This window comes from Euphorbia lathyris, chromosome 7 (assembly GCF_963576675.1).
Source record: "Euphorbia lathyris chromosome 7, ddEupLath1.1, whole genome shotgun sequence".
NCBI classification, from domain to species: domain Eukaryota; kingdom Viridiplantae; phylum Streptophyta; class Magnoliopsida; order Malpighiales; family Euphorbiaceae; genus Euphorbia; species Euphorbia lathyris.
The window spans coordinates 77,375,765-77,519,943 of NC_088916.1; the positions used below are offsets into that span (position 1 = coordinate 77,375,765).

Consider the following 144,179-nt stretch of genomic DNA (forward strand, 5'->3'; position numbering starts at 1 on the left):
AGGTTGGGCGGTAGCCCAACACTAGGTTGGGCGGCCGCCCAACCACAATGGGCGACGCCCAATTGTTTTTGGGCATCGGCCATTGTTCCGGGATCCGTTTCCCTATATAAGGGCACAGATCCCAAGGAGGACCGGGGGCCTTTTTTTGGGAGAGGAAAAACTTTCTCACTCTAAACATTTTTAGAAAGAGAGAGAGTGGATTTTTTTGAGAAAAATTTTTTTTTTCTCAAAAATTCCAAATTTCCTAAGTTCAATTTTTACTAAATTTTTATTAAAATCGGGAGCTCGCGGTTCGTGAAATCAATCGGCTTCGACTGTCAGATACCGAATCAAAGGTATTATCCGAGGACTAGACTCTTTATTTTATTTAATTTATTTCTCTCCTTCTATTTATTTTTTATGCTATAGTTTTTATTCCTTTAGTCATTTATTTATTTTGTCACGTTTTATTTAGTTAGCGCATTTATTTAATTTTCGTTTCGTGTTAAATAAAATTCGGTTTTGTTTTAAAATAAAAACCTCGTTTTGGATATCCCAATACGAACCGTGATCCGATAAAAAGGTAGTTCGGGTATCGAAAATGTTGTAATTATAAGTTTTTTTTAATGTAAAAGAGGTTTCCAAATAACGTTTTAAAATAAAAACATCGTTTTAGGAACTTCCGTTTTCGACTATGATCCATCTTTGGTAGTTCGGAAGTCCAAAACGATTGAATTAGATTTAATTTAAAGCTTTTGAATAAATATGGAAAATATTGGAGTGCTGCTGTAATTTGTCAATTCTGTCACTAAATGCTGTTTACCGACGGATTTTCCGTCGGTAAATCTGCCAAAATGTAAAAAATGTCATTTCGGTCCCTTTTTCTTAACTTTTAGACTTTTAATCCTTAGTATATATATATATAATTATGTAATACATGTTTTTCAAATTATTTTAGAATTTTAGTATATACATTTATTTTAGAATATTGGTATATCATTTTTATTTTATTTTATAATATAAGTATAAATATACATATAAGTATTTCCTTTTTATTAACTTAGGCTATGTTTAAATATTAGTTATTTGATATTTTGAGAAATAATGGATGGATATTAGTATATGTCATTTTTTGTATTTAAACTATATTAATTATGTATATATATGTATAGTTTTGGGAACATTTGGGTTATTTTGTTGATTATTGAAGGAAGTTATTTTTGGGTAAATATTATTTTCTTATCCATAAGATTTACTTATTATTTTAGCATTTTTAAAGTATAAGTATATAGTACCTATTATTTTCATATACATAAAGTTCCTCTTATATTAATTTTTTTGTTTTCATATCTTCCTTTTTGATTTACTTGTACATATATATGTGTCTAAATTATTTTCTCTATTCTTTTGGGCCCATTCATGGGTCCATGTCTCAAATGGGCCTTGTTTGATTATAAGTCTTGCTTTAAATAAGTGTCTTATTGTAATTATAATAGTTAGAGAGTCCATTAAATAAAAAGGGGAAAATAAATCACAAAAAAGAGAGTTTTCAATTGAATTATTTAAACTAATGAATTTTTGGAGTTTCCTAATGTGAATGAATAGAGTCGTTTTTGTTAGCATTTCAAACCGTCTTCAAAACACCACGTTTTAAAACCTTAGTCCGTTCCAAAGGCGGATTAAAGGATTATTGTAATTAAAATCGTTTTCGTTGTGAATAATAGAATTTTCGAATCACTTTCTTAAAGGATTTGTACAAAATAAAATTGACTTGTATGTTTAACCACGTTTTCTCGTTAAAAGGTTTTTATCTCAAACGTCTTCAAATACTCGAGTCGTTCCAACGGCGATTCGGGTAAACTTCATCCAACGGGGCTTTAAAACGCACTTCAATCGTTCCAACGGCGATTAAGGCGCGAACCATGTAATAAACATCGTTTTGGGGAAATAAGTTAATGTAGAATAGACACACAACATAACATTTAAATACGGTTGTAAATAAATCACTTCTTTCTTCCCCCTCTCTGTGTATGTATAAACATAAATGGGTGATTCTTTACTGATGTGGCTTTTCAATATCATATGCTCAAAACGGTTTCCAAAAAGAGAAAGAAAAGGGTTTCAAATGAATTTTAAACTTAAAGAAGTATACGATTAGTCCGTTATCGCCTAACATGCTGAGTAGGAGGCCGGTGGTTCATAACCGGGCGATGTCGGGGTGCCTAGTAGCCTTTCTCCGGAAAGGAGCTAGCCTTCTCGGCTCGTACCTAAGTTTCCCGAACCCACACCGGTCTTCCACAAGGGATCGGTGTTCATTTTCCCATTCGTGGGTGGCGACTCTTCCATATATCCGAGCTCCGGTCCTGCCGAGCAGCTTGATTCCGCGATTGGTTGCTTTCGGCGCCAATCACCGCTTACGTCGCCATGAGGTTGTCCACCCCCCGGTCCGTCCGGGAGATTAGGCCGCGGCACCTCGTCTAACAGTAGTCGTTGGCCACCTCGTCTCTAATAACTCTATCCAGGTTCGACCCATTTTGAGCTCCATTGATCTGACCATCACTACTTTCAATCTTCTGCATTAAGTCTGGACAGCGTTCCTGAAGGTGTCCATGTCTTCCACATTCAAAACAAATGGTGTCTTCATATTCAATGTGGTAAACTCTCTGTCGCAGTTTGAATTTAGATAACAGGGGCTTGTTTAAATCCACCTCCACACACACTCTAGCAAATTTCCCCCTCTCCATCTTAATAGTAATTTTGTCTACGTGATGGACATTACCGACCATTTTCCCCAATTTTGTAAGGAACAACAGATTGTAGTATTCAATCGGCAAGCCCGGAAACCGGACCCAAGTAAGAACCTTGTTCACATCAGCATCGAAAGGGTCAAAGTTTGGTTTCCAGGCTTGCACTGTAAGGATATGGTCTGCAATTAAATAAGGCCCCCCATATTTGGCCTGTTCATAGTCAAGGTGATTGGAGAATTTGGCAATATAGAATTCATTAGACAAATCAATAAGTGTTACTGTACCTTGCCCTGCCCACAACTTTTGGATTCTGGATTCAAGGAAGCGGAACCCAACTCTTTTGCCAAGCAATTTGATAATTAGCGAGGAACTCCATGGTTTCCACATAGCTTTCTTCTCTCCCGAAGATAAACGGATGGTAGGACATTTGGGATCCTCCACATCTTCATCTTCTAAGTCCGAGATTTCCTCTGCCGACTCAGAATCGGGTTGAAAGCTTGTTTCTTGGACTGAATCCATTTCAACATCATCCTGGTTTTGTCCTAGCAGAGTACCCTTCCATGATATTTTCCTCTTAGCAGGGGAGGCAAGAGTGTCAAAAGGTAAACCACAGTCCTTTATCTGAAAATTAGTAAAACCACAGGGGTTTTATTTAAAATTTACCCAAAAAATTATAAGCTTATTTAATTTTTTTATTATCGCTGAGATAATAAACGATAAAGGTATATTTTGAAAATATTTTAATTTTTTTATGTTTTTAACTAATATATTATTTGGTTCAGTGTTAGTGTCAATTATTTTGATAATTTCGATATTCGTTTTTCGATTCCGTTCTGAACTGATACACGCCCTGCTCAAAGTTGGTAGTCAAAGACAATTTTATTCTTAACGTTTAAAATAATGTAATTTTACCTTAACGTTAACAATAAATAACATATTTACCCCTAACATTACCACAAACATGTCAATATCCCGATTAATTTATCTGAAACATCTTGAATCTTCATCACGGTTACACAACTCAGTTATTAATTAGTGATTTTAATCCATCATATATAATTTTCTCAAAACAGATTCGGAGAAGTGGCAGAGTTGATCGGCGTTTGCTGGTTTGAAATGAACGGCAAAATAAACACTCAATTGTTATCTCCAACAACCATTTACGAAGCTTATTTTGTGTTCCGGTCAATAGGAGCTCACAGGTTTGAATACCACCCTGCGGAAGTAACAGTAGGGCTTGTTGGGACTGAAGGTCGGAAGCTTAATGTTTACTTGAAGGGAGAAAAAGCAGGAGATCGGCGGCGATTCCAACTAATAATGAGGTCCGGTTTGTTTCGCCGGAGTCGGATTCGTGAGTTGGAAGGTAATTTTCAAAGCGATGAAGTAGAATATCCAAGATTGAGGGAAGATGGGTGGATTGAGGTTAAATTGGGGGAGTTTTTTTAATAAGGAAGAGCAAAATTGAGAATTAGAAATTAGTATTTTGGAGGCTAAAGGTGGTTTTTGGAAACGTGGTATCCTTGTTCAAGGGATTGAGATTAAACCTATTAGTCACTCGGTTGGTAATGCATATTGAGTTTGTGGATATTAAGATATATTACGGGCCTGTTTTATCTATTACTATTTGTTGTTGATATTTGTTTGTTTTTAGAAAAATTTGTTTTTCCAAAAAATATGGATTCCCTGTTTTTGTAAAGTACTATTTTTCAGGTATAAAAGGTAAACAGAAATTCTCTAACCAAATGCCTAAAACTTTCCATTTTGAAGTAAAAAGGCAAACACGAGCATGTAAATATATAACCAAACATCTTCTATGAGTCTATAAATTTTGCAAGAAATTGATTGGTACTAAACTTATATGTTGTTAGTTTCTAAAATCTGCCTAAATTGACATGATTAACTTTCTAAGGACCCGTTTATTTCACCTGATGTTTATTGTTGCTATTATGGTTTGTTGTTTGAAAAAACTGTTTTTCAAAAAAAAATAGAGATTTCTTGTTTTTATAAAAAAAACCACTTTTCAGATACAAAAGGCAAACAAGAACAAAACTCTCATTTTCAAAGTGAAAAGGCAAACATGAGGTCGAAAAGCAGCAACCAAACACCCCCTAAATCTATATGGTAAAACAAGATTATATTTGGACAAATCAAAATGTTCATATCACTTTAAACAAGTTCGAGGGGCTATAATATATCATTGTAAGAAAATTCACATGACCAATAGATCGAGTTAAATGCATTATTAGTTAATAAACTTTCACGATTGTCTCAAAATGCTAACTCAACTTCAATTTGTCTAAATAAAATTATTCAACTTTGAATTTTGTCTCACTAAAGTTACTCAACTTCAACAGCAAAAAGACACCAGAAATATGACGTTGCAACCATGTTAGTACTAGTCAACTTTAACCGGTCATTGAGATGACATGTGGCTGCCACCTAGGTGACATGTGTAGTTTCGGTCATCTAAGTGGCAGTCACATATCATCTAGGTGGCAGTGATATGTTATCTCGATCAGTAATGAAAGTTGACTACTGTTGATGTTGTATCCACATCATTTTTTGATGTCTTTTTTGCTTTTGAAATTACCAAAGAGACATTATTAAAATAAATTAAAGTTGAGTGACCATGCTAAAACAACTAATTCAGCGACCAATGGTAATATATCATGTTAACCAATTATTTTGATAATTTCGATATTCGTTTTTCGGTTCCGTTCTGAACTGACACACGCCCTGCTCAAAGTTGGTAGTCAAAGACAATTTTATTCTTAACGTCTAAAATAATGTAATTTTACCTTAACGTTAACAATAAATAACATATTTACCCCTAACATTACCACAAACATGTCAATATCCCGATTAATTTATCTGAAACATCTTGAATCTTCATCACGGTTACACAACTCAGTTATTAATTAGTGATTTTAATCCATCATATATAATTTTCTTAAAACAGATTCGGAGAAGTGGCAGAGTTGATCGGCGTTTGCTGGTTTGAAATCAACGGCAAAATAAACACTCAATTGTTATCTCCAACAACCATTTACGAAGCTTATTTTGTGTTCCGGTCAATAGGAGCTCACAGGTTTGAATACCACCCTGCGGAAGTAACAGTAGGGCTTGTTGGGACTGAAGGTCGGAAGCTTAATGTTTACTTGAAGGGAGAAAAAGCAGGAGATCGGCGGCGATTCCAACTAATAATGAGGTCCGGTTTGTTTCGCCGGAGTCGGATTCGTGAGTTGGAAGGTAATTTTCAAAGCGATGAAGTAGAATATCCAAGATTGAGGGAAGATGGGTGGATTGAGGTTAAATTGGGGGAGTTTTTTAATAAGGAAGAGCAAAATGGAGAATTAGAAATTAGTATTTTGGAGGCTAAAGGTGGTTTTTGGAAACGTGGTATCCTTGTTCAAGGGATTGAGATTAAACCTATTAGTCACTCGGTTGGTAATGCATATTGAGTTTGTGGATATTAAGATATATTACGGGCATGTTTTATCTACTACTATTTGTTGTTGATATTTGTTTGTTTTTAGAAAAATTTGTTTTTCCAAAAAATATGGATTCCCTGTTTTTGTAAAGTACTATTTTTCAGGTGTAAAAGGTAAACAGAAATTCTCTAACCAAATGCCTAAAACTTTCCATTTTGAAGTAAAAAGGCAAACACGAGCATGTAAATATATAACCAAACATCTTCTATGAGTCTATAAATTTGGCAAGAAATTGATTGGTACTAAACTTATATGTTGTTAGTTTCTAAAATCTGCCTAAATTGACATGATTAACTTTCTAAGGACCCGTTTGTTTCACCTGCTGTTTATTGTTGCTATTATGGTATGTTGTTTGAAAAGACTGTTTTTCAAAAAAAAAATAGAGATTTCTTGTTTTTATAAAAAAAACCACTTTTCAGATACAAAAGGCAAACAAGAACAAAACTCTCATTTTCAAAGTGAAAAGGCAAACATGAGGTCGAAAAGCAGCAACCAAACACCCCCTAAATCTATATGGTAAAACAAGATTATATTTGGACAAATCAAAATGTTCATATCACTTTAAACAAGTTCGAGGGGCTATAATATATCATTGTAAGAAAATTCACATGACCAATAGATCGAGTTAAATGCATTATTAGTTACTAAACTTTCACGATTGTCTCAAAATGCTAACTCAACTTCAATTTGTCTAAATAAAATTATTCAACTTTGAATTTTGTCTCACTAAAGTTACTCAACTTCAACAGCAAAAAGACACCAGAAATATGACGTTGCAACCATGTTAGTACTAGTCAACTTTAACCGGTCATTGAGATGACATGTGGCTGCCACCTAGGTGACATGTGTAGTTTCGGTCATCTAAGTGGCAGTCACATATCATCTAGGTGGCAGTCATATGTTATCTCGATCAGTAATGAAAGTTGACTACTGTTGATGTTGTATCCACATCATTTTTTGATGTCTTTTTTGCTTTTGAAATTACCAAAGAGACATTATTAAAATAAATTAAAGTTGAGTGACCATGCTAAAACAACTAATTCAGCGACCAATGGTAATATATCACGTTAACCAATTATTTTGATAATTTCGATATTCGTTTTTCGGTTCCGTTCTGAACTGACACACGCCCTGCTCAAAGTTGGTAGTCAAAGACAATTTTATTCTTAACGTCTAAAATAATGTAATTTTACCTTAACGTTAACAATAAATAACATATTTACCCCTAACATTACCACAAACATGTCAATATCCCGATTAATTTATCTGAAACATCTTGAATCTTCATCACGGTTACACAACTCAGTTATTAATTAGTGATTTTAATCCATCATATATAATTTTCTTAAAACAGATTCGGAGAAGTGGCAGAGTTGATCGGCGTTTGCTGGTTTGAAATCAACGGCAAAATAAACACTCAATTGTTATCTCCAACAACAATTTACGAAGCTTATTTTGTGTTCCGGTCAATAGGAGCTCACAGGTTTGAATACCACCCTGCGGAAGTAACAGTAGGGCTTGTTGGGACTGAAGGTCGGAAGCTTAATGTTTACTTGAAGGGAGAAAAAGCAGGAGATCGGCGGCGATTCCAACTAATAATGAGGTCCGGTTTGTTTCGCCGGAGTCGGATTCGTGAGTTGGAAGGTAATTTTCAAAGCGATGAAGTAGAATATCCAAGATTGAGGGAAGATGGGTGGATTGAGGTTAAATTGGGGGAGTTTTTTAATAAGGAAGAGCAAAATGGAGAATTAGAAATTAGTATTTTGGAGGCTAAAGGTGGTTTTTGGAAACGTGGTATCCTTGTTCAAGGGATTGAGATTAAACCTATTAGTCACTCGGTTGGTAATGCATATTGAGTTTGTGGATATTAAGATATATTACGGGCCTGTTTTATCTACTACTATTTGTTGTTGATATTTGTTTGTTTTTAGAAAAATTTGTTTTTCCAAAAAATATGGATTCCCTGTTTTTGTAAAGTACTATTTTTCAGGTGTAAAAGGTAAACAGAAATTCTCTAACCAAATGCCTAAAACTTTCCATTTTGAAGTAAAAAGGCAAACACGAGCATGTAAATATATAACCAAACATCTTCTATGAGTCTATAAATTTGGCAAGAAATTGATTGGTACTAAACTTATATGTTGTTAGTTTCTAAAATCTGCCTAAATTGACATGATTAACTTTCTAAGGACCCGTTTGTTTCACCTGCTGTTTATTGTTGCTATTATGGTATGTTGTTTGAAAAGACTGTTTTTCAAAAAAAAAATAGAGATTTCTTGTTTTTATAAAAAAAACCACTTTTCAGATACAAAAGGCAAACAAGAACAAAACTCTCATTTTCAAAGTGAAAAGGCAAACATGAGGTCGAAAAGCAGCAACCAAACACCCCCTAAATCTATATGGTAAAACAAGATTATATTTGGACAAATCAAAATGTTCATATCACTTTAAACAAGTTCGAGGGGCTATAATATATCATTGTAAGAAAATTCACATGACCAATAGATCGAGTTAAATGCATTATTAGTTACTAAACTTTCACGATTGTCTCAAAATGCTAACTCAACTTCAATTTGTCTAAATAAAATTATTCAACTTTGAATTTTGTCTCACTAAAGTTACTCAACTTCAACAGCAAAAAGACACCAGAAATATGACGTTGCAACCATGTTAGTACTAGTCAACTTTAACCGGTCATTGAGATGACATGTGGCTGCCACCTAGGTGACATGTGTAGTTTCGGTCATCTAAGTGGCAGTCACATATCATCTAGGTGGCAGTCATATGTTATCTCGATCAGTAATGAAAGTTGACTACTGTTGATGTTGTATCCACATCATTTTTTGATGTCTTTTTTGCTTTTGAAATTACCAAAGAGACATTATTAAAATAAATTAAAGTTGAGTGACCATGCTAAAACAACTAATTCAGCGACCAATGGTAATATATCACGTTAACCAATTATTTTGATAATTTCGATATTCGTTTTTCGGTTCCGTTCTGAACTGACACACGCCCTGCTCAAAGTTGGTAGTCAAAGACAATTTTATTCTTAACGTCTAAAATAATGTAATTTTACCTTAACGTTAACAATAAATAACATATTTACCCCTAACATTACCACAAACATGTCAATATCCCGATTAATTTATCTGAAACATCTTGAATCTTCATCACGGTTACACAACTCAGTTATTAATTAGTGATTTTAATCCATCATATATAATTTTCTTAAAACAGATTCGGAGAAGTGGCAGAGTTGATCGGCGTTTGCTGGTTTGAAATCAACGGCAAAATAAACACTCAATTGTTATCTCCAACAACAATTTACGAAGCTTATTTTGTGTTCCGGTCAATAGGAGCTCACAGGTTTGAATACCACCCTGCGGAAGTAACAGTAGGGCTTGTTGGGACTGAAGGTCGGAAGCTTAATGTTTACTTGAAGGGAGAAAAAGCAGGAGATCGGCGGCGATTCCAACTAATAATGAGGTCCGGTTTGTTTCGCCGGAGTCGGATTCGTGAGTTGGAAGGTAATTTTCAAAGCGATGAAGTAGAATATCCAAGATTGAGGGAAGATGGGTGGATTGAGGTTAAATTGGGGGAGTTTTTTAATAAGGAAGAGCAAAATGGAGAATTAGAAATTAGTATTTTGGAGGCTAAAGGTGGTTTTTGGAAACGTGGTATCCTTGTTCAAGGGATTGAGATTAAACCTATTAGTCACTCGGTTGGTAATGCATATTGAGTTTGTGGATATTAAGATATATTACGGGCCTGTTTTATCTACTACTATTTGTTGTTGATATTTGTTTGTTTTTAGAAAAATTTGTTTTTCCAAAAAATATGGATTCCCTGTTTTTGTAAAGTACTATTTTTCAGGTGTAAAAGGTAAACAGAAATTCTCTAACCAAATGCCTAAAACTTTCCATTTTGAAGTAAAAAGGCAAACACGAGCATGTAAATATATAACCAAACATCTTCTATGAGTCTATAAATTTGGCAAGAAATTGATTGGTACTAAACTTATATGTTGTTAGTTTCTAAAATCTGCCTAAATTGACATGATTAACTTTCTAAGGACCCGTTTGTTTCACCTGCTGTTTATTGTTGCTATTATGGTATGTTGTTTGAAAAGACTGTTTTTCAAAAAAAAAATAGAGATTTCTTGTTTTTATAAAAAAAACCACTTTTCAGATACAAAAGGCAAACAAGAACAAAACTCTCATTTTCAAAGTGAAAAGGCAAACATGAGGTCGAAAAGCAGCAACCAAACACCCCCTAAATCTATATGGTAAAACAAGATTATATTTGGACAAATCAAAATGTTCATATCACTTTAAACAAGTTCGAGGGGCTATAATATATCATTGTAAGAAAATTCACATGACCAATAGATCGAGTTAAATGCATTATTAGTTACTAAACTTTCACGATTGTCTCAAAATGCTAACTCAACTTCAATTTGTCTAAATAAAATTATTCAACTTTGAATTTTGTCTCACTAAAGTTACTCAACTTCAACAGCAAAAAGACACCAGAAATATGACGTTGCAACCATGTTAGTACTAGTCAACTTTAACCGGTCATTGAGATGACATGTGGCTGCCACCTAGGTGACATGTGTAGTTTCGGTCATCTAAGTGGCAGTCACATATCATCTAGGTGGCAGTCATATGTTATCTCGATCAGTAATGAAAGTTGACTACTGTTGATGTTGTATCCACATCATTTTTTGATGTCTTTTTTGCTTTTGAAATTACCAAAGAGACATTATTAAAATAAATTAAAGTTGAGTGACCATGCTAAAACAACTAATTCAGCGACCAATGGTAATATATCACGTTAACCAATTATTTTGATAATTTCGATATTCGTTTTTCGGTTCCGTTCTGAACTGACACACGCCCTGCTCAAAGTTGGTAGTCAAAGACAATTTTATTCTTAACGTCTAAAATAATGTAATTTTACCTTAACGTTAACAATAAATAACATATTTACCCCTAACATTACCACAAACATGTCAATATCCCGATTAATTTATCTGAAACATCTTGAATCTTCATCACGGTTACACAACTCAGTTATTAATTAGTGATTTTAATCCATCATATATAATTTTCTTAAAACAGATTCGGAGAAGTGGCAGAGTTGATCGGCGTTTGCTGGTTTGAAATCAACGGCAAAATAAACACTCAATTGTTATCTCCAACAACAATTTACGAAGCTTATTTTGTGTTCCGGTCAATAGGAGCTCACAGGTTTGAATACCACCCTGCGGAAGTAACAGTAGGGCTTGTTGGGACTGAAGGTCGGAAGCTTAATGTTTACTTGAAGGGAGAAAAAGCAGGAGATCGGCGGCGATTCCAACTAATAATGAGGTCCGGTTTGTTTCGCCGGAGTCGGATTCGTGAGTTGGAAGGTAATTTTCAAAGCGATGAAGTAGAATATCCAAGATTGAGGGAAGATGGGTGGATTGAGGTTAAATTGGGGGAGTTTTTTAATAAGGAAGAGCAAAATGGAGAATTAGAAATTAGTATTTTGGAGGCTAAAGGTGGTTTTTGGAAACGTGGTATCCTTGTTCAAGGGATTGAGATTAAACCTATTAGTCACTCGGTTGGTAATGCATATTGAGTTTGTGGATATTAAGATATATTACGGGCCTGTTTTATCTACTACTATTTGTTGTTGATATTTGTTTGTTTTTAGAAAAATTTGTTTTTCCAAAAAATATGGATTCCCTGTTTTTGTAAAGTACTATTTTTCAGGTGTAAAAGGTAAACAGAAATTCTCTAACCAAATGCCTAAAACTTTCCATTTTGAAGTAAAAAGGCAAACACGAGCATGTAAATATATAACCAAACATCTTCTATGAGTCTATAAATTTGGCAAGAAATTGATTGGTACTAAACTTATATGTTGTTAGTTTCTAAAATCTGCCTAAATTGACATGATTAACTTTCTAAGGACCCGTTTGTTTCACCTGCTGTTTATTGTTGCTATTATGGTATGTTGTTTGAAAAGACTGTTTTTCAAAAAAAAAATAGAGATTTCTTGTTTTTATAAAAAAAACCACTTTTCAGATACAAAAGGCAAACAAGAACAAAACTCTCATTTTCAAAGTGAAAAGGCAAACATGAGGTCGAAAAGCAGCAACCAAACACCCCCTAAATCTATATGGTAAAACAAGATTATATTTGGACAAATCAAAATGTTCATATCACTTTAAACAAGTTCGAGGGGCTATAATATATCATTGTAAGAAAATTCACATGACCAATAGATCGAGTTAAATGCATTATTAGTTACTAAACTTTCACGATTGTCTCAAAATGCTAACTCAACTTCAATTTGTCTAAATAAAATTATTCAACTTTGAATTTTGTCTCACTAAAGTTACTCAACTTCAACAGCAAAAAGACACCAGAAATATGACGTTGCAACCATGTTAGTACTAGTCAACTTTAACCGGTCATTGAGATGACATGTGGCTGCCACCTAGGTGACATGTGTAGTTTCGGTCATCTAAGTGGCAGTCACATATCATCTAGGTGGCAGTCATATGTTATCTCGATCAGTAATGAAAGTTGACTACTGTTGATGTTGTATCCACATCATTTTTTGATGTCTTTTTTGCTTTTGAAATTACCAAAGAGACATTATTAAAATAAATTAAAGTTGAGTGACCATGCTAAAACAACTAATTCAGCGACCAATGGTAATATATCACGTTAACCAATTATTTTGATAATTTCGATATTCGTTTTTCGGTTCCGTTCTGAACTGACACACGCCCTGCTCAAAGTTGGTAGTCAAAGACAATTTTATTCTTAACGTCTAAAATAATGTAATTTTACCTTAACGTTAACAATAAATAACATATTTACCCCTAACATTACCACAAACATGTCAATATCCCGATTAATTTATCTGAAACATCTTGAATCTTCATCACGGTTACACAACTCAGTTATTAATTAGTGATTTTAATCCATCATATATAATTTTCTTAAAACAGATTCGGAGAAGTGGCAGAGTTGATCGGCGTTTGCTGGTTTGAAATCAACGGCAAAATAAACACTCAATTATTATCTCCAACAACCATTTACGAAGCTTATTTTGTGTTCCGGTCAATAGGAGCTCACAGGTTTGAATACCACCCTGCGGAAGTAACAGTAGGGCTTGTTGGGACTGAAGGTCGGAAGCTTAATGTTTACTTGAAGGGAGAAAAAGCAGGAGATCGGCGGCGATTCCAACTAATAATGAGGTCCGGTTTGTTTCGCCGGAGTCGGATTCGTGAGTTGGAAGGTAATTTTCAAAGCGATGAAGTAGAATATCCAAGATTGAGGGAAGATGGGTGGATTGAGGTTAAATTGGGGGAGTTTTTTAATAAGGAAGAGCAAAATGGAGAATTAGAAATTAGTATTTTGGAGGCTAAAGGTGGTTTTTGGAAACGTGGTATCCTTGTTCAAGGGATTGAGATTAAACCTATTAGTCACTCGGTTGGTAATGCATATTGAGTTTGTGGATATTAAGATATATTACGGGCATGTTTTATCTACTACTATTTGTTGTTGATATTTGTTTGTTTTTAGAAAAATTTGTTTTTCCAAAAAATATGGATTCCCTGTTTTTGTAAAGTACTATTTTTCAGGTGTAAAAGGTAAACAGAAATTCTCTAACCAAATGCCTAAAACTTTCCATTTTGAAGTAAAAAGGCAAACACGAGCATGTAAATATATAACCAAACATCTTCTATGAGTCTATAAATTTGGCAAGAAATTGATTGGTACTAAACTTATATGTTGTTAGTTTCTAAAATCTGCCTAAATTGACATGATTAACTTTCTAAGGACCCGTTTGTTTCACCTGCTGTTTATTGTTGCTATTATGGTATGTTGTTTGAAAAGACTGTTTTTCAAAAAAAAAATAGAGATTTCTTGTTTTTATAAAAAAAACCACTTTTCAGATACAAAAGGCAAACAAGAACAAAACTCTCATTTTCAAAGTGAAAAGGCAAACATGAGGTCGAAAAGCAGCAACCAAACACCCCCTAAATCTATATGGTAAAACAAGATTATATTTGGACAAATCAAAATGTTCATATCACTTTAAACAAGTTCGAGGGGCTATAATATATCATTGTAAGAAAATTCACATGACCAATAGATCGAGTTAAATGCATTATTAGTTACTAAACTTTCACGATTGTCTCAAAATGCTAACTCAACTTCAATTTGTCTAAATAAAATTATTCAACTTTGAATTTTGTCTCACTAAAGTTATTCAACTTCAACAGCAAAAAGACACCAGAAATATGACGTTGCAACCATGTTAGTACTAGTCAACTTTAACCGGTCATTGAGATGACATGTGGCTGCCACCTAGGTGACATGTGTAGTTTTGGTCATCTAAGTGGCAGTCACATATTATCTAGGTGGCAGTCATATGTTATCTCGATCAGTAATGAAAGTTGACTACTGTTGATGTTGTATCCACATCATTTTTTGATGTCTTTTTTGCTTTTTAAATTACCAAAGAGACATTATTAAAATAAATTAAAGTTGAGTGACCATGTTAAAACAACTAATTCAGCGACCAATGGTAATATATCACGTTAACCAATTAAGGTAGCCAATGTCAATTTAAGCAAGTTCATTGTATTAACGAGACACTCCATAAATTTAGAAGTCAATAAGGTTTTTGGACTAATCCCAAAGGAAGTGAGATGAAGAATGAACATATACAGGGCTGACCTTCGGTCTAGATCATAGGGCTCAAAGCTATAGAGGTCCAAATATTTTATAAGTTGTGTATATATGTATGGAGTAAAAAATAATTTATACTAAAATTAATTAATGTCCTAGTGGTTAAGCGCACAATTCTTGTTAAAAGGTGTTATGTTCAATTCTTTTAAAAGCAACTATTTTTTCTAAAAAACAATATATACAAATAATAAAATTAGAGGAATTTACATAGAAATTCACTTGCAAAAATTTATTTACAATTATTTTAAATAAATTTAAGATGTAGATAAATATGGAATTAAGTTTTTTCTTATTTATCCATGTATTAAGTCTATATAAAAGAAAAAAAATATTGGAAAAAAATTTAACAAATCGGTTAGTTTTTTTATCCAAAATGATTTAAATGTCGCTTATGGAAATACTCCAATGGGCAAGTGTTATCAAATAATACCACATTAACCAAATGACAAAATTTTGAATATCACATGAACTAAACAAAGGTTTAATCTGTTAGAATAACCGAATGGTTATTATTCTGTTTTAGGAAATATTGTTGTAGAGTTATTTTAGGAGCTAATCTAGGAAACAAGAGTAATTTTAGGATCTAATCTAGGAGTAATTTTAGGAGCTAATCTAGGAAACAAATCAACCTACTAATTACAAATAACTCTACAACAATATTTCCTAAAACAGAATAATAACCATTCGGTTATTCTAACAATAGAAGATAATCTGTTGATTATTTCTTAAGCCTAACACGGCATATATACAAATATACAAGAGTAATTTTAGGAGCTAATCTAGGAAACAAGAGTAATTTTAGGAGCTAATCTAGGAGTAATTTTAGGAGCTAATCTAGAAAACAAATCAACCTACTAATTACAAATAACTCTACAACAATATTTCCTAAAATGGAATAATAACCATTCGGTTATTCTAACACTCCCCCTCAGTCGAAGCAGGAGAAGGACGAATGCATAGACTGTTTCGAAATTCCTCAAACAGAACTTGGGGAAGGCCTTTGGTAAAGATGTCAGCTATTTGATAACGTGAAGGAACATGCAAAACACGTACCTCGCCCTTAGCAACCTTTTCACGAACAAAATGTATATCCATCTCAATGTGCTTAGTTCGCTGATGTTGAACAGGATTGCCCGACAGGTAAATCGCACTGACGTTATCACAATATACCAATGTGGCCTTTTGGATAGGACAATGAAGCTCAAGTAAAAGATTACGTAGCCAACGTGACTCAGAAACAACATTAGTAACCCCTCTATATTCGGCCTCGGCACTGGACCGAGAAAGAGTTGCTTGGCGTTTAGCAGACCAAGAGATAAGATTGTCCCCAAGAAATACGCAATAACCCGAGGTTGACCGTTTAGTGTCCGGACATCCGCCCCAATCAGCGTCGGTATAGGCCAAAAGAGTGGATGTGGAGCTCGGAAAAAGATGAAGACCATGAGAAATAGAACCCTGAACATACCGAATAATACGCTTGAGAGCGTGCATATGGACCTCCATCGGATCATGCATGAACAAAAATACCTGCTGAACAGCATAAGTGATATCGGGTCGAGTAAAAGTCAGATACTGAAGAGCTCCAGTAAGACTCCGGTATTGGGAAGGATCGGCATATGTTGGACTGTCAGTAGTAGTATCCACAGGTGTGAAGGAAGGTTTACAAGATGACATTCCCGCACGCTCAATAATTTCTTTGGCATATTTCTTTTGAGATAAAAACAAACCACTAGAATTACGAGTAACCGCAATACCAAGAAAATAGCTCAAGGGACCCAAATCCTTCATAGCAAATTTGGAGCTAAGAGTAGAAATAATGTGCTTACGAAGAGCATCAGAGGAAGTTGTGAGGATGATGTCATCGACATATAACAACATATAAGCAATATGTGACCCATGATGATAAATGAAGAGCGAGTGATCCGAAGTACTATGAATAAATCCAAGAGTACACACAAAATTTGCAAATCGCTTGTACCAAGCACGAGGGGCTTGTTTGAGGCCATACAAGGATTTCTTCAACAGACATATATGATTCGGCTTGTCAGGATCCCGATAACCAACCGATTGATGCATATACACTGTTTCTTTCAATTCACCATGTAAGAAAGCATTCTTGACATCCAATTGATGGATATCCCAATGCATGGAGAGAGCCAAACTGAGAACAGTACGAATAGTTGCAGGTTTTACAACTGGACTAAATGTTTCACCACAATCAACGCCCACCTGCTGAGTTTTCCCATCACCTACAAGACGAGCTTTATGCCTCTCAAAAGAGCCATCAGAATGCTCTTTATGAGCAAAAACCCACAAAGAACGAATAACATTAACATCAGATGGACGAGGCACCAACACCCACATCTTATTTTTAATAAGAGCATTAAATTCATCATCCATAGCAGTTTTCCAATTCTGATCATGAAGAGCAGACACAGGGTTACAAGGCAAAGGGGACCTAGACACGACGGTATTTAGGTTAAATTGACTATTGGGTTTAAAAATCCCACGTTGACTCCTAGTAACAGGACGGGAAGACATATTGGGAAGAGGAGGTAATGGTGGTCGAGTTCGGATCGGTGAGGGAAGTAGAGGTGGGCTATTTGTATGATGGGAAGGAGAGGCCGAGATATCAGATGAGGTCAGATTTGGGCTTGGCAAGGATGGTTCCGATGGACCAGCGGCATGGGTCGGGTGAGAGAGGGTCGGATAACAGTGGATGCCCGCGGCTAATAGGAGGGCTATTTTGGGCTCGGGTTGGGGTAGAAATCGGATGGGTGTCAAGAGGAGGCCCATTAGTGAGATGAAATTGCACATAGGGTGTAAGTCCATGATCCAAAAAATCATAACTAGACACAGTGGGTGGAGGAATAGTGGCGAAAGGAAATTGAGTTTCATCAAAGATCACATGACAACATACTATGATTTTCTTAGACTCCATATCATAACATTTATACCCCTGGCGATGAGACGGATAGCCTAAAAAGACACAAGGAGTGGACCTAGCTTGGAGTTTGTGAATTGTGGTGGATGGAAATAAAGGATAACATAAACACCCAAAGACTCTCAAATAGGAATACACAGGATCAGTCCTATAGAGCACACATAATGGGGATTGGAATTCTGAATTTTTAGTTGGACGAATATTGAGAAGATAAGTGGCCATTTGAAGTGCATGATGCCAAAAATATGATAGGATGGAAGCATGAACTAAAAGTGTGCGGATAATATTATTGATGCCACGAAGTTTTCTCTCGGATTTCCCATTTTGAGACGAAGTATGAGGACACGAGAAACGAAAAGAAATTCCATTAGCATTACAAAAATTCCAAAAAGCTTTATTATCAAACTCCCTCCCATTGTCACATTGGATATTTTTAATTTCCCTTTCAAATTGAGTACGGATTAGTGCTCGAAATTGTAAAAAGATAGAGAAAACATCTGACTTTTTATGCAAGGGAAATGTCCACACAAAATTAGAAAAATCATCCCAAAAAACAATGTAATATTGATGCCCCATTGCACTTAAAATAGGAGACGTCCATAAATCGCAATGAACAATATCAAACGGCAAAGAAGTTTTATTATTGGATGAAATAAATGGCAACTTAATATGTTTTCCAAGAGGACAAGACCGACAAATTGAACTACTACGAAGAGAATTACATTCAATAAATTTCTTTTGTCTAAGAGCATCTAACACCGGAGAGCCGGGATGTCCTAAGCGGTCATGCCATAAGGATGGCGCTAAAACAGCAAAACTAGAAGGAGGACTTGGCGGGAAGGTGGCTTTGGTAGTGACGGGATAAAGGTCGCCTTGACTCTCACATCTCATTATACGCCGGCCCGTCTGAAAATCCTTCACAGAAAATCCAAACGGGTCAAATTCGACAGATACTGAATTGTCAAAAGTAAACTTACGGACAAAGACTAAATTTTTAATAATATGTGGAGCATATAAAACATTTCTCAAGGCTAAAGGTGGATGTGGGTGGGTTAAGTTTGTGTGCCCTAGTCCATGGATCGGAATTGAATGTCCATTACCAACAATTATGCCATGATTATTGCTCATATTAAAAATAGACGAGAGTTTACCCTTATCAGACGTCATATGTGAAGTAGCGCATGTGTCCATGTACCATGGATTTTTCGGAGGATTGAGGCTCAGAGTGTACAAAGCAGATTCAATATCCGTAGGCTCGGAATCGGTAGCAGTATGAAAGGCCTGTTATGGGCGGGGGCCTAACAGCCCTGCATTCTGGGCCGGAAGAGGACCTGTGTAATTGCCTGTGGACCGAGCCCATGACTGAGATGGATATGGATATGGACATGGAGGGGCCTGCCAAGGAACCCAAGACCAAGAGCCCTGTTGTGAACCTCCCCAGGACGGCTGCTGCCACTGATTTGCCGAACCACCACTGCCTAGCCGGTTCGCCGGATTATTTCCACGGCCACCGCCGTTGCCGCCACCACGAGAATTATTATTATTATTCCAGTGCCCCTTTTTCTTATTCTGTCCCCAATTGCCTCCTTGAACCGGACGAGATTGTTACTGCATATACCCAAACGGATTAGCAGACGGAGGAGAAAAGGGAGAAGATCCCGCCGCCACAAAAATAGTCCCCGTCGAGGCAGTAGCAGCCTTCTTCGCTAAACCGGCCTCCTCCAATATAACCATCGATCGAGCTTGATTAAATAAAGGAAGAGGATCCTTTTGTCGAATAATAGTGCCGATACAATTATATGCTTTAGTGAGACTCGAAACCATCTGAAGAACAAGTCGGTCATTCGACACCGGGGAATCCACATTACGGAGTTGATCCGATAATTCCTTTAGACGTTGACAATAAGCAGTGGCGGAAGAAAAATCCTTCATAAGAGTATGAGAAAACTCACGGGAATGCTTATTGTCCTGAAAGATGTCACGTAAATGATTCCACGCCTCCATGGCGATAGCATCTGGCTCAATTATCGTCTCTAACAGATCATTAGTAATGGTGGCATAAATCCACCCAAGAACCGTGGCATCTAAGGTTTCCCACTGATCTTTGGCAGCCTCATCGGAGGGAGAGGCAACGGCTTTACCATTCGGAATGATATGGTGGATAACTTTGTGGGATTTGGCAAAAACTTTAAAGAGTTCCACCCAGGTAGAATATTGAACCTTCTCCAAACTAAGAATAATGGAGATATGGTTTTTAATATTAGACACCCCAAGTGTCGGATGAAACTTGGAGTCAGTCATGATGAATAGATTAATCGAGAAGCGGAAGGTAGAGGTGAAGATTGGCCGACCAGTATAGAGAGACTAGAAAAGAAAAGGACGGCAGCTCTAGGAAGAAAACTAGGTTTAGTCTGATACCATAATAGAAGATAATCTGTTGATTATTTCTTAAGCCTAACACGGCATATATACAAATATACAAGAGTAATTTTAGGAGCTAATCTAGGAAACAAGAGTAATTTTAGGAGCTAATCTAGGAGTAATTTTAGGAGCTAATCTAGGAAACAAATCAACCTACTAATTACAAATAACTCTACAACAATATTTCCTAAAACATAATAATAACCATTCAGTTATTCTAACATAATCTATAATTTAAAAAAAATTGTGAAACGTCTTTTTGATTTTGGATAAACAATTGTATTTAGTAAACGTAATAATACATTTTAATTTTATGTTGTTTATCATGTATTGAAATACATTTTAATTTTTTTTATATAAAATGTTTTTGTTAAAAGAATTTTTATTCATCATTTCGTATAGAGTCTATAAATTATCATGACCCTTAATGTAAGTGCATTGTGCGCAAATTTTTTTTTAAAAAAAAAATAGGATTTTAATGATGTCGAGTTTTTATTTTTAATTATATTAAGCATTTAGTAATCAGAAAAATAGTGATAACTGATAGGGGCGTTTCGTCCCTATCTTTTAGCGTGGTTTACGGTCAATTTAGGACTAAATAAATAAGTTTAATTACAAAAATAAGGAGTTTTTAATAAAATAACGAAATAAAAATAAATTCTGCACTTTCGGTTAATTGTCTTCATTTTATTAAATTTAGTAAATAAAACGTCAAGCTAACTCGGCTCTCGAGAATTGTATTTCAGGTACGAGTAAGGAGCAAAATCCCACCGACATACACGGGGTTTATCAACCTCCACGCGGGGCGTGTGACATCCAGTCAGAAATAATTGCTCAATCCACAGGCACCACGTGGGACTAACCTACTGATACGCGGGGCGTATGAACATCCACGTGGGGCGTGTGACATCTAGTCAGAGATGATAAGCTCAATCATGAAAGTCAGACTGCATGGTCTTCCAAGTCAACTGCCCCTATGCGGGGCGTCCCACCTTACACGCGAGGCGTATATGGGAGTTCTTCAACCCAAAAGATCCAGGGACTCATATACGCGGGGCGTTCTTCAGGCTACGCGTGGCGTAAAAGCCTCAATTCAAGCTACTAAATCTCAGGAGCTCAACCACGCGGGGCGTATCCCAGCCTATGTGGGACGTGGTTGAGACAACAAGATCTGAATTTGGTCCACATGTAGGAATTATTGATGAAATGGGCCAATACGCGGGGCGTCCCCTACCATACGCGTGGCGTGTCATGGGAAAAATGCAGAAATAATGTATCTCCATGCTTGTATCTTATGAATTTACAATTTTACCCCTAGCTTGATGTGTATAAATAAGGGTGATTAGCACTCATTTAGACATTCAGATTTTACATAGTAAAAACTCTTCCATCTTAAGAGCTTGTTCGTTTATTCCGGCATTCCGTCAAGGTTCCGTTCCATCTTCATTCACCAAGCTCGAGAGTTCCACCTCCAAGTCCTAAGAGACGGCCTTGAGTCCGGTTAGCTAGTTCCAAGGGTGGATTCTTCTCTTTTCACTTGCTAATTAGCTTGTACTCTTCCTATGTACTAGGCTTGGTTGTATTCCATATTTACGCTTTCCATATTTATAACATATGATTTACGATTTCTTTTGCTATATACGTGTTGATGTTTGTTACTTGTTTTGATATTCGTAATTGATTATTGTGTAGGAGAACGCGATTTCCGACGCCATTCGGACTATCTTTAGGGATTCATATAGGTGTTGCCTTACCGGAAGTGACGCACCGGAAACCGTAGGAATTGACAAGCCACGGAACTTACGGGCCCTAATTTCTAATCCCAAGCATTAGACACGCCTTGACTAGGAACCACGTAGTCTAAGTACTTTACGGGTCGGTCACACTACACGTAGTCGTCATTGCAAGAGTAAATCATTAACCGTATATATTGGGGGTCATTGTTTATCATATTTATAACTTATCACCATCCATATCACTTCGTAGAGTTTTCGTTATATAAATCTGTCTCACTTATAGTTAGGAGTAGTTTGTAGTTGTTTCCCAAATCAACTCAAAATATTCACCACTTAGATAACGTATAAAACCGAGTCGTTTAATACTTGTAGTTATAAATCCCGTGGATTCGATATCCGGTCTTAACCGGATTATTACTTGATACAACGGGGTACACTTGCCCCTAAGTAGTAGCGTCTAGTAGAGATAGAGCATTTAGGAAGATCACATCCATAGTCATAACGAACTTATCATAATAAATATTTCATAAGCTCTACCTAGGCGCCACGCCCATCAATAACATCAAAATTTTAAATCATCGGGTGTAAATATTTAAATTTTGTAAAAGAATGTTACATATAAGTGTTTCAAAAATCAATGACATCATAATACAAATGCAATAAAATTTCATACTTTAATGGAATAAAGTGTAAAAATACTCTTAATATTAAAAATAATTTTATTTTTAACGTGTAAAATAATATAATTTTATCTTTAATATTGATAGGTAAAACCTGGCTCGATAAAATTACAACACGGAATTGGAGCTGCTGGTTACAGGCCTGCCTGCAATCGTTAAACCCGGACGATTTCCGGAAAGCACTGATCATAATTTGGTGGATTTGATTTCGAAGGAACCAGTTTGTACATGAGAAAAAATGGATATGTTCTACAACTCTTCTTAAGAAAGTTGCTGATTATCTCCGCAGTTTGGAAAGTATCTCGCGAAGCTCTCAGGACGGAAGTCCTAGCAGTTCTGGCCTTCAACTTACGAAAGTGTGGTATCCACCTCAGAACGGTGTCGTAAAAATAAATTGTGATGCTAAATTTGGGGATAATGGCCGCACGTGTAGGGCAGGCCTAATTACTAGGGATTCCGAGGGCTTAGTCATGGCTACCGCGGGGATTCCGTTAGCGGTGTGCAATACAGTGGAAGAGGCAGAACTGTTAGCAATCATGGAAGCCTTGATATTTGCTAGAGACTGCAGGTTCAATAGGATTGTCGTGGAATCAGACGCAAAAGGGGTGATTGAGGCCCTTCAATCCCACAGATTTGTTAAAAATATAAGGACTAAGTGAGGAATTTTAATATTTTTCAGGAATAAAATTGACACTAAATAAATCCTTTATTGAATTTATTCCACTCTTACAAACACAAAGACAAAGCTTTGAAGCACCCTCACTCTCAACACCTTACTTTTTGCATCTATCTACTTATATATATATATATATTCAATACAAGGCATTTGTATGTTTATAATTGTCAAACTTAGCACACAATTTTGACTAATATTCCAAAGTCCAAATTCATACATTCATATGCATTATTTTTTATCTTCTTCTTTTTTAATAAATGCATACCTTATCTTGTCCCCTTATATCACGTGAACATGCATCTATTTTTTTTTTAAATAATATAATTAAGTTTATTAATTTTAACATACCTCCTTAAACTTAATTTTTCGTGACTCCTAATTGAGCTCTCAAATGGCTGAACGTATCATACTTCAACGGCTTCGTGAAAATATCTGCAATCTGATCTTGAGTCTTCACGTACTTCAATTTCACTTCTTTTTGCTCAATACACTCCCGAATAAAATGATACCTCGTATCAATGTGTTTACTTCGATCGTGAAACACGGGATTTTTCGCTAATGCCAGTGCAGACTTGTTATCGATAAAAATCTCTGTTGGATCATTTTGACTCATCTGAAATTCTTTTAGCAATTTTCGGAGCCAAATTGCATGACACACACATGAAGTTGCAGCAACATATTCAGCTTCACAAGTGGACAACGTCACAATCGCCTGTTTCTTCGAACTCCACGTAAATGCAGTATCACCCAGAAAAAATACAAAACCAGTTGTACTTTTTCGGTCATCCTTGTCACCGGCCCAATCACTATCACAGTATCCAACTAATTTGAAATCGTCAGTTTTTGAATAAAATAATCCCAAATTAGTTGTACCTTTCACGTAACGGAGAATTCTTTTTGCTGCATTCCAATGTGACACAGTTGGGGCTTCCATGTATCGACTTACTAAGCCGACTGCATAGAGAATATCCGGTCTCGTACACGTCAAATATCTGAGACTTCCAACCAAGCTTCGGAATAATGTCGGGTTGACTCTGTCTCCACCTTCATCTTTTGTCAACTTGATTCCACATTCGACTGGCGTGCTGACGGAATTACAATTTTCCATCTTAAACTTCTTTAAGATCTCATTTGCAAAACCACTTTGAGAAATAAAAATTCCGTCGTCATTCTTCTTCACTTCAATGCCAAGATAATATGACATTAAACCAATGTCAGTCATCTCGAACTCACGAGCCATTGTCTTTTTGAACTCCTCAAACATCTTAGGATTGTTCCCTGTAAAAATGAGATCATCCACATACAAACAAATAAGTAACATATCGCCATTTTTCACCTTTGCATACAGGGCATATTCATGTGGGCATTTGACAAAACCATTTTCTTGAAAATATTTGTCAATGCGACTGTTCCAGGCTCGTGGTGCTTGCTTAAGACCATAAAGTGCCTTTTTCAATTTTAGCACTTTATTTTCTTGACCTTTCACAACATACCCAGGTGGTTGCTGGATATAAATTTCCTCTTCTAGATATCCGTTGAGAAATGCGGATTTCACGTCCATTTGATGAATTCTCCACCCGTGTTGAGCAGCTACAGAAATTACCAGTCTGATACTCTCCATTCTGGCAACAGGAGCAAAAACTTCATTGTAGTCAATTCTGGGTCGTTGACTGAACCCTTTCGCCACCAATCTTGCTTTATGTCGGACAATTTCACCGTTTGCATCTTTCTTTGCTTTGAACACCCATTTAACTCCAATGGGTTTTTGACCGGCCGGAAGTGATGTCAGCTCCCATGTTTTATTTTTCTCGATTGAATGAATCTCCTCTTCCATAGCTTTTCTCCATTTTTCATCTTTCATTGCTTCTTCTGGATCTGTTGGTTCATCATTAACAAAATGACAATAAAGAGTTAATTCATCATCGAGATTTCTTGTTACATCATAGAGATCTTTAATAGGTATGAATTTTTTTGGCTTTCCGGGCGGATGTTCATCTGAACTGTCTCCATCACTCGAGGATGAACTCGAACTGGATGAGCTTGCCGATGTCGAACTGGTTACTGGTGTTGTGGCTGTGACTGTGGCTGGTTCTTCCTGATCATTGTCTTTATCCATGAAAGGATAAAAACTGTAGCTGTTTTCTTTTTCACCTATCCAATCCCAAACTGCTTCTTCATCAATGGTGACATCTCTACTGATGATGATTTTTTGAGTCTGAGGATCAAACATTTTGTACCCTTTGGAATGTTCTAAATAACCCACAAACAAATATTTCTTGCTTTTATCATCTAGCTTCTTGCGTTCTTCATCCGGTACATGGACATGAGCAACACTGCCAAAAACACGCAAATGAGAAATACTGGGTTTTATTCCGCTCCATGCTTCTTATGGAGTCTGATCCCAAACACTGACAGTTGGCGATCTGTTCAACAGGTAGACAGCACAGTCTACTGCTTCGGCCCATAACTCCTTCGGTAAATTTTTACTTTTTAACATGCTCCTCACCATATTGAGCACCGTTCTGTTCTTTCTTTCTACTACGCCATTTTGCTGAGGTGATCTGGGGACTGAAAGAAAATAACAGATTCCATGCTGTTCACAAAATTGCTTGAAAGAGATGGACATGTATTCACCGCCTCTGTCTGATCTGAGTGCTTTAATAAAATGACCACTTTCTTTCTCCACTTGGACTTTGAATTTTTTAAATGTCTCAAAAACTTCTGTTTTTTCCTTCAAAAAATACACCCAAGTCTTTCTACTATAATCATCAATGAAAAGTAGAAAATATTTATTTTTACCCAGAGACTGTGGAGTGATCGGTCCACACACGTCTGTGTGAACTAGCTCAAGTGGAGCCTTTGCTCTTGACATGGACTCCTTTGGAAAACTGGTTCTGAATTGTTTTCCAACAAGACATCCTTGACACAGTTGATGAGGCTGGTCAATATGAGGCAATCCGTTTACCATCTGCTTCTGTCCCAACTGCTTTAGTCCTCCAAAGTTGAGATGTCCGTACCGTAAATGCCAAAGCCATGGGGGACTTTGCACACAAGCTTTCAAACATTTGGCCACGTCCGTCTGAATGTTAATTGTGAACATTCTGTTTCTCGCCATGGGTACTCGTGCAATCAGCTCATTTTTCTCATTCAACAGAAGTAGTTTCCGGTCCACCATGTGAACTTCATAATTTTTCTCCAGTAACTGTCCCAAACTCAAAATATTGTTTTTCATGCTAGGAACATAATAAACATTATCAATAAACTGGTGAGTGCCGTTTTTTAGCCGAATAAGAATTATTCCTTTGCCTGTAATAGGAACCTTGGAGGAATCTCCAAATACAACATTACCGCGAACAGATTCATAGAGCTCCACGAACATCTTCTTGTCACCACACATATGGTTACTTGCTGCATTGTCAAGATACCATATATTATTTTCGCGATTTTCTTCACCTTCGTAGGTAAGTAACACAGTGCCAGTTACTTCCTCATCTTGAATATTATTGGCAGTCTCTTCTACCTCCTTAGGCGGACTCCAACATTCTACCGCGTAGTGACCATACTTGGAGCAATTATAACACTGAATATTGGACTTGTCACGTCCTTCATTCGGCCTCCAGTTTCCTCTTCCTTGACCGCGTCCTCGGCCTCTTCCTCTGCCTCTGGTGAATTGAGTGCTTCTGTCATTGTTGTTGTTGCCGTTTTCATTTCTGCCTTGATTTCTGCCACGTCCTCGTCCTCTACCATTTCCTCCTCGACCTTTTCCGCGTCCTCTGTCGGACTGACTACTTTCGCCATTTTTAAACACAGCCTTTGTTGCTAAGACTTGTTCTGCGGAATCTTCTCTTCGTTTCTCAAACCGCTCCTCTCGTGCTTGTAGTGACCCTACAACTTCATCAACGGACATTTCGCTAATGTCCCTGGACTCCTCCATAGCCACCACTACGTAATCAAAGTTTGGTAGTAGTGATCGCAGAATTTTTTCAACAATTCTGGACTCTTCAATTTTTTCTCCATACTGCCGCATCTGATTTACGACAGATTTTACTCGGGATGAGTAATCACTAATGGCCTCCGTCTCCTTCATCCTCATCATCTCAAATTCTCCTCTCAGCATCTGCAAACGAACTTTTTTAACTTTCTCCTTCCCTTGAAGAGAAACTCGTAAAATTTCCCAAGCTTGTTTGGCAGTCGTAGCTTCGGCTACTTTCTCGAACATTAATTCATCCAAACCTTGATGGATGAGAGTAAGCGCCTTTTAATCGCTTTTGCGATTTTTCTGCAGAGTATCTTTTTCTGCCTGTGATAGCGCTGCCTCGTTGGCTGGGACTACGTAGCCTTTTTCAACAATATCCCAAACATCTTGACATCCGAGTAACGCCTTCATTCGAATACACCAACTTGAATAATTGGTTTTGGTGAGCTGATGGTATTGATAAGGAAGTTTGATACCGTCTGACATTTTTTATAGGGTCTGACTGGCGGAAGACTGACTCTCGTAATATGGCTCTGATACCACTTTGTTAAAAATATAAGAACTAAGTGAGGAATTTTAATATTTTTCGGGAATAAAATTGACACTAAATAAATCCTTTATTGAATTTATTCCACTCTTACAAACACAAAGACAAAGCTTTGAAGCACCCTCACTCTCAACACCTTACTTTTTGCATCTATCTACTTTTATATATATATATATATATATATATATATATATATATATATATATATATATATATATATATATATTCAATATAAGGCATTTATATGTTTATAATCGTCAAACTTAGCACACAATTTTGACTAATATTCCAAAGTCCAAATTCATACATTCATATGCATTATTTTTTATCTTCTTCTTTTTTAATAAATGCATACCTTATCTTGTCCCCTTATATCACGTGAACATGCATCTTTTTTTTTTTAAATAATATAATTAAGTTTATTAATTTTAACAAGATTCACAGAATCCGCTTTGTTATTTTTGTACGAAGACGTTACAGCTTGGAAAACTATATTTAATTACTGCTCTTTTTCTTTTGTGCATCGGGAGGGGAATAGTGATGCGCACTCGCTTGCCCATTGGGCTAGTAATTTCGATACCCCAATTATTCTCATCGAAGATTGTCCGTCTTCGATCTGGCAAATAGTCTGTAATGACTCAATTATTCTTTCTCATTAATGAAATTACAGGTTAATCAAAAAAAAAAAAAACAAAAAACAATACGTTAAATTGGATCAATTTTAGACATTATTATAAAATAAATATATTTTGTTCATTATTCTGCATCAATTACATATCTGTTGGTTATAAAAAAAACTCATATTTTAAAAATATAATTTAATAATAGAATTAGAGATTAATATTTTTAAATTCGATAAAATATTTGAATTTTTTTATCAAATTCATACAGAATACAATAATTTTTTTATTTTTTTACATGTAATCATATTTTTGTAATTTGCTACTAATTACTGATAAAATGACACATAAAGTTTGTATGATGAACTAAGAAGACAATTTAATGAATTATTTCTCAAATTGACTCAATTTATCAACGTTATGGGATAAAACTATTATTGACTACAAACATTAAAAATAAAATTATATCATTTTAAATGTTAAAAGTAAAATTATTTTTAACTATAGATATTTTAACAGCTTATTCTCTTATATTATTAAAAAAAAGAGTGAAGTGAACTAGCATTTTAAAGATATATTATTAAAAAAGAAAAGATTTCAGTAGGGTGAACTAGGAAGTAACTCCACTTATAGGAAATTCAGTTGTCAAAGTCAACAACACAAAAGTATGATATATAAATATATTTATATTATATATTTTTTATATTTCTAGAAATTATATTTTTAACAGTTTTAAAAACAGTACGGATTAATCTTGTATTTTACGATGTAATCCTACATTATATTTTACGATGTAGGATATACATTGAAAGTGACAATTTCTGATATGAAAATAGATTTATAAAAATAACCCAACTAACATTATATGATTAATACGAATTTTTTTTTAATATTTATAATATATAAAACTATATGAAATAATAGGACTTTGAGAATGTAAGGGTTTTTTTTATAGTGTATTAGATATTGTGATGAAGTACTCTAGGGGTGGATATCACGACTTTGAGAATTATAAGATATTCATGATAGTATCTTCTTTTAGCATTATTTTTAATAATTATTTGTATTATTAATCATTAATAATATAACCAATAATTTCAGGTACGGATACTTAAGTCAACATTATTAATATAAGGTAAAAAAAAAAAAAAACATCACGACACCTATGATCTTTCATTATTTATTATTTAGTGTATTAGATGTTTAAATTTTTATTTAGATACATTAAGTTTCTGATCTTTTATTGTTTAGTACATTAAACCATCGATCTTTCATTTAGACATATTGAACCATTGGTCTTTCATATATAGTGTATTAGTTACTTCCGTAAACCAATTCATACATGAATGTATTAAGCTCTTCTGTAACTGGGATTATAACAATTGTGTAACACGCGCGTTAGTCGTATTTTTCACTTCCTCAACTGCCCTTTGAGTGACACGTGTATAAGAGAAACCTATCCATTTTAGAGATCTCGTGGAAAAAGAAGAATGAATAAAATACAGTATAATATTTCATGTCTCTCTTCAATTTCGTGATTAGGAAGAAAAAAATCCTAGAATTGCATTATGTTCAACCTTCGACATTAATGGCAGACTTTTTTGGAGATGGAGTACAAAATCAAATGTAAGTGAGATGGAATAAGAAGCAAATTTTTGTCGATTTTTTTTGGAGATGGAGTACAAGATCAAATATAATTGAGATACACTGCTATGATTTCAGTTACGGAAATGTTTGATACACCCATATATAAAAGATTAAGGGCTCATTATATCTAAATGAAAGATCGATTGTTTAATGCACCAAATAATGAAAGATTAAGGGCTTAATGTGTCTAAGTAAAAGATTGAGGGCTTAATACACCAAACAATGAAAGACGAGGGATCTCAGGATGATTTTTGCCTTAATATAATAATATCAACTTCCTATATATCCTTCCCTCGTCTTCTTCCTCCACACCACATCCATCCCTTAAAGGCTGAAATTGAATCAGAACGCCTAACAGCCGGAGAATGGGTGGAGAGAACGGAGGCGGACGGAATATTCTTGATTTGCCGGAAGATATCGTAGCAAACATCTTCTCGTCGACGAGTCCTCGTGATAGTTGCAGATTATCGACGGTATCCTCCAGGTTCAGAGATCTTCTTCAGTCCGACGTCGTTTGGAGTAGATTCCTTCCATCAGAGTTCCAGTCTATTATTTCTGAATCCTCTGATTCTCCATTGTTGAATCGTTGCTCTTCGAAGAAGCAGCTTTATCTCAGCCTCTGCGATAATCCAATCATAATCGAAGATGGAAGAAAGGTACGTAGTTCAGATTCCAGATCTATGAATTTTTAATTGTTAGATCTAAGATAATTTTGTTATTGTTTGTTAGTAGAGCTTTGCATTGGAGAAAGTGAGTGGGAAGAAAAGTTATATGATATCTGCAAGAGATTTGAAGATTGCTTGGGGAGATACTCCTGCTTATTGGAGATGGATTTCGAATCCTGATTCCAGGTACGATATCAAGTTCATACCGAACCGAATTGATTGAATCTAGTTTTTCGATTAGGATATGGTATAAAAATATTGTAAGTTTGTAATGTTTAGGGTAGTAACCAAATTTATTACAATGATGCAATTTTAATCTTAATATTGATAATGAAGAGCAATTTTACTCTTAACATTGTCAAGTTTGGTCAATTTGAGAAATAATTCATCAAAATGTCATCTCGGTCATGAATGTTATCATCTATATTTTTATATACAAGTCATTATATCAGTCACTAATAAACAGATCATAAAATATGATTACAAGTAAAACAAATTTAAAAAATATACTATCTTTTGTATAAATTTGATAAAAAAAATCAAAAAATTCCACCCAATTTAAAAATATTAATTTCCAATTGTATTATTAAATAACAGAAAATATAAAAGTATTAATCTCCAATTGGTTTGAGTTTTTATCAGGCACCTTTTAGGTGAATACTTTCTCAATTAAAGCTTTTCTATCTACGTTAGGATTCGAACTCAAGATCTAGACCAAATGATTTGGGGCCCTTAACCACTCAAATTAACCTTAATTGGTATTTCAATTTTTAAAAGATAAGTTTAATGAGAAAATATAATGGTTTTTTTTTTCTTTAGCTAACATATTATTCGGTTCATTGTCAATGTCAATTATTTTGGTAATTTCGGTATTCATTTGGTCGGATCTATACCGATGAACACCCCTACTCAATATTGTAGTTAAGAGCAATTTTACACGTCTAAAATGGTGTAATTTTATCCCTGATATAAACAACAAATAGCAAATTTACCCCTAATATTGACAAGTTCTCAATTTGATAAATGATTCAGAATCTGTCTTCTTAGTTATAAATCTTGTCATTTATATTTTACACGTATTTATTTTATCACTTATTAGTAATAGATCATAAACGTAAAAATACACATGAATTTTTTAAAAAAAATTATATTATATTTTGTCCGAGTTGGAAAAATCTAAATATTTCATCGAATTTAAAAATATCAATTTGTCTTCTACTATTAAGTTACAAAAAAATGTGAAAAAACTATTTTCTAGAACTAACTGATATGCAACAGTGGTAGAGCCAAGAATTTATACTTGGGTGTTAAATTTAGCCCAATTAGAGATAATTTTTGAAACTCCAGCCCATTAGGGCTATGCAAATTTCTTTTAGCCCCAATCACGTTAAACATCGTCATTTTGTTGTGCTGGCTAAAACATTAAAAGTACCCAACGTAAAAAGAGTGGGCATATTTAATTTTCTATAAGTTAAACCTTAATTTCTAAAAAAAAATATACTAATATTTTTACATTTTTTTATTTTAGTTTTAAAATTATAATATTTTTTATATATCATCTACTTTAAAATATTGAAAAAATACTACATAAAATGTATATAAACTAATATTAGGGGGGCTACAATGGGCGGAACTACCAGTATTCAAAGATGGAGCCGGTGGCCGAGGGCCAAAACCCCTTCCTCCGGCTCTGAGCTGGCCCCACCCTTGGCAACTGGTACATAATAAGGAAAACAATACACGTGTTTTATAATAATATTCGAAAGTGTTCTAACTTTCCAACATTATGGATAAAAATTATATTTGTTGTCAATATTAGGAGTAAAATCGTATTATTTTAGAAGTTAAAGGTAAAATTGCTCCTGACTATTAATATTAGAGGTAGTTTTGCACATTATTCCATATTTATATTAGCACATAATATGTATTTATAGTAGTAAGTAGAATTAAACATTTAAACTATCTAACTAAAAGAGCATACTTCAGTTATCACATATCTAGCTTTAGAGGTGGGAGGTCGTAGATTCCAGCTTATCCTCTTAAAAAAATGGGTCAAATACATGAATATCATAATTAAGTATAAAATTACAACTAAGTCATATCACCAAACTTAATTCTTAATATGTCATTATTTTTTATCTACAGTAAAACCTCTATATAGGAATACACTTGGGACCAGGCTATTTGTATAACAATTGGGAGGTTATTACTAAATAGAGTTTGGTATAATAAAATTTCTCAACACTCATTTTTGTTTCTTTTGGAGGCATGATTAAGGAATATGAAATAATACCACTTGAAATTGGTTAAGATTATCATAACCATGCATTGTTTATATATAATGTATAACAATAGACATTAATGGCACAAATTAAATATTTAGAATTTCAATTTAGAGTTTAGGTTTTTAATATATAGATAATTGGAAGAGTTTTATGGGAAAATGTAAATCAATAAGAATACTAAATATTTATAATTTCAAGTTATAGTTTGTGTTTCGAGCTCATAGATAATTTCAATATATTTTATAATATTTTATAATTTAATTTGAATTCTTAATATATATATATATATATATATATATATATATATATATATATATATATATATATATATATATAATTATTACTATATAGAGGCATAGTTTCTAAAGGTGGAATTTGAAAATTGTATAACAAATAACGTTTGGGAGGTTATTCCTATTTATAACTGGCCCAAGTTGGGATCGAGTTTTTTTATAACAAAATAGAGGTTATTCCTATGTAAAAGTTTTATTGTATTATGATTTTACACCATAATTTAAAAATTCTAGATTCCATTTCATAAATCATAAACCCTAGAAAATATATTCTAAACTTCTAATTTATGAATTCTAATCCTTAAAATATATTAAAAGTACTGATTTTACTAGTTTGACATAATCTAAAATTATAACTTGATATGGTTGTAAATAGTTTTTAAAAGATGAATTTCTGTGTAATTTTCCTCAAAAGAAAAAAAGGTTTCAGCCATATTTGGCCCATAAAGTATTAGTTACGAACATTTACCTCTTGAAGTATTCTCACATGGTGACATTTAATCCATTTTAAATGAAAAATTATTTAATTTTCCAAATGATACAATTTTTAACATATGACAATTATATTAAAAAAAATTCATATAGACTTTAGTATGCAAATAAATAAGAATTTTTTTTCTTATTTATCCACATAATAAGTATATATAGAAAACAAATAATTTACGTAATTGTTATTTGTACATGTCACGTATCAAAAATTGTGTCATGTGGTAAGAATAAACAAATCGATTCACTCTTCATCTAAAGTTGATTAAATGTCACATATGAGAATACAACTCGGTTGTTAATTAGTGATTTTAATCCATCATATATAATTTTCTTAAAACAGATTCGGAGAAGTAGCAGAGTTGATCGGTGTTTGCTGGTTTGAAATCAGCGGCAAAATAAACATTCAATTGTTATCTCCGGCAACAATTTACGAAGCTTACTTTGTGTTCCGATCAATCGGAGCTGACAGGTTTGAATACCACCTTGCAGAAGTAACAGTAGGGCTTGTTGGGACTGAAGGTCGGAAGCTTAATGTTTATTTGAAGGGAGAAAGAGGAGGAGATCGTCGACGATTTCAACTAGTAATGAGGTCCGGTTTGTTTCGTAGGAGTCGGATTCAGGAGTTGGAAGGTAATTTTGAAAGCGATGAAGTAGAATATCCAAGATTGAGAGAAGATGGGTGGATTGGGGTTAAATTGGGGGAGTTTTTCAATAAGGAAGGGCAAAATGGGGAATTAGAAATTAGTATTTTGGAGGTTAAAGGTGGTTTTTGGAAACGTGGTATCCTTGTTCAAGGGATTGAGATTAAACCTATTAATCACTCTAAACAAACTAAGGTGACCAATGAGTTACTTTAAAAAAAAAATCAAAAGACTAAAGAGACACTCTGTAAATTTAGGGAACATTTGGTTTGTTGTTTCTGTTTGTTGTTGTTGTTTACTGTTTGATATTGTTGTTTGTTGTTGACTTTTATTGTTTGAATATTAGTGTTTGGTAAAAATTATGATTAATCATTGCTCTATAAAATAACTAATATAGACATGTTTAAAATTAATCAACAAATTAAGAATATTAACAAGGGTGGAAACAGAAGGGGACCTGGAAGGGCTCAAGTCGGCTGCTGGAAACACCCTTACCATAGATGGTTTTAACCATCCTGACCGTTGGAACTATCTCTACTATGGATGGTTTTGGCCCTTGTTTCCAACAAATTAAAGTTCAGCGTGGTTAACTCATTGAGTTTGTATTTAATTATAAAATCCAACTTGATTAATATATGATCGACAATAAATTTTTCAAATTTTGTTCAAAACGAGTCAATTTTAATTTTGTAGTCCAAATCTAGCTTAATTTTGAGTAATTAATAATACGTAAAAATTGGTTATCGACTACTTAAAAGTAAAAAGATTAAGCGAGTTTGATTTAGTAATTTTTTTACGCACGGACTTATAAAATTGGCCCCATCCAAACTCCTAAAACTCATTTTATGAGTCATCCCAACTTACATGTTTGACCAAAATCTAGTTGTAAATTTCTCCCAATTAAGTTACTCGTTACCGATCGTTATTTCCCAAAACCTCACAAACAAAGTCAGCTCCGCTCTTCACCAATCATTCAAGTCGTGCGTTTTTGCTCGTAAATCCGAATCCGATTGCAACTCTAAGGCCTTGTCAATATGCCCAATTTTTGGTTTCAAATTTGTTATTTCCATTTCAATTCCAAATTTGTTATTATCATTTCAATTTCCATCTGTTGTTAATTTTTTTTATACTCAATGCAATTAATTTAGCTATATTTTGTATAAAAATCATTTTAATTGTAATTTCTTGCTTTCATTTTAGTACACTATTTGACATCAATAAAATAGACTTTTTTCCACTAAACCGTCGTATCAATTTCACATTTAAATCTCCTTCATTTAACGTGCGGTAGCTATAAATTATATAGCAAAACTTATAGCGGCACTAGGGACTTTTTTTAAATCATTGTGTCTATCTCTAATCGTTTCGTTTGGGATTCAACTTTTTCACGCGCATAATCCATAAATATAATCGTCCATATTAATTGAGAATTAATTTCTCTGGCACATACACACTCAAACAACAGATGATAAAGTTGAAATTAGTATTATTCGTAAAATATCAGATGATAAAGTTGAAATTAGTATTATTCGTAAAATATCACTAACATGAGGGTAATTATTATTTTTGGCTTATGAAGATATCTAATTACCATGTGATATATATTAATGATATATCATTCTGTAATAATTTATAATTATGTTATATTTATATTTATATTTTCATTAATATATAATATATATTTATTTGTATTAATTAATTAAAAAAATTGTGCGATTGAATTTGAGTTTAAGGAAGCTATTTAGTATAAAAATAACTCACTCGTGTCGCGAGGCGTTGAGCTGGCTGAAGGACTCTGGCAGGCAGAACGTGTTGGTAGAATCAAATTCACAATTGCTAGTGTATGCTATTCAGCGAGAAACTAGTGGCAATTCGGCTCTGGATCTAGTTATTGAAGACTGCAAAATCCTTATTAAGGATATAGGTAATGTGTCAATCTCATTTATTCGTAGGTTAGCAAATTCTGCTGCTCACCTTTTAGCCCGTGCAGCTACACCTGCTTTTGAGAGGAAGGTCTGGATTTCAGTACCTCCTTCTTGTATCTGTACTGCTCTTGCTGTTGATAATTAATAAAATGGCATCTCTTGTCAAAAAAAAAAAAAACTCAACAAACTGTGAGTATTTTTTAGTCTTAAAGAGCGAACATCTAAAAGGTCTATTTTCTTTGGCATTTTTATGTGTTTTTGCTTGTTGAGAGTTACACAGTTTTTTACCTAATAATACCGAGTTAAGTTTACACGATTTGATTCGAATAATAAACAATGACGGGTCTTCCTAGAATAGACATTTTCTTTCTATTTTGTTTTATCGTTTTTATCACCTTTAGGAAGCCCTGTTGAACCATTTTAACATGTTTTAATTTCTTTCTTTCTTAACCAAAAACTGTTTGTAAACGTTACTCATTTGTTCTAGCATTGTCTGCTTTGGCTTTTTTTTTTTTTTGGTGATAAACAACCCGCTTTGGCATTTCTATTTTCATTAAAACAAGTTGTTTACCCTGAAAGCGAATGAGCAAACCATTTCAATAATAAAAAAAACTATTCACTGGTCTAGTTGTCCTTATTTGATCCCTTTTTGGGTCAATTCATTCTTTATCGTACATGATCGCACTATACTCAATCATATATAAAAAAACATTAGTTCGTTTATAATAAAGTTCATTTCCTTTAGAACAACTTGTTAGTACATCACTTATGTCATTTCGTGTAAATATTTTAGTGCTAGATTCTTAACCCAAATTGACATTCTTGACACGCCCCTAATCTTAACCCTGTTAGAACCGGAACTTCGAGACTATTTTTTATATTGTTTGAGTCTTAGCAAGGTAGAGGTACTCGGATGAACGTGCGGACTCACAGTAATTTTAGGCAAGTATAAAGATGAGAGTAAAATACCAAGCCACCTAAAAATTGTGTGATTAAGCGAACAATTTTCGCTGATGTGTTTATTTGGTTTTTCCCTTTAAACTCGTTTAATCAAGCATGTCTCTTTTTGCTTAAAAGTATGAGCTTGCTAATTGGATCACGGCTTTTTGGGTATCATGTTCTTGTTTGGTGTTTGAATACATGTATTTACAGCTGATCGTTTTTGTGTCACTCACTTCATCAAACTAGAAGGTTTTCTAGTTCAGCTATTCTATTTACGGGTTTGGTTTTTTTAGTTTACTTGAGAACAAGTAAAACTTTAAAGTGTGAGGAGGAAGGGTTGTCACCTTTTAGTATCTTACATTTTTGTTCTTTTTGTCGTTTACTTGGTCAAACCGAGAGGTTTTCTAATTCAGCTAGTCTATTTTTCGGGTTTGGTTTTAGTTTACTTGAAGACAAGTAAAACTTTAAACTTTAAAAATCCATAGCAAAGTTCAACTAGTCTATTTTGTGGATCTGGTTTTAATTTATTCTAAGCCTCAAATCATTCATTAGCAACCTATTTTCAAGTTCCGATCTTTCATATGTCAATCCCAAAATTGAAAGTTAACATTTTTTCTGCCCCAAGTTCATAAAATAAGTCAGTTTCTACCATTTTTTTTAACATTATACCCAGTAATTTCATTTTAACCTTTTCGGCCCTTACAATCTGTTAACATTCTAAATTTAACTTTAGGCTTTCATTTCGCTTCAATCTGTCTCCTAAAACTCATTTAATGAGCCATCCCAACTTGCATGTTTGACCAAAATTTGGTTGTAAATTTCTCCCAATTAAGTTACTCATTATCGATCGTTATTTCCCAAAACCTCGCAGACAAAGTCAGCTCCGCTCTTCACCAATCATTCAAGTCGTTCGTTTTTACTCGTGAATCCAAAGCCGATTGCAACTCAAGGCCTTGTCAAAATGCCCAATTTTTGGCTTCAAATTTATTATTTCCATTTCAATTTTCATCTCTGTTGTTAAAAAATTTATACTCAATGTAATTGATTTAGCTATATTTTGTATAGAAATCATTTCATGTAACTTCTTGCTTTCATTTTAGTACTTGTAATCAGACTATTTTACATCAATAAAATACTCTATTCCACCAAATCCTCGTGTCAATTTCGCATTTAAATCTCCTTTATTTAACGTGCAGTAGCTATAAATTATATAGCAAAACTTATAGTGGCACTAAGAATCCAACAGGGACTTTTTTCAATCATTGTATCTCTCTCTAATCGTTTCGTTTAGAATTCAAGTTTTTCACGCCTATAATCCATAAATATAACTATCCATATTAATTGAGAACTAACTTCTCTGACACATCCACACTCAAACGACACGTGATAAGATTGAAATTAGCATTATTCGCAAAATATATCTAATATGATGGTAATTATTATTTTTAGAGGTGGCAATTTCTGACAAGAGAACACGATTACAGAGCCAACCCAACTGACACGACACGATTGACACGAAAATCATTTTTCTAACATTTATAACATATAAAACCATATGGAACATAAATATGAGATAACACGATTTTGACACAAAACACGATAATTGTCCAGTCTAATTATTTTTGCCTTATGAAGATATCCAATTACCATATGATATATATTAATGATATATCATTCATTTTGTAATCATTTATAATTATGTTATATTTATATTTTCATTAATATATAATATATTTTTTCATATTAATTAATTAAAAAAAATTGTGCCGAATCATGTTTTTCGTCTTCATTCTTCCCTATTAACAAGCATAAATTGCCTGTTTAAACTTCATATTGCCTATTATTCCTTGTGAATGATAATGGAGATGATACGATAAACAAAAACTTTAAACAATGTTCAAATTTGATTATGAAAAGACTTATTAAAGCATAACCATATTAAAGATTGAACCACTTAGCATGTGATTCTCTAAACGGACCATAGCTAACTTAAAAATGGCTGAGAAATTAGGACCCGTTCACCGCAGTATTGTCAATACCTAGATTTCTGGTATGAATACTGTTTAGACTCTCCTATATGAAGGCAGGAATATATTTGGAATTCTAAAAGACTCCATCAATAAATCCAACACAATTAATGATCAGAAACATAACAGAAGAATGAAATTGAATCAAATTCTAATTAAAGACGAGAAAACACCACACCAAAATGGACGGAAAAACTAACTGTTGGCGGAAAGTCCCGAGTAAAATTACTTCACTAAACTAAACAACTTAAACATCATTGTTTGCTAATCCTGTTCATATATTGATTCTTTATAATGGTTTAGTTCCTAAGGTATCATTTATTTGCAGTTTCCAGTCACCTATATGCAACACAAGTTCCAAGTTTGATACCTGACAAAATCACCATACATGGATGGTTATTAACATGAGGGAACTGTGAAGAAAGTTGCTTCAAAGTTGAGGGAAAATGGCATCAATAGAAGCATGGTACGTCGGGTCCGCAATCCAGAGTGTAGCCACATGTTGATGAGATGAAGTAAGCCTGTGAATTTCTTCAACAAGCCAGATTGTAGCTTCAGCTTTACATGGATGAATCATGATATCCAACGGTTTTCGCTCACGGTGGTCGTAAAATCCCGAACGATGATCCCACTGATACAGAATAATATTGGTGAGGTAATGCAATGGTTGCCCATATAATTTCTTTAGTGATTTGCCTAATTCCACCCATGATGAGAATGGAATCACTGAGCCATGATGCGATGGGATTGGGAGCTTATTCATATAATTCTGATACATTTCTGCTCTTCTCATCACTACATCTGAATCACAAGCAGGCTTTCAATCTAAGATCACAATGCCATAAACTTTATCCAAATCGAAATTAGAATTCATACCTGCATATGTCATTTCTTTTGCAGGTTGATCAATTTCAATCTTAGGGGAGAAATTCAGCTCATCAACTCCATCTGCAAATGTCATTTCTCTTGCAGGTTGATCAATTTCAATCTTAGGGGAGAAATTCAGCTCATCAACTCGATTTGTCTCTCCGTGATCCGGCGAAGAAGATTCATCATCTGATGACATGGCATCAATATGCTCATGCTCATTCCATGGAATTGTCCTCTTCATGGTAAATACAATTAATACTGCACAGAAGGAACTACGAGGAAAAGAACGAGATTCCTGAGATGCAATCAATATGAGCAATAACAGCAGCTAGAGAAAGAAGTTCGGGAGCTAAGCACAGTGTGAAGTACATACATACATTCATCAGCAAAGGATTCTGAAATCAATATTATTATCATAACAATTACGAATTAGAAAGTGAACACACGGATATCTGTCTTAATAGCTGAGATATACAAACATATCAAACTAATTAGTGATGTTTAACGAACAATTTCATCAAAATTCTAATTCAGTTCTACGGCTACGAATCACTTCAAAGGATTCTGAAATCAATATTATCATAACAATAACGAATTAGAAAGTGAATGCACGGACATCTGTCTTAATAGCTGACATATACAAACATATCAAATCAATTACCGGTGTGTAACGAACAATTTCAGCAAAATTCTAATTCAGTTCTACAGCTACGAATCACTTCAAAGGATTCTGAAATCAATATTATCATAACAATAACGAATTAGAAAGTGAACGCACGGACATCTGTCTTAATAGCTGACATATACAAACATATCAAATCAATTACCGTGTTCAACCAACAATTTCAGCAAAATTCTAATTCAGTTTTACAGCTACGAATCACTTCAAAGGATTCTGAAATCAATATCATCATAACAATAAAGAATTAGAAAGTGAATGCACAGATATACAGACATTTCACATCTGTCTTAATAGCTGAGATATACAAACATATCAAATTAATTACCGGTGTTTAAGGAACAATTTCAGCAAAATTCTAATTCAGTTCTACGGCTATGAATCACTTCAATACAATTCCAGAATCACAATCAAATTTCCAAGCCCTAAAAAAATTCCACAACCTTCCAGGAATAGCATAAACCTATCACACTCTCCAATCAAAGAAAAAAGACAAGAATGGATGAAATTAAATCAGCATTCAAATGTTTAATTAGGTTTTACAGATTTAGGATTAGGAGAAATAAGCATTATTAATTAATAACCTTTCTAACTCAAATACAGAATCAGAAAGAAAGACAATAACAAGCAAGGACAAAACCAATGAATCAGAAGAACAAAACTGACCTTAAACAAGGAGCTGAGAAAATCGTAGCCTTGAGAAGCAAAGAGAGAGAAGAGTATCAGAGCTTCAGCGGCGAGAAGAAGAAACATACCTGGTCAAGGACGAGGAGAAGCGGCGCAGAGAAGAGTAAGATAAAGCTTCACAGTGAGAAAAACAAATATGTAGTGAAATACTATTGTTAATTGGGACAGAGGAGAGAAATAACATTTTTGGTCAGGGATAATATGGTCCTTTCCATCCTATTCAGCATCTTTCTGTTTTATTTGAAAAGTACATATCCGAAAGTCACCTGCGTCGCGTTGACTTTGACGTTGAAGACTTCTTTTTTTTTTTTGGTAAGAAAGGAAAGGAAAAAAACAAAACCAACAAAAAACCTACACCGGGATCAGTCTAGGAAGGCTGACCCCAATCCTATCCTCTAGGAGAGAATGCAAAAGAAAAGAAGGAGGAACAGAGAGGGTAGAAACACCTAACATTCTCCCATGCCCAGCAGCTGCTAAGCGATCCGCCACGCGGTTTTGCTCCCTAAAAATATGGGAGAAATTAAGATACTCAAAGGCAGGACGAAGCCTTAAAATAGCTTTGATGAGATTCTGGCTCTTCAGACAAACAGCCTGGCTATCTGAAATCCTGTTAATAGCCTCCAGATTATCAGATTCCACCGAGAGCTTTTTAACACCCATGCGAATGGCGAGTTTAATACCTGACAAGATACCCCAGAGCTCCGCAGAAAAGGAGGAGCCCGTCCCCAAGTTATGGGTAAACCCCGCCATCCAATTGCCACCAGCATCCCGAAGAACTCCTCCAGTAGCAATTCTGTCATTGCTAAGGCATGAGCCATCAGTATTCAACTTAGCAAACCCTTCTCTAGGCTTACTCCAGCCAACTAGCAGGATCTCTTTATCCGGGGAGGGGCGAACAAGGGAATCTCTTTCAAAGCTTTTAGTAATAACAAAGAGCTTCTTCGAGAAGAAAAACAGTAAATCAGGAATAAGGACAGCCTTACCCGCAAATAATTCTTCATTCCTCCACTTCCAGATTTGGTGACAAGTAATAGCAAAGAGGATGGCACCGTGCTCCATGTTGGCCAGCAAGTTCCCCTTGGCTCCTTGAGAGAACCAGTCCCCTTCAGAAAAGGCCATGAAGGAAGGGAGGATGTGATGAGGGAGGATCCCTTCCCAGATCTTCTTACTATTTGGGCAATCCCTCAAGGCATGGCACAAGGTTTCCACATTGCCTCTGCATCTACTACAGGCATTAGACTCAGTCAAGTGCCTTCTGTGCCTATCCGCATTCGTAAGGAGCCTGTCTTTGATACCCAGCCAAAGGAAGCTCCTGATACGGTAAGGGATCTTGAGGGACCATATGGACTTCCAAATCTCCAAGGGAGGATCAGCCCTATTAGGGGTAAAAGCTTCATAGGCCGATTTACAAGAATAAGTACCATTATTCGTCAAGGCCCAGCAATGTCTATCCTTATCCTCCTCTTGATTGCTAATCTTCACTCCTCTAATGTTAAGAAGGGTCTCCAGACTAAAGAAAGAGTCGAACTTTGACCAGATCCAGTCTCCCTCCGAGTCCACCACATCAGCAATTTTCCAGGAAAGGAGATCAGCCGACGGAGGGGCATTACACACATCAATCAGCGGTTTATCACCAATCCAGGTGTCATACCAGAAGCTAATAGATCTACCATTACCCAACTCCAGGCCAATCCCCATACAGAATTCAGCAAACACGGCACTGAGCCCTTTCCAGAGGAAGGAACAGCTAACAACCCTCTCCTTCGGGCCACCAAAGATTCTATCTTTCCGATACTTCCCGCACAAGAGACGGACCCAAAGGGAGGAGGGGCATTGCCACATTCTCCAAAGAAGTTTCATTAACAGGACTTTATTATTGTCCTTTGTCTGCCTAATACCAAGACCCCCCTGTTTTTAGGCTGGCAAGCTTCCTTCCACGGGACCAGGTGAACCTTTCTCCCATCTCCAGACTCACCCCACAGGAAACGCCGATTTATCTTATCCAGGTCACTAAGGACAGGCTCAGGAAGCTTACAGGCCTGCATGATGTGGTTCGGAGCAGCGCAGTTAACTGACTGGATCAAGGTAAGGCGACCTGCAAGGGAAAGAGAATTAGCTTTCCAGCTAGCACACAAACCATTAGTTTTGTCCAAAATATCCTTGAAAGAGGCTTTGGAAACCTTGTCACTGTGAAGAGGAACCCCAAGATACTTCCCCAAAGAGTTCGTCAGAGGTATGCCAGAGAGCTCACTCAGTCTTCTACACAAGCTATTGTCCATATTTTTGGAACAAAGCATACGGGACTTTTGGATGTTAACCTTCTGGCCAGAAGCCTCGCAAAAACAATCAAGGATATCCATAACTGTTTTAATTTGCTCCTCATTACCCTCAACGAAAAGCATGACGTCATCAGCAAAGAGTAAATGGGTAATAGGGGGGCAATGTCTGTTGATAGAAACAGGGTGGAGAGTCCCTTTGCACACCGCCTCTTGGATCAGGTGAGACAGTCTTTCCATGGCAATAACAAAGAGGAAGGGACTCATAGGATCTCCTTGACGAATTCCTCTGGAGGGAGAAAACTCATCCGACATGTCCCCATTGATCATGACCTGGAAAACAGGAGAGGAGATACACTTCTCAATCAAAATCCTCCAGTTCTCCGGGATGCCAGCTTTGGCTAAACTATCCAGAAGAAAGCTCCAGTTCAATCTATCATAGGCTTTCTCCAGATCCAGTTTGAGGGCCACAATCCCTTTCTTACCTTTCTTAATCTTCATAGAATGGACAACCTCCTGGGCAATAACAACGTTATCCATCAATTGTCTACCAGGAACAAAGCTCCCTTGGTTCTGGCTAATTATATCCGGAAGGATCTTCCGGATTCTATTAGCCACAATCTTAGTAATAGCTTTATACAAAACATTACAAAGACTGATGGGTCTCATCTGGAGGAAGGAGGAAGGCTTAACAACCTTAGGAATCAAGACAATGAGGGTTTTATTAACCGACCTGATATCGTAAGAGCCACCAAAAACACCTAACACAAAACTGTATATGCCCTCCTTAACAGTATCCCAGTGTTTATGATAGAAACTAGCGGGGATACCATCAATCCCAGGAGCCTTAGTGGACCCTATGCTAGAGAAGGCCAGATCAATCTCTTTAAGGTCAATAGGATGGAAAGCATCTTTAATAGCCTCCTCCCCCAAACGAGGAAAGGAAATACCAGAGTGGGCACTCTCCAAGTCCACAGCTTCCTCTCTAAACAGGTCCTTGTAGAAATCAAGGGCTGAGCGACGAATGTCTTCCTCCTCAAAAATCCACTCGCCACTAGCGTCCTTGATAGCATCAATCCTATTCCTCTGTCTCCTAATGATCGTAGAGAGATGAAAAAACCTGGTATTCCGATCCCCGTCTTGAATCCAGGCCTTCCTAGACTTCTGGAACCAAAGAAGCTCTTCCTGTCTAAGCACAGCTTCCAACTCGTTCTGGAGAGCTCTAAGGTGACCATTTAAGCTATGGTCGAAACGAGCCTCCAAGCAACGCTGAACGCCTTCCATCCTCCTCAAGAGTTTATTCTTCCTCCTGATAATATGGCCAAATATGTCTTTATTCCAAACAACCACCTTACTTCTGAATTCCTCAGCAGCGAGGAGAACATCAGAGTGGGGATGCCAATTGGTTTTCACGAAATTCCTAAAGTCGGGATGAGAATCCCAAGCCACAAGATATCTAAAGGGTCTATTACCTTTCAGCCGGTTACCTTTGACCAAATTAATGAGGATAGGGCAATGGTCAGAGTGACGGAAGGGGAGATTCAGCACCTTGACCTCAGGAAACCTACAGATAGCCGCAACATTAGCATACACCTTATCCAACCTCACAAACAAGCTATTTCTTTTCCAGGTAAATTTGTGGCCAGCAGCACCCAGGTCTGAAAGCCCACACAGATCCATACTACGCTTGTGGTTAAGGCACCGGTTCATATAATGATTACCCCCTCCTCTCTGATCACTTAAAAGGGCAATATCATTAAAATCCCCGGCCACCAACCAAGCCTCCACCATGTTAGAGCTAATAGAATGAAGGATCTCCCACAACCTTGTACGATTAGAAAGAACAGGATCGGCATAAACAAAGGTAACAAAGAAAGGTTTATTACCAGGGTAGCACACCTTACTATGAATGAACTGACAGTCCATACTAACAATATCAATATTAACAAGACCTGGCTTCCAAAAGAGCCAAATCCCCCCAGCCCGGCCAGTAGCCTCCGATCTGACACAATTCCAATTCTTAAACTTTCTAACCACCTCGTCTGCTTTGGCTCCACTGACCTTGGTCTCTAGAAGAACAAAACAGGAGGGGTTAAACTGTTTAATAAGATCATTAACATAAATGCGGGTTGCCTTGCTCGCCGCACCTCTAACATTCCAAACAAAGAAATCCATCAGAAAGGAAGACTACTAACACAAGCCCAAACCCTAGATCATGTATTTATTCGGGGCTCCTGAGAGCCTAGAGGAAGTCCCAAAAGGTCCCCTTTTAGCCCAAGAGTCTAACCCATTAAGGTTCTTCTTAGGTTTCACTTTAAGTTTCTTCATGTTCATCTTACTCACTCCTATAGCTTTTCCAATAGGAGCATCCACAGGAGGATTCAGAGAAACAACCTTACTACTCGACCCTTCCCCTGTAGAAAGGTGAGACTGGGAGCTCCCTTTATCCTTAGCATTAGAGACAAAGAGGGGATTAATAGATTTACCCCGACTAGAAACAGGCTCGACCGATTCCAGACCAGGCATGCTCAAATCAATCTGTTCATTGGAAGGGTCCGATTCCCGACCTTCCTCCAGGGACAAGACACCGAACCTAGACCCCGAGCCAGAAGCTGAGACCACACCAGCCTCACTCCTCTTCTTGATATCCGGGGGTCTGACTTTGATCTCAGGGGCAATCTGGAGCGTAGTCATCTTCCGACTAATATCTAGCGGATGAATAGAACTGACATTAGCACTTGGCTTCCTTCTCACTGACCTCTTGGCCAGCATCCATGGCCCAAAACTCCTTTCTTCCCCCTGACTTTTCTCAGCTCCACCTATGATAGGTTGCATCAACTCCTCCGCCTCCTTCCTCTTCTTAGGACATCCCTCAAATGTATGGCCAAACATACCACATTCAAAACAGATATTATGTATACCTTCATATTCAATATGAAAAACCTTATTCTGAATACAGAATTGAGAAAGAAGAGGCTTAGCAAGATCAATATCAATACAGACCCTGGAAAACTTGCCTCTTACTGCCCCAATGGTAGTCTTATCGACATGGTGGACCTTACCAACCAGGCTACCAATCTTGTTCAGGAATCTATCACTATAGTATTCAAGAGGAATGCCTGGGAACCTAACCCAAGTAAGGATTCTGTTAACAGGGCAGTCATGGGGGTCAAAATTTGGGACCCAAGGTCTCAGAGCCAAAACATGATTGGAGATAATATACGGTCCACCATTGACCACCGCATTGTAATCCTCAGCCCTTGTGAATCTAATGACATAATAGTCATTATCAAGGTCAGTGATGGTAACCTTCCCTTTCTTAGCCCATTGAGCCTGAATCCTCTGGGCAAAGTAGTTGAAACTGATTCTTTTCCCCAAAACAGTGACAATTAATGCCAATTTCCACTTGGATCTCATGACCCGCTTGTCTTCTGAGGAAAGACGGATCCTAGGACACAAAGGGTTCTCAGGCTGACCATCCTCAGAATCGGAATCGGAGAGAAAATCCCCATCATTGTTCTCAAAAGTATCCTCCTCCATCATGGGTTCCTCCTCCACCACCCCTAACAACTTATCCCTCCAGGAGGGAGCTCCCCCATCCTTTTGATAACCTTGGGCATGCTGGCCCTGAGTAACCCGAGTGCCTGGGGATGAAACACCTTCCATAGTTTGTCCCGGAAGTAAAAGACTTAAGTCCCCCGGCACAAATGCCTGCGCGGCCAGCGCGGCCTGCACAAGCCGCAAAGAATACCCTGCTTGCGCGGCCGGCACTCCCAGAGCACCAAGCGTAGGACGCGTCCCCCCCATCACAACGTTCTGCTCAACCCCACGGTCCACAGCCGAAAACATCGGACCTTCTCCTTCCCCAACGCCAGACGCGGCAGCCGCAGAACCCTCCCTTCCTTGATCCAGATCGGCCACCCCAACCACCGAAACAGGCACCGAATTAACCAGATCTGCCTCCCCACCATTAGCCCACTCCGATCTACTACGATCCCTGGACCGATCCCTCGGTCTTTCGTTACTCCGCCGTCTACCTCGAGGAGATCCTTCCGATCTCCCATCATCAGCCGCCCAAGCCTCCTCCTGTACCAGATCTGCACCCAGCCCGCGCCCCGCAACCGGACTCGCCAGATCCAACACCGGCCTTCCGCCCGCCTTCACCGACCAATCCACCCTTCCCTTCGCAGTCGCCTTCGTCATCGCCACAGAGAGAGAGAGAGAGAAAAGGAAAAAGACTCGTATTTGGAGGAGTCTATTTTATTAGATATAACTAATTGAGAGAGAGAGAAAAAAAAAATTGAGTTATAAAATTGATCCTGTGTTTTAGAGAGAGAAGAGAGATCTGAAAGAGAGGAGATAGATCTAAAAGAGAGAAAAAAAATCTAAAAGAGAGAAATAGATCTGAGAGAGAGAATATAGATCTCAAAATTCTTCATCTTCATAAAAATTCTTCACCATGACAACAGATCTGAGAGAGAGAAGATAGATCTGAAAAAGAGAAGATAGATCTAAAAGAGAGAGAAAGATCTAAAAGAGAAGAGATAGATCTCAAAACTCTCAATCTTCATAAAAATTCTTCACCATGACAACAGATCTGAGAGATCTGAAAGAGAGGAGATAGATCTAAAAGAGAGAAAAAATGACGTTGAAGACTTCTGAATATGGTAAGATCGTCCCAAGAGATTTTTAATTTTTTTTTTTTTTGGCAATGTTGTCGGAATCATACAGGTTTATAATTGGGTCAGAAATTACAAATTACCTACCTTCTCTTTAAGGAAGAATTTTAGACTTGGGTTAGATATTTGCTATTTATTTTTTACAACTGAAAAACAGCTTTTAATAAAAAAAATTCTTTTGTAAAGGCAAACATAAAATAGGAACCACAACCATTAAACAGTAACTAGCCAAACGGGCCCTTAGTTAGATTGGATGACTCAGTTAGTCCGACTGTATTATTGTCTATTTGTTTCTATTTTTCGGAACTCCTTTTTACCTTTTAAGTCTAAACAGGAGACAAAAAAAAAACATTATGTAAAAATTCAAAACAACTACTTTTTAGACTAAAATCAACTAATATATGTTGTCTATCCGTAACAGCAAACAACAAACAGATAACCGCAACAGCAAATAGAAGCAGCTGAAACAAACAGATAAATTAAAAATTAAAAATAAATACAAAATTTCATATTTAAAAAAAATACAAAATTTCATATTAAAATAATAATTTTGGTTTGTTATTTTTTTAATTTGAAGTTTAAATATATAACGGATAAATTGAGTTTAAAATAACTTGAAATACGTCAATGTATTCTATGTTATTAAATCATTTTAACGATATATTATAAACTCAAAATACACTCAACGTTGATGTTGTGCAAATTTACCTTAATTTTGGTAGCAAAGAACAAATTTATCTCTAATATTAACAAGTTGAGTCACTTTAAAAAATAATTAATTTATCAATTTGTTTTCTCAGTGACGAATCTTGTTATTTACAATTCATATTTGTGTTATTTATCACTCATTAGTAACAAATTACAAACATATGAATAAGTGTGAAAAAAATTAAAAAATATTAATCTATAATTCTATTATTAAATCACAAAAAAAATATAAAAAATTTTAGAACCAAATGATATATAATTGATTCAAAATAAGAAATATATATATATATATATATATATATATATATATATATATATATAATGATATTTGAAATTGATCCAACTTGCCAATATTAAAGGTAAAATTGATTTTAGCTGCCAAAGTTAAATGTAAAATTATATCTTTTTTTACCTTGGGAATAAAATTGCTTCAGACGGTCAATGTTAAAAACATATTATCTCATATTATCTCATATTTATATCATCATATAGTCTATGTTTATACTAATAAATTAAATTAAACAGTTAAACTATATAATAAAAGGAACATAGCTCAGTACTAATCCCTGCTTTTAGAGAAATTCTACTAGAGCCAATGAGGGTTGGTCCGAGTGGTAAGGCGTTGAACCTCTGCTTGACAAGTTTGAGGTTCGATTCCCCACTCCGTCAAAATTTAGTCCTCATTGGTAGGTTATCTATAAACCTTTTCAGGTAAAATCAATTTTAGCTATGTGTTACCAAAATTTTGAAAACAGTGGTTTGACTTAATTTACGCAACTACTTCAATTTATTGACAAACTTATTTAGAATTTCTGATATGACACTTATATAACAGCCAAACCAACATTTTTAAATTTTTGATAATATAGGGTAAAACTGGAGCATTAAAGAGGATAAAATGGTTGCCTCTTTGCTCCCGATGCTTTTGCTAGTCCCTATCTTTGTGATCGCTGTCTTTTCTTCCTTTGAGGTTTTTATTATCATTGGTTGGACCGAAACGATCCTTCAAGTAGAGGGTTTGGCTTATGCTCATTCCAATGAATGTAACTTCTGATAGGGTCCATAACGCATGTGTTGATTAAGAGCATGTGAACTCTGTCGTAACAAATAGTAAATGTTCTTGCGAACAGTATTGATTCTACATAGACTAGCTTCCAATTCCCTAACCGCACTAGAATTCTATATTAACTAAGGATTGAATTATTTGATTGAGTTTTGTCAGTTTAACTACTAATTTAAACTAGAAAGCAAAAGAGTAATATTCAGTTATCTACGTATGAGTGAGAAAGGCTAAGACTTTGGATCACCGTGTTGATTTATATAAATTAATTTGTGTACGTTGTGCGTAACAAAGATAACTCGAGACAATAACTTCTCTTATAAAGATAATGATTCTGGCCTAGAACTATTGACTTTATTCCTAACACCCTTAGGCTGATGCTTGGTTAGGTAAAATCCCTAAGTGTGTCAGGAAGCATTAATTACATTGAAAGCTAAGTCGTAACATAGACTACGAAGCCACACTATCTTGTTAAGGTATAGGAATAGTTAAATTACTTGCCTGAACCATTTATTTGATTAGGTTTCACAATAACCTCTCTTACTAATTACTTACTTGGTTAGATTTCTTAGTTTAAGGCGAGTAAGTACTTTTTAACTAATTCTCTCGTTATACTTCCTACAACACAATGTATACAAATTCATTAATGATCCATACTCGTCAAATACGGTTCACCGCCAGCCCAAGCTAATGTGGTTTAGCTCATGTTCGAGCTAAAACACAGAGGCATGTATGTTAAGATGGACTGAGATTGAACTCGTGTTTATCGAATTGGATTGTTAATTCATGGTGATAAAACAAGATAGAGTTGAGATGAAGAGGAACTTGAATATAACAACGTAAATTGAATAAGTAGGGATGAAAGCCAAACCGATGTTTACTGAATGGAACGAAATAATTTAACAAAACTGAAGTAAAAATGAAATATAAACTGAACAGAATGTAAACGAAAGTATAATCTGAACTATAACTAAGTTAGGAACTAATTTGGTACTATTAGAATGAACAAATCTCTTATTTCTAATGCTCTTGGTCATCCTTTAGTCTGATTAGGTCTTCTAGCCTCTTTCTGATCGGGATAGAGTGGATAGATTCGGATAAGACCGGTCTTTTGGAGTAGAGTTTTGATAGGAATCAATTCCTACCTCTATCGTAGCTCACGTGAGCTGCTGTGTCAAACTCGTCGAGCTACTTAGATTTTTCGCGGTTTTTGAAGGTTGACTTCTCTATCATTGGTTGACTTTGAACCTTTGCTCCTCGTCAAGTTAGTATTACAGCTTACTGAATTACTTTTGTAGCTCATCGAGTTGCATGCTCTATTTTTGTGCTTTTCGCTCCTTTTAAGGCTCGATTGTACCTGAAATGACTCGAAAGGCAAAAGACACTATAAATCGGAGTAAAACAACAAGAAAAACATATAATATGACTAAACTAGACTCTAAGACTCTATATAATATGGGGATAACAATTTCTTGCCATTTTCATTAGGTCTTGGAAGTCTCGAGGTCTGGACGTCAAAATACTTTGTTGTAAGGCTCGTCTTCGGTAGTTTCTTTCAATGGAGTCTATCGTTCCTTCCACATTAAATTCCTTGATTTGGATGGCCAAAGCCTGAAAACACTCGAAAAACTGAGCCAACGTTTCTCATTCGGTCTGGACCACCCTATTTAAATCTTCCATCGTCTTCCTTTTAAGGATGGACGTTATGAAGTGCTCAACAACTGATGGAGCCATTTGGTTAATATTCCGAATGGAACCCGAGAGGAGCTACTCGTACCAATAGGTTGTCGAGTCTTTCAACTTTATTGGGAAAAGACGGTAAAAGATAACATCAGTTGACGTCGTTGCTTCCATTTTTCTAGTGAAGTTTTTAACATGAGATGTTGGATCCCCCTACACCACTGTACTCCATGAAGATAGGGATACAAAACTCCCTAGGCATCAATTGACGTCGGTTTCTCGGGAGAGTGGAGTGCATGTATCAGGTATCTCTACATGTCTTGTTTGGACTCTAATCTCAGCACTGACAACCTTCAACTCCTTTCGGATGACCCCGTATATTTCACGCTTACTAATTGGCTTATCATCCTCCTCTTCTACCGGTATGTGCCTTTGTGGCTTAGGTCTTGCCTTATCCTCTATATCTCTAAAGTGATGTCTGGGCTCCTCCACTCGTCGTCATTCCGTCTATTCTCTTCTTCTGAGGATTTCCGGTGTCAAGTCTCTGCAATGTTTACCTTATAGCCTGAGCATTGGCCTATGCACACCATTATCCGACCACTTGATGGATGGCCTATGGATCCTGGAACACTACTTTTGAGGTGATGGGCTCCTCGCGTAATGACTAGCCAGTTGAAGTGAATGTCGCTCTGTTGCGTAAGTATATGTTCTCTATTTGCATGACATATGGCCTCTTCCACCACTCATAGCTTTTCCTTCCTTACAATAATTTCTGTTGTGTCTTTTTGCTCGGCTTCCATCCATATCCCGCTAAACCTGGTTGAGGTTATGATTGAACTGTCTACTGATTTCACCCAGAAACCGCTGATGTTGTGGGTCCATAGGCTCCTGATGGCGTTCTTGATGGTGTTGTTGTGAGCTATCGAGAATCTAGTTGAGATTCCACCATTCCCTCTTCTTAGATTATAGGCCTTGGAGGTTGACTGGTCGACGCTCGTTGAGCCAAGTTAGTAGGTTGAAACATTTCTCACTTAGAAGACATTTTTCGCTCCACGTTCACCACACCAATGATGTCTTTGCAATATGTGCTATCTTCTAGAACCTCATTCAATAACCTGAAATGAAAATAACAACGGGTCAAAAAGGGTCGACATCCGACAAACCCGCTTCAATGCTTAAGTTAGCAAAGGTTAAAGAGATGTTGAAGACAATAAGAATATTAGTCATAGTAGTGTTTGCATACCTCATATGAATTACCCACCCTTTCTATTTATAGTGGCTGTTAGGATAGTTGTCATAATCCTGAAAATATGCCCTAATGACTCATCGAACATATGTCAGCCTTCAGTTGGCTCTGCAATCTTCGTACTGTAATGATGTCAGGTGATTCACCTTATCATGTAACGAGCTTATTGCCAACTATCCTCATTTCATTGGGTTTTAGGCTTTCAGACTGTTATGGTGTTATGCGGCACACTCTCCTATTTATCTTATGTCCTTTATATAACGGTTTATCATGATTCAATAATGGTTTTCCCTCACGGTTAGGGCAAATTATTAGAAGCACTCGGTTCTCCATGTCAAAAGGAGGACCTTCCATATATATTTTGACACGTGTAACATGGACCCGCGCATATTATAAGAGGCCCCACTATTTTAATTATTACGTGAAGTCACAATACATGTGTCCAAATGTGAATTGGGGTCCTCCGAATGACATGGAAGATCCGGTGCTTAATATAAGAACTCCACGGTTAGGCCGTTTTTTTTTTTTTTTTTTTTCCATGTAACTTCCATTATGCAGCCTACGGAATCATATCATTAACTTAGAAATTGACGTTCTCATAATTTTTAGCATTATTTAGATAATGCTAATAATGATACTGGAGTAAACCATGTGGATATTTAAGTCAACGCATTCGGCCTCACCAAAAGTAAAAATCTTCCTATCCTTTTCCTTCATCGTTCGCACCGCTTCCCTGAAATTGAAGACGGTCCACGAATCAGATCACAGAACAGCCGGAGAATGGGTGGAGAGGACCGCGGAGGAAGGAATTTTCTGGATTTGCCGGAAGATTGCGTAGCAGACGTCTTCTCGCTCACGAGTCCTCGTGATACTTGCAGATTATCGACGGTATCGTCCAAGTTCAGGGATCTTCTTCAGTCCGACACCGTTTGGGATAGATTCCTTCCATCTGATTTCAACTCTATTATTTCTCAATCCTCCGATTCTTCGTTGTTGAATCGTTTCCCTTCCAAGAAGCAGCTCTATCTCAGCCTCTGCGATAATCCAATCATAATCGAACACGGAAGAAAGGTGATTCAGATTCCGTAGCTAGGTTTCAGATCTATGAGTTTTTCTTATGCCTAATTGTAGTGAGTTTTCTGTTACTAGAGCTTTGCGTTGGAGAAAGTGAGTGGGAAGAAAACTTATATGATTTCTGCAAGGGATCTGAAGATTGCTTGGGGCGATACTCCTTCTTATTGGAGATGGAATTCGAATCCTGATTCCAGGTATGATTCTTAGTTTATCACGATTACACAATTAGGTTGTTAATTAGTAATCAATCAGTGAATAAAATGCACCGACGGTCATTAAGTTTGGGTCTGTTTATTCTGTTTCATTAAAATCGTTGAATTTTACATTTGGTTTTTAGACATTCAGGCCAGTTTACATATGAAAACTCATCGAAATCTTAATCTTACAAAGAACACAATTAACTATATGCCAATTAGCCGCCAATAAGGATGTGATTTTTTCAACTTTTTCTTTGTGGCTTAGGATCGCACATCTGGCTGCCGTAAAACTTAGACATGTCCGGCATGCTTAGTTGACATATCATTGAACTTTTTGTTTTGTGTGTCATGCCAATATTCCTGTGAGTTCTTGTAGACTAATTGGCCTAATTTATTGAAATCAAATGTGAAGGTTTAGTCATTTTATGAAGGAAAATGAAGTTAAATGCAGTTCGATGACTTTTGTGATCCCAAACTTAACTGTCTGTACATTTTACCTTTCTATCAACTATGGAGAATAGATGAACTGTAATTGCTGTTTGATTAAGATCACTTTTCAGTTTGTAGTCTTATTTTGTTATCTGGCAATTTCACTGTCCAAATGTTGATATGAATAGCTAAGGTACCGAACTGAAGTTCAGTGACCTCAGTGAAACATTAGCCATACTTCAACGACTGTCGGAGCATTTAATCCGGGTTTGCTTGAAACAGATTTGGAGAAGTAGCAGAGCTGATCTGTGTTTGCTGGTTTGACATCAGTGGCAAAATAAACACCCAAATGCTCTCTCCAGCGACAAGGTATGAAGCTTACTTGGTGTACCAATCAACTGGAGCTCACGGGTTTGAATACCACCCAACAGAAGCAACAGTAGGGCTAGCCGGGACTGAAGGCTGTAAGCTTACTGTTTATCTCATCGGAGAAAGAGGAGGAAACCCGCGGCGATACCAAATGGTAAGGAGGATTGGTTGGTTACGCCGGAATCGGATTTTGGAGCTACAAGGTTATGAAGGTGATAGAGAAGTGCAATATCCAAGAACGAGAGAAGATGGATGGATTGAGGTTAAATTGGGGGAGTTCTTTAACAAGGAAGGCCAAGATGGAGATTTGGAGATCAGTATTTTGGAGGTCAAAAGTGGTTTTTGGAAACGTGGTATCCTTGTTCAAGGGATTGAGATCAGACCTACGAATCATTGTACCGGCAACGCATGCTGAGTTTGTGTAAAAAGATAGGTGAGGAGTTATAACTGTAACGAAATTTCGAACAAATCATAATTATCCTCTGATGAGTATTCCTGTAATTCACACCGAAATGAATTACATTCACCAAATTGGGTAGCTTAATCTCTACAAATTCGACCAAACAAGCGTAGATCATTGATGTAACTCTCGATCTCTCTCCAATCCTCTTTATACAAAAAGAATGGGAGGGAAACTGGTTTTACAAAGAAGATTGGGTGTTGTTTGACTGTTAAGGTAGAGTTTCGGGGGTGCTTTTGAAGGGCTGGCCTAAGCGTGGAGGAAGGTCTTCAAAAAGGCGATTCTTCAAATTGACAGTCCGAATGATTTGTTTATGTTTCTTGTGGATGTTAAGGAGTTATTAGCCAGGAATTGAGATGTGCATATTGTCCGAGTATACGAGGATGGGGAATCGATGTGCTGACTGAGTCGACGATTATGTTGCTTCCTTTCCGTTGGGTTTTCATGATTTGGATGAGTCGCCAAGCTTCATCCTGGTCATGGGTAGATCACCCAGGTTCGGGTCTATTAGTTACCCTATGAAGACTCACTTTCGCTATGGCTTGGTGGGTTCCCTTAACCAAGCCACTGCCTATGAGTTGCCAGCTCATTCTTCAACAGGGCATGCGGCTCCTCACTGCTTGGGAGCTTACGGTTTGATAATAATGTTGCTTCCTTTCCATCGGGTTTTCATAATTCGGTTAATCCTCCTGTTTATCGATGGGCTTTGTGTTTTCACTAAAACTACGGATAGATTAACCTGATGCCAAAAGTTAATTTAATCCTTAATTTGTCAATTCGTCGTCAATTTAGAGTCCAAATTATAATCTAATAATCAGGGTGAATGTGGATAAGTTCCACTCTTGTGATATAATGTACATTTTCATCACTTTTCTCATTTGCTACCAATAATGTATATCTTTGTTACTGTTTTTCTTTATAGTTTTTCTACATTTTTTTCCTATAGAAATAGAATTAGAGTCCGTTTGTTTTTACGATGTTTGCTGTCACTCCGTTTGTTTTTATGATGTTTGGTGTTACTGTTTGCTGGAAAAACTGTTTTTTTAACCTGTTTTTATAAAAAGCCATTTTTAGCTATAAAAGACAAATAAGAGTGTCTAACCAAACACTTAAAATGTGGAAAGGCAAACATAAGCAGAAAAAGCAGCAATCAAACATTCCCCTTAACCTTGGTGCTTGATTGGATATTATGTTTTGCTTTAATCATATGATTATATTATGATGGTTGTACATTATTGAATTACTATATCTACTATTACAGGCATTATTTTTATTTGTTAAAAGCCGAATTATTGAACATATTCACTTCAGTTTTTTCGGTTTGGATTTTTCAATTTTTACATTTGCATATGTTTATAGATACAAGTATATTTTGGCATTTTAGTTCGATTCGATGGTATAACAAAAAAAAATACATATATAAAAACAATACAAATTGAACCCCATTACTTATATTATGCATATAAATATTTTACCCTTTTTTATTAAGATAAATTAATTAAAAAATTATAGTACCTTTTTGTTAGTTTTTATTCTCATCTTTTGTTTTGTTTAAAACCAAATAGAATGTCTCATTTTTATATGCTATTTATTCAGTGTTAATTAGTTTGGTACTACATTATTCAATCTTGAACCTATCGGCTTGTCAGCTTGAGCTACATAAATTAAGGATGCGATCGGATGAAAAATTTGAAGAGATCTTCAAGAGATCCATAAAGGAAGAGCTAGTAAGGTTAATAATAACCCTTTCATCCCGATTGGGTTGTCGGCTTGAGTTACATAAATTAAAGGTGTGCGATTGAATGAAAAGTTCAAAGAGGTTCATAATCATCCGATATCTTTTAAATTCTTAACCTATCAAATCAGGGTTCACGAGGATGTGAGGGTTATAAATTTATTGGGTAAATTACATATGTGGTGTACAACCTTTATCCATAATTACACTTTGGTGTACAAGCAAAATTTTGTCACATTAAACTGTACAACTTTTTAGTGACCTTCCACTAAAGTGTACAGCAGGTAATTTTAACCGGTCAACGCCTGTTCAACGCGCCACCTCATTATTTTTAACCTCCTAACAAATAAAAGTGGATCCCATCTAATGCTAAACGACTAATTTACCCTTAATTATATTTTCTTTTATTTTTTACTTTTTTTTAATATTAATTCTTCTCTCTTTTCCGCCGAAGCCTCTTCCACTGGCTTCTCCTTTTTCTTCTTCTTGTCTGCTTTATTGAATCCAGAAAAACCAAAAATTGTAAAAACCAAAAATAGAAACATAAAATAGATTATAATATTTGGATTAAACTTGAAATTAAGATTGAAAATCAAGGGAGAGGAATTTGACCAATTCTAACTTTTTGATTTTAATATGTTAAGTATTTTGGAAAAAATTTAAAATTAACGCTGGTTCGACAATTCAGTCGTTCGTTCGATCGTTTGATCGTCGTGGCTCCGCCGTTCATCTTCTTCGTCTTTGGTTCCGCCATTTTTCTGGTTGGTATTCATCATGCCTCCACCTCCGACGACTCGTCCGCCGTCGTTCAGATAGCCGCTCCGACCTGCGTTAGATCTGGAATCTCAATCGATCGATGGTGATGATTTGGATCCAGTAAGGCGATTTGATATGAGGCGCGTTTGTTTAGGATTTTTTAGGATTTATTTTTTAGGTGAGAGAGAGCAAGAGGTGAAAGAGAGGAATCGTTGTTTAGGATTTTTTAGGAACCATCTCTTTGTTTAGGATTTTTCATGATTGATTCTTTAGGTGAGAGAGAGAGCATGAGGTGAGAGAGAGCAAATGTTTTTGGCGGAGGTGAGAGAGAAAAGAATTAATATATATATATATATATATATATATATATATATATATATATATATATATATATATATAGATGAGATCAGGTGTGACACATTTGTTATGGTGTGATAAGTCTTATTGTGTGACAATGACCAATTTTGTAATTAACCAAAAGGAGGTGGCAAATTTATAAATAAAATGAAAGAGAAAATTATTTTATTTTTTTTTTTAAAATGCATTTTCCAAACTTTTCCAACCTCGTTTTTCAAAAAATTTTATACCGTTGGATTCTGTTCACTGGAAATTTTTTTACTTGAGCTTCAGGAATCTTAAAATGACCGTCTAATTTAGACGAGTCTAATAATATAAAAAATTTCGAAAAACGATGTATGTCACACAATAAGCTCATTGTCACAACTTAAGCTCTTGTCACGCTGGATCTCACCCCTATATATATATATATATATATATATATATATATATAATTAAGGGTAAATTAGTCATTTAGCATTAGGTAAGATCCACTTTTATTTGTTAGGAGGTTAAAAGTGATGAAGTGGCGCGTTGACCGGTCAAAATTACCTGCTGTACACTTTAGTGGGAGGTCACTAAAAGGTTGTATAGTTTAGTGTGATAAAATTTTGGTTGTACACCAAAATGTGATTATGGGTAAAGGTACTACGTTTAATTTACCCAAATTTATTTTACAAAAATGACCTTTATCTAAATTAGGGTTGACGAGAGTTAAAAATTGTTTCAAATTAGAGGTTGAGCGAGGGTTAAAAATTTATTTTACAAAAATGACCTTTATCCAATTTCTCTAATACATTCCTCTCATTTTAAACTCAAATTACAACATTTTATTCTTTTATTTTATATGATGGATATTTAAGTTATTACATGTAAATAATTGGCAAAAAGCATCCCGAGGTCCTTGATCTTTCATTGTTTGGTGCATTAAGCCCTCGATATTTTATTTAGACACATTGAGCCACTGATCGTTCACTATTTGGTGCATTAAGCCCTCGATCTTTTATTTAGACACATTGAGCCATTGGTCTTTCATATATGGGTGTATTAGGTCCTTCCATAAATCAATTAATATATATGTTTATTAAGGGCATGTTTGGTTAGGTTTATATAACTGCAGCGTTTCGCATTTTCTCTGGACACTGCAACATTTTGGAGCTTTTCACGAAAAGCTCTTTTCATGAACAGTTGTTTGTAGTTACTTGAAATTGATAAAAGGGTAAATAATTTATTAGTCCCTTGGTTTTTACCTAACACACTGTTTAGTCCTTCTATTTTGAAAAACACATTTTAAGGTCTCTATCTTTTGTCAATATTAACCTTTTGGTCCTTTTGTCTAATTTTTTTAGACTTATAACCGTTATATTTTAGCATAAATAGACATATATAAAATAAAAGAGTAACATGGTCAACTTGTATTGTACTATGGTTGTCCTAAAAGCTAAGATATGTTAGGTTAAAAATAAATAAATAGATAAAAGGACCACAGGGTTAATATTGGTAAAAGATAGGGATCTTAAAATGTGTTTTTCAAAATAAAGGGACTAAATAGTGCGTTAGATAAAAACTAGGGGACTAGTAAATTATTTACCCTTGATAAAATTACCCTTCTTATTTCCACAAAATGTACTTCAATTTTAACATTATTTTTATTTTTAGAACATAATTATCGAAAAACAAGGTTTTATTGTGTTCAATAAATTTTTTATTTTTTATTTAAATTATTTTTATTAATTTGTATAATATATTTTTTATTTTAGAATTTGTTATTTTTAGAACATCATTTGTTGTCACACCAAACATGCCCTTAATAAACCTATATATTAATTGATTTATGGAAGGACCTAATACACCCTTATATGAAAGATAAAGGGCTCAATGTGTCTAAATGAAAGATCGAGGGCTTAATGCACCAAATGGTGAAAGATCAGGGGCTCAATGTGTCTAAATAAAAGATCGAGGACTTAATGCACCAAACAATGAAAGATCAGGGCCTTAGGATGCTTTTTGCCTAAATAATTATTATTGTAGTTTTTATATTTTTATTGAATACACCGTTTGATTTTCATATTTTTAATAATATACTATAAAGTTTTAAGTTTTATTATTTTAGGGGTTGTTTGTTTGGGGTTTTAGAAAAGGATAAGGGAAAGAAGAGATTTTATTTCTTTGGTTGGTGTTTGTTTTATCAATTCAATAATTCCTTTTACCCACTTTTAGTTTTGAATTTACCCCTAACTTCTCTAATCTCATTCCCTCAACCCCCTAATGTTTTCCATTCCCTTTCCTCTCTTTCTCTCTCTCCCACTAATTTGAACATCTACTCTCCTTATAAAATTTCATTTTAACATCTATTTTATTTTTAATTTTTATTTTGGTCCACATATTTATTTCTTTTTACTTTTTTAATCATTGGATTAATTTCACTTTTGATCCTTATACTTATATATATTATTTATTGATTTGGGACTTGGGTTGTGCTTTGGTTGACTATTTGTGAGATAGATCCTTGTGGTGGTGTTATTGGTATTCCGCGTGTTATTGCTAACCCGTCTTTTGGGTCCTTCAATTGGGATCAGAGCATAAAGGTTAATTTTGAAGTTAGTTATGGACCTATGATGGAAGATTTGTTATTTTGCAAAGATTTGTATGACCCAATTGATGCAGAAACCAAAGAGGATGGTAGTGTGTCTAAACCAGTTAAACCTGAAAAGATGAAAGATAGAAAATGAGAAAAGTTGAAAAGAAAGACTTTAGGGACTATTAGACAATGGATTCACTTTGGCATTTTCAACCATGTTTCTCAAGAGTCTGACCCATATGATTTGTGGAAGAAATTAGAAGGTCTTTATGAAAGAAAGACTGCTCATAATAAGGCTTCTTTGATTAAGAGACTTGTTAATTTGAAATTGAAAAGTGGGAAGTCAGTTTCTTAGCATCTTAGTGATTTTCAAGATATAATCAACAAACTTAGCGCTATGAAGATTATTCTTAATGATGAGTTGCAGGCTTTATTTCTGTTGAGTTCATTGCCAGATAGTTGGAAAACTCTTGTTGTGACTATTAGTAACTCTGCTCCGGATGGTGTACTTTCTTTGGATATGATCAAAGAGAGTGTGTTTAATAAAGAGATAAGAAGAAAGGAGATGGGAGTTGATAATTCGCAAGCTCTTGTTGTTGAGAACAGAGGTAGAGGCAAGAGTAGAGGTCCAAAGAGGTGTGGTAACTCGAGAGGTAGGTCTAAATCCAGAGATGGGAAAGAGCCTATGGTATGTCATCACTGCAACAAACCGGTCATATAAAGAAATATTGCTACCGTTGGAAAAGAGAACAAGGCAAGAAGCAAGATTCTCAAAAGGAGAGAGATGATAAAAAAATGCTGCAGTTGTCACTTCTAAAAGTGATGATGGCGTTGCTTTAATTTGTGCAACTAGTGAGTGTCATCATATTGATGGTTCAAACATAGAGTGGCTTGTTGATACAAGAGCTTCTTATCATTGTGTTCCTACAAAGGAATACTTCTTGAACTACAAAGCAGGAGATTTTGGTAGTGTTAAGATGGGAAATCAGAGTTCGGCAAGTATAGTTGGCATGGGTGATATTCGGGTGAAGACAAGTGTTGGGTGCATGCTTATACATTGAAGAATGTGTGCCATATTCCTGATTTACGCCTAAATTTGTTGTGTGCAAATGTTTTTGATCAAGAAGGATTCAGACATACCTTTGGAGTTGGAAAATGGAGATTGTCCAAGGGTTCATTAACAGTTGCTCGAGGCGATTTGTGTTGTTCTTTGTATAAAACATACTTAAATGTATGTTCTGGTGAGCTAAATGCAATTGAAGAAAAGAACTCTCCAAATTTGTGGCATAGAAGATTGGGACACATGACAGATAAAGTGTTAAAGCTTTTGGCAGGTAAATCTCTTATTCATGTTGATAAATCTGTTTCTTTTGACCCTTGTGATTATTGTTTAGCAGGAAAGCAACATAGAGCTTCATTTTCTAAGAAGTCTACAAAGAAGGAAGGAAAATTCATATTGATACACTCTGATGTCTGTGGTCCTTTAGAGGTGGAGACTCTTGGTGATAGTAAATATTTTTTCACTTTTATTGATGATGCTACTCGGAGAACTTGGGTTTACATGTTGAAGACAAAGAGTGAAGTGTTTGAAACTTTCAAGAAGTTTCATGTCATGGTAGAAAGGGAGACGGAAAAAAAAAGTTGAAATGTCTGATAATGGCGGTGAGTATAGTTCTAAAGAATTTGAGAATTATTGTTCACACCATGGAATTAGACATGTAAAAACTGTGTCCGACACCCCTCAACATAATGGTGTAGCGGAGAGAATGAACAGAACAATTGTGGAGAAAGTGAGATGTATGCTTAGAATGTCTAATCTTCCAAAGACATTTTGGGCTGAAGTTGTTAATATTTCAGTGTACTTGATCAATCGTTCAGCATCAATTCCTTTTGGCCTTGAGATACTCGAGAAAGCATGGAACGGTAGAGACCCTTCTTATTCACATTTGAGAGTCTTTGGATGCAAGGCATATATGCATGTGCCAAAAGAACAGAGGTCAAAGCTTGATTCCAAGACTAATCCTTATGTATTTGTTGGCTATGGTGATGAGGAGTATGGTTTTAGACTTTATGATCCAGAGAAGAAGAAAGTGGTGAGAAGCAAAGATGTAGTATTCTTTGAGCACGAGATGGGCTTAGAACTTCTAAGTACAAGGTACAATTCTACTCATATGTTGTCTTTTGATACTGCTGATGTTTCTTCTGTTTCTATTCCTATTCCTATTGAGCAGCCAACAAATGAGAATGTTGAAGCAACACTTGATGGTGCTAATGAGGTACAACCAAATGAAGATGATGATGGTGGTGTACCAGAATTTGATGATGTTCCACATGATGATCAGAATGATGTAGAGGATGTTCATGAGCAAGGGGAGCAGCCAGCTCCTTTGGTGGAAGAAGCACCGGTTCGAAGGTCAACTAGAGAAAGAAAACCTTCTACAAAATATCCAAGCTCGGAGTTTATTCTTGTCACTGATGAGGGGGAGCCATAGAACTTTGAAGAAGTGTTGTCTAGTAAAGACAAAAATCTTTAGCTTGATGCTATGAAGGAAGAGATGGATTCCTTGAAAAAGAATGAAACATATGTGCTTGTGAAGCCTCCTAAAGGTAAGAAGGTCTTGAAAAACAGATGGGTTTTCAAGAACAAGAAAGATGGTGACAAGATAGTGAAGCGCAAAGCCAGATTGGTGATAAAGGGTTGCAATCAGAAGAAGGGCATTGATTTTGATGAGATATTCTCCCTTGTTCTCAAGATGACATCTATAAGAACTGTTTTGGGTTTAACTGCAAGTCTTGATTTGGAGTTGGAGCAGCTTGATGTAAAAACTGCTTTCTTACATGGTGATTTGCATGAGGAGATATATATGGTGCAACCTAAAGGGTTTAAAGAGAATGGAAAAGAAAAGCTTGTTTGTAAGCTGAAGAAGAGTCTTTATGGGCTCAAACAGGCACCAAGGCAATGGTATCGGAAGTTTGATTCTTTTATGATAAAGAATGGTTATAATAGAACTTCAGCAGATCCTTGTGTGTATTTTAGAAATTTTCCTAGAGGTAATGTCATTATCCTTCTTTTATATGTGGATGATATGTTGATATTTGGACAAGATACAGAGATGATTTCCAACTTGAAGAAGGATTTGTCCAAGTCATTTGACATGAAAGACTTGGGTCCAGCTAAGCAGATCTTAGGAATGGAGATAGTTCGTGATAGGAAAGCTGGAAAGTTGTGGTTATCTCAAGAAAAGTATATTTAACGTGTGCTTGAAAGGTTCAATATGAAGAATGCCAAGCCTGTTAATACACCTTTAGCAGCTCACTTTAAGTTGAGTAATAGAGCTTGTCCTAAAACAGATGAAGAAAAAGCAAGTATGTCTTCTGTTCCTTATTCATCTGCTGTTGGTTCTTTGATGTATGCTATGGTTTGTACTAGACCAGATATTGCACAGGCTGTTGGTTTGGTGAGTAGATACTTATCCAATCCGGGTAAGGTTCATTGGGAAGCTGTTAAGTGGATTTTCAGGTACTTGCATGGAACTTCCAAATTGAGTTTGTGTTATGGAGGTGGAAAACCGATTCTTGAGGGGTATACAGATGCAGACATGGCTGGTGATCTTGATAATAGAAAGTCTACCTCAGGTTATGTGTTTACATTTTCAGGGGGAGCCTTTTCTTGGCAATCCAAGCTACAAAAGTGTGTAGCATTGTCTACTACTGAGGCAGAGTATATAGCAGATGTGGAAGCGTGTAAAGAGATGATTTAGTTGAAGAGGTTTCTTCAAGAGTTGGGTTTGAAGCAAAGTGGGTATGTAACACTCTGTGACAGTCAGAGTGCTATGCCAGGTATCATGATCGTACTAAGCACATTGATATTAGATATCATTGGTTGCGGAATGTGATTGAAGACAAAGAATTGATGTTAAAGAAAGTCCACACTGACAAAAATGCAGCATACATGTTAACCAAGGTGGTTCCCGGAAGCAAGCTTGAGCTTTGTAATAAGCTCTCCGGGATGAGATTCAAACATTGAAGAATTTGAGTTTCTTCCTCTCCGTGATGGGCTGGAGGGGGAGATTGTTATGGGTCCAGCCCATATTTAAGGTCCATTTATTATTAATTTTGGCTTCTTTGAGAAGCTTAGGTTAAGATGTATTTAAGTGAATGAGTTGTCATTATTGAGATAAGTGAAGGAAGAAGAAAAGACATACAAAAGAAGATTTTCGGTTTTGGCATTTCTCTCCTTAGGTCAGTTCACGTTTTTGTCGATTCCCGGAGATTGAACCGTCGGATCGTCACAATATTTGGACAAGAGCTTCTTGACATATTGTTCCTTGTTCTCACCGTTGCGATTGTCGTTCGGAGGTCTAGAAGGTCTATTCGGGTCTAGGACAGATTGTAGACAGTTTCTTCTCTTTGTGGTATTTGTTTTCTTCTTGATCGCTTGTTGTTTATGATTGTTGTTGGTGGGTTATAAACCTTTGTAAGACTTTGTTGGGTTTGTTTTGCCCTCAATTTTATCCTAATAAGAGAAGAAGGAGAAATTTTACTACGCGCCAGGCATTCCACGTAAGAAAATGGATGTGGTATACCTGGCCATTAATAATGTGACACGTGTTAACTAATTTATAAAAATTTAATTAATATAGAAAATAAAACCTAATCCCTTCTGGGTCCTCTTCTCCTTTGCATCTCTTTCTCCTTCCTTTTCTTTTTCATCTGGGTATGTTCCTCAATAAAATTAAAAACTTATTAATAAAAACTTAATTATGAAAAATCTCAGTATATTGCCTCCTTCCATTATTCTTTCGTTTTTTCTGCAACAATCACACAGAGTACATAACCTCATGCCTCCTTTTATTGCTATTGCTTTTTGAAACTTAAACCAATATATAAACTGCATTTTTTTTCTTTTTCCGGATGTACAGTTCAAATCAAAGAGTCTTCAACAAAAAAAATTTAATGTATCATATACTTAATTTTGACAAAGGATTATTTACACTCTCATAGTTAAATTGGTAAATGTCTATAAAGAATTTAAGAATTAAGTTGAAGAAAAAGAGATTTTATCCTTTGAATTGGCTATGTTTGTAATAGTCATCAAATTCTTCTTTAATCCATCTAAAATCCTTTTTCTTTTTTTTCGATTGTGCATGAGTTTTTGCTTGTTCAGTGATGATAATCAGCCAAGGAGAGTGAATCGAAGCTTTTGGCGGTGTTATTCTGACAAATTGAATTTTTGGAACATACCTAGATGAAAAAGAAAAGGCAGGAGAAAGAGATGCAAAGGAGAAGAGGACCCAGAAGGGATTAGGTTTTATTTTATGTATTAATTAATTTTTTATTAATTAGTTAACGCTTGTCATGTTATTAATGGCCAGACATACCACATCCTCTTTCGTACGTGGTATATCTGGCGCATAGTAAAATTTCTCGAGAAGAAGGGTGGACTCCTCAAAAATCCTGTGGTTTTTTACTCTTCACACCGAAGAGTTTTTTCACGTATAAATCTTGTGTTGTTGATTGTGGTTTAGATTTCATTCTTTTGGTTATATTTGTTGTTTTGATTTGGGACTTGAGTTGTGTTTTGGTTGATTGTTTGTGAGATAGATCCTTGTAGTGTTATTATTGGTATTCCGCGTGTTATTGGTAACCTGTCTTTTGGGTCCTTCAATTGGTATCAGAGCATAAAGGTTAATTTTGAAGTTAGCCATGGAGTCTAATAGCAGTAATAGTTCCATGGATAAATTGATATCAACCAACTATTTTATATGGAGACCTATGATTTAAGCCCAATTTTTAAATCAAAATGTTAAATAAATTATACAAATTAATTGGGATATGCATAATATAAATTTTTGTATAGTTATATTAATCTAATATGTAATTGTTACGATTTGATTAGGTTAAATATAAGGGATACAAAATTATTGGAATTAAAAATTGGATGAAAGTTAATTTGATATATTAATTTGATTAACCTAAATATTACATAAATAATTTATGTAATCAACCAATTAAATTTATTTAATTGAGTCTATACATGTTTGGAGTTATGGACATATTTGGACCCTCTATTTAGTCTTTTGGTATTTTTGGAAAATAGGGTCTGCATGTCATGCCTTATCTACTCTTTGTTGTAATTTCTCTTCTCATCTAATTCCCTTCAAATTAGTTGAAGTTTTCTTCAAAAATACAGCCTTTACACCTACTCGCTTACCGAAAGGAACAAGCAAGATGGAAAGGCATAGAGAGAAACCAGGAAGGCCAAGAAATGGACATGACTGAAAACATCGCACCTACGGTCCAACCAATTGGGAGAGAATCAATAGATTTCTTTTCGGGAGCGATTCATCCTTCCCGAACGCAGCATACAATTCCTCGTTGTACTGCGCTCTCCAAGTGTGCTTGTTCTCCCCTTCTTCCTTACCATGGCAAGTCTTTTTGAAATAACTCCGATGAGTACTGTTCGGGGAGTTGATAAGTTAATTCCTGTAGATGTCTATTTGATAGTATAGAAATTAATTTTGATGTAATTTCAAGGCGCCAAGGAGAAGACGGATGACCTAAAGAGAAATATGTAATAGTTAGTATTTCTCTAGGGTTGACCATTTATTTCGTTTCCGGCTCAACGGAATAATTTAGATTATATGTCCATAACTACCAATGTAAATTATATGTGTCTGATGTATGCTAAAGCAAATCAAGATTATGTTAGATTATGAGACTTAAAATAAAAATCTTCCACTAATTAAAAGTTAAGTCAATAAGCAAGATAGTTGCCTCCCTAATATTATAATTCAGCCGGCAGTATCGGGGGCATTTGGATTGTTGAGTCACTCAATCTCGGGGTCTTATGGTAACACCTGAATTATTGAAAATTTGTTTTCATGAATATAATGTTAAGACTTAAACTAGCCTAGAATAATTGGATGAGTCACTTATGTTGTTCGAAGCTAGTAGGCAATATGGTTGGCATTAATAACAAGATGTATTAGTTACTAATGTGGTTAGTAACCCAATAACCTAGGAATCATATAGTTGATGTGATTGATTATACGAATCTACCTATCGAATGAGGCTAGCTTGTTGAGTCACTCAAAGCGAAACTTCACTAGATAGGATCCTAGCTCACTAAAGAGTTTGTGAAATTCTTCGAATTAATATTGAGGGTTATTAATTTGGCAAAATAGTGGGAGAAATTTAAAATAAAATACAAAGTCCTACCTTTTAAATTGATATACTTTAAAGCAAATGACCAGGTTATATTAAATCACAATCCTAAAATCATGACTAAAAACAATATGCAAAACATACTTACCGATAACAAGTTGAACGGTTCAAACTTCACCGACTGGTATCGCAACCTCAAAATTGTTTTGAAGTTCGATAAGATAGGGTATGTACTAGATACACTGATACCCCCTACCCCAGCTGATGATGCTCCCATTGAAGAGATCGATGTTTACCAAAAGCATTGGTCCGATGATGATCACGCGAGATGCATCATACTTGCATCAATGACACCATAACTGCAAAGGAAACATGAGGAGATGGATGCCTATTCTATTGCCATGCACTTGAAAGATCTGTTTGGGAAACAGACTCGTTGTGAACGCTTCGAGATATCAAAGCTGTTGTTTCGTTGTAGGAAGCAAGAGGCACATATGTGATGACACATTATGTCAAGATGATTGGCTATATTACCAAGCTTTCGAATATTGGATTTGTGATGGATAATGAACTAAGCATCGACTTACTTCTTGCATCCCTCCCAGAGAGTTATTCACAGTTCATCATGAACCACCAAATGAATAACTTGCAGACCTCTCTTGAAGAGCTCGCAAATATTCTCAAGACAGTTGAGCCCAATATGAGGAAAGACAAGGCAATACCTGCTCTTGTAATTGCAGGATCAAAGAAGAGGAAAGGGAATCATCCCAATCCTAGATATCCCAAAAAGAACAAGGGGGCCAAGCCTGCTCAAGCTAAGGGGAAGCAAGTGAAGAAGTCCAAAGGAGAATTCCACTTCTGTGGTAAAGACCGGCATTGGAGAAGGAACTGCAATGAGTACTTAACCTCCCTCAAGAGTAGAAGCACCATCTTTTCCCTTCTTGAGGGAGGCTAAGTACTCACTGCAGTTCCTTCTCCAATGTCGGTTTTTACCATAAAAGTGGAATTCTCCTTTGGGCTTCTTCACTTGCTTCCCCTTAGCTTGAGCATGCTTGGCCCCCTTGTTCTTCTTGGGATATCTAGGATTGGCATGATTCCCTTTCCTCTTCTTTGATCTCTCAATTACAAGAGCAAGTATTGCCTTGTCTTTCCTCATATTAGGCTCATCTGTCTTAAGAATATTTGCGAGCTCTTCAAGAGAGGTCTGCAAGTCATTCATTTGGTGGTTCATGATGAACTGTGAATAAATCTTTGGGAGGGATGCAAGAAGTAATTCGACGCTTAGTTCATGATCCATCACAAATCCAATATTTGAAAGCTTGGTAATATAGCCAACCATCTTGACACAATGTGTCATCACAGATGTGCCCTCTTGCATCTTGCAATGAAACAACAGCTTTGATATCTCGAAGCGTTCGCAACGAGTCTGTTTCCCAAACAGCTCTTTCAAGTGCATGACAATATAATAGGCATCCATCTCATCATGTTGCCTTTGCAGTTCTGGTGTCATTGATGCAAGTATGATGCAACCCGCGTGATCATCATCGGACCGATGCTTCTGGTAAACATCGATCTCTTCAATGAGAGCATCACCAGCTGGGGTAGGGGGTATCAGTGTATCTAGTACATACCCTATCTTATCGAACTTCAAAACAATTTTGAGGTTGCGATACCAGTCGGTGAAGTTTGAACCGTTCAACTTGTTATCGGTAAGTATGTTTTGTAGATTGTTTTTAGTCATGATTTAAGGAGTGTGATTTAATATAACCTGAGAGTGAGAAAGAGTAACGTATATCATTCATTTGCTTTAAAGTATATCAATTTAAAAGGTATGACTTTGTATTTTTTTTTTAAATTGCTCCCACTATTTTGCCAAATTAATGACCCTCAATATTAATTCGAAGAATTTCACAAACTCTTTAGTGAGCTAGGATCCTATCTAGTGAAGTTTCGCTTTGAGTGACTCAACAAGCTAGCCTCATTCGATAGGTAGATTTGTATAATCAATCACATCAACTATATGATTCCTAGGTTATTGGGTTACTAACCACATTAGTAACTAATACATCTTGTTATTAATGCCAACCATATTGCCTACCAGCTTCAAACAACATAAGTGACTCATCCAATTATTCTATGCTAGTTTAAGTCTTAACCTTATATTCATGAAAACAAATTTTCAATAATTCAGGTGTTACCATAAGACCCCGAGCTTGAGTGACTCAACAACCGATACTGCCGGTTGAATTATAATATTACGGAGGCAACTATTTTATAACTTGCTTATTGAGTTAACTTTTAATTAGTGAGAGATTTTTATTTTAAGTCTCATAATCTAACCTAGTCTTGATTTGCTTTAGCATATATCAGACACATATAATTCACATTGGTAGTTATGGACATATAATCTAAATTATTCTGTTGAGCCAGAAACGGAATAAATGGTCAACCCTAGGGAAATACTAACTATTACATATTTCTCTTTAGGTCCTCCGTCTTCTCCTTGGCGCCTTGAAATTACATCAAAATTAATTTCTATGCTATTGAAGAAAACTTCAACTAATTTGAAGGGAATTAGATGAGAAGAGAAATTACAACAAAGAGTAGATAACGCATGACACGCATGCCCTATTTTCCAAAAATACCAAAAGACTAAATAGAGGGTCCAAATATGTCCATAACTCCAAACATGCATAGACTCAATTACATAAATTTAATTGGTTGATTACATAAATTATTTATATAATATTTAGGTTAATCAAATTAACATATCAAGTTCACTTTCATCCAATTATTAATTCCAATAATTTTGTATCCCTTATATTTAACCTAATCAAATTGTAACAATACATATTAGATTAATATAACTATACAAAAATTTATATTATGCATATCCCAATTAATTTGTATAATTCATTTAACATTTTGATTTACATATATCAAATATTGAGTAAAATAAACTTTTATATATATGTATATTTGTTTTAAAACAGTTTCAAAACAATTTTCAGAAAATCAGAAACTTTCAAAAAAAAATTATTTTATCTTTTAGAGTTAATAAAATAAAACTTTTATTAATATAACTATAAAACTTTTGACAAAGTATCATTACTTGGTGTGTTTTCACCATTGGATGATGGATTAGAAATTTAATCCAATGGTGAAAACACATAAAGTAAGACTTACTTTGTTAAAAACAAAGTAAGCATAGCCTTTACCTTGTTATAATGATTATCAACCAAATTAATCAGGAACTTTTGCATAATCAGTTTTAATTGTTAGGTAATCAAAACTCATTTATCTTTAAATTAATTAAACAAAATACTTATTAATTAATCTAACAAAAAAATATTTAATCAATCTGATTGAAACCTTTTATTTTTTATATATGAAATAACGGATTTAACGCATGCTCTGATACCAATGAAGGAAAATATGTGATCTAAGGGCAGCGGAAATACAAAAAATTTCACCTATTTCTTTAAACCAAGATTCGTTAATCGTTATTTCATACAAAGAATGATAGAAGGAAATACCTTATTTTGACGAACTATCTACCATTGCTAATGAAGTGCCCTCAACTCTAGTTCCGAGTTCACGAACACAAAGACAAACACAAGACCAGATCAGTCAGAATCTCAACCAAAAGAAAACAATCACTAAAGATTGTCTCTAACAAATCAACACAAGATCAAAGATAAAAAAAGGAAGAGATAAAATTAATGGAATGGAAGCAAGCAGAGCAATTTCTTCCTCTACAGTAGGGGGGTCGAAATTCTCTGTCTATGGTGGATTAGGGTTGGTCCAAATTCACCTATTAGGGGATATAAATAGCCTCCTATATCTAAACCCTAGTTAGATAGAATTAAGTTACTTCTTTAGAGTTTTATTCTAAATAAATACTCCATAAATATTATCTACAGTTATTAGGTTACTTCTTTAGAGTTTTATTCTAAATAAATACTCCATAAATATTATCTACAGTTATATCTAAATATAAAGATAACATTAAGTTGTTTGATAGAATAATATTTAGAAGCAATTTAACCACTTTAAACCTTCTAACTTAATTATCCCTTAATTAATTTAACCACAATTATAATCTAATCATAATTCCCACATGTATTTAATACATGTTGGCTCCCCTCATTATTTGGGCCTTAATGGACTATATTGGGCTTTCATCGAATATATATTTGGGCTTTTTTTTTCTGAAGTTGATTTTTCAATCTTTGAGTGTAACTCGTTTGTCGAGGGAAAAGTATAAAAATAAACTTGACCGATTTACAAAAACAGTCTATGTGGTTTAAAAGTTTGCAAATAGAAATATGTACTTTATACATTCTATAAACCCGGTCGTTCCGTTAAAAATTGTTATCATGACTATTTACTCATAAAATGAGCAATTTGGAGCAATTAAAAAGACTGCCTTTGGAAATTACCGAAAATACAAAACCTGATTTTACAAATTAACTAAACCACAAGTATTATTTAACCCAAAATTTGACTCACATATAAGGCTGTCAATTAGTTAGGGATTCCTCATCTCTGTTGGGGACGGAGAATCCCCGTTTGTGATCCTCATGGGGCGGGGATGGTTTTTATTCCATCTCCGTCCTCGTCCCCATCCCCGTCGTCGAATGTCCCCAACGGGATTCCCCGACTAAATACCTGAATATAAAAAAAAATAGACTATATATATATATATATATATATATATATATATATATATATATATATATATGTGATTTAGATAAAATAAAAAAGATTGAGTTGTAACCTGGTTGCTTTAAAACGAAATATATTCTAAAAATAAATTAAGATAAGCTCTAACTAGGTTGGTTTAAAATTAAAACGGAACCTATGCAATAAGGAGTAGAAATTATAAAATAAAATAAATGCAAGCTAATTAGTAATGCATGCACCGGGGATGGGGATTCCCGGCAAGGATGAGAATTTTAGATAATCAAAACCTTGGAAACCTTAAAAAAAAGTAAAGAAATTAAAAAGTTAAACGGAGATGGGGATTCCTCGGCGGGATGCGGATTCCTCGCGGGGCGGGGATGATAGTCAAAATATTCCCCATATGTTATTCGGGGCAGGGACGGGGATGGGGACTCCTCGATAGACCAGTGGTCAGTGATGGTTAACGCAATCCCCGACCCGTTTACATCCCTACTCACATATCCTTTAATTGCAAATTTCACAAAGCACATATACCTATTTGAAATTTTTAAAGCACAAGTATTTTATCTATAAATCGATGAAATCATAGAATTTATTTTTATAGGTTTCTTTTATTTTTAAATTATTTGAAAATTTAATAATGGAATAAATCACTCTATCATTAAAAGCGTTTTCCGTCGATAATTTCTCAATAGGTTTAAGATTATTTAATACAAGTAAAATTAATTTAACATCTTTGCTTTAATGAGGTGGAAGAAACCAGTTGAAGGAGTTCTTATATTAAGCATTGGGTTTTCTATATCACTCGAAGGACCTCCAATTCATATTCGGATACGTGTATTATGACCTCACGTAATAATTAAAATAGTTGGATCTCTTATAATATACATGAGTTCATGTTACACGTGTCAAACTATGTATGGAAGGCCCTCCATTTGACATGGAGAACCGGATGCTTCTAATAATTTGTCCAGTTGAAGGCTTTTGCACGAGGTTCTGGCAGATATTGTTGATCCCCGTTAGCTAAGGCTTTAGCCATCCGGTGTCGGATGTAGGAAGTCCTTAATTGGATCAAATCTCATCGGATGTAGGGAAGTCCTTAGGCGTTGTTTGGATGAGGGTATTTTAAAGTAAAGTAGGGTAAGTTAAGGTAAGTGAATGAAATAACTTATTGTGTTTGGATAGAATGGAAGATAAGTGATGGTTTAATAATGGAAGTGTTTGGTTTGATGATAAGGTAAAGTAAGGTAAAGTAAGGTTATATACAAAATTACTTTTATATCCAAACAATGTCTTATTTTAAAATAAAACATAGAGGGTAATTTTGGAAAAAAAAAGTATATCACATCCCTCACTATTACGTTTAATTACACCTCAAGATTAGCTATCCTTACTTACCCTTACTTACTTTAAAATACTCTCATCCAAACAAGATTTTAATTGGATTAAATCCCGTTAGCTGAGGCTTTGTCCATCCGGTGTCGGATGTAGGAAATCCTTAGTAGGATCAAATCCCGCCGGATGTAGGGACAAGTCCTTAGTTGGATCAAATCCTGTGATTACATCCAACAGTCTCTCTACTATCCGTGCCATTCAACATTGTGAAATACATCATTCTTATATCTTGCTCAAACGTTCGGCAATTTCAACAACTCATTTATTAGTAAAAATTGTCAATTCTAAATTTATTCGTTATCTAAGTTAATGAAATTTTTTCTTTAACAAAAACTTCGAATCAAGTCGAAATGATTTATAAAGTTGAAAAATAATATAAGTTTAGTCCAAAGTATTAATTTAACTTTACTACGAAATTGACAATATTTGACAATTTTCAAATTTTTAAATATTAAAATTAATTGTATTTGAACTAATGTACCACCAATTTTAGTGCCGAGTTAATACCTAAAAATCAAAGTCAAAATGACCTGTGAAGTTGACAGACAAGATCATTTTAGTACAAACCGAAGTTTAGATATCAACATAACACTATTTGACAAATTACCCCAAATTTAACAAATTTTTAGATATTAAAAATAATTGTATTTGAAACTAATTTATCAAATATTACCGATTTCAATACTATGTTGATACTTAAAATTTGATTTAAACTAAACCAATCGTGCCTGCTAACTTCAAAAGCATTGAAATGGAAACAACTAAACATCTAATTTCAATAACATCTAATCATGCAAGTTCTCTTTCAGATCTTTAAATTCTAACTAAACACTCACTGAAAGCTGTTTGAGACAGAAACAACCTATAAAAAGGAGAACCGAACACCCCTTAGATAAGTAAGTGTCCGTTTAATTCTTTGTGTAGCTCATTTTTGTTGTTTTACTCTAAACACCAAATATAAAATGTCTAGTTGGCATTGAAAAACATCGGACAACGAAACAGGTCCTAAGTTCGATAAATAAATGTTAAATGAGAAAACTATTATTCAAGATATCATACTATTATTCTACAATAAAATGAAAAAACTGTTCATAAACTTTGCTCAACTTTCTTGCAGATTCCAAAACCGCTCTGTACAAGTTACGAACTAACAAATAAGGAATAAATATACAGACAGAAACCCGAAAACTCCGAAATAAAGGAACGACGTGAAAACATGTATGCATGAATTGATCACAAGGAAAGCTTTTTCTATAGTTATATTATATTCATAACCTTCAACTGACATGAATTGTTCGAAAGGCTGGCTTGTTAACATCATAAATAAAGTGGAGTGCCATACCGATCGGCTGAAGGTTGCAAGGCGCGAATTCTAACATCGTACTTGCGACGTTTCAAGTCATTGGCTGAGGATGAATCTGACCCATCTGAAACAAGAGGATAAGCTGAAGTTTCATCAGCATAAGCAATTCCAATTTGATTACCACATTTACGGCAAAGAAGTTTCGTTCTACGGCGGAACAAACCCCACGAGTTCTTTGAGAAGTTGGGGATGCATTGGAATTCTTCAGCCTGAGTAAATCTACTTTCGTCGATGTCGAAGAAGGAGATGATCCCTCGCTTTATGGATTTCCCGTATTTAGATCCGATAGTTGCTGTGTTTCGATTAGACGAGTTTAAGTTCAACTCGTATCCACAAGTACCACAGCTGCATCAAATATAGGTTTCAGAACAATAACTCAGTCTAAACAACCAGCAGAAACCAATTCAAAAGCATACGAAACATAACTTATTCGTATGTCGATAAAATCATTCAATCACGAGTATATTTGTCATTCAGAACAATGTAAATATAGATCAGAACAGAAATTCTATCTCAGACTATGCATTAAAAAGCAGTGTATTCTGAATGGAACATTCAGAATTTGCTCGCCTTTTTAACAAGCGAACAATTGAATAGCAACTCTATCACAATTTTCTACAATCATTGAAACCACAAAAACGTATTCAATTCTGTCAGCCGAACATATATTTCATCACCAAGTCGATTGAGTAATTAAGTAACAGTGTGCAACTAAAAACTTCATCCAAATTTCGAATGGAACAGTCTTAACCTACTCGCCTTTCTAACAATGCGAACAATTGAACAGCAACTCGTCCCAGTTTTCTACAATCATCAAAACCACAAAAAAGGTATACATTTCTTTCAGCCGAATATATATCTTATCACCAACTCAATTGAGTAATTAAGTAACGTTGTGCAACTAAAAACTTCATCCAAATTCGAATGGACCATTCAAAACCTGCTCGCCTTTTTAACAAGGCAAACAATTGAATAGGGACTCATCACAATTTTCTAAAATCATTGAAACCACAAAAACGTATATGATTCTGTCAACTCGATTGAGTAATCAAGTAGTAACATTGTGCAACTAAAAACCTCATTCGAATTCACAATAGACACTAAAAGGAAACGGAGCAGGTGAACTTACAACAGACAAATGTTTGAACTAACAAACCTCGTTATCGAAAACAAGCAATGGAATTAGTAAAAACAAACAATTAATGCTTTCTTTTCTTACATTTATATCCTAATATCCCTCTCATAAACATCAAAAGATGAAGATTACACATAATTTTGTTGCGTGGAACAACAAATTCATTCATTTACGGTCCCCCTTTGAATCCACTAAGTGCACGTTTGATTCCACGAAAAGTAAACTACTTACAGTAACTTCTTACATTCATCTATGCTGCACGGACACGGACACCAGAAACGTTATTTCTAAAACATAATCTTCATAAAATAGCCTTCAAACAAAAACAGACACGACATGGACACGAAACGCTACTAAAGGGAAGTGTCCATGCAACATAGACATCCACCAGGTACGACTTATGTGTACCAACGAACAGCTGACACCGACAACAAACAACTGACAACGACAACAAACAACTAACTGTAAGTAGTAAATATCAACAGCAAACAGACCTTTATACATTTTTCATTGTATTAACATATCACATAATTGAAATAAGAACCCCATGGATTAAGTTCTCTATGAGGAACACACAGAAAAAAAAAAGGCATAACTCATAGATACAAAATTAGAAAATGATTACAGTTCTCAAATTGAGAGATTTGATTTGACTATGAATATTAATCAAAACCCTTTACTAATCATATAAAAAATCAAAACATCCAATTTTTATCCACTTAGATCGCTTAATCGATCGAGAACAAACCAAATCAACCACTCCAAACAGTCTTCAGTACGATAAGCATCAGTAATCAAACTCTAATTACCTAATGGAAACACATAATCCAAATCGATTTCCTGCAATTAAACCTCAAAATCGAAAACCAACAGTTCCGAATTAACATAAAACACCAAAACGAGAAGGATCCATAAACTTCAAATAGATGAAGAAAGGGGAAAAACCTGTAGCTAACGTGTCTGATAGAAGCAGAGGAAGAAGAAAAGGAGTAATTGAGATTCCCATTGAGATAATTTTCCTTGACACCAGCCGATTTCTCCATTAGGGTACACAAAATCAACTGCAGAAATCGTATCTTCGACGGAGAAAAAAGCTACCGACGGTTAATTGAGTCGAAGAAGAATTCTTCAGCAGCTTAAATCGGATTATTAGTTCCCCTAGTTCACGGCAAGTAGCTACTACAGAGACAGAGAAAAGGGGGATTTTTACACAGTAAGGAGAAGAAGAAGAAGAAGATCAATCAAAGCATTGAAAAGGAGGAGGCTCCTTGGCTGTCGTTTTCCTCGAAATTACTTGTTAAACGGTATCTTATCAGATTATTAATTTTTATAATACTTCTTAATTATTAATTAAATGCAGTACAGATATTTTATATTTTATATTTCTGATTTATAATAGGAGAAAAACAATAAAAAATAACAATGTTATTTTATTTATTTATAAATAGAATTTTTAGTTGGAAAATGAATTGAGTAATTTTATCAATCATAAGTGTTATTAAGGTGATTTGTTGATTTTTGTTTAAAAATGTTAACATAAGTGATTTTGTTATAATTATGTTACATTTATGTGATTTATACATTTCATATCATATGTATTAAAATAATAATTGTATCGAATGAGTTGTGTTTAATTTTTTGGTAGAAGCAGGAAAATAAAGACAACACGAAGACAACACTAACCTGGAATCGGTCTAGGAAAGCTAACTCCAACCCTATCCTCTAAAAGAAGAGACGAAAGAAAGATAGGAGGATCAGAAAGGGTGGTAACACCTAACATCCCCTCATGTCCAGCCGCCGCCAAGCGATTCGCAATCCGGTTTTGTTCCCTGAAGATGTGGCTGTACTCTAAGAACTCAAATGAGGAGCCAAGCCTTCTAACAGCTTTGATAAGGTTCTGACTATTAAGACAAATAGCATGATTATTAGAAATCATACTAATGGCCTCCTTATTATCAGACTCCACAGAAAGCCTCTTAATACCCAGATTTCTGGCAAGCTTGACACCAGAAAGAATACCTCACAGCTCCGCTGAAAATGACGAGCCCAATCCCAGGTTATGGGTGAACCCCGACATCCAGACACCCCCCGCGTCTCTGAGAACACCTCCGGCCGCGACTCTTCTATTGTTGAGGCAGGAGCCATCCGTATTCAACTTCACCACCTGTTAAGCCCAAAATATACCTAAAATATCATCAATAAATACATCAATATTACTATAAATTTATACTATTTATAACTGTTTAGAAAGCTTTTACTCTCGAATATGTTTCTTTCATGCAAGGTACATAAATATTTGGTAAAATTCAAATAAGAACAAAAATAGCTCAAAAACAGAAGAAAAACCCTACAAAAGGAGTCAAAGACGACGAAAATTAATAACGCCAAGTCGAGGACACGAACGAGAGCAGAAATTCAGAAAAAGCTACGTGCCGCGACCGCGGCCCCCCTCTTTCACGGTCGCGACACGCGTCCTTCAGCGACTTCTTCCCTTCGTCCGAAGCTCAACTTGAGGCTCCCCCATTCACGGTAGTGAATTTGGATTCTCGGTATGACCAGGAACCTTTGCAGCACAATAAACACATGTCCGATTTCAACGAAACACGACTGTTCGGGTGGATAAAGACGTCCTTCCGCAGCGGACACGATCCTTCACAACGGACACGACACTTCAATCAAGACTCTTCAACATCTATAAATAAAGAGTTGATGGAGAGTTGAATATATATGTGATATGTATAGAAGAAAGAATTAGTGTAGAATTTATGCAGAAATTCCGAATCAAGTGATTCAGAAGATAGATTTCGATTCTGTTCAAAGCAATATGATGTACACAGATTGTTTACAAATTAATAACAAAATTCAGTAACATTTAGACATTGTTCCAGTTTAGTTTTCATTTTGGTAGAGGCCGACCGTATCCCTATTACAAAGTTACAGCGAGAAGATTGAGTAGAGGATTCGCCCCTGAGCCTGACAAACTCTAACGAAACCCAAGGAAATGATTGATCAACCCGTTCACTTGCACGCCGTCGAAGAATTCAATGCTCTATGTTCTCTGTAAACTTGTATCAATTTATATTTCATCTAATAAAGTATGTTCTATTCGATAGATCGTTATGCAGCACTTATGGTAACCAATCCACTAAAGTGACTGCTGGTGTTTTCATTAAAACATATTTAATTCAAATCTTTACAATGAAACTTTGTTGAACACTTAGGCAGATTATCATCTCGAAAGAGTTTTAATTTGATTAAGGGCAACTATCCCGAAAGGGTTTTGTCGCGTTCAAAGCCAATTAATTAGAGGTTCCGTCATTTATTTCATCTTTATAATTCGTACAAAGTTTAAAGTTGTTTCTTTGCTTAATGCAAACGAATACATTAGTTTACTTTTCTAAAAAGTACTAAACGTTCCTGTTTTGCAAATTCATTCTTAAATCAGAATATTTTCTAACATTTTCATATTCTAATCTAATTCTCATTCTAGCAATTTCATAACCAAAATCCAATTCAACGATTTCCATACTATAAACCTTTAAAAGTAAATTTAACCGATTATAAATAAGTTTTGTTAAAAAACGTTCCCTGTGGGATCGATATCTTTTATTACTACAAGCGTATACCGTGCACTTACGGAAATCGCTCAACAAGTTTTTGGCGCCGTTGCCGGGGAACGCCAAAATTTTTGACAAAATTTTAAATTTTTTGTGTTTTATTACGAATCTAGGTTTATTCATATTTATTCAAACTTTTGTATTTTATTTATTTTCAATTACTAATATATTTGCTTTTCAAAAATTCTGTTTTGTAGGTAGTTTCGGTTCGTGAAAAATTTCAAGTTCATGCGCAGTTCTCGAAGTTCGGGCACGTCACCAGACCCTTTTGATCCAGAAATTGAAAAGACCCTTAAAAAGAACAAGAGAGAAAAGAAAAAGAAAACCCCAATAAAAACTAGAATTACCGAGCCAGAAGTTATGGCCACACTTATGGATTACGCTAGCCCAGGAGTGGCCGGTGTAACAAACAGTATAGTTAGACCCCAAATCAATGCAAATCAATTTGAAATTAAGCCAGCATTGCTTAATATGTTGCAAAATAATGTAACGTTTTACGGGTTACCTAACGAAAATCCTAATACCCATTTGACAAATTTCTTAGAAATTTGTGACACTTTTAAAATTACTGATGTAACTGCAGAAGCAATCAAACTTCGCCTTTTCCCTTTTACTTTGAAGGATCGAGCCAAAGAATGGTTAACTTCTATGCCAGCCGCATCAATTGAGACTTGGGAGCAGTTAGCCCAAGCATTTTTATCAAAAAAAATTCCGTTAGCAAAAACCGCAAGAATCATTAAAGAATTAACGTCTTTTTCTCAAAATGATAGTGAAACTCTTTATGAGGCTTGGGAACGTTTTGAAGAACTTCAACGTTTATGCCCGCACCACCAATTGCCCGCTGAACTTTTAATGCAAACATTTTATAATGGATTAAATCCTACAACTAGAGGTTCATTGGACGCTATATCTGGAGGGTTATTCATGAAGAAAACATCTGGCCAAGTAAGAGAACTTTTAAAGGAAATGACAATTAACAGTTGTATGTGGCCCGCGAAACGTGGACACCTACCATCAGCGAAACCATCATCCTCAACAACATCATCAGTTAAAGGTATAGTGAATCTTGATCCAGTAGCGATGTTGCAAGCCCAATTTTCTGCCTTGTCGCACAAAATTGATAGGTTTATGGCACCGTGTGATCCTAATGGTCAACCAATCCAAACGGATGTGGATTACGAAGGTATGAGCGAAATTGAACAGGTAAACTTTGTCCAAGGGCAAAACCAAACTAATAATCCTTATTCCAATACATATAATCCCGGGTGGAGAAATCATCCTAACTTTAACTGGAGAGATAATAACAACAATAATGTTAATGCTAATCAAAATCGTACTACTAATTATCAAAATCAATCAAGAGATTCGATTAGCACTTTATCTTCTAAAATCGACAAATTCATTGATGCGATGAGCGGAAAAATAAGTAATCACGACGATGGTTTTAAACGGATCGAGAATAAATTCGATCAGCTTATTAAAAACCAATCATCTAGCATCCATAATTTGGAGATTCAAATTGGACAACTCGCTAAATCAATTCCATCCCGCAAAGAGGGAAGTCTTTCAAGCCAAACGGAAGAAAATCCGAAAGAGCATGTTAAGGCTATCACTCTTCGTTCAGGGAAAAATTACTTAGGATCATAAATGCCCGGAAATTCGACTTTACCTGGAACTGATTTACCGAAGCCCAAAGAAGATACATTAAAAAAAAGGATGCACCAATTGACTCTAGTACAAAAACTTTTGTACCCAAACCACCTTTTCCACACAAAGTCCGCAACAAGGATTATGATAAATAACTTTTAACATTTTTAGACAAACTTAAAAATTTGCATATTAATTTAACGTTTATGGATGCCATTACACAAATTCCCAATTACGTTAAATTCCTCAAAGATTTAATTTCAAAGAAAATCAGTTGGGAATGAATTTCATCCATTTCGCTAACCGAGGATTGTAGTTCAATTGTGTCAAGTAATTTGCCTACTAAACTCAAAGATCCCGGATGTTTCACCATTCCGTGTAAATTGGGCGATATAGAATTTCCCAGTTGTCTCTGTGATTTAGGAGCAAGCATTAACTTGATGCCATTATCTATTTTTAATAAATTAGGCTTAGAAGAACACATCAAACATACCAATATGGTTTTGCAATTAGCGGATCAAACCACTAAAAGACCATATGGTATAATTGAGGATGTTTTAGTTAAAGTTGACAAATTTATTTTTTCTACCGATTTCGTTATTTTAGATTTTGCTTATGATGTAAATTGTCCGCTAATCTTTGGTAGACCGTTCATGAACACGGGACGTGCTCTAGTTGATGTGTCGGAAGGGAAAGTAGTTTTACGAATAGGAGACGATAAAATTGAGTTTGATATGAACCAAGCGATGAAATATCCTATGGAAGATTTCGCTTGTATGAAACTCGATTTAATTGAAGAATGTGTAAATGACATTGTTCAGAAAGAAGAAATAATAGAACCTATAATGAGTGAGGAACCAGAAGATAAGGACCCAGAACCTTTGATTCGAGAAGATGGACCATTTCCGCCTTCGATTATAGTTCCACCTGAATTAGAACTTAAGGAATTACCAAGTCATTTGAGGTACGCTTTCTTAGGCGAAGGCGACTCTCTACCTATAATTATCTCTAACAAATTAACACAAGTTCAAGAAGAAAAATTGAAACAAGTTGTTAGAAATAGGATAGGAAGCATGGGTTGGAAAATTTCTGACCTAAAAGATATTAATCCAAGTATTGTAATGCATAGAATTCACTTAGAAGAAGATAAGCCACCTAAAGCGGATAAGCAAAGACGCCTAAATCCGAACATGAAAGAAGTAGTAAAAAATGAGATTACTAAACTTCTGGACAATGGAATCATCTACCCTATCTTGGATAGTGAATGGGTTAGTCCAATCCATTGTGTACCTAAAAAGGGAGGCATAACAGTTGTAAGGAATGAAGAAGGTGAATTAATACCTACGCAAACCACCACTGGTTGGAGGGTTTGTATAGATTATAGAAATTTAAATAAAGCAACTAGGAAAGATCATTTCCCTCTTCCTTTCATTGATCAAATGATCGAAAGGATAGCTGGTCATGCTTTCTACTGTTTTCTTGATGGTTACTCCGAATTCTTTCAAATATACATTTACCCGGATGACCAAGATAAAACAACTTTCACATGTCCTTACGGAACATTTGCATATAGAAGAATGCCTTTTGGTCTATGTAACGCACCTGCAACATTCCAATGTTGTATGACTGCGATTTTTAATGATTTCATTGAAGATATCATGGAAGTTTTTATGGACGATTTTTCAGTTTATGGAGATTCTTTTGATTCGTGCCTAGAAAACTTGGATAAAGTTTTGTCTAGGTGTGAAGAAACAAATTTGGTATTAAACTGAGAAAAATGTCACTTCATGGTTGACGAAGGAATTGTTTTAGGTCACAAAATATCTGAAAAAGGATTAGAAGTAGATAGAGCAAAAACCTCAGTAATAGAGAAATTACCCCCTCCAACTACTGTTAAGGGAGTAAGATCATTCTTAGGACATGCTGGTTTTTACAGAAGATTTATTAAGAATTTCTCTGTAATTTCCAAACCACTTACTAATTTACTCATGAAAGATTCAACCTTTGATTTTAATGAAGAATGCATTCAAGCTTTCGAAACATTGAAAACTGCTTTAGTCAGTGCACCTATTATTGCTAAACCCGATTGGGATTTACCATTTGAAATTATGTGTGACGCAAGTGATTTAGCTGTCGGATGTGTTTTAGGTCAAAGGAAGGATAAGAAACTTCATGTCATTTATTATTCAAGTCACACATTGTCTGGTGCACAATTAAATTACACCACAACAGAAAAAGAAATGTTAGCAGTAGTTTTTGCATGTGATAAGTTTAGGTCATATTTGTTAGGTTCAAAAGTTATTATTTATACTGATCATGCAGCATTAAGATATTTATTTGCTAAAAAAGATGCAAAACCACGTCTAATTAGATGAGTTTTATTATTGCAAGAATTTGATATAGAAATCAAAGACAAAAAGGGAGTAGAAAACCTTGTCGCCGATCATCTATCGAGACTTGAAGATGAGAACGGTCTCATAGGTGAAACTGACGGTATACGAGATGATTTCCCTGATGAACATCTCTATCAAATAAAAAGTGCCATGTCACCTTGGTATGCAGATATTGCTAATTATCTTGCAGCCAATATTGTCCCGGAAGGATTAGATTTCCAACAAAAGAAGAAATTCTTCTTCGATATTAAACAATATTTTTGGGAAGATCCTTTTCTGTTCAAGACTTGTGGTGATGGGATAATTAGGAGATGCGTTGGTGAAAACGAGTACGAATCCATAATGTCGGAATGCCATTCTAGCTCTTATGGAGGACATAATGGAGTTAACAAAACAGCTGCTAGAATATTTGAAAGTGGTTTCTTTTGGCCTACGATGTTTAAGGACATTCGTTCGTTTATCACTCGTTGTGATAAGTGCCAAAGAACAGGAAATCTAGGAAGGAAAAATGAGATGCCCCTCACAACCATATTAGAAGTTGAAATCTTCGATATGTGGGGAATAGATTTCATGGGACCCTTTCCCCCTTCTAATGGTAAAACTTACATATTAGTTGTCGTTGATTATGTTTCAAAGTGGGTTGAAGCAATTGCAACCCCGACGAATGATTCTAAAGTTGTCATTAATTTTCTTGACGATATATTTTGTAGATTTGGTTGTCCAAGAATTATCGTTAGTGATGGAGGTACTCATTTTATAAACAAGAGTTTTGAAACTCTTATGAAAAAATATGGAGTACGCCACCGCGTATGAACGCCATACCATCCTCAGTCAAATGGTCAGGCGGAGATATCAAATAGAGAACTCAAATGGATTCTCGAAAAAACAGTTTCATCCACAAGAAAAGATTGGTCTTCTAAACTCAATAATGCGTTATGGGCATACCGTACTGCATTTAAAACGCCAATAGGAATGACTCCATACCGTTTGGTGTATGGTAAGGCATGTCATTTTCCAGTCGAATTAGAACATAAAGCCTATTGGGCTATTAGAGAACTTAATTTCGATTTACATCAAGCAGGTAAGAAACGTTTGCTCAATTTTAATGAGTTAGATGAGTTACGTCATCTATCTTATGAAAATGCAAAGATTTATAAAGAAAAAGTGAAGAAATGGCACGATGCCAAAATTAAAGTCAAACACTTTAATGTTGGGGATAAAGTGCTATTATTTCATTCACGACTTCGGTTATTTCTAGGAAAACTTAAGTCCAGATGGTTAGGACCGTATTTAGTCGTCAAAACTTTCGATTATGGTTCTTTGGAACTGGAAGGTCCTAACGGAGTTCGATTCAAAGTTAATGGTAATCGATGTAAAATCTATTACGAAAATATTTCACAAAATGAAATTCCGTTCGTAACTAGATTATCTCACATATAAATTATTCAGTTTTTGTTACACAGTTTATTTTGGTTTATTTTTATGTTTTTATTTATTTTTATTTTTTATTTTATTTTATTTCGAAATGCCATTTTTAGGATTAGATTACTTTATGTTATGATTTAAATACATAAAATATTTATATTTCATGATTTTAGAATTAATTTTTAGGTATTTAGGCTGAAATTATAGTTTTAAGCAATTCTCTGCCGAGAATTTGAAATTCTCTGCCGAGAATGCCTTTTTCAGACTTGTCTATTTTTGCCTCAGGTTTCTCTGTTCATACCGAGAATTTTTAATTCTCTGCCGTGAATCAGGAGATGAGCTTTGATACCTGATTTTCGCAAGAAAATCAGCGTGTCGCAGCCGCGGCTTTGCCATTCGCAGTCGCGACACGCGTATTTTCTGCACTATCAGGTCTGAAATGGTACGATCCTTGCAACGAACCTCTTGACGAACGAAACATTAAGTTTCTTCACTCCTTAAAGGTGCAATTTATGCCTTTTCATAGTTCAAACAACACCCCTTTTCATCCTAAACTCTTATAAATTAATCATTAAGGATGCAGGTTCTGTTACATTTCATTTTCATCTTTGTCAGAACTCTGATTTTTCTTCACAAACACTGTTCTTCGCTAAAAGTACCATACACTTTGCACCATGCCTACCAAAAACAACCCAAAAAGGCGCCATGCTGCCTCTACCAACAAACGCCCTGATCTATCCAAGCGATATGGGGCGCATTTTCCTATCTTCAACCATGATGAAGGTAGGCGTTATTGGAATCTCCGTTACACATTCTTCACCGGAATGTTGTATATGGATGAATTTCTTAACAACCAACTTGGAATCAGTGATGACATGCATCGCTACATGGAACGCCTAGGGTGGACCAAATTTTCCAAAATGCGTTTTCCAATCATAGGTGATTGGATTGTAGAATTCTTCTGTACCGTGCGTTTCACTAATAAACGACGAGTACGTCTCAGTTTTCATCGAGAAGGCGAAATCTTCACTTTCGGCTATCCAGAGTTGCATGCTTGGTTTGGTTTTCCCCCAAGGGATACAATCAAACATCATCCTGGACGAGACATGACATCCTCGGACATTTGGAGAATGCTCACAGGATTCTGGCGATTCAATTCAAAACTCGCCTATAATCACTCATTTCGCTCCAACTCCATGCTGTATCTACACAAATTTCTGTGCCACAGTTTGTTCGGGCGCATATTCAGTAGTGTGGTCCGTGACACAGATTTGTATGTTCTTGGAGATATATTCCAGGGCAATGCAGTGGATTCTTCCAAAATCCTGATGGAAGGTCTTGTCGCCGCTTCTCGATACAAAGATAAGAAGATTGGGTTCGGTAATATAATCTGTGGGATAATTCTCGGTACCAAGGGTACAATTGATGTTCCCTGGGGCGATGACGAATTCTTTCCGACAATTGACTATGAATTTCTTGAGCACGAAGGACTTGTTAAACGTGTCTTTCGGGCAGGGCCTACATTTTTGTCTGCACCGGAACGTGAAACTTTCGTGCAGTTTCAAATAGATCGTATTAAGGCCAGAGATATCCCAATAGATAGGGATGAATATGTAGAATAGTTTACGTTTTTCATTGTTTTGTTTTTTTGTATATATATTTTGTTTTGTTTTTGGCTATTGGTTTGATTTTCATTATTTGTACATATGTTTATATAATAAAAATCTTATTTAGTTCAATTCTTAATTTTATTAACCTTATTGATTTGATCCAATATCTTTACTTAACATATTTTATATGGGTCATCTCTATATATCCTTACTCAAAATTAAGATTACACAACATTCACATGAACTACTACGTTTATTTTTATTATGATTCCACACATTTATCTAGATTTAATTTTATTTATAACTCAAATTATTTTCAATGAATTAAGTTATGATTTAATCAAATTAATTCATGTATTAAATATGTATTACTATGCACTTATAATGCATTTAATATGGTTCTCTTAACTTATATGCATAAATAAGCCATTTAAGTTTCATTAATTCCTTATAAATCACTTTATTACTCTTTATTAAGGTTAACCCTTTGGTTTTCCTTGACATTAATGACATTTATTTAAGTTTTTCAGTGCAGTAACATTTCATTTTAAGTTCAGGAACCATTCCACAACAAATAAATGCACTAAACATGACAAAAGGCACCTAAATAGGCTTATTTACCCATTCTCTACCGAGAATTTATTAATTCTCGGTATGAGCAGAGTTTTTGGCAAAAATTTCAGGACGGAATCGCCTGAAATTCGCGTGCCGCGGCCGCGGCTTTGCCCTATCCATTCCGATTTTGCTACCTATTTTTGCCTATTCCTCTTCCTATTCCACCTATTCACCTACCTATACACCCCTATATAAACCTACCTCTTACACAAACCTCACATCACCTCTATTTTTACCCAATCCCTTACTCTACCTCTTCCCCAAAAATCTACTTTTCCCTCTTCCCAATTTATTCACTCCAATTTCTATCATATTTCCTATTTTCAATCACTTCCATTTCACAAACCCCAAACTCATCTTCAAGCTTTGGTTTTTCTTTTCACTTCTTCTTCTTCTTCTTCTTCTTTTTCTCAAACCCTAAGCCCCTAAACACCATTACCATGGTTAGAACAAAGCGTGTTGGTAACAAACCCGCTGTTACGGAAGCTAATCGCCTCCGGATTCAATGCGGCGCTTATTTTGATATCAATTCGGAGGAAGAAGCCGCTCGTTTCAAACATTTTTCCCAAGCCGACCGCCAATTTGTGGATATGCACTTCTTAGACTTCCATTCGGTAAGAGCATTAAATTTCTCTACTTGAATTGATGCCTTTATTGAAGCATTGGGTTGGCAAGAGTTCGTTAATATGCGTTTCCCGCGTATTAATGAGTATGTTGTGGAATTTTTGGTCACTTTGTCCATAAACAAGAAGAAAACTTCAATTTCTTTTAGGAATAATGGTATACCTTATACCATTGATTATGAAGCAATGGGAAATATGTTTGGTTTCCCTACTTCTGATTTTAATGATAAGCCTAAGGAGTTTGATAATGATGTTGTTTGGCAAACTCTCTCGGATCAAGATTATTTTAATTCCAAAAACACGTCAAGCAAGCTCATTAAGGACAATTGTGTGTTCTATTTTCACAAATATTTGAGTTTTTCATTATTTGGGCGTGTTGAGAGTTCCAAGGTTCAGGTTCGGGATTTGTTTGTTCTCGATAGTTTGCTTAAAGGCTTGAGGATTGATAGCATTGGTATGATGTTTGATAATTTGTTCCGTGCTTCGAGGGCTACTACCATTTAGATCCCTTTTTGCAATTTTATCACCGCTATTGTGTTAGGAGCACGGGGTGAATTGGCCGATTATGATATGTCCACCTACCGTGGGTTTGTTCCTCTTTTGGACATTTCGGCTCTTGAGCGGGCTCACTTATTGCTTCCCCAAGGACCCCCCGTCTTTATTTCGTATGCCTCCCGTATAGCCCACCTTTGTGGCACTATGGGTGGTGGCGCTTCAAGTTCCCAATTTGCAGGTACCGAAGGCGGCGGCGATACGGGAGGAGCGGAAGATGAACCACCGGCTCAAGCACAACCCCAAGCACCTCAAGCGGAGGACGATCCGGTAGATTTGAGGAGGATTTTGGACCAAATCAACTCCAACAATCGCTCAATGAACTTACTCATTGATGATTTGGTTGAAAACAATATGGTGATGAATGACAACCTCAACCTTTTGAGGCGTGAACATCGTTCGACTCGGTATCGGATGCTTTCCTTTTTCCGACGCCGCAATATGGAGACGTCACCAACACCTCCGGATTCACCACCTCAAGCTTAGGTTGTTTTCCTTTCATTTTATTTTTATCTTGTTATAATTTGGTACAATTTTAATTTTCTTATGTTTGGTACAATTTTTTTTTTAATTTTATGGTTGAATGCTTCATTTGCTCATCTTTTCTCTTTAATTCGTGTGCTTTATTTCGTGCTTATTTTTCTTGTTATCTCGTCTTTGTACCTATGAGGACATGGTCCAATTTAAGTGTGGGAGGAGATGTACATCATTTTCATTTTTCTAGCACAAATAACCAAATGCAACGAATCCATTTATGCAAATACAAACATTTATATCTATTGCAAAACATTTTTCACAAATAACTTAAACATTTTTCATATATTTTTAGAAAATTAAGCATAAGTAAAAAATGCTATTTGTTTAGGTTATCATTATCGTTAGAAATAATATTTCTATACGGGTAATATTTTTCAAAAATTTTCACCAATCTCCGATACGATTTTAAGTAAAATTGTCTCGAGTGAATGTATTTAAGTTAAATAAATTCTTTATTTTCAATCTATATTTCATATCATGCAATTCATGATACAATAAATCTTATTTTAAGTTTTCAATTAGGTTTATAGGCATTAAACTGAACTAACAATTTTAGCTCGATTTGATTTCATCTTACATTAACACCAATTGAAGTTTTTAAGGAAACTTTAGCCATAATACATGTTGAATTTTAAGTCAATATAGGATGAATGTGCTATCTTTCTTTTTCCCAAGTTTAAAATTTAAATTTCTTATTAATTAATCAATTAGTTGAATTCTTAACTTTTGGCCACGATTGAGACCAACCTTATCATAATCGAGGTATGAAAGGGAAGAATAATTAAAGTACCGTTTACTTTTGGCCACGGTTGCGACCACCCTTATCACAATCGAGGTATGAAAGGAACGTTTTTAGCAAAAAAAATAAGCGTGTATAAGTTTAAAGTAACGATTGCGTCCACCCATGGCATGGTCGGTACCTCTTAAGCAAACACAAAGCAATAAAATCCGTATAAGGTTACGGTTGAAACCACCCTTATTTCGGGCGTAACCAAGCAAATTAATTACAATCAAGTACTTATTCATTTTAATATATCTTATATATTAGTTTAGGTTTGGGAAAGGAAATTTTGTACTTTGAAATACCTTGAGACAGAAAAACTCAATAACATGCGTGCTTATATCGTCCCGAATGCTTCAATTCAAAAATTGGAAATACAAGACGAATGATATATCGTATTTATACTAAGTTAGTTTGATATTTTGCGTATAAATTTTCCATGCGAAGTTAGTCTTTTTGGCTTAACTAATTCAAAAAGTAATACCAAGATATATGTTTTATTTTTATAAAGAGATTAGTTAAAGATTAAATTCAGTGAAATTTTGCTCGGGACTAGCAAAAGATTAAGTGTGGAGATTTGTTAAGCCCAAAATATACCTAAAATATCATCAATAAATACATCAATATTACTACAAATTTATACTATTTATAACTGTTTAGAAAGCTTTTACTCTCGAATATGTTTCTTTCATGCAAGGTACATAAATATTTGGTAAAATCCAAATAGGAACAAAAAGAGCTCAAAAACAGAAGAAAAACCCTACAAAAGGAGTCAAAGACGACGAAAATTAATAACGCCAAGTCGAGGACACGAACGAGAGCAGAAATTCAGAAAAAGCTCTGTGCCGCGACCGCGGCCCCCCACTTTCACGGTCGCGACACGCGTCCTTCAGTGACTTCTTCCCTTCGTTCGAAGCTCAACTTGATGCTCCCCCATTCACGGTAGTGAATTTGGATTCTCGGTATGACCAGGAACCTTTGCAGCACAATAAACACATGTCCGATTTCAACGAAACACGACTGTTCGGGTGGATAAAGACGTCCTTCCGCAGCGGACACGATCCTTCACAACGGACACGACACTTCAATCAAGACTCTTCAACATCTATAAATAAAGAGTTGATGGAGAGTTGAATATATATGTGATATGTATAGAAGAAAGAATTAGTGTAGAATTTATGCAGAAATTCCGAATCAAGTGATTCAGAAGATAGATTTCGATTCTGTTCAAAGCAATATGATGTACACACATTGTTTACAAATTAATAACAAAATTCAGTAACGTTTAGACATTGTTCCAGTTTAGTTTTCATTTTGGTAGAGGCCGATCGTATCCCTATTACGAAGTTACAGCGAGAAGATTGAGTAGAGGATTCGCCCCTGAGCCTGACAAACTCTAACGAAACCCAAGGAAAGGATTGATCAACCCGTTCACTTGCACGCCGTCGAAGAATTCAATGCTCCATGTTCTCTATAAACTTGTATCAATTTATATTTCATCTAATAAAGTCTGTTCTATTCGATAGATCGTTATGCAGCACTTATGGTAACCAATCCACTAAAGTGACTGTTGGTGTTTTCATTAAAACATATTTAATTCAAATCTTTACAAGGAAACTTTGTTGAACACTTAGGCAGATTATCATCTCGAAAGAGTTTTAATTTGATTAAGGGCAACTATCCCGAAAGGGTTTTGTCGCGTTCAAAGCCAATTAATTAGAGGTTCCGTCATTTATTTCATCTTTATAATTCGTACAAAGTTTAAAGTTGTTTCTTTGCTTAATGCAAACGAATACATTAGTTTACTTTTCTAAAAAGTACTAAACGTTCCTGTTTTGCAAATTCATTCTTAAATCAAAATATTTTCTAACATTTTCATATTCTAATCTAATTCTCATTCTAGCAATTTCATAACCAAAATCCAATTCAACGATTTCCATACTATAAACCTTTAAAAGTAAATTTAACCGATTATAAATAAGTTTTGTTAAAAAACGTTCCCTGTGGGATCGATATCTTTTATTACTACAAGCGTATACCGTGCACTTGCGGAAATGGCTCAACACCACCCCATCTTTCGGCCTGCTCCAACCAACAAGGTGAACCTCTTTCTTCTGGGTAGACCTGGCAAGGGAGTCCCCTTTGAAGCTCTCAGTAATAGTAAGGAGCTTATTCGAGAAGAACTCAGGTAAATTCTGAATAAAAACAGTCTTCTCACCAAAGATCTCCTCGTTCCTCCATTTCCAGAGTTGGTGGCAAATAATAGCAAAGAAAATGTCACCATTCTCCATGTTAGCCAGTAACTTTCCATTAACCCCATTAGAGAACCAGTCATTCTCAGAGTGGGCAAAGAAGGAGGGGAGAATGTGGTGCGGGAGAACTTTCTTCCATACCTCCTTACTTCTAGAGCAATCCCTAAGGGCATGGCACAAAGTTTCAACATGGCCTCTGCATCTACTGCAAGCACCTGACCCCGCCAAATGCCGTCTATGTCTCTCCGAATTAGTAAGCAACCTGTCCTTAACTCCCAGCCATAGGAAGCTCCTCATTCGGTAAGGGATTTTCAGAGCCCAAATGGACTTCCAAGTATCCGAGAGAGGGTCGGATCTGTCAAACGTAAAGGCTTCAAAGGCAGATTTGCAAGAGTAAGCTCCATTGTTAGTCAGGGCCCAGCAATGCCTATCCTTGTCCTCCTCAAGATTACTAATCTTAACTCCCCTGATTTCGAGGAGAGTATCCAGGCTCAAGAAGGTATCAAACTTAGACCAAATTCAGTCCCCATCAGAGTCCACCACATCAGCAATCCTCCAGTTGCGGCTATTGCTAGGCGGGGGGGGAGCTACAAATATCTATAAGAGGTTTATCTCCGATCCAGGTGTCATACCAGAAGCTAATGGACTTACCATTCCCCACCTCCAGGCCAACCCCCGAGCAGAATTCAGCAAACACAGCACTGAGCCCTTTCCAAAGGAAAGAACAATTGACAACTCTCTCCTTAGGGCCCCCAAAGATTTTGTCCTTTCGATACTTGCCACAGAGCAGGCGAACCCAAAGAGAAGAAGGGTTTTGCCACATTCTCTAGAGGAACTTCATTAATAAAACTTTGTTGTTGTCCTTAGCTTGTCTAATGCCAAGACCCCCCTGCTTTTAGGCTGGCAGATCTCCTTCCAAGGGACAAGGTGAATCTTCCTTCCCTCTCCCGACTCTCCCCAAAGGAAACGCCGGTTGATTTTGTCCAGCTCATTGAGAACCGGTTCAGGCAATTTATAGGCTTACATGATGTGATTGGGAGCCGCGCAGTTGACAGACTGAATTAAGGTTAGACGGCCTGCCATGGAGAGAGAATTGGCCTTCCAACTAGCACACAACCCATTAGTTTTATCCAGAGTCTCTTTAAAGGAGGCTTTGGAAACTCTGTCGCTGTGGAGGGGAACCCCAAGATACTTACCCAAAGAGTGAGTAAGAGGAATGCCAGAAAGATCGCTAAGCTTTTTACAAATGCTTCTATCTATGTTCTTAGAGCAAAGCATTCGAGACTTATGGACATTGATCTTCTGGCCAGAAGCGGTGCAAAAGCAATTAAGGATATTCATGACCACACCCATTTGCTCCTCATTCCCTTCCACAAAGATCATCACATCGTCAGCGAAGAACAAATGGGAAATAGGAGGGCAAAACTTGTTAATGGTCACAGGATGGAGAATCCCCTTACTCACAGCCTCTTGAATTAGGTGAGCCAGCCTTTCCATAGCAATCACAAAAAGGAAGGGGCTCATAGGATCTCCTTGACGGATACCCCTGGAGGGAGAGAATTCATCAGACATATCTCCATTGATCAAAACCTGGAAAACAGGAGAAGAAACGCAACCCTCAATCAATCTCCTCCAGTTCTCAGGAATGCCAGCTCTATTTAAGCTATCCATAAGAAAACTCCAGTTTAACTGGTCATAAGCTTTCTCTAGATCAAGTTTGAGAGCCACGATCCCTTTCTTACCTTTCTTCACTTTCATGGAATGAACCATCTCCTGGGCAATAACCATATTGTCCATCATTTGCCTAACAGGAACAAAACTACCTTGATTTTGGCTAATAATCTCAGGAAGGATATGCCGGAGCCTATTAGCCACAATCTTAGTGATAGCTTTGTATAACACATTGCACAGACTGATCAGCCTCATTTGTAAAAAGGAGGAGGGTTTTTCAACCTTAGGGATCAGAACCAGAAGGGTTTTGTTCACCAGACTAATATCGATGGATCCGCCGAAAACTCCTAAAATAAAGCTGTAAACACCTTCCTTCACCGTGTCCCAGTGTTTATGGTAGAAACTAGCAGGAATACCATCGATCCCTGGAGCCTTAGTAGCTCCAATATTGGTGAAGGCAAGATCAATTTCTTTCTGGTCGATAGGATGAAAAGCTTCTTCAATAGCATCCTCCTCCAGCCTAGGAAAGGAGATCCCTGATTGGGCTTTGTCCAGATCCACATCTTTCTCTTTAAAGAGGTCGTTATAGAACTCAAGAGCAAGGCGACGAATATCTTCCTCCTCATACATCCAATCCCCATTGGAGTCTTTAATAACGGGGCTATTTTGCCGAGTTCCTTAGAGAGAGTTGTCTCGCGCCCCTAGGTATTCTCTACCTACCCACCTGTGTCGGTTTCGGGTACAGGTACCCCTTTGATTTGGTTCCTCTGCCTCCTAATAATAGTAGAAAGATGGAAGAATCTGGTATTTCGGTCACCGTCCTTAATCCAAGCCTTCCTAGATTTCTGGAACCAAAGGAGCTCTTCCTGTCTAAGCACCGCTTCCAACTCGTTCTGGAGAGATCTAAGATGACAATTCAGACTGTGGTCAAAACGGATCTCCAAACAGCGTTGAATACCTTCCATTCTCCTTAAAAGTTTATTTTTCCTTCGGATAATATGGCCAAAGATGTTTTTATTCCATCCCACCACATTCTTTCTAAACTCCTCAGCCGCAAGGAGAACATTAGAATGAGGTTGCCAATTATCTTTAACAAAATTTCTGAACTCAGGATGGGTATCCCAAGCAACAAGGTACCTAAAAGGTCTATTCCCTTTAAGACGATGACCTTTATCCAGCTTAACGAGGATAGGACAATGGTCAGAATGACGAAAAGGGAGATTCAGCACATTCACCTCGGGAAATCTATAGATCGCAGCCACATTCGCATAAACTTTGTCCAACCGAACAAACACGCTATTCCTTTTCCAAGTAAACTTGTGGCCAGCCGCACCCAGGTCCGACAGCCCGTAAAGATGCATATTCTGCTTGTGGTTAAGGCACCGATTGATATAATGATTACCCCCCTCTTCTGATCACTCATCAGGGCAATATCATTAAAGTCACCAGCAACCAACCAAGCATCCCCCATGTTTGTACTGATAGAGTACAGGATCTCCCAAAGCCTCTTCCGGTTAGTCAATACCGGATCGGCATAGACAAAGGAAACAAAGAAAGGTTTGTTGCCAGGATAACACACCTTACTATGAATGAATTGATTATCAATAGTAATAATATCAATACTCACACGACCTGGCTTCCAAAAAAGCCAAATCCCCCCTGCTCGACCAGTCGCCTCCGACCTGACACACTTCCAATTCTTAAACTTTTAACCACCTCATCTGCTTTAGAACCACTAATCTTGGTTTCAAGAAGAGCAAAACAAGAAGGATTAAATTGCTTAATAAGATCATTAACATGGATGCGGGTCGCCTTGCTAGCCGCACCTCTAACATTCCAAACAAAAAAGTCCATCAGAAGGAAGACAACTGATCACAGGCCCACACCCTAGAGTGGGTATTTATTCGGGGCTCCTGAGAGCCTAGAAGAGGTGCCAGCCGGCCCTCTTTTATCCCAAGAATCCGAAGAACCAAGGTTCTTTTTAAGGTTAGCCTTAGGTTTCTTCAAATGAAACTTATTAACTCCTATAGACTTTCCAATTAGGGGGTCTACAAGAGGATGCAGGACACTAACCTCATTAAGCTTTGCTTTCCCTGTCAAGCCAATGATCTGGGATTTCCCCTTAGCGTAAGCTTTGGGATCGAAGAGAGGATTAATAGAGTCACCAAGGATGGTAGCTGGCTCAGCAGACTCAAGGCCTGGCATACTTAACTCCATATGCTCAATAGGTAAATCCGAATCCTGACCATCCTCAAGAGATAGGGCTCTGAATCTAGATCCTGAGCCGGAAGCTGAGTCAACACCAGCACCACTCTTAATATCAGGAGGCCTAGCCTTGATCTCAGGAGCAATTTAGAGAGAGTTCATCTCCTTGCTGATATCTGGAACTTGATTCCGATTAGCATTAGCACGTGGCTTTCTTCGGACCGACCTTTTGGCCAGCATCCATGGCCCAAAGTTCTTCTCTTCACTTGGCTAGCTTCAGCTCTGCCTATGATAGGCACCACCACCTCCTCAACCACTTTCCTTCTTTTAGGGCAACCATCATAGGTATGGCCAAACATACCGCATTCATAGCAGATATTGTGAATACCTTCGTATTCTATATGAAAGACCTTATTCTGAACGGAGAATTTAGACAGAAGAGGCTTAGCAAGATCAATGTCAATACAAACCCTGGCAAACTTGCCTCTTACTGCCCCAACGGTAGTTTTGTCAACGTGGTGAACTTTCCCAACCAGGCCACTAATCTTATTCAGAAATCTTTCGTTATAGTATTCAATGGGTAGACCTGGGAATCTAACCCAAGTAAGGATCCTATTAACAGAGCAATCATGCGGATTAAAATTTGGGACCCATGGCCTCAGCGCTAAAACATGATTGGAGATGATATAAGGTCCACCATTAACTACTGCATTATAATCTTCTGCCCTTGTAAATTTTATGACATAATAGTCATTCTCCAGGTCCGTGATAGTAACCTTTCCTTTCTTTGCCCATTGGGCCTGGATCCTCTGCGCAAAGTAATTGAAGCTTATCCTTTTCCCAAGCACAGTGACAATTAAGGAGAGTTTCCATTTGGATCTAAGAATCCGCTTATCTTCCAAAGAGAGCCGGATAACAGGACACAACGGGTCCTCTTGTTCTCCATCCTCGACATCCGAATCGGAAAATACTTCCTCCGACTCGGAAAATACTTCCTCCGACTCATCCTCGATAATGTCCTCCTCTAACATGGAATCCTCCTCGACCACCCCTAAAACCTTATCTCTCCAGGAGGCTCTCCCTATACCTTTCTCAACTGAAGCATTATCAACCGAATCTCCACATTGAAGCGGGTTTTGATTATCATTAGGGAGGTTTGTATTTTGAACCACGGGCTCCTGGGCCAAAAATCCGCCCAATGGGGCAGCATTAAAATCCCTAATTGCCTTAGCAATTGCGGAAGTAGCCGACCCCCTTGCCTGGGTAGCCTCCTCCGAAACCGGTTGATCCACGGCCTCAAATCCCATAACCGTATCAGTCAAAGGCTGCCTCACCAGCTCCCCCGCTGGATCAGTACTTCCCGTAACGCCGGAAGACGTCTCATTAGATCCAAGATGGCGCGCGGCATCACTGGATCCCTTGTTAGGGATTCCCGCAGCAGAACCCGGATTTCCTGCCGCACCAACCGCCGACATCACTACCGTAGAACCCTGATCCACAACATCTTTACGATCCGCTCCCTGGACCACAGCTCCGATCCGCTCCCTGGACCACATCGCACCTGTGATCCCAGCGCCAGCCACCCGCCCCGCCGGATCGGACCCCTCCTCCTCCTTGCGGGCCGCCCGGTCCCTCTCCCTCGACCGATCTCTGACCCTCTCGCCATTCCCCCTCCTAACTCGCAACAATGGATCAGACCTCCCTTCTCCCTCCGCCATCTCACCGTCCGGATCCAGATCAGTGGCCGCCGCCCTCCCAGCCGTCCGATCCCCTATCCCCTGCACCGCTCGGGCGCCAATACCCCCTAACGCCCCTGTCGCCCTAGCCTTCGCCCCTGTCGCCGTTCTCTCACGTTCAATCGCCATTGCCATATTGTGTTTAATGAGTTGTAAATAGTGTTTTGGTATACTAATTGACAACCTTATTTAGTTGAAATGTTGAATATTATTAATGTAATATTTTGAATTATTGATGTTTTATTTATATAGAATATTAACTTAGTAATGTATCATATCGAATATTAACTCGAGATATAGTTTAAACGACTTGATGTTTTTAACCACTTAAACCAACATTTGGTCGTCAATCTTTTTCTTTTTTAAATAAATATATATCATGTTATATGATATTGTTGCTTTCGAAAAGTCTTCTAATAATATCGTTGCTTTCGAGTAGTCTTTCTAGATCCTTCTTTTGTTAGTCTGAGATAAGAGCAATAGACTGTTAGAGAGCGGTCGACGCCTGACGAACTCGCTTCTTAAGTTAGCAAGAGTTTTAGAAGGGTTGAAGATATTCAAAGTATTGATACTACTTGTATGTTTCACGTACTTTGTCTAGATCATATATTTTTTCTATTTATAGTGATTACCAATGATATCCTTTGTCATTCTGGGAGTGTACCTGGTGAGTCACAGGACACGTGTCAGACTTAGATTGGTTTTTGATATAGGTTAATGACGAACGAGTTGATTTTAGTCGTAAATCAACAAAATAGCTTTTAATTCAAATTTTAGCTGATCACTTTTGTAGGCCACACGGCATATGGGATTGGTCCTGAACTTTCTAATATTCTTTCAACAATCCACACGGCGTGTGGAATCTATTTTCACTTAAACTACATTATTTTTGCTTCGGTGTGTTGCTCCTTTAACACAGCTTCTTCCACCACTCGTCTTCTCTTGTTTAGTTGACTTGATGTCCGCATCAGTTCTACCATACTCGATATGTGATGTCGTCAGGTGGTGCATTCTGTCATGTTGCACATGCTCTGTCAGGTGGTTAGAATTCATTGTACTTGCGGCGTTCGGACCTTTGGTGTGTCAGACGGCACGCGTTGCTCCTATTCCCTAGTCTTTTATGTAACCGTCTTCCTTAATCCAACAGTTGCTCTTTTCATATCGTATGACTCCATAGATGTATGGTAGCGATCCTCCCACATGGCCGAATTGTTTCATTCACATCATTGGGAAATGTTCTCTTTTTGAATCGAACGAATATTGTACGCGTTCCAGATTGAGATAGGACATTGATCCACGTGTAATATCCTGACCCAATAATATATAGATATTGTCCGTTCTGGTCCAATTCCAACATTTTGGATCTCACGGTTTTAAAATGCGTCTGCATGTATTTAATTCACACTTTACTAATAAGTTTCAGCCACTCTCCCTCCGTTTTCAATGTAGGAGTCAGTTTATTCTTGCCCCATCATCATCTCTTCCTTTTACTCAGATCTTCTATCCCAATGTCACCCACTCTAAACCAAGTCGTTACACCACATGTCCAATGAATTTTCAAAATCATTATATATTTACAGTTACGTGAACCGGATAAATATTTTTTTTACTTTACTCTTGAAAAATAATGAATATTTATTTTTTTAAATGAGTATTTCATTGTTAATTACTAAATACAATTTGTTTATTTTTCGGTTTAATTACTAGATACAATTTGTTTATTTGTCGGTACAATTTAATTAAACAAAATTTAGATTTACTTATTTTTGTGTTGGAAATATGAGTTAATATTCCACGTGTCCTTTTTTGTGGATGAATATTCCACGTGTCATTTAGTTGTATGAAGAGATGATGATCGTGCTAAAATTTTGTGTGTTTGTTGTTGGACCGTTTTAAAAGCTTGGATTGGATGACTATGACAGCAATTTTCTTGGACAATCACTATATTTATTTAATAGGTTTCGATTTAATTAATCGTGACTTCCAGATTATTCTTATACTCTTTAATTAACTTTTTCCGAATTAAAAAATTAGATTGCATGGTGAAATACAGGATTGGATATTGACGGTCTTGATATTTTATAAACCCTGTACAATAAGATTCTTAATTTAAAAAAAAAAATTGTATTTAAAAGTCTTAGATCGTATTTATCCACAATTTTAGATCTAGATAGATATTATAATTATATTTATATATAAAAAAATTATATATATATATAATATATATAACAATTGGACTTTTTTTTGGCTGTATTGAAGAGCCAAGTATATGTAAATTATTATTTTTACTAAATCGAATTTTTATATATATATATACATCTTATTATTTAAGTGGTTCGGAATTAATTTTTACATATCAATATAAATTTTTTATAATTAAGTTAAGTTTGGATTATAAAAGTAAATTTGACTTTTTTTGAATAAATTTAGAGAAATTTATCACCTAATATATATTAATCAAGTTAGATTTTGTAATTAAACACAAATTTAAGGAGTTAATTAACCACTCTGAACCTTAATTTATCAGAAACATGACTAAAACCATCTATAATAGGGATAGTTCTAACAGTCGGGGGGTAAAGACCATGCATGATAGGAGTGGTTCCGACGTCCGTGGGAGGGGGAGGGCTGGGCCCCTTCCCTCCTGTCTCTAAAAAACAAAAAGTCGATAGTAGTTGGATTGTTGTTGTTGTTAGTTGTTTGCTGTTGCTGATAAATAGTAGATGTTAGTTGATTTTTCTCCAAAAAAGCAACTGTTTCAAAATTTTATTAAGTACTTTTTTTTATTCCCTGTTTAAAATTAAAAGGCAAAAAATGATTTCGAAAAATAGAAACAAACGAATACCAAAAAAGTGTTCGTTTATTTCATTTTTTTCTCATGTTTATATTTTTATATCAAAAAATGAGAGTTTTAAATGTTTAATTAGACAATAATTATTTGCTTTTGGTACTAAAAAAAATAGTTTTTTCTAACAGCACATTCGAACCTAAATTACATAAAATTGGTATAATTTCTTTTTTAATATAAATAATCAATCATTTTATGTCATATCCTATGATCTCAAATTGACAAATTTATAATAAATGAGCTTTCAATAGTTGACTAAATAATTTGATTGTCCTCTTGAGGACATCTCATTAATCTAATAAACTTATTTAAAATATGAAAAAAAAAACATTTAAAAGTGATATAATTAATCCTTTAGGAAAGCAAGATGGAGATTTAAACAAGTTGAAATGTATATATTTTTTTTTTTACAACCAAATAAGCATATATTAAGAATCTAGAAGAAGCATATTACAAATAAAATCAGGGGTACAAAAAACCACTCACCCCAATGTAAAGGTAAAATACTACTTCTAGCTAACAAATGAGCAACAGAATTTGCAGAGCGACAGACAAAACGAATAGAGCAATTAGAAGACTCGTTCAAAGAAAAATGACAATCATTTGCTAAGGCGTTAAAAGGAGATGAAACCTCTAACGGGCGGGCCATAGACTGAACCACGATCAAAGAATCTGATTCAATGATTACATCCTTCCATCCGCGGTCTTTGATCCAACTAAGAGCTTCACGGACCGACAGCGCTTCAATGAACGATGCATCTTGATAATTCTACAAGGATCCATTTTTAGCCGCAACAAAACGGCCTAACTCATCCCGAACAATACAACCAAACCCAGCCACATTCTCGTCTGCAAATGACGCACCATCCACATTCAATTTTAGGAAACCAATTGGAGGACGCTGCCACACCGTCAGGCTTGGCACAGCCGGACTGCCAGAAGGAGAAACAGACGCCTGCGCTTTCTTCCAGGCCTGTAGAAATGAGCCGACCGAATGATACTGGATCGAAGCTTGTGAATCCTTCCGATTCCACACAATGTCATTTCTATAACCCCAAATAATCCACCATAAAACCGCTACAAGCTCAACAAGCTCCACCGGTTTAGAGAAGATCCAACCCCAATAATAAAAAATGTTTTGAAATTGGGTTCCCACATCCCCAATAGGCGAAATAGTCCAAATAGCTCGAGCCATAGTACATCTGAGAAAAATATGATAAGAATCTTCCACCGTCCCATGACATAGCTCGCATAAATCCGAGATAGGAACCCTTCGGGCTTTCAGCGCGACTTTAGAAGGGAAACAGTTAGCAAGAACCCGCCAAAGAAGGTTCTTAACTTTAGGGGGCACTTTAAGATTCCAAACTTTATTCCATAGAGGAGAATTAGTGAACCAATCTGTTCCAACTCCAGCCATAAGCTTTCTGTACCCACTTTTAACTGTATAGTTGCCCCTTCGGTCATCCTTCCAATACCACACATCTTGATCAACCCTATTAGATAAGGGGACACGGAGAATAAGATCTGCATCACGAGGAGCAAAAATGCCCGAAACTAACCCAACATCTCAAGACCGCCGACCCTCCTCCATTAGGTCAGCCGCCACTTCCACCCCTAACCCAACCAATTTTTCACTTACAATATAAGGAAAATGATCGTCAGGGAGCCACGGGTCATCCCAAATCCGGACCTCCCCACCCGTCCCAACAAATCTACGAATTCCTGACTTTAACAATTCTTGAGCACCCATAATACTACGCCAAATGAAGCTAGGCCCATCAGATAAAGATGCATCAAGAAAAGAGCAATTCGGATAATAAAGAGCTTTAAAAACTCGAGCCACAAGTGACTCAGGGTTTGAGTTGAGCCGCCAACCTTGTTTAGCCAATAAAGCTAAGTTGAAATTATGCAATTTTCTGAACCTCATTCCACCAGCTTTTTTAGAGCAACACAGCTTATCCCATGATTTCCAATGTAAGCTACCTTTACCCGAACTATCTGATCCCCACCAAAAAGAATTCATCAACTTCTCAAGGTCATCACATATATTCATAGGAAAAAGGAAGAGACTCATAGCATAAGTAGGAAGCGCTTGCACTACCGATTTGATCATAATCTCCTTTCCGGCTCTTGACAGAAATCTGGCCTTCCAGCTCTTCAGTCTAGCCCGCACCATGTCCTCAACAAAGCCAAAAACATGTGCCCTACTCCTTCCCACCACCGAAGGTAGACCCAGGTACTTATCCGGGAGGGCAACAGTGGAAACCCCCAAAATATTACTAGTTTCAGCACACTCACCATCTGGGCAGTTTCGACTGAAAGATATAGATGATTTTGATAAATTTATTTTCTGCCCAGAAGCACATTCGTAGTCATTTAGAGCTTGTTTAATTGCTGAAGCTTCTGATCGATTGGCTCCGAAAAAGAAGTAACTATCATCAGCGAAGAATAGATGAGAGATTGCTGGCGCTTAGTTCGCAGCAACACAACCTTGGATCCGACCCTCTGACTCTAGCCGAGATAAGTAGAGAGAAAGACCCTCCGCACAGATAATGAACAGATATGGTGACAACGGATCCCCTTGACGGAGCCCCCTCTGTGGAACAATAGGGCCCACTACATGCTTCCCATGGACAACCCTATATTTAACCTTTGTAACGCACTGCATTAAAAGGTTAACAAAGCTCAATGGAAAACCAAGTTTCACTAACATCTCCTGAAGGAATCTCCATTCTATCCTGTCATATGCTTTAGACATATCAATCTTAAGAGCAGCTATACCACTTGAAACCCTTCTAGTCTTCTGATGGAGATAGTGATTCACCTCAAAAGCCAGCATAACATTATCAGTGATAAGTCTGCCAGGGATAAAGGCACTCTGGGACGGAGATATAAGAACATGAAGCACTTTCTTTAACCGATTAGCTAAGACTTTGGACACAATTTTGTATATCACATTACAAAGAGCTATCGGTCTCAAGTCAGAAACCATCTCAGGCTTTGATTTCTTAGGGATTAATACAATATTAGTTTCATGAATCTCATCAGGCAACAATCCAGAATTTAACCATAACAAACAGGCTTCAGTAACATGACCTCCTACTACATCCCAAAATTTCTGATAAAAACCGGGGTTAAAACCATCAGGACCAGGGCTTTTGTCCGGGTGCATTGAAAAATAATGCTTCTTTAATTTCCACAGCACTAAACACACCACAAAGCATATCACAATTTTCCACAGACAACTTTGGCACCACATTTTCAATAATCGGCCCCAAAACACAACCATTCGAGGTAAAAAGCTGAGAAAAATAAGAGAAAATAACAGAATCCAAACCTGCACCCCAACTGCACCATTCGCCATCTACATCACGAAGCCTCGCAAAGCTATTCTTTTTCCTTCTATTATTAGCAGCTGCATGAAAAAATTTTGAATTCATATCACCGCCAGCCAGCCACAATTTTTTTGCTCTTTGCTTCCAGTACAATTCCTGTTGAAACAGGATATTTTCCAGCTTTTCCCGAGCTTCTAACAGTAACGCCTGACCAGTCCCGTCAACACGATTCTGCAGCCTTTTAATCTCAGCTCGACAATCCACAAGTTTGGAAGAAAACCGACTGCGTAACTCAGCTCCCCACTGATACAGCGCCTGCCCGCACTGCTCCTGCCGAACCAAAATGTCAGTCGAGGCATTCAAATTCCAGGAGCTTACAATCCGATCACGACAATCAGGTTCTTGAGTCCAAGCAGCTTCGAATCGGAACCGGCGAACAAACACCCCTTCACTAGGGGTCGGACACAGCACAAGAGCTGAATGATCAGAGGCCGAGGCTTCCTCATTAATAACTTTGGCCGAAGGAAACAATTGAAACCAGCTGGATGACGCTAATCCCCGATCTAACTTCTCTTCAACAAAATTATGATAACCTCTGCTCTTTTCCCAAGTAAACGCATGTCCAATCATTGGGACCTCGAACAGATTACATTGCTCAATCACATCAGAAAAACCATTAATTAAAAAAGGTGGATGTCTGCGGCCACCACTCTTCTCACTCTGTAAAGCCATGTCATTAAAATCTCCAATAATTACCCAAGGTAAAGAATAATTACTACACAGATCCCGGATCATCTCCCAAGAAGCTGACCTTCTAGAACGCTCAGGAAAACCATAAAAACCGGTTAATCGATACTCCGGCAAACCCAGTAAAGAGACTTTGACATCAATAAAATTTCTAGAAGCCCGCAACAAACTGACTGAACCATTAATTTTCCAAAGAAAAGCCAAACCTCCACCTTGGTTAATAGGATCAATAAAAAAGAGACCCGAATAAGAAAGACTACGCTTTATTACCTCAACTTCCTCGCGGTTACATTTCACCTCCATCAGAAAAATAAAATCGGGCTTGAACCTAGCAACTAAGTTCTTTAACATACGAACTGTTCGAGGGTTGCCCATACCTCGACAGTTCCAGCTTAACGTACTCATTTTCCTTGGCGGGTCTGGTCTCCAGAGCCCGCCTGCTGAAAGTTTTTTGAACCAGTCACTACTGGCGTTGTATCCACCACCATATCAGATGTTTTATTCTCAAACACCTCCTCTTTTCTCCTCCTCTTTATCTCCGTTACAACAAGGCTATCCTTCTTTTCACCTTGCTTTGAGGCCATCCCCTTATTATTTTCAAACAAGGAAACAGTATTCAACACCGTCTTTGAACCAACTCCTTGTTTCATAATACCTCCACTAGAACTTTCCGGGGCCTCAAAATTTTCCAACGGACAAGCCGTTTCAGGCGGCTTTGACACGAGCCACTTCGACTGAGGTGGGGGTTGCAACCTGCAGGGTAGAGCACGTAATTCCACCGAGTATGGCCATATGACAGTAGCCGGATCAGGCACATCAAGCAATTTCAGACAAAATCTCTCAGCATGCCCTAAACAACCACAGAAGAAACAGAATATAGGCAGGCGTTCATATTTGAACATAATGGTTTGTGGAGTCTCACCCGCTCTGCTAATAGGCATAGAAGCACACAAGCTTTTCCGCACATCAAGAGAAACCCTAACCCTCATGTACGTTCTGCCGACGCCATTGAAGTTGTTCGGATCCGATTCAACAAAACTCCCTAAAGTATTGCCAATCAAAACAGCCACCTTTTCTGACATAAAACCACTTGGTAAATTATGAACTTGAACCCACATCTCCGTAAACATAAGTTCTTCATCACCACGAACAACATCCCCTTCAAGTTTATGCATGATTAAAAGATGTTGGTCATAAGTCCAAGGACCTCCTTTTAAGATCCGTTCACGCTCCCATGGATGATATAGATCAAATCGAAATAGATTAGGACCCAATGGTTCCACCGTCAAACCTTTTGCCGGTTGCCAGATGTCAGCCAAAATGCTCGGCATTTTTTGGGTTCTTATAATCCTCTCTGTCAAAAAACGCCCAAGAAAGCTCCATCGTTTAATCGGCGCCGTTTGAACCACATCATCAGCTTCAAGCACAAGCCCCAACTGCAGACTTCTATCCACCGCATCAGTCATATTATGATTATTCGAAGATGCCATTGAATTGAAAACACAGATTAGATCTGAACACAGAAAAAACTACAATAAAATTGTCCGGAAAAAACTCCTCATACGGGAGAAATTCTTAATTCTTACTCTTGAAACCAAAAAATGTTTAAAACCAAATAACCAATGAACACAATCCCTTATTATCATATTACTTAACCAATAGGCTTATTCAAGTTATCAATCCTGATCAAAACACCCTTTCATTCTCTTTTCTGAACCTATTCTTCAAATAACTTTCACTCTACAATTTGAAAATTAAATGTAAGTTTAGAAGAAAAACCATAGTTGGTCTGGTCATTATTATCTGTTCATAAATTTCTGGTTATTTAGGTCGGTAGAACCCTTTAGAAAAGAAGGGCGGAAACAGAGATCGGCGACGGCGGTGAGCTCAACGGATCGTAGACGACACCCCCTACCCACGGCAAACGCTATTAAAACAACACAAGGTCTCTTCTCTTTCTAGGTCGAACGAGCACCATCAGGATCTGAGGTCGAAGGCTGCGGCAAGAGAACGGCGGTGATCGGCGGCGGCAGAAACCCAAGGAGCAGCGGCAGAATCCCTGTACCACGATATCGCCTTTTGTCTCTCACATCTATTACTCTGTTTTCTTAGATCGAAACTAGCACCATCAGGATCGGAGATCGACGGCGACGGAAAGAGAAACGGCGGCGATCGGCGGTGGTAGCAACCCTAGGAGCAGCGGTGCTTCGTCTTTCTCTTTTGAACCCTAGGAGCAGCGGTGCTTCAGCTTTTTCATATTACTTAAGTTGAAATATATATTAGTATAAGCAGATTTGGATGGTAATAAAACACTTTAAATAAGTTCAGATAGTCCATAGTTTACGTTAAGTAAGTTTAAGTGTTAATATATCACTTTAAATATATTCAGAAGGCCAATAATATATTTCCAACAAATAAATGACCAATGGCGGCTCCAGGGGAGCCGATCTATAGGATCTCCCATTAGGGGGGCTTCGACTCCCCCTAGAGCCTCTCATTTAAAAGGCCCCCAGATTAAATTTTTAAAAATTTAAAATTTATTTCAATTATAATACAATAATTATTGAATCTCAATTATTAAAAATTATATTTAAAAATGATAATTATTCCGTATCTGAATTTAATGTTAACTATATATAGAAAACAAAAATACAATCTCCCAAAATGGAATAAGAAGTCTACAACAATAACATTAATTGTCTTTTATTTATTTATTTATTTATTTTGTTCAATCACCGCCTCTTAACAACAAGAGCAAATACATAATGATAAGTTACAATAGAAAGAGCACAATAGAAAGCTGCCAAAATTTATTTCACAACTTGTGTGTCAACCATAATAATGATAAGTTGCAAAATTAGTCATATTGTTACTAAAGGGGAGCAAGTACATACAAAGGAATATAATTTTAAGCATAACATTTCTGAAACAGTGCAATTTCAGATGTCACTAACGACATATAATTCTATTAACAAAATATAGTTTTTTTATTAATTAATAAAAGATGTACAATTTCAAATCTTATTGGGTGATATAACCCTAGCAAACATGGAAGAGAGTGATTAAGAGTGATATAAGTTTATTGGGGATTGAGGAAAATATGGTAGTGGATAGGAGGGAGCAGATGGAGAGAATTTATGTCGCCGACACGACTTGATTTCACGGTTTTATACGATGGTTCATGTTAGCCAACCCCGAATCATTTCGAGACTAAGGCTTTGTTATTGTTTGATTGGGTGGAATAACTCTAGATGTGGGAGGGTACAAAAACATGAAAAAAAAAAAGTATACAAATAAACATTGTGGTTTGACTGATTTGCAAAGACAATCCTCATGTTTTAAAAGTTTGCAAACAATGCTTTTTGGATTTCACCAATTCAATCATTCTTTCAAAAATTATTGTCGTGACTATTTACATTAATAAAAATGAGTGATTTGGAGTCGTTAAAAAACCGAATTTGTATATTATCCAAAATTCAAAGTTTAACTTCGCAAATTAACCAAACCACAAGTATTGTTTGATCGAAAAATTGGCTCATCTATCCCTTAACTACAAAATTCACAAAGTACATATATCTGTTTGCAAACTTTTAAACCACGAGACTTGTCTTCGCAAATCGGCCAAACTACAAAGTTTCTATTTTTACATTAAAAAAAAAGACTCATCTTTCATTAATTAGGCTTGAATTTGCATTATCCGATGAACATTAAACTTAAGATTGTACTATTTTATTCGTAGGAGCTAAAATTATTCTTTTTAATCCAATCAAGAATTAATTAAATTATATTTATTAAATTTAGATCAATAAATAAAAGGACCGCTAAAATACCGTGCCACAGTAAATGATACATATATATTATTAAGGCTAAATTAAATATTTATAAGATGGAGTATTATTTGATTAAAAAAATAAGATTGAATATTATTTTAATTTAATGGTGGGAAAAAACAAAGTCATCATCCAATGATAAAAAAAAAACAAAATAATGGTTATTTTGTCAAAAACAAAGCAACCATAGTGTCACGAACGAAATTCGTGACACGCAAACGATGCGAGTACTTGCTGGTTGGATTTGAAATGTGGGATGCGGGATTAGTAATAAGGTTGAGTACGTGCTATTTAGATGGCATCCTCTCCTGAGTTACCGATGGAAGGGTGTACATCTAGGCACTAAACTGGTTCAGGAGCTGATCCCGCTCCTCTGATGAGCCCATGGGAGGGCGAAAACCAGTGAGAACGGAGACGACAAGGCTTACCTCAAGGAGTCATGGCCGACTTGAGGTGCCGCACGGGAGTTGCCTCTGCGTGAAAACTCTGACCCCGTGACAAATGGTATCAGAGCCGTTAGTGTGCTAGCTGCGTAGTTTACCAAACGCTCCCTTGGCCACGTCGGCGAGTCCATCCAGCGATCGCAAGTGGTGTGCTCGAAAGGAGCACGAGTAGGCAGGGAACCGCAGCGAAACGATTCGCCAAACGCTCCGAGGATGCCACGCTGTCGGGTCCTGAACCGAAAGGGACTGATCGCCCAGCCGCTTGCACCTCGCGCCTTGAGTGAAAGACTACACGGACGCCGACGAGGCCCAATGCCTCCGAGTCATGGTCGATCTCGACGGGGGTGTCAGAAGTGGGTGTTTTCGCCAAACAGCGCCAAACACGAGCAGGCAGGGAATCTGCACATTGATCCGGGCAAACAAAAAGTCGTGCATGAGGACGTTGCACGAATTGAGTGGGGGAGAATGTCACGAACGAAATTCGTGACACGCAGACGATGCGAGTGCTTGCGGGTTGGATTTGAAATGTGGGATGCGGGATTAGCAATAAGGTTGAGTACGTGCCATCCTGAGTTACCGACGGAAGGGTGTACATCTAGGCACTAAACTGGTTCAGGAGCTGATCCCGCTCCTCTGATGAGCCCATGGGAGGGCGAAAACCATTGAGTACGGAGACGACAAGGCTTACCTCAAGGAGTCTTGGCCGACTTGAGGTGTCGCACGGGAGTTGCCTCTGCGTGAAAACTCTGACCCCGTGACAATAGTGTCTCCTTTTAACAGTAATCACCATAGTCAGGGGCGGAATCGGGGGCTGCCGGAGAATTGAGAAAAAAAAAATTTAGTTTTGGTATCTGGTAATATTTTGGAGAGAATTATATTGACTCTATGTAGTATTATTTCAATATTTAAAGATAGATGAGATGGTTAAGAATGCTTATTTCTATTTGAGAGGTCCTATGTTCAACTGTCTTCAACCTCATTTTCTTTTAAAAAGTTTTTATTTATTTTAATTTTATTTTTCAATAATTTTATTTGAGAGGTCCGATTGTTCAACTGGACTTTGAAAATTCACCGTAAATCGCATAGTTAATTTTGATTTTTTTTATTGATATGTTTAAACCCCGGATCATTTGAGGTCCTGGTTCCGCCATACTGACCATAACCCATAATACGTTTTATCATATATATATATATATATATATATATATATATATATGTATATATATATATATGTAGAAGGGATGAAGATCATTCATTGATATGATTAGTAGAGTAGTTGTGACCATTATTGATTAGAAGCAAATCATTGAAAGTAGGATCCAAGGATAATGCATGATTATGGGTTGTTGGCAAACTGTGATTTGTTTACGTTATTACAAATATACAATTAACTTATTCTTATATTTTTTTTCTAAACCACTAGTATCATGAGATGATCACTACAAGAAATCGCTCTTTTTGTGGGGAATATCTAGTGGGGATATATTATTCGCTACTAAAATTAATAGATTTGTGAGGAATACATATTTCGCTACTGATCATAAGATTTCAGTGGGGAATTTATTTGTTCCCCACATAAAATGATATATCGATGGCGAAATAATATATTCGACACAAAAACATAATATATAGTGGCGGAATTTTAATTCGTCATAAAATTGGATAAATTTTTGTGTGGAATTAAGGTGTTCCCCATAAAATAATGCATGTCTTAGTGGTGAACAAATTAATTCCACACATAAACTCCTTATAACGATGGATTATAAATTCCCATAAAATTGTATATATTTTTGTGACGTTTTAAATGATTTTTTCCACTATAAAAAAAAATTGTGTGTATGCCATTGCTTTATTATTTGTCTTTTATTTAACATTATATATTAGTGGGGATTCAAAAAATTTGTCATAGTGAAGATCATATATTGTGGGAAGTTGTATATTCGCCACAGAAAAATATATATATTGTGAGGATTCCTAATCTCCTCACTAATGCATATGCACTGTAGTGGCGATATAATTTAATTTCTCACTATTGGTTAGGTATTGAGATTATACGGTGAAGTCTACCAAAAAGCGTAAGACTCTGTTTTTTATTACTTAATTTCATTGTCAATCAGTTCAGTTCAGTAACTAGTTTAGTTCCGTAATTTATCATTACTTATTATAATTATAATTATTTTTTATAATTATTATTTTTCATTATTATTATTTTCACTATTATTACAACTATTATTAATTTTATTAAATTTTTATTTTAATTATTACTATTTTTAAAGGATTATATTATTATTTCAGTTTTAGTGTTCAATTTTCTCAGTTATGAAAAACAGAGCCTAGCCTGTATCAAGGAAACCTTATGTAATCTCTGATCATCAAGTTAGTGATCCAAGAGTATGAGGAGAGCTAACCGTCTGTAAAGAGAGAGAAAAAGAGAAAAAAGTTAGTTTTTTGTGCTCTATTATTTATTGGTGAGGGATGTAGAAGAAAAAGACTAGAATGCCCTTAGATCTGACTCATCTAGTTGAGGTGGATATGAGCCTTTTTGCCATGTTTAGAGATGGTTATGGGTGAATGAGTGCAAAGCCTTATAATGGGTCCTATTACATAAATCTGGCTCATTGAGAGATCACGAAGTTATTCCTAAAAAAATTATAAAATTGATTTTTGGTGGAATGTGTTTCTCATCGTTGTGCCAAAAGCAGTTTCAAACACTATCTACTATTACTCTATCACGGTCTATGATATTGAAGATACAGATTCAAACTTCTGTGATATAGTTCTAAATTTTAGGTCAATATGCACTATTTTTTCCATGAATTAAAGAATATCTTTCTTCTTAAAAAAATATATTGTAAATTAATATATATATATATATATATATATAATACATAAATATATTTAATAATTAATATTATAAAGCATGTTATAGTGAGCCATCTTATTCCTATACAACCAAAGTCTAGTCGAGAAATAAGTGCGTAGAGCCAAGTGGGTTTTAGCTCATTGAATGTGGGATAAGTAGGTACACGAGTCTGTGAACCTGTGTACTTATATCATGTATTCTATATAACCAATATGATTATATATAATATAAATTACATCAAATTAATAAAATGCCAAATGGATCGTATTGAACGAGATGTTTTTATGGATAGTAGTGACATGTCAAAAATCGATAGTCCTAACCGAAAATTTTGAGTTTTTTCCATTCACAAATTAAAAGTATTTAACATGGAGTAGAAACTAGAAAGGTAAATTGTTACTAGAAAGGTAAATTGTTACAAACTAAGCATAAAAAGTAAATCTAATCTTCTTCTTCAACATCGGTAATGAATTTGCCAGTACCAGGATTCAAAGCGGCAAAGAAGAAGAAGACAACGTTGAACAACACAAGAGGTTCGATTTCACTGATCGGAAGTCCAGTCTCTATGTTCAGTTGTGCTAATGCTCCTTTACCCGTTATGATTTCTCCAATCAACGAAAATGCTATTCCCAACTGTGCCAATCTTCCCACGAACAGTTCGTTCGACTTTGTAAATCCGAACAATGGACCTTGCAAATCACAAAACAAACACATCAATATTAGATTCGAGCCAGAAAGGACAATCGGGATGGATTTAGGAGGTCGGGAGGGGCTTCAGTCACATACTAATTGCCGAAAAATTAATTTATGTATGACACTTCAATTTTTTTTAGATAAAAATATCCATGAGTATTATGCATATGTCAATGTCAATGAATTCTAAATTTGTCGTTTTATCCATAGGTAGAAATTCTAAACACTTATTAGTTTTTTTTCTCACCGTGCTTTCTTTCATAACAGGTTCTGCTGGTCACACTATTACTAAATTGGCGCTCAATCTCCTCCCGTATAGACCGCTAATTAGTGGCGGGAAAAGAGTGCACGGAAAGTCCAATTGACCCGAGACATAGTAAAACATCCCGAGGATGTTGCAATTGTACTCCGAGACCCAAAACTAAAAAAGAAATGAAAGCGGAAAATGAGTACCTCCTTCTTTAAGACCCAAAGTAGCCCTAAGACCTTTGCCTGGAGGGACAACAGCCCCTTCAATACCAGTGGGAGGGTCATCAACAAATTGACCACGGTCACCCAATGCTCCAATGGCTCCAAGCAATGTGAAAAGAATGAAGAATAGAAGAAGTGGCTCTGCTTCATAAATTGGGATTCCTGTTTCAAGATTCAACTGTGCTAGAATTCCTTTTCCTGTTAATGCTTCTCCCAATAGAGATGCCTGCAAAAACGGATTTTTTTCGCTAAAACCGTCAGTAAACACAATAAAAAAAAAAGTAGTCATTTTATTTCGTTACACAAAAGTTTAGGCGAGGAGTAGTATCTCCATTCTACGGTCAAGGAAACCTTATGGCCACATAAGAACTTACATATTGTTTTACTTATAGGGACTCTAACAACGACAGTGAAAGAATTCATGTGGAGTTTCCACAAGGGTCGTTTCCTTACTCTTGAGCATACCCGATATATATTTTTGTTCCTTTTTAAAATGTTAGTATGTGTTAGGAGGGGCACAAATGAGACAGAAAAACCGTGAAGTTTTGGTTTGAATGTTTGTTTGGTAGAAAAAGTTGGATAGTTTTAGTATAAAAATAAATCTTGTGATTTAATTGATTTTCAAAAACAATTTCTGTGGCTTAAAAGTTTATAAACAGATTTTCTGTGTTTTGTGAAATTTGCAGTTAAAGAAACATAAGTCAATTTTTCAATCTAACAATGTAGTTTAGTTAATTTGTAAAGTAAGACCTTGTTTGATAACTCACTTAATTAGTTAAATTAAAATATTAAGAACTTATTTAATTTAAGTGCGTTTGATAAAGGTTGTTCCTCTACCTCTTAAATTAGTTAATTAGGTGAAAATTCACTTATTTTGATAAGTGAAAATATTTAACTTAACATTTTAAGTTAAATATTATCAAGTAATATTTTTATAAAAGCTGCATAATTTAATACGTTCAACACTTATAATATTCAGCACTTAATAATCGATAGCTTTGACAGTAATTTTTAACAAAATAACTAAGTTTATAAACTGCAGAGAACATATAACCCGCAAACTTTTAAATCAGAGAGACTGTTTTTGACATGTCATGCTCTCGTGGCATTGAGTTGATTGCTCTAGCCGCCCTATTCAACATTTTAATGAGAGGTGACAATTATGTGATATTAGCTATATATTTCATATGGTTATATAGTGTTATCCGGTTAGAAATTGACCGGAGACCGGAAGATTGAGAAAATCAAGTTGGTTTATATCTGTAAATCGTATTATCGGGTTAGAAAATAAGTACTTACAGCGAATCCAATCATAGCAACACGACCAACAAAGAGTTCATTCTGCTTAGTGAAACCAATTCCACCAGAAGTACCAAATATACCATCTTCTACCTTTTTCTTCGCTTTCTCAACCTACAACAACATTCAAAACTCCATTAATATCAAAAGAATATAAAAATTGATAAACTATACATAGACATTGCATCGACTGGGTCCGAATTGGGTGATGTCGGGATAGAAGCCCTAAACAATGAGCAAATAGAAACTGAATCTCACATCTGAAATGGAGAATGATATTAGTAAAATGAGAATCTGATATACCTTCTTCTTGGGAGCAGCTTTGGCTTTTGATTTAAAGAGAGCAACAGTAGTAAAATTGTAAGAAGATGAAGATGAGGAAGAAGAAGGGAGAGGATTGAAGAAGAGAGAAGACAAAGATTTAGGTTTAAGTCTTTGGATTTGAAATTGAAGAAGAGGCTCTCTTTTTAAATCGACTGCTGCATATCTTGTTGAAACACCAGACGCGAATAACATGGTTTGAGCCATTAACTTTAATTCTCTGCTCTGCTCTGCCCTGCCTGGGGTTTCAAGTTCTTTCTTTGTGTTGGATCTGTCGATGGCGATGAAGAAATGTAGTAGTGATGAGTGAAGTAAAGGCTGAGAGTAGAGAGTGAGATTTTTGTGGATATGGTGCGACAAAGTTTAAACGATGGGCTAATAGAGTGAACACGTCTTCTTCTTCTACATTAGATATTTGTGATTCTTATAATTTTCATTTTATTTTCTCCAATAATGCTTTGTGACCAATTCTATTTTACCTAATGGTGAAATTTAACCTTAGTGTGTTTAACGTATGACATGATACAAATTTAATATTAACGTTTTCAAACAAGATCAAATTTAATCCTAGTGTTTAACATATGATATGATGTTATTTAACTATTACATCGTACCTTCTAAATAAGTTTGTCGATAAATTGAAACAGTTTCGTATATTTTTTTTTTTTGTAGTTTGTCCAATTTGTCGATTCGAGACTCGTCAGACAACCTTTAGGTGGATCATCTCCCAATTAAAGCTTTTTGCGTATGCTAGGACTTGAATTCGAGTTTTTTCTATTGGTTTTTTGAAACTATATTAGTAACACTGTAAATATTTTAGATAATTTGACAAAAAAAATTGTCATTTACTTATATGTAGCATATTTAGTTTTTAGCATTTTAACAGAATTTTTTGTAATTTTGTTAGTAATACACTAAATATTTTAAACGTAATTGATATTTGTAAGGTCTAGAGTGACAGTTAAATACCAATTAAACCAGTTTTTCTAATTTTCGATAATATAGGTTAAAATTGATCTTGATTGGAAACATTGGGATTAAATTTAATCTATTTCATACGTTAAGGTTAAATTTACACTTTTCTTAAAACGTTGAGGCTAAATTTGATCTTTATCTTTTTTTTTTTTTTGTAGAGATATAAAAAAATTACTTACATTGTTGTGTATAACGATTAGATTATAGGATTAATACATCATTCATATATGTAAGGGTATTAGATATGTGTATGAATTGTATTAGAGTTTTTCGTTTTCCTTTAAGTTTATATGTAATTTTCACTAACTTTTAGATAGTTTCAAGTCATCTTATTTCATTTCTCATTAGATCTGTTATGGTATTAGAGTGCGCTCTACACCAATCTTCTTCTTTTTGGTTGATATGGTTTCTTCCTTTAGGGGATATCATTGTTTTTGAAGATTGTTCTATCATCTTCATCTTCTTTGTTTTTCGATCTCGATTCATTCTAAATCAAAATGAGTCAAGATTTACGTTTTGGTAGTCAAATAAAACAGTGTGAATCGCTACCTAGTGATCTTTCAACAACTCAATCCAAAGTCGCAAGAACAACTGAATTATCAACATACTAGAGAAACTAATTTTGTTCATCCGTCTTTGAATCCAACTAGTTGTTATTAGATGCATCCAGATGAAAATCTGAGTTCAGTTATTGTAGCTCAACTTTTGAGCATACTGCACTCTATTCCCTAAAAAAAAAAATTATTCATTAATAAATTTTTGTAATAGGATGAATGCATTAGCTAGATTGATATAGATTGAATTGAGTTTTATAAATTCTAATCCTTAAAATATATTAAAAGTACTGATTTTACTAGTTTGACATAATCCAAAAATGATGATTTGATGTAGTTGTAAGTAGTTTTTAAAATATGAATTTCTGTATAATTTTCCCTATTTTCTTTATCTATATTTGATCCATTTAATTAATTTTATCAATGATATCATCTATACTATATATAATTACGGAAGCAGAGAGAAATGAGAAGAAGTGTTTTAAAGGTCTTTTTAATGAGTTGTCAACATCAGATTAAAAATATTTAATTAATTAAAAATAAATATTTAATTAATTAAAATCTATACTATATATAATTACGGAAGCAGAGAGAAATGAGAAGAAGTGTTTTAAAGGTCTTTTTGATGAGTTGTCAACATCAGATTAAAAATATTTAATTAATTAAAAATAAATATTTAATTAATTAAAAATTAAAAATTACAAATTTATATTTATAATATATTAAATAATTACTAGCCTATTAATTAAAATAATAAAAGAAAGCAAGAGTTACGGGAAGATAAAAAAACACAAAGCAAAAGAAATCCAAAAGTCACAAATAAACTTCTATATAAAGCATGATAGATAGTATTCCACCATTATATTCATTGGTCACGATAGATAGTATTATATTTCTGAAGGTAAATATTCGATTTTTTTCATATGTTGTAGTCAGGGGCGGATCCAGGACTCAATAGTCGGAGGGGCTAAATTGTGTGCAAGAAAAAAAAACAAATACATTAAAAAAATCGAAATAACAAATTCTTCATAAATTGCTAATAAATAGTTCTTGTTACCTCTAGTAAAAAAAATTAACGTTTCTTGACCTTTAACTGACTCGAAGAAGATAAGTAATGCTGAGAAGATGGCAATTTATTCCTTCGAAATTTCATAGCTTGAAAATTGCGCACAATCGCTTCATTCTCAATACCAACAAAAATCCTTTTTTCAACATAACACATCATACAATCTTCGAGAAAGTCATCACCCATTTTGTTGCGCAAATCCGTCTTAATAAGTTTCATTGCAGAGAAAGATCTTTCAACAGAAGCTGTTGCAACTGGTAAGATCAAAATCAACTCAATAAGCCGGTATGTGAAGGGAAAAAGAGAGTGATACTTTAGCTCAACCATCTTCTTTGCAAGTACGCCAACATCGTTCATACCAGAGAATAATTCATTCGATCTCATTTCATAAATGAACAGTTTAAATTCATCTTTGAGCTGAGATAGATCACAATAGAAAAAATCTGATGAATATAACTCAGCAAGCCGAAGCACTCGTTGAAGATCAAAATTCTCAAATGAATTCGTAGGATCAAGACAGGACATGCACACAAGTAGTTCTGTATTCGATTCAGAAAAGCGACTATCGAATTCAATAATAAGTCGAGCAATAACCTTGCATTGAGTAAAAATAGAAAAGTCAACAAAATATTTAATAATAGCTATAAGTTATCACGTTATATGTAAAAAGAACAAGAAAAACTTAGTACCTCGACAAGGACCTTTTAACAAATAACGCCTCCGTAATTCATCTTGAATTGCATTATCATACATAATAATCGGCTTCCTTTCCCCTGGATCACCAATTACATCCTCATCGGATTCCACACATTGTCTCTTTTCACTAGGATTAGGGTCATTTGATGAAGATTCAACATTTTGAACCTTATCAACCGGTTTATAAAATTTGTGCATTATATTCCTAATATATATCAACAAAATCATCAACACAAAATCACAAAATCAATAAAATCACAAAATCAATTGTGCATTATATCCCTAAACTCTAAATTTGTGCATTATATCCCTAATATATATCAACAAAATCATCAAAACAAAATCAATAAAATCACAAAATGCACAAAATCATCAAAGCATTATATCCCTAAACCCTAAATTTGAGCATTATATCCCTAATATATAATCAGTAAAATTATCAACACAAAATCACTTAATTAAACATAAAATCATTTAATTAAACACAACATCACTTAATTAAACACAAAATCACTAATTTAGATAATTTAAATTAAAGAAACCCTAATTATAAATTAGGGATTTAAATTGCAAAACTAACCTTAAATTTTGTTTGAAGCTTTATATCCGTAATTTCCGTTGATCTTTGTTCTATTTTGTCTCTTAATCAAAGAAAAAGAGAAAGGAAAGAAAGAAAAGAAAAGAAAATGGGAGAAAAAAAGAAAGCTAAATAAAGAAGCAGAGGAGAGGAAGAAAGGAGATGTCGAATGAATGAATAAAGAAGGAAGAGGGCATGGTGGGTGGAAATCCCTTAGTAGTGTCTGTCCTGTTTTTTAATTTTTTTTTTTTCAAATCCCTAAGTCCAAAACGACGTCGTTTTGGACGTTTCATTTAAGTCCAAAACGACGTCGTTTTGGACTTAGGGTTTTAAAAAAAAATTAATAAACGAAGAAGAAGAGGAGCGCAGCCCTCTTCTTCTTCGTCTGCCATGGCCGGAGGGGCTCCGGCCATGGCAGATATTCGGCTTACCAGGGGTGAAAAACACCCCTGGTGGCGGTTTCCGGGAGGCCGGAGGGTCGGGAGACCCTCCCCTACCCCCCTGGATCCGCCCCTGGTTGTAGTTATTTTGTTCTCAATTATGTTGTTGTTTTATTTTTATTAAACAATAGTTGTTATAGTTTCATCTTTCAGATTCATTTCTGTTGTTACCCAGGTTTTACCTCTCGCTATCTTATCCATGCTTTCTTTTTTATTTGTCTTTTTTTTTCCAAACTGGTAGCTTCAATTGAAGAAATTCGACAGAAATAGAAGATGCATGAACAACTAAAACCGGAAAACACAAAAGTGTCAAAAATTACAAGAAATTCTTATGTTTCTCAATGTAATTATTCGATTTTTTTTCATATGTTGTAGTTATTTTTGTTCTCAGTTGTGTTGTTGTTTTCTTTTTATTAAACAATAGTTGTTATAGTTTCATTTTTCAAAGATAAAATTCCATTTCTGTCGTTATCCAGATTCCATACCTCTCGCTACCTTATCCATGTTTTCTTTTTTATTTATTTATTTTTCAAAATGACTAAAATAAAGATTTTGTATATTTGCATTCTTTTTTAGTATATGTTCCTAGGTGTTATCGTTTTGATTGTTAACTCTAACTAAAATTTAGATTTTCGGCTTTTTATGAACTCAATTTTTAGTTTTAATTGAAGTTAGATTAATTTTTCTAATTCGGAACATGTTGAAATTCACTCATTTTTTTAGTTTGAGTTTAGCTAATTGATATGGATTGTATTTTTTATTTTTATGCATTTTGGTACAAATAGATATAAAGTTTCACACGATAGTTGTTCATTGAAGTTTGAGACATATTAAATAAAATATTAAAGAGATATTGGAATATTATAATTACAATGAAGTTTATTTCAATATAAATTATGTTATATTATTATTATTATTATCAAGAAGTTATTTTTTCTCAATTTTCTAGATAAGGAGATTTTGTATATTTGCATTCTTTTTTAGTATATGTTCCTAGGTGTTATCGTTTTGATTGTTAACTCTAACTAAAATTTAGATTTTCGGCTTTTTATGAACTCAATTTTTAGTTTTAATTGAAGTTAGATTAATTTTTCTAATTCGGAACATGTTGAAATTCACTCATTTTTTTAGTTTGAGTTTAGCTAATTGATATGGATTGTATTTTTTATTTTTATGCATTTTGGTACAAATAGATATAAAGTTTCACACGATAGTTGTTCATTGAAGTTTGAGACATATTAAATAAAATATTAAAGAGATATTGGAATATTATAATTACAATGAAGTTTATTTCAATATAAATTATGTTATATTATTATTATTATTATCAAGAAGTTATTTTTTCTCAATTTTCTAGATAAGGAGATTTTGTATATTTGCATTCTTTTTTAGTATATGTTCCTAGGTGTTATCGTTTTGATTGTTAACTCTAACTAAAATTTAGATTTTCGGCTTTTTATGAACTCAATTTTTAGTTTTAATTGAAGTTAGATTAATTTTTCTAATTCGGAACATGTTGAAATTCACTCATTTTTTTAGTTTGAGTTTAGCTAATTGATATGGATTGTATTTTTTATTTTTATGCATTTTGGTACAAATAGATATAAAGTTTCACACGATAGTTGTTCATTGAAGTTTGAGACATATTAAATAAAATATTAAAGAGATATTGGAATATTATAATTACAATGAAGTTTATTTCAATATAAATTATGTTATATTATTATTATTATTATCAAGAAGTTATTTTTTCTCAATTTTCTAGATAAGGAGATTGTAAGCGTCTAATACGCTTGATAAGATGTTTATTCTTGAAGAATTTGATGAGTTGTCAACGTAGTATAAAATCAAAATAAAAAAGATTTAATTAATTAAAAATAACAAATTTATATTTATAATATATTAAACAATTATTAACCTATTAATTAAAATAATAAACGACAGTAAAAGTTACAAGAAGATGAAAAAACACAAAGCAAATGAAATCCAAAAGTCACAAATAAACTTCTATATAAAGCATGACAGATAGTATTCCACTATTATATTCATTGGCCATGATAGACAATATTAACGTTTTTTTTACTGAGTGGTTACAATTGCGATTTAATTCTATTTAACTAAAATTAATTTATGGACTTAATACTTCATTAAGAAAAAAATAAAATGTTTAATTAATGGGAAAAAAATATTTTCACTCTCCTCTTTATACGCTTATGTCTCGACATTCTCTCTTATTTTCAAAAAATAAAACCCGAGAGGAAGACGGTTCTCTCCTAATTATCTCTTTCGTCCCTTCATTTTTTTTCAATTCTTTTGTTTGTTTTTCTTACTTACAAAATTCAAGAATATATAATTACTAGAAAATATTAATGAAGTCAAATAAGTAATATCTGCGAGTGTGGTTGATATTCTATATAGTGAAAGAATGAAGAACAAATTGATCGAATGTCTTGATGAGATATTACGAGATGAAAATAGGAGAAATCATCATCTTAAACTGATTCAATTAGATATATTGGGTTATTGTAGTAGAATGAATAATTGAATTCGAATACTTGGTGATCATGAAATTCCATCAACCAAAATAATTATCATCAAGATGAATTTGTGACTAATTCTTACGAATTTTATTTTTTTATATGTAACATATTGAATTGATAAAGTTTATTCATATGCAACGTTAGAAAAGTATTGATTGTAATAGTTTATAGAATAATATATTGATGTTGCTTCCATTTTAACATAGATTGTAATTCTTTTGTATCGTAGATATAATATTTAATTTTAATTGTAGTTTAATTCAATTTTTGTTTAACCTATATTGTAATTCTTTTGTATCGTAAATATAATATTTAATTTTAATTATAGTTTAATACAATTTTTGATTTTTTATTATATTCTAATATATTTCTTAATTAATCTGCTATTTTATTATTATTGTTTCACAGAATATTTGGAATATAAAAATGTATTAAAATTCCTAAAAAGTACAAATCATTGAATTTTGTAAAAATAAATAAATCATTCATCTTTAGTTAAAATTCTATAAAAAAAAATAGTCAATTATTTTTAAAATCAATTTAATTTGAATTATCATTAAAAAATATATATTAATTTCAAATATACATAATATAAATTTTTTTCATTGCATGATATAAAATTATTTAAAAGTAAATATGTCAATTTATTTATTTATCTAAATTATATAAAAGTTTCATACCCCGTGCCTCGCACGGGTTTTCGACTAGTTCCATTTAAAATCAGAGTCGTATCAATCTATTTATTAAATGAGTTGAGAACAATTAGCTTTAACACTTTAACAGAAAATTATTAGTAACATTGAAAATAACGTTCCTCGCTAAGAATGTGTTATGTGGCGCAATCTGAATAGGTATTGCTAATGTATTAGAGATGCTACGCGAAAACAAAAAATATATTTTTTTCATCAAAATTTTTGTACCTGAAAAATAAAAATATCTAATTTTATAATTTATTGTGGCATCAAAATAGCTTCTCATCTAAAAAAAATTAAAGATAAATAATTTATTAGTTTTTACTTTTGTAACGTACTGTTTAGTTTTGTAGTATATCTGTTTATACTGAATATAACGGTTAATTTTTTTAAAAAAAATAGAGAGAATGACTAAAAAGTTAATAATTACCAAAGATAAGAACCTTGCAATATATTTTTTAAAATAAATGTATTAAATAAAAAGAAAAATAAAATTGTTGTTCACAACTGGGAAGATATATATTTGTCACTATTCCTCTATTTTATTTACAATCAACTAATTTTATTTATTTTTGGATGTTTTAGGCGTGGCAAGATAATGAGGTGGCCATGAATTTGTGATGCGGAGGGCATTAATGAAACAAACGTGTCCTAATATTTGGCAAAAATCTTCCAGAGTCCCTGACTCTTCATTTATTAGTTCATTTAACTCTTAATTTTTTTAGTTAGACATGTTAAGCTTATGATCTTTTATATTCTACCATATAAGCCTATAATGACTATAAAAGTTAGTTTTGAATATAAAACTCGATTATCAGAGTGTTATTCATTTCACTTGTGTTAGAAATTTCATTTAGTTCGAAACAATTTTTAATATATGTAATGTGTGATTATAAAAAAAATTGTAAAAACTTTATTTTGAAACAATTTCAAACATATATGAAATTAATAATAGGCTTAATACATCATTTGCCTTCTGAACTTGTCCAAAGAGCTTGATTGGCCCCTTGAACTTTCAAAGTGTCCCGCTAGCCCCATGAACTTGTATAAAATGTTTAGTTAGCCCTCTAAACTTGCGTAAAATGTAATCAATTGATCACTCGGTCGCAAAAAAGTAAGTTAAATGCGGAAGATGTATTCCACGAGTTTTAAAAAAAGTAAAACGACCAAAATCGGGGTATACAATTCTAATATAAGAGAAGACAAGTTGTATAGTTGAGCAAGTAATAACTTCATTTTTAATTTATTTTTGAATTATGTAATAATATTCTAATATGCGTGAAATACATCTTCCGCATTTAACTTACTTTTTTGCGACTGAGTGATCAATTGATTATATTTTATACAAGTTCAAGGGGCTAACTAAATATTTTATACAAGTTCAGGGGGCTATTAAAATACTTTGAAAGTTCAGGAGGTCAATTAAGCTTTTTGGACAAGTTTAGAAGTTCAGAGGGCAAATGATATATTAAGCCTTAATAATATTTTTAACTGTACGGGATATTCATAACTAACCAATTTGATTAACATTAATTTAACATGACAGGATAGAAAAAAAAATCAGGAATTTAATACATTTTTATAAAATAATACTTTTTACCCTAATATTTCTCTACCATTTAAATTATAAATTCAACACAAATAAATAAAAATCCCCACAATTAATGGAGATGCAAAAGTTACAAGTTGGAACAATGGAATCTACTAGAATTATGTCGACAAATATTCGAATGACACCTCACCACACAATCAAAACTCCTTCCACATAATTTGGAACAAAAGATATTTTTTATCTTTTTATTTTTGAATGAAGATATTTTTTATCTAGTTCATAAAAATCCTAGGGTATACTCTTTATTGGGCCGTGGGCCAAACCTTCATTCAACTTGGCCCAAAATAGTTACATGTTGCAAAAGAAAACCCAATGACCAGTGAAATTTGTTACGATTTACGAATATAGAATTTAGTTAAAATTGAGTTACCCCAATTCAATTTTAACCGTTTAAAAACAGTAAAAAAAGAATCGCCTAAAAGTAAAAAAACTCCTTTTTGTGGGCAAAATCAACCTCCTAAAGTTCAGCCTAACATTTAGGAAGTCTTATTTGTTGAAACACCTTTCCACGAGATTTTGATTTGACAAAATCATTTAAATTAATCCATGATTAAGGGACAATTAAATTTAAGTGCTTTGATTTAATTGTACTAATACGTTTGTTCAATGTTAAGTATATATGTATATATCAAAAAGTAAAGACAGGACGAAGTCAGCATAAGATCACAGCACAAGCTGAGTAGAGTGGAACTCAGTGTAAGAGAAGTTAAGTCATCTTCAGAACAGAAGCTTAAAGATCAAGTCAATCAATGAAGCTGAGTGGAACGGAACTCAGTATCAAAAGAAGAAAAGACTTCTTAAGAACTATGTCTTGCAGAACGAAGCTGACCATGGAAGCTGAGTAAAAGAGAACTCAGTATCTGAATTGGCAACAATCAAAAGACAACGAATAACAAAGTCGTGCTGAGTAATCTCTAACTCTCTCAATATATATATATCTGTATGTGTTGCTTGTTATATTTACTCAGCATATAAATTGTCTGAATTGATATTGAGTAAATAAGAGTGCTGAGTTGGAAGCTGACCACAAAAGTGTCAATTCCCAACTCATATGTAAAATAGTTCTAGTCAATATCTGACTAAAGCTATCTTACGTTACAATCGGCCGTGCTGACCAAAGCTGAGTTGACAAACTTAAGAGAATATATTAAGTCAGCTTAATTAAAAACGAAAAAGTTGTATTAGTTCCTAACCCCCCATTTGGAACTAATCACGCGGGACCAACAAGTGGTATCAGAGCCAAATAGCTCACTATTCAAAGATTTAACAATCTTGAGCTGATCCCGATAAATGGCTGAGAACAACACTCGTTTCCTTCCCGGGAACCAAACAACACAGATACTCCCAGAGGGATTATCAATTAGTCGGCCTCCCCTATTCTTTGGATCAAATTATACATTCTGGAAGAATAGGATGAAGAACTTTATTCAAGCCACAAACATGAGTGCATGGCTTGCAATAATTCAAGGCCCATATGTGCCATATAAAACTGTTGACAATGAGAAAGTTGTTAAGAGTGAAACTAAGTGGTCAGAAGATGACCTTAAAAAATTACAAAACAATGCTTCGGCTATCAATATGCTTCACTGTGCGTTAGATGCTGCAGAATACAATAAGATTTCAGGTTGCGAGTCAGCACAAGAGATTTGGAAAAAGCTTGAAGTAACCTACGAAGGTACAAGCAAGGTCAAGGAGTCAAAGGTGAACCAACATATGAGATTATACGAGCTATTCGAGATGAACGACGATGAGGACATCTCCGGGATGAATGCTAGATTCACCAACATCATAAATGAGCTAAAGAGGCTCGGCAAGAACTTCACTGAAGAAGAGCAGGTGAAGAAAATCCTGAGAAGCTTACCAAAGAGTTGGCAAGCTAAGAAAACTGCCGTGGAGGAAGCTCAAGACTTGACCACATATAAATATGATGAGCTGATCGGATCTCTGCTGACTCATGAGATCTCTATGAAAAAATTTGAAGCCAAAGAAAAGTCAGAAGACAAGAAACAAAAATCACTTGTCATGAAAGCTGACTCAACTGAAGCTGACTCATCAGATGATGAGGAAATGGCCATGTTCACGAGAAAGATGAAGAAGCTGTTCAGAAAGAATGAAAAGAACAGCAAGAGGCCATTCAGAAAAGGTGATAGGTACAAAGCTGAGTCCAGTGACAAATACAAAAAGGACAGTTCCAAGCCTGTCACCTGCTTTGAGTGCCATCAAACTGGGCACATTAAGTCAAGCTGCCCTAATCTAAAGAAAGACAAAAAGGAAGAAAAAAGGCAATGGTGGCCACATGGAGTGACAGTGACGACTCAACATCATCAGAAGCTGAAGTCACTGAGTTGGCAAACATATGCTTCATGGCCGATGACGCTGCTGACCACACTCAATCTGAGCATGCTGACTGATAGGGGTCAAAAACCCCTATCTTTGGGTACAGTTTTAGGACGGGTTTTAGAGTTATTTGGTTAATAAGCGAGCAATTCTCGCATTTAAATGCTTTTGTGTGAGTTAGTTAGGAATTGGAAACGTTCTATTTACTTTTCGTCGTTTAGGCTCGTTTTATGATCAATTTAGGCAAATACGGCCGAAATAGCATGCATAGTAGAATTCCGTTATCTTTTGAAGCTAATTGGTCCGTCAAAAGTCGCACCAAACGAAGCGTTTGCTCAAAATAGGCGATTGACGGATCAATTTGGCTTTTGGACTAATGTTTTCTGGAGTTTTTATGCGTGTGCAGGTGTAAGTTTGGACGAAAAAGGGCATAGAAGTCACTCGGCATGAATCGAGCATGCTTCGGGCGAAAACGCTCGGCGAGCAGGGCCCCACGGGCCATTTCTGCTCGCCCAGCAGGCCCCTGGAGGCCTGCTCGCCGAGCAGGCCCCTGGTGGCCTGCTCGCCGAGCAGGAGACTGCTCGCCGAGCAGGACGCCAGGCGCCTGCTCGGTGAGCAGGGGGCTGCTCGGCGAGTAGCCCTGCGAGAATTGGTCAAAAAGACCAATTCCGCCCCCACGAAGCCACGTTCGGCCCCACGTCTTCCTACACTAACAAGGACACGAAAATAGGTCAAAACGAGGCCCGAGACGCGTCTATAAATAGGATTTTTTCATTGTAAACTGGATATCTTTCGTTTTTGTAAATTATTTTAGCTTTCCCTTTGTAATTCCTCTCCATCTTCTCCATCTTCCTCAACCTCCATTGAAGCTCCTTCAAAGCTTTTTCTCGAGGAATTATCAAGGTCCGTCCTTAAGATCAAGTCGCCGGCTGCAGAGTAAACAGGTTCCCTGAAAGGGATTTTTGTATCTCCTTTTATCTTTCCATGTTTGTACTCTTTGATACAGTTGCCGAACTTGACTTATTGTATCTTGTGACAATTATCTTCGCCTTTAATAATAATTTAGCTCTTGTTTTGTTCTATGATTATTTGTCTAACCTCTGTCTTACGCTTTATTCAATTGGTTTAACTCATTCAAAAGCCCCAAAATCTAGTAGGCACATATTGCGAGCTGAATCTGACCTAGTCAGAGCCTAGGAGATTGACGACCTCTTAGTTGATTAAGCGCCAATTTACTGAGCCTTAGACCTAGTTTCGGCCTTAGGGAATCACGCGCTAGGAACCTCAGGAGGGTAAGTAGGGTTAATCGCCTTGAATACAAGTGACTCATATTAGGTTTTTATTCAATAGACTTGATAATCTATCTTTATTATTATCGTTCATACCATGTTCCTTCGAATAGTTTCATTAATGAAAGATCAATTAGGGGTAGAGTAACTTAGTTAGGCGTAGAATAACTTAGTTAGAATTAGATAACTTAGCTAGGATTAGCATAATTCAACCTAGGAGTAGATTAATTAAAACAAACAAACTCAAAACCCCCTAAGCCTAGATAACATCCGAGATCGAGTAGCTCGGTACTTGCAGAAATAAATCCTGTGGACGATAACCTGGACTTAAACCAGAAATTTATTACTTGATAACGACGGGGTACACTTATCCCTTAGTGAGTTCCCATCTCTAACCTAGGCGGGGACGCATCAAGTTTTTGGCGCCGTTGCCGGGGATTTATTTCTTCTGCAATATCGAACCAAAGGTTGATTTGTTAGTTTAGGCATTCATTGTGAATATCTTTGTTTATATCGTTTATACTTGTTGATATATGATTTCTTTATACTTTTCTATACTTGTTCATATCTGTATACTGTTACTTATCAACTTTTGTGCTAGAACTTCACTTTTTCTCAGCATTCTCTGATCAATGAATTGGCAAGAAAAAGTCGAGTGGCAAGCTCAAAAGTTTACTATCCCATCAAGATAATACATTCATACCCTGGAGAATGAGGCTCCCAATCCCTCCATGGCCGACTTAAATGAGAAAATGGATATCTTGATGGCGAAACTGAGCCTCAACACCAATGAAAGTGTAAGTTTTGTGGGTAATCACCAAAGGTATAATTCTAATCCCAATTCTTACATCTTTTATGATAGTGATTGGAGGAGACCTCAACACTCAAATCTGTCCTACGGGAACCCTAACATGTTGAGGCCTCCAAATAGGTTTGTTAATGAGCACAGGGGAAATGAATTGGGAATGTTCCCTTACGAACAAGCAATCCAAGTTCCTCCACAACCCTCTAGCTCACGAGATGAGGTGATGTCCCTTTTGAAAGGAATATCAGCCCGACTTACAATCAACGAGGAGGTTTGCAAGGACTTGAGCAACCAATTGGCTCAAATAAACCATGAGATGCAAGAGCAATCCCGATATGCTCTCCCAGGCATTAAGGATAACATAGAAATCCCACAAAGGGAATCAGCTCAAGCCATCTCCTTGAGGAACGACAAAAAGGTAGAACCAAGCCCACTGTCACATGCATCACTCAAGGTAAGTGAGGAACCGGAAGCGGTAAGCAACCCCGGTTCAAAATCTGAAATTCTAAATCATGTGATAGAAATAAATAATCAAATCGAAGCTTGTGTATATCAACTACCTTTTCCTCAAAAGTTAGAAAAGTTTGGATTTACTCCTTGTTCAGAAGTTTTCATTCTCTTCGACCTACCAAGAGAATCCAAAAGGGAGCAAACCAAACTTTTTCATAATATGTTTAAATTCGGCCTCCTACTTTCATTAAACTTATTTGAGGCTCTTAATCCGTTTTGTAGGTACGGGTTATTTGTTAAGGAGTTCGAGTTCCTAACGCGGATAGAAGCTTATACTTAGGAAGAAACTCTATGTCGAGCTAACCGACTGTAAAAGTAGCGCTTCTTGGGAGGCAACCCAAGTTTGGAATACAATTTTTTCTAGGTTTGTTTTTCTTTTTAATTTAATTTTAGATTTCTGTTTTTAACTTTAATCAGTAAGTTGTCTTCTCCACCCTAACTTTTTACACTTGTTCTTTATGGTTTGGGATGCAATGTTGGAACTTATTGCATATTTTTAGTGTGGGGAGGAGGGGTAGACAAACTTACAAAAATTTGTATAATTTTTAAATTTTTGTTGCGTTGTGTCTAGTTTAGTTTTGCGTTTTTCGGGTTTTATTTATGTTTTGCATGTTTAGGACCTAAAACCGTGAACTTCCTTCAAATCTAAACTTCGTTATTTGTCTTTGAGGGCTGAGAACCGAATCTAAAATTGCATGACAACTAGTTTAGGCGTAGGACACAACTCTTGTATCTGTAAAACATGAGCTACAGTTTGCATTTAGACCCTACTTTTGAAGAAATGCTAAAATCATTACTTAGGTAGATAACTTAAGAATTGAAGGCATGTGACATTAAACTTGAGTTTGGGGAAAACTAGTAAACACAAAATTGAAACCCAAAGAATTGTGAGTTGAATTTGAGCCTAAGTGCGAACATCAAAAAGCTCTTTTTCTTGACATTTTTGTGTGAAAGCTTTGACTTGTGGAAGATTACAGATTTTGCACCTAATACTGTGTTGAACCTACATGCGATGGTTTGAGATGATAAACGATGAATCAGCCTCATTAGAATTAACCATTTTCTTTACCTTATTTTTTCTTTTTCATCCACACTAGGAAGCCCCTTTGAGCCTATATTTTTGTAGTTTATAGATTTTTCTTTCGTTCTAACCTGTTTTTGCAAACCACAACTTGGTTTGCTACTTAACCCAATTTCTTGTGCAAAGCTCAAATAGAGCCTTTGTTTTCTTCTAGCACTTTATCTTTGTTTATGGCATTACAGTAGCAAGCCAAAAGGCTAAGAAGTGAATGAGCATCACTATCCCAAAAAGAAAAAAAAAAAGAAAAACAGAAAAAAAGAAAGAAAAAGAAAAGAAAAGAGACGAACAAAAGGGAAGAACTTCATTCCCCAGTTCTTAAAAATAAAAAACGTCTCAAGAAAACATCCCAAAAAGAAAATAATAAGGGATGAATAAAAAGCTCAGTCACTTCATATTTGCTAAAGCCATTTAAACTTAGTTTTTGTAGCGCTAGAACTATTAACCCTTGCTGTACCTTTAACCCTCTAACCACATTACAACCCCGATTAGAGGCTGTTTTTGATATCATCGGAGTCATATAGCATAGTAGAGGAACTTGGATGAACGTGCAAAATCAACGTAATCCTAAGCAAGAACATAAGCCGAGAGTAAACACTTTAGCCACCAAAATTGTGTGAATGAGTGAACTACCTATGGTGAGGTGTTTTACTTAGCGATCCCCTTAAACTCGTTTAATTGAACATGTGTCCATTTGCTTAAAACTATGACCCATGATAATTGAAATGCGGCTTTTGGATATCGTGTCTCTACTTTGTATTCTCGAATGCATGTAATTACAGATGCTCGAAGTTGTGTCAAGCACCTAGTCAAACCGGGAGGTTTTCTAGCTTGCTTGTGATGGCGGGTTTAGTTTTTAGTTTACTTGGGGACAAGTAAAGTTTTAAGTGCGAGGAGGTTTGATAGGGGTCAAAAACCCCTATCTTTGGGTACGGTTTTAGGACGGGTTTTAGAGTTATTTGGTTAATAAGCGAGCAATTCTCGCATTTAAATGCTTTTGTGTGAGTTAGTTAGGAATTGGAAACGTTCTATTTACTTTTTGTGGTTTAGGCTCGTTTTATGATCAATTTAGGCAAATACGGCCGAAATAGCATGCATAGTAGAATTCCGTTATCTTTTGAAGCTAATTGGTCCATCAAAAGTCGCACCAAATGAAGCGTTTGCTCAAAATAGGCGATTGACGGATCAATTTGGCTTTTGGACTAATGTTTTCTGGAGTTTTTATGCGTGTGCAGGTGTAAGTTCGGATGAAAAAGGGCATAGAAGTCACTCGGCATGAATCGAGCACGCTTCGGGTGAAAACGCTCGGCGAGCAGGGCCCCACGGGCCATTTCTGCTCGCCGAGCAGGCCCCCAAGCGCCTGCTCGGCGAGCACGGGGCTCGGCGCGAGCAGCCCTGCTCGTCGAGCAGCCTTCCCTGCTCGGCAAGCAGCCCTGCGGGAATTGGTCAAAAAGACCAATTCCACCCCCACGAAGCCACGTTCGGCCCCACGTCTTCCTACACCAATAAGGACACGAAAATAGGTCAAAACGAGGCCCGAGACGCGTCTATAAATAGGATTTTTCCATTGTAAATTGGATATCTTTCGTTTTTGTAAATTATTTTAGCTTTCCCCTTGTAATTCCTCTCCATCTTCTCCATCTTCCTCAACCTCCATTGAAGCTCCTTCAAAGCTTTTTCTCGAGGAATTATCAAGGTCCGTCCTTAAGATCAAGTCGCCGGCTGCAGAGTAAACAGGTTCCCTGAAAGGGATTTTTGTATCTCCTTTTATCTTTCCATGTTTGTACTCTTTGATACAGTTGCCGAACTTGACTTATTGTATCTTGTGACAATTATCTTCGCCTTTAATAATAATTTAGCTCTTGTTTTGTTCTATGATTATTTGTCTAATCTCTGTCTTACGCTTTATTCAATTGGTTTAACTCATTCAAAAGCCCCAAAATCTAGTAGGCACATATTGCGAGCTGAATCTGACCTAGTCAGAGCCTAGGAGATTGACGACCTCTTAGTTGATTAAGCGCCAATTTACTGAGCCTTAGACCTAGTTTCGGCCTTAGGGAATCACGCGCTAGGAACCTCAGGAGGGTAAGTAGGGTTAATCGCCTTGAATACAAGTGACTCATATTAGGTTTTTATTCAATAGACTTGATAATCTATCTTTATTATTATCGTTCATACCATGTTCCTTCGAATAGTTTCATTAATGAAAGATCAATTAGGGGTAGAGTAACTTAGTTAGGCGTAGAATAACTTAGTTAGAATTAGATAACTTAGCTAGGATTAGCATAATTCAACCTAGGAGTAGATTAATTAAAACAAACAAACTCAAAACCCCCTAAGCCTAGATAACATCCGAGATCGAGTAGCTCGGTACTTGCAGAAATAAATCCTGTGGACGATAACCTGGACTTAAACCAGAAATTTATTACTTGATAACGATGGGGTACACTTATCCCTTAGTGAGTTCCCATCTCTAACCTAGGCGGGGACGCATCACTGACCTCTCTGAAGAATCTGAACAGGAGGAATACTCAAATGAGGTAACATCCTTACAATTGCTTAGAAAAGAAATGATTAATGCACTGAGTGATTTATATACACTAACTAAAAAGTGTAACAAGAAAATAAAGGCACTCAGCAGGCGGTGTGACGAGATTGAAGAGGTCAAACTTAGTGACCTCCGATATCTTCTCCAAGACAACTCAACTTTGCATAGCAATATGGAAATTATGCACAAGTTTGTCTCGGAGGTCCAATCAGATTCAAAGAAACTAAGAAAGGATGTCACAAACCTTCAGAACCAAATAAAAGGTTCAAATAAATCCCATGTTGAGTACCCAGGTACTAGTCAGCATAGACAGTTCACTCAGTGTGACTGTTGTTGGAAAAGGGGACACACAACAGATGTGTGTTGGTACAACAAGCGGATTGTCCAATGTGGCTTCTGCGGAAAGAAAGGACATACCACTAAGGTATGTTGGCATGCTCAGCACAATGGTGCTGACCAAAAACAAAGTCACCCCAAGAGGGTAACATTCTGTGACTTCTGTGGTAAAGCTGGCCATACAATAAAAGTATGCTGTCACAAGTTAAAACATGACTTTGCACCTGTTTATATTAACAAACAAGGACCCAAAAAGAATTGGATACCTAAAGATGAATGATTCAAAATGCAGGTGAGCCTGAGGTGCGTGGAGAAGTCAAAACTGTGGTATATTGACAGCACATACTCGAGGCATATGACTGGTGATGAAACTCAGTTCATCACACTTGAGCTTAAACGAGGTGGAAACGTAAGCTTTGGAGACAATAAGAAGGGTAAGATAGTGGGATCAGGCACTATCGGAGGTAACCCCACCATTGAGTCAGTCTCCTTAGTTAAAGGTCTCAAATATAACCTATTGAGCATAGCTCAGCTTTGTGATAGCGGTAGACAGGTTATATTTGATGCTACTCAGTGTCGGATACTCGAGGGAAAAACAAATAACTTGATTTTAACTGCCCCTCGTGTTGACAATGTATATATGTTGAGTTTAGAAAAACAGTTTTCCAAAAAGATATGCTTAGTGTCTAAAGAGGATAACTCCTGGCTATGGCATAGGAGACTTGGCCATGTAAGCATGGACTGTTGAAACACCTTTCCACAAGATTTTGATTTGACAAAATCATTTAAGTTTAATCCATGATTAAGAGACAATTAAATTTAAGTGCTTTGATTTAATTGTTCTAATCCGTTTGTTCAATATTGAGTATAAATATAAATGCAAAAGGAAATAAAATTAAGACAGGACAAAGTCAGCATGAGAACACAACACAAGCTGAGTGAAGAGTAACTCAGCACAGGAGAAGATAAGTCATCTTCAAAACAACAGCTTAAGAAAGAAGCTAATCAAAGAAGCTGAGTGGAACGAAACTCAGCATAAAATAAGTCTGCTTCAGAACTAGATCTTGCAGAACGAAGCTGACCATGAAAGTTGATTGAAAACTCAGCATAAGATTTGGTGACAATCAAAGACAATGACTATCAAAGTGAAGCTGAGTGATCTTCAGGACAGCATGAATGATCCGTTAGCTAAAAGACAAATCCGACAACTGTCTGCACCAATAATTGAAGCCTTGGAATTACGCAAAAGCCAAATTCCGAGATGCATGGGTCAACTGTTCTTTGCTATAAGACAAACTGCCGCAAGAAGACAAAGCCTGTAGGAAGAAGACAAGCCTGACATCTGAAGAAATCAGAAAACAAGATTGGCCTGCACATCTGAAGCTAACCAGAAGGTTGTCCCCCAAAAGAGCCGTTTTGGATTCAACGAACAAATCAAATTCAAATCATTTGATCCTCAAAGTACAACTATAAAAGGACAAGCAATCCTCTTGGATCATTGCCGAATTACAGAATATACAAGAGAGAAAAATACAAGCTCAAAGCACTAAAAAAAACAAGAAAGAGATCTTACACCAACTTTCTATTCCTTGTGTAAATGCTAGATTGATTGTTTTGTAATCATCTAAGGTGTTCTTTAGCTGAAAAAGAGCAAATTGTATCAATTGTGAATTGAGAGTGTTGTGCTGAGTATTTGGTTGTAAATACTCAGTGGTAGAGAAATCTAGGTGCTGGGTTGTAGCACTTAGTAGGAGTTGAGTAGACGAATAGAGGAAGGTACTCTTGCATATTCAACTACCTTGTAACCGGTTTGTGCTCTACCTTTAAAGAGCTCAGTATTGAATTGTAAAAGCCCGGAGGAGTCTGGGGACTGGACGTAGGCGGAGAGGTCGAACCAGGATAAGTGATACTGAGTAATTTCTAACTCTCTTAAAATATATATATGTGCATGTGTTGCTTGTTATATTTACTCAGCATATAAACCGTTTAAAGCTGACACTGAGTAAATTAGAGTGCTGAGTTGGAAGCTGACCACAAAAGTGTCAATTCCCAACTCACGAGTGAAACAGTCTTAGTCAACATCTGACTAAAGCTGTCTTACACTAAGATCGGCCAAGTTGACCAAAGCTGAGTTAATAAACTCACAAAAATTATCAAGTCAGCAAGATTAATTAGCGAAAAAGCTAAATTAGTTCCTAACCCCCCCTTGGAACTAATCACACAGGACCAACAAGTGGTATTAGAGCCTAAGCTCACTACTCAAAGATATAACTATCTTGAGCTGATCCCGATAAATGGCTGAGAACAGCACTAGTTTCCTTCCCGGGAATCAAACAACACAGATACTCCCTGAGGGATTATCAATTAGTCGGCCTCCCATATTCTTTGGATCTAATTATACATTCTGGAAGAATAGGATGAAGAACTTTATCCAAGCCACAAACATGAGTGCATGGCTTGCAATAGTTCAAGGCCCATACGTGCCATATAAAACTGTTAACAATGAGAAAGTTGTTAAGAGTGAAACTGAGTGGTCAGAAGATGACCTTAGAAAACTTCAAAACAATGCTTCTGCTATCAATATGCTTCACTGTGCTTTAGATGCTGCAGAATACAATAAGATTTCAGGTTGCGAGTCAGCACAGGAGATTTGGAAAAAGCTTGAAGTAACCTACGAAGGCACAAGCAAGGTCAAGGAATCAAAAGTAAATCAGCATATGAGATTATACGAGTTATTCGAGATGAATGATAATGAGGACATCTCGGGAATGAACGCTAGATTTACCAACATTATAAATGAGCTGAAAAGACTTGGAAAGAACTTCACTGAGGAAGAACAGGTGAAGAAGATCTTAAGAAGTCTTCCCAAAAGCTGGCAGGCCAAAAAGACTGCAGTGGAGGAAGCTCAGGACCTGACTACGTATAAGTACGATGAGCTGATCGGATCGTTGCTGACTCATGAGATATCAATGAAAAACATTGAAGAAAAAGAGAAGTCAGAAGACAAGAAACAAAAATCACTTGTCATGAAAGCTGACTCCACTGAAGCTGACTCATCTGATGATGAGGAAATGGCAATGTTCACCAGGAAAATGAAGAAGCTGTTCAGGAAGAATGATAGGAACAACAAAAGGTCATTCAGAAGAAATGACAAATACAAAGCTGAGCCCAGCGACAACAAATATAAGAAGGACAGCTCAAAGCCTGTCACATGTTTCGAGTGCCACCAAACTGGGCACATCAAGTCAAGCTGTCCCATGCTAAAGAAAGACAAGAAGGGCAGAAGAAAGGCTATGGTAGCCACATGGAGTGATAGTGATGAGTCAACCTCATCAGAAGCTGATGCAAATGAAACAGCAAATATATGCTTCATGGCCGATGATGCTGACTGCACTTATTCTGAGCAAGCTGACCTCTCTGATGAAACTGACCAGGAGGAACACAATAATGAGGTAACATCCTTAATTTTTCTTAGAAATGAGATGATAAACGCCCTGAGTGATTTATATGCGCTAACTAAAAAGTGCAATAAGAAAGTAAAGGCACTCAGTAGGCGGTGTGATGAGATTGAAGAGGTCAAGCTGAGTGACCTCCGATATCTTCTCCAAGACAACTCAACTTTGCATAGTAACATAGAACTTATGCATAAGTTTGTCTCGGAGGTCCAATCAGATTCAAAGAAACTGAAAAAGGATGTCACTACCATACAGAGCCAAATAAGAGGCTCAAATCAAAATAAATCCCATGCTGAGTACTCAAGTACTAGTCAGCATAAACAGTTCACGCAGTGTGACTGTTGTGGGAAAAAGGGGCACACAAGAGAAGTGTGTTGGTACAATAAGCAGATTGTTCAATGCGACTTCTGCGGAAAGAAAGGACATACCACTAAGGTATGTTGGCATGTTAAGCACAATAATGCTGACCATACTCAACATCACCCTCAAAGGGTAATTCACTGTGACTTCTGTGGTAAAAGTGGCCACATAAGAGAAGTGTGTTGGTACAATAAGCAGATTGTTCAATGTGACTTCTGCGGAAAGAAAGGACATACCACTAAGGTATGTTGGCATGCTAAGCACAATAATGCTGACCATACTCAATGTCACAAATTAAAATATGACTTTGCACCTGTTTATGCTAACAACCGAGGACCCAAAAAGAATTGGGTACCTAAAGATGAATAGTCTAAAATGCAGGTGAGCCTGAGATGCGTGGAGAAATCAAAACTGTCGTATATAGACAGCGCATGCTCGAGGCACATGACTGGTGATGAAACTCAATTCATCACACTAGAGCTTAGATGAGGTGGAAGTGTAAGCTTTGGAGACAATAAGAAGGGTAAGATAGTCGGCTCAGGTACTATCGGAGGTAACCCTACTATTGAGTCAGTCTCCTTAGTTAAAGGTCTCAAATACAATCTGCTGAGTGTAGCTCAGCTTTGCAAGAGCGGCAGAAAGGTTGTATTTGATGATACTCAGTGTCAAATACTCGAGGGAAAAACAAATGAATTGATTTTAACTGCCCCTCGTGTAGACAATGTATACATGCTGAGTTTAGAAAAACAGTTTTTTAAAAATATATGCTTAGTGTCTAAAGAGGATAACTCCTGGCTATGGCATAGAAGACTTGGTCATGTAGGCATGGACCTTCTTGCCAAATTAGCTAGAAAGCAACTAGTTGAGGGATTGCCCAAACTTAAATTTGAAAAAGATCAATTGTGTAATGCTTGTCAGCAAGGTAAACAAACTAAGAAGTCATTTCAAAGTAAAAATATCGTCTCAACCAAGAGACCATTGGAATTACTACACTTGGATCTTTTCGGACCTATCCAGCCACTCAGCTTGGGAGGTAAGAAATTTTCCTTAGTCATTGTAGACGATTTCTCTTGGTACACTTGGATCATCTTGCTGAGTAGCAAGGATGAAACATTTGAGATGTTCACAACATTGATTAAGAAACTTGAAAATGACAAAGACCTAAGAGTAGCTCATATTAGAAGTGACAATGGTGGAGAATTCAAAAACCAACAATTTGATGATTTCTGTGAAACCAGTGGTATTGACCACAATTTCTCTGCTCCTAGAACACCTCAACAAAATGGGGTTGTTGAAAGGAAGAACAGAACAATTGTCGAAATAGCTAGGACAATGCTGAGTGAAAATAGGCTTCCAAAGTATTTCTAGGGTGAAGCTGTCCACACAGCATGCTACATTCTCAATAGGGCTTTAGTTAGACCTATTCTTAAGAAAACCCCATATGAACTTTGGAAAGGACGAAAGCCCAACATTGGCTACTTTCGTGCCTTTGGGTGTAAATGTTTTATACTCAACACAAAAGATAATCTTGCAAAATTTGATGCTAAAGTTGACGAAACGATCTTTTTAGGGTACTCAACTAACAGCAAAGCATATAGGGTGTATAATAAACGAACTCAGGTTGTAGAAGAGTTTGTCCATATTGAGTTTGATGAAGCTGACCCTGCAGGAAAGTCAACTCAGCTCGATGAAGATGAACCAAGCTCAGCTTCCGCTGATCAAAATGGAGCCTCTGAGTCATCAATACAAGGGCTGACCAAAGGTAAGCAAGAAATTGAAATAAACTTTGCTGACCAATCTATTCCTGTAGAAATTGTAGAAACACATGTTCCAAACAACTCAACATTGCCCAAAGAAATAAAAATTCCAAGAGGACATTCGGAGAAGTCCATTTTTGATGCTGCTGACAACAAGCTGATGATAAGAGATCAGCTTAGGAAGTATCTCAGCAATGTTGCCTTCGTCACAATACATGAGCCAAAGAATTTCGCTAATGCTGAGCACGATGAATATTGGATCAACGCTTATGCAAGAAGAGCTTGATCAATTCACAAGAAATGAGGTATGGGATTTAGTACCTAAACCTAGGAATCAAAAGACCATAGGAACTAAGTGGGTCTTTAGAAATAAATTAGATGAGCTAGGCAACGTAGTCAGAAATAAAGCCCGACTTGTAGCCCAAGGCTATAGTCAGCAAGAGGGCATCGACTACGGTGAGACCTTTGCACCCGTTGCTAGGTTAGAGGCTATACGTATACTGTGTGCATATGCTAGCTATATGAATTTTAAGTTATATCAAATGGATGTTAAAAGTGCTTTTCTTAATGGCCTTATAAACGAAGAGGTATATGTTAGTCAGCCTCCAGGGTTTGAAGATCCAAAATTTCCAAACCACGTTTATAAACTCAAAAAGGCCCTATATGGCCTAAAGCAAGCTCCAAGAGCTTGGTATGAGATGTTGACCAACTTCCTGCTGACCAGGAATTATATCAGAGGCAAAGCTGACACAACCTTGTTCATTAAGAAAAAGGGTAAAAATACCCTACTTGCACAAATTTACGTAGATGACATAATTTTTGGTGCTACTGACGATTCTATGTGCAAAGATTTTAGTAAACAGATGCAAACTGAGTTCGAGATGTCTATGATGGGAGAACTCAACTTCTTCCTTGGACTTCAAATCAAGCAAGGTAAGAACGACATCTTCATTAGTCAGTCCAAATACGCCAAAGAAATGCTAAAGAAATTTGATATGGAAGATTGTAAACCCATATCAACCCCAATGGGTACTGATACTGTCCTATGCAAAGATGAGAAAGGTAAATCTGTAGATAGCAAGCTATATCGAGGTATGATTGACTCTCTACTTTACCTTACCGCCAGTAGACCTAATATTCAGTACTCAGTATGTTATTGTGCAAGATATCAAGCTGACCCCAGGGAATCTCACCTCATAGCTGTAAAAAGAATCTTTAGATATTTGCAGAGCTCAGTTAATGCAGGTTTATGGTATCCAACCTCAAATGACTTTACACTCATTGGATACACTGATGCTGACTATGGACGAGATAAGCTAGAGCGAAAAAGTACATCGGGAGGATGTCACTTCCTTGGAAGTTGTGTAGTATCTTGGTCCAGTAAGAAGCAGTCATCAGTTGCCCTGTCTACAACTGAAGCTGAGTACGTAGCTGCTGGAAGCTGTGTTGCACAAGTCCTATGGATTAAGCAACAACTTGAGGATTATGGAGTCAAAACAGAAACAATTGAAGTCAAATGCGACAATAAAAGCGTCATTGACCTATCTAAAAATCCAATCCAACACAGCAGGATGAAGCATGTCAGCATAAGGCATCACTTCATAAGAGATCATGTACTCAAGGGTGAGATCAAGCTGACCTACGTTCCAACAGATGAACAGCTTGTGGATATCTTCACCAAGCCTTTGGCTCGTGAGCAATTTAACATATTAAGGGAAGCTATCGGTATGTCTAATCCTCTTCAATAATTCTATGTGCTTAATATTGAGTGATTACCATGCTGGGTAATTTATGTTAAATTAGTAATTGTTGCATGCTGAGGTAAAAATGACATGAAATCACCCTATGTTGAGTAGACATACATGCTGAGTGATTATCCTAAGCTGAGTTACTAAGTCCACAAACAACTATCCTACGTAAAACTGACTACTCAAAGCTCCAAAACGTTTGATATTCCATACGCTGAGTAAAGTTTCGTTGCGCAATTAATGCTAGCACGCGTATTGAATAGCCACCTAGGATGACATAAGCATAATTATTGGAAAAATACATACGCCGTATGTGTCATAAATGTCAGAATGATTGTCGATTTATCATCTCGAGGAAAAACGGCCAATTCAACGAATCATATCTCCTCGGTAATAATATAAATAGTGGAAGAATCCCCATTTCCTACTCTTTACGCTCAAAAATCTCTAGCATTCTATTTCCAACTCTCAAATATCCCAGATCCTTCAAGAACTCTTAAAAAAATGTCTGACTCCCAAAATCTCTCCGGAGCTGATTACGATCAAAATCACTCCGATGAAAATCCTTCATCTTCTACTCAGGAGGAATATGAAGAAACATCAACAGAATCCCAAGAAGGTGGTCAGCCTGACCAAACTCAGGTCAGCACCATCGCCAAAAACCCTAAAGCTGACCAAGCTGGCTCGTCGAAGGAGACTCAGAAGGAGAAAGGCAAGAAACCCAGAACCTACTCACTAGTATACAACCACGTTAAAGGGGACAAGATTGATCATTCACGTTGGTTCTCAAAAGGGTTTGTGGAAGCAGAGAAACCCTTCTGCGAATGGATATCTAAGAACGGCTGGGAAGGACTATTCTCCATTCGCGAGGCTACCTATCCTGAACTGGTGAAGGAATTCTACACCAACCTGAAAGTAGCAAATGATGATAGGGATTACTTGGTCACTAAAGTCCAGGGAAAGGAGATTTTCATCAATCCTCCCTATCTGGCTAAGTTGTTGAAGCTGAAGAACAAAGGGACAAAACTTCGAACCACAAACGACCATGGTAAGATTAAATTCCCAACTGAATTTTGTAGACCCCCCGGTTACGTAGGAGAAGTATCTAGTACTTGCATGGGTCGAGACCAAAAGATGGCCCATTACATCCTGACCAATTTTATCTTTCCAAAAGTCAACTGTGCCTCCTCAGCAACGAATTTCGAGCAGTGCTTCATCTGGCACATGCTGACCTACAAGCCTCTGAACATGCCAGTCTTTCTCATTGGTGGATTTCTGCGAAGTTCTGGTACGCTTAGGTTAGGATCCCTCATCACCAAAATCCTCAAGGATTATCAAGTCAGTTTGGTTGAAGAGATCGAAGTCTGGGGAACTGAGATCACTGTTGGTATCCTGTTTGGTTTGGCTTTTGACCAACCAACAAAGTTGAAAAAGGGAAAGAAGGTAGGAGGTGAAGCTGAGGAAGATAAGGGTATGCTGACCAGGAAGGGAAAGAAAGTGAAAAAGGCTGATGCTGACCGGAAACGAAAAGCAACCCAAACCAGCTCAAAAGATGTTGATGATGTTCCAAAGAAAATCCGGATTGTCTCAAATGGAAAGAAAATTGATGCTGAGCAGGGTAAGTCAGCAGAGAAAAGAAAGAGGCAAGATGAGCCTGATGAACTGGAAAGTGAGGAAACCCCTCTGAAGAAGAAGAAGAGAACTTCCGATCTGAGTCCAGTTGATGCTGTCCCTCTTAGCTTTGCAGTTCATGATGATTCCCACTTCATAAGAAGCCAAGAGATTGACCTTGAGCAAATTCCTGCTGATCAAGAAGCAGAAGAACTAAGCAACAATGAAGGTCAGCATGATAATGACGAGGATGTTGAGCAACATCAAGAAGCTCATACTGAGCAAGAACAAACAGGGAATATTGAGCAAGCTGAAAGTCCAGCTGTACAGAGTAAGACAGTTGATGCTAAGCTCACAGAGCAAGAAATGGTGATGGAAGGCCTCAACACTGATCTTGGGGTAGAGTCATCTCTTGATTCAATTCCTGCTGACCTTTCTCCTCCAAAGACCAAAAAGTTGAAAAGGCTTAAGAAGAAGGCCTACAAATCTCCAGTCATTGACCTCCTGGATGATTCGCCTCTGAGGGATCAAATCACTGACCTCGCGGATACTCAATTTAAGTTCTTCTCACAGCATATTGAGTTCTTTACACAGGAAAAACAAGCCTCTGTTACTCATACTGAGCAACACGCCAAGACTTCAGAAAATCCAAAGCAAGCCGAGCAAGAACTCGAAGTCCTAGCTGCTCAAGGAGACAAGCAAGCTAAGGAAACTCCTGCTCAACCTAAGGTGCCTTTTTCTGCACCAAATCAAGTCCATGTTGAGCAGGTAAATATCTCTGCAGATCCACCTCCTTCCCATCCCATTTCGCAGAATATTGAGCAGTCAGTTCCTGCTGCTAATCAAAATCAAAGTCCAGTTGCTGACCATACTGGCACTTCCACTCAAAGACAGCACCAATCACCTCCTCTATCTAGTGCTACTAGAATCCCGGCCACTGAGCTAAATCCTGGGGCACAATTTGCCTATCTTCATGCAACTGAGTCTGGACGTCGCATCATTGACTCGGCTCAAAACCTTCTCCAGGATTTAAACACTTCTCATGCCGATGTTGCTAGGCCCGCAAATGCTGAATCACAAGAATTCTCGTCTGTCACTCAGCTTCTCAATGAGATCAAAAATCTCAAAGATTTAGTAAGTCTCATGACCACGGTCCAAGCCCAGCAACCCAAGCAAGAATCCTTTGTCAAGCTGGCCGAACTACAATTGATGATGGTGAATCATATGAATTCACTTCAGGGACAAATCAACGCTCTACCTACAGTCAACATGGGCTATGCTACATCTACTGAGTTAAGTCACTATTTTACCCAGCTGACTTCCGAGCTGACTGGCACTCGCGAACTTCTCTCCTCAACTTCCTAGTGTTCAATGGATGAAATTAGCGAAGCTGTCCGTCTTCTAAACCTGAGTAAAGAGGAAATGGAAACTGACTTGGTCAAAACCAATACTATCCTCCAAACTACTCAAAGCTTGTTTCGACATGTGCGTCACACAAACGCTCAGCGTGACATTTACGACAAGGCCGTACTTCGAATGTACCATCAATCTTATGCTCGGCTCACTGACGCAATGTCTTGGCTAACTAAATCACAGGAATACATACTCAGCATGATCA

General features: G+C 36.0%; 6 protein-coding genes, 1 long non-coding RNA gene and 1 other non-coding gene across 11 annotated transcripts; 2 read left to right on the forward strand and 6 right to left on the reverse strand.

Moving 5' to 3' along the window:
- Positions 1 to 19,528: 19,528 nt before the first annotated feature.
- Positions 19,529 to 20,224, reverse strand: LOC136200482 (uncharacterized). Its single transcript, XM_065990856.1, has one exon. It carries the CDS (start codon positions 20,222 to 20,224, stop codon positions 19,529 to 19,531), a length of 696 nt encoding a protein of 231 aa, XP_065846928.1.
- Positions 20,225 to 30,532: 10,308 nt separating this feature from the next.
- On the forward strand, positions 30,533 to 34,968 carry LOC136235270 (F-box protein At2g02240-like). The gene is made up of 3 exons (XM_066024865.1): positions 30,533 to 30,882; positions 30,959 to 31,077; positions 34,299 to 34,968. The coding sequence occupies exons 1-3, from the start codon at positions 30,592 to 30,594 to the stop codon at positions 34,813 to 34,815; spliced, it is 927 nt and encodes a 308-aa protein (XP_065880937.1). The 5' UTR covers positions 30,533 to 30,591; the 3' UTR covers positions 34,816 to 34,968.
- Positions 34,969 to 39,616: 4,648 nt separating this feature from the next.
- LOC136201532 (protein RDM1-like) lies at positions 39,617 to 41,855 on the reverse strand. Of its 3 annotated transcripts, none has more exons than XM_065992219.1 (3): positions 41,798 to 41,855; positions 40,370 to 40,635; positions 39,617 to 40,294 (listed from the first exon to the last, which is right to left on the reverse strand). In XM_065992219.1, exons 2-3 carry the CDS (start codon positions 40,602 to 40,604, stop codon positions 39,924 to 39,926), a joined length of 606 nt encoding a protein of 201 aa, XP_065848291.1. In that variant the 5' UTR covers positions 40,605 to 40,635; positions 41,798 to 41,855; the 3' UTR covers positions 39,617 to 39,923. The 3 variants fall into 3 exon arrangements, with proteins under 3 accessions (XP_065848291.1, XP_065848289.1, XP_065848290.1); XM_065992217.1 differs by having other exon boundaries at positions 40,370 to 40,658; positions 41,709 to 41,847; XM_065992218.1 differs by having other exon boundaries at positions 41,709 to 41,844.
- Positions 41,856 to 54,012: 12,157 nt separating this feature from the next.
- On the forward strand, positions 54,013 to 56,826 carry LOC136235271 (putative F-box protein PP2-B12). Its single transcript, XM_066024866.1, has 3 exons — positions 54,013 to 54,449; positions 54,528 to 54,646; positions 55,361 to 56,826. The coding sequence occupies exons 1-3, from the start codon at positions 54,159 to 54,161 to the stop codon at positions 55,860 to 55,862; spliced, it is 912 nt and encodes a 303-aa protein (XP_065880938.1). The 5' UTR covers positions 54,013 to 54,158; the 3' UTR covers positions 55,863 to 56,826.
- An 18,756-nt stretch (positions 56,827 to 75,582) lies between these two features.
- LOC136201357 (uncharacterized protein At4g08330, chloroplastic) lies at positions 75,583 to 78,357 on the reverse strand. Of its 2 annotated transcripts, XM_065992013.1 has the most exons (3): positions 78,007 to 78,357; positions 76,090 to 76,271; positions 75,583 to 75,990 (listed from the first exon to the last, which is right to left on the reverse strand). In XM_065992013.1, exons 1-3 carry the CDS (start codon positions 78,102 to 78,104, stop codon positions 75,881 to 75,883), a joined length of 390 nt encoding a protein of 129 aa, XP_065848085.1. In that variant the 5' UTR covers positions 78,105 to 78,357; the 3' UTR covers positions 75,583 to 75,880. The 2 variants fall into 2 exon arrangements, with proteins under 2 accessions (XP_065848085.1, XP_065848084.1); XM_065992012.1 differs by having other exon boundaries at positions 75,583 to 76,271; positions 78,007 to 78,355.
- A 3,050-nt stretch (positions 78,358 to 81,407) lies between these two features.
- Positions 81,408 to 81,514, reverse strand: LOC136201672 (small nucleolar RNA R71). The gene has a single exon (XR_010674016.1). It is a non-coding gene; the product is annotated as a small nucleolar RNA R71 (small nucleolar RNA).
- Positions 81,515 to 113,110: 31,596 nt separating this feature from the next.
- LOC136201104 (photosystem II 22 kDa protein, chloroplastic) lies at positions 113,111 to 115,891 on the reverse strand. The gene is made up of 4 exons (XM_065991681.1): positions 115,558 to 115,891; positions 115,255 to 115,368; positions 113,938 to 114,181; positions 113,111 to 113,480 (listed from the first exon to the last, which is right to left on the reverse strand). The coding sequence occupies exons 1-4, from the start codon at positions 115,780 to 115,782 to the stop codon at positions 113,233 to 113,235; spliced, it is 831 nt and encodes a 276-aa protein (XP_065847753.1). The 5' UTR covers positions 115,783 to 115,891; the 3' UTR covers positions 113,111 to 113,232.
- A 2,119-nt stretch (positions 115,892 to 118,010) lies between these two features.
- Positions 118,011 to 119,599, reverse strand: LOC136201343 (uncharacterized). The gene is made up of 3 exons (XR_010673795.1): positions 119,447 to 119,599; positions 118,860 to 119,071; positions 118,011 to 118,764 (listed from the first exon to the last, which is right to left on the reverse strand). It is a non-coding gene; the product is annotated as an uncharacterized lncRNA (long non-coding RNA).
- Between the last annotated feature and the right edge of the window lie 24,580 nt (positions 119,600 to 144,179).

Bases quoted from the DNA above. Each gene is read 5' to 3' on its own strand.
- LOC136200482 (XM_065990856.1), bottom strand. From the start codon at position 20,224: ATGACTGACTCCAAGTTTCATCCGACACTTGGGGTGTCTAATATTAAA.
- LOC136235270 (XM_066024865.1), top strand. From the start codon at position 30,592: ATGGGTGGAGAGAACGGAGGCGGACGGAATATTCTTGATTTGCCGGAA. The intron at 30,883-30,958 runs GTACGTAGTTCA...GTTTGTTAGTAG, and splicing joins TAATCGAAGATGGAAGAAAG to AGCTTTGCATTGGAGAAAGT. The intron at 31,078-34,298 runs GTACGATATCAA...TTCTTAAAACAG, and splicing joins ATTTCGAATCCTGATTCCAG to ATTCGGAGAAGTAGCAGAGT.
- LOC136201532 (XM_065992217.1), bottom strand. From the start codon at position 41,795: ATGTTTCTTCTTCTCGCCGCTGAAGCTCTGATACTCTTCTCTCTCTTT. The intron at 40,659-41,708 runs GTCAGTTTTGTT...ATTGCATCTCAG, and splicing joins TTCTCAGCTCCTTGTTTAAG to GAATCTCGTTCTTTTCCTCG. The intron at 40,295-40,369 runs GTATGAATTCTA...CTTGTGATTCAG, and splicing joins AAAAGAAATGACATATGCAG to ATGTAGTGATGAGAAGAGCA.
- LOC136235271 (XM_066024866.1), top strand. From the start codon at position 54,159: ATGGGTGGAGAGGACCGCGGAGGAAGGAATTTTCTGGATTTGCCGGAA. The intron at 54,450-54,527 runs GTGATTCAGATT...TTCTGTTACTAG, and splicing joins TAATCGAACACGGAAGAAAG to AGCTTTGCGTTGGAGAAAGT. The intron at 54,647-55,360 runs GTATGATTCTTA...TGCTTGAAACAG, and splicing joins AATTCGAATCCTGATTCCAG to ATTTGGAGAAGTAGCAGAGC.
- LOC136201357 (XM_065992012.1), bottom strand. From the start codon at position 78,104: ATGGAGAAATCGGCTGGTGTCAAGGAAAATTATCTCAATGGGAATCTC. The intron at 76,272-78,006 runs GTTTTTCCCCTT...TATTTGATGCAG, and splicing joins ATCAGACACGTTAGCTACAG to CTGTGGTACTTGTGGATACG.
- LOC136201104 (XM_065991681.1), bottom strand. From the start codon at position 115,782: ATGGCTCAAACCATGTTATTCGCGTCTGGTGTTTCAACAAGATATGCA. The intron at 115,369-115,557 runs GTATATCAGATT...ATGTTGTTGTAG, and splicing joins AAGCTGCTCCCAAGAAGAAG to GTTGAGAAAGCGAAGAAAAA. The intron at 113,481-113,937 runs GTACTCATTTTC...GTGATTTGCAAG, and splicing joins TTTGGGTCTTAAAGAAGGAG to GTCCATTGTTCGGATTTACA.